This window comes from Helianthus annuus, chromosome 7, assembly GCF_002127325.2.
Source record: "Helianthus annuus cultivar XRQ/B chromosome 7, HanXRQr2.0-SUNRISE, whole genome shotgun sequence".
In the NCBI taxonomy this organism is placed as follows: domain Eukaryota; kingdom Viridiplantae; phylum Streptophyta; class Magnoliopsida; order Asterales; family Asteraceae; genus Helianthus; species Helianthus annuus.
In genome coordinates, this window is record NC_035439.2 from 46,757,469 (window position 1) to 46,901,647 (window position 144,179).

Genomic DNA, 144,179 nt, shown 5'->3' on the forward strand with positions numbered 1-144,179 from the left:
AGCCCTATCAACTAATGACCCGCTCGCCATTGGCCCGACGATTAAGTCGATATAAAAAGGAGGGACTTCATGATAGAGTTTTGTCTAGTAAGTTATGTGTTGTCGTCCTTCCCAACCGAGGACGGAGGTACGTAATCTACCCAAGGAGAATACGTAGGTTAAATGTTGTCGTCCTTCCCAACTGAGGACGGAGGTACATATTCAGTTAGAGGTGAATATGTAGGTTTCGTTTAAGCTTCTTAACCCATTCCCAAACCACCGGGAATCCCATGCCTTATAGAAAGTGTGAACTCACCTTGGTTGGCTCGATTGTTAATTTACTTTACCAGTTCCCAGTTGGTCAACCAAATCCTACCGTGGTTACCAAAGATTGTCAGTTTCGCATACACATAATTCACGTATTTTCCATATATAACGCACATGCAGGGAACACATAAATCACATATAATTAGACATGTCGAAATCAAGAGATCATGTAACACACAGTTCATAACAGCAAGTAACAAGTATTCGAGTCCTGTGTAAAGTTTACATCTCATGCAGCCACTTCGGCAGTTCAAACCATTAAACACTCAAATGGGCGATTTTATATCCGATCACTTGAACCATTCGGCCCAATTATGTGATATATACACACCCCTAATGTCCTGCCCAAAGGAAGTTCGCAACCCACACCCCTAATGTGCGGCCCAAACTACTATCCGTAATAATAATGTGCGGCCCAATATGAAATTCATTCCCACCCCAAATATTTAATCCATACAAGACTTGTGTGTTCTTGACGTCAGTGTGTGGTCATATCAATCAACAACATAACAAACTTCTACTTGAATTATCCCACTGTTACGGTATCGCCTTCCCAAAATCAAATCGTTTTTCGTGCATTAATCAAGGAGCTATAATTGAATGGTTTATTCACCTAATAATTCATGTATAAACACCCTAAACTATCAATGATAACCTTAATAGAATACCCATATAGTTTGATTAGATCAAGGCTACCCACATGGCCACCACTTTTGTTCAAGGTTATCTACTTGCCAGACCACCTACCATCAAATATTGGACCCCTAAAAGCTACTGTCATCTCATAATCGGTTGTTTGACATTTATGAATTCAGTGGACAACTTAATTTGCTTTCCATATTTTGGATCAATCATAGTTGGCAGTTTACTAAAATGTTAATCAAATATTCAATTCAAACGATAAAACAATCATTCCACTTAAAAAAAAAAAAAAAAAAAAACCCTAGCTCTCTCTCCTTTTTGGCGATTTTTTGCTCATCATGATTCCTTGGTTTTTCTTTGTGATCTGATGTATAACAGTCTGTGATTAGAATCTTGTGTATTCAAAATTCTATAACGAACTCGTTAGCATTAGGGATCAATCCAAAACTAGGTTTCTTTCTGTTTCTTTCAAATCGTCGGCCTTGTTCTTCAATTTGAAACCCTGATTTATTAAGCTAGTTGCTATTGATTGCGGTTAACTGAGATTAACTTAGCTAGATTGATAACACTGGTTTAATCGATTAAGGGAAATAGATTGAAAATAGGGTTTTAAAAGGATTAGGGTTTCCTGTTTTCTTGCTCGTAGTTTTTCTGGAGTGCTTGTTGATTTGCGTGCATGGTTGTTTAGTTTTCTGTTTAATGGAAAGAGTTGATGATTCTGATTTGACTGATCGTTCTAAGTTGAATGATAGAGATGTCCATGATCGTGGGAAACCTCCCAACTTGAACAAGGGGTTTACGAATAGGGTATTGAAGATTGATGGTAATACTCGGCTGCCGCGAAGGGGAATTGTTCAGAATATACAATCGGAACTGAAGAAAATCAATGTGATTGATGAACTAATAAAGATTACGGAGCCGATGCTGGATGCTAATCTGGGGCAGGGAACGTCGGCTACGGATGAAACTGGGAACAAGGGTGCGGATTTGATTAAACCTAAATCTTACGCGGAGTCGGTGAAAAATCATAATGTTCAACAGGTGAATTTCAGGTCTCTTGCTTGTTCGGTGCAGCATGAGGATTGTGATATTGTTCTTCCTGTGGAATCTGTTCGGGTCGTGCAGGATAAGTTAGCGAATACTTTATATGGATACTTTTTGGGCGACCGTATTGCGTATCCTGTGGTTGATTATTAGGTCAAGGTTAACTGGAAAAAGTTTGGTCTGCAGAAGTCAATGATGAACGCAAATGGCTTCTTCTTTTTTAAGTTCGAAGACCATAAAGGGATGTTGGATGCTTTAGCTGCTGGTCCGTGGATTATTAGGTCGCAACCGTTCTTCTTTCAGGAATGGACACCAACTACAAAGTTAGAGAAAAAGGAGGTTAAGAAAGTTCAAGTTTGGGTTAAAGTTCATGAAGTTCCGATTGCTGCTTATACGGAAGACGGGCTTAGTATGATTGCGACTGCCATAGGTGAGCCGAAAATGCTTGACTCGTATACTACGTCTATGTGTGTAGATAATTGGGGTAGGAGTAGCTTTGCACGTGCTCTTATTGAGGTGACAGCGGACAAAGAGCTTAAAGAAAAAATAACTATGGCTATCCCCAACCTGAGTGGTGATGGATTTATGAAGGAAACGATGTACGTTGAATACGAATGGAATCCTTTAAGATGCTCATCATGTTGTGTCTTCGGTCACTCTAATGACTCTTGTCCTAAGAATCCCAAACCTGCTATTCAGAAAGGTGGTAAGTTACCAGGTAATCAAGGTAGATCTCAATCGAAGGCTACTCCTAGAGTTGATGATGATGGCTATATGGGAGTGCATAACAAGAAAGTGGCCAGGAAAACGGGTATAAATATCCCTAAATCGAAACCAAAATTTGAGTATAGACCGATTTCTAACATTCGAAAAGCTGATTTGAAACTTAAGTCAGCTGGCCCGAATTTTCAATCCTCAAACCCATTTGATGTGTTAAATTCGGTGGAAGCGGATGAAGGGCAAAGTAGTAAACAGTATAATGGGGATGGATTTGATGACTCTGATGATGAGGAGGTGATAGAAGTATATAACGAGATGAATGATTTTTTGGTGGGGGATTCCTCCAAACCAAGAGACACTAAAGGGGCAAGCACTCCTTCTCCAATGGTTACTGATGGTTAGTCTGGCTACTTGGAATATTAGGGGGTTGAACCGCCCTCTAAAGCAAAATGAGGTTCGTCAGGTGGTGAAGGAGAATGGTGTTAGCTTTTGTGCGATCCTTGAGTCTCATGTTGAGATTAGTAAACTTGATAAAGTGTGCAATTCAGTTTTCCGTAATTGGGAGTGGACGTCTAACGGTGGCCATTGTGACAAAGGAACTCGTATCATCATTGGTTGGAACCCGGATGTGTTTGATATAATGGTTTTAGCTCAAACGTCTCAAGTGATACATGTTCAAATGATGATTAAAAGTGATAAAAAGGTTATCTTCTGTTCGATTGTTTATGCATCAAATTTCTATATTACTAGGAGAGAGTTGTGGAGCCACTTGGCTAGACATAAAATTCTAGTTGATAATAAACCTTGGGTTTTAATGGGGGATTTTAACTCCGCTTTGAATTTGGAAGATAAATCTATGGGATCCTCTGGTATATCTACTAGTATGCGGGAGTTTCAAGAATGTGTTAATCATCTTCAAGTGGCGGATATTAAGAGCATAGGGTTCCACTTCACGTGGACTCAAAAGCCGAAGAAAGGGGTCAGTTTATTAAAGAAGATCGATAGGGCTATGAGTAACATTCAGTTTGTTAGTGATTACCCGGAAGCGGTTGCGATGTTTCAACCATATCGAGTCTCTGACCACTGCCCGTGCATTCTTAGAATTAACAAGATGGAAAAGAAAAAAGCTAGTTCTTTCAAGTTTGCAAATTTCTTGGTTCATAAACCGGGTTTTTTGGATGTTGTTAAGAGTAATTGGGACCTGACCATTTCGGGAGTGCACCAGTTTCGGCTGGTTAAAAAGCTTCGAGCCCTAAAGTCTCCTCTTAGATCTCTTCTATTTAAACAGGGAAATCTTCATAAAAAGGTAGAAGAGTTACGTGGGAAATTGGATGCTATTCAAAGGGATGTAGAGAGAGATCCCTTCAATGAAAATGCTAGACGTGAAGAAGTCATTGCTACTCGAGTTTTCCAAGAAGCGTGCCTTGATGAGGAACGATTTCTAAAGCAAAAATCTAAAGTGGCTTGGTTACGAGCGGGGGATGCTAACTCTAAATTTTTTCATTTGTCGCTGAAAACTAGAAACCATCGAACTCGTATTGAAGGTATTACTGATATAAATGGGATTTTTTGTGAAGGCCAAGCCGTTCCTGAGGCTTTTGTCAACTATTATGAGACGTTTTTAGGGTGTGAAGGTGATATCTCTTCGTTTTTGTCGCCGGAGATTTTTCAGAATCGTCTAAGTCAGAACGTGGCTGATGACATGATTCGGGCTATCACAGTGGAGGAGATCAAATCGGCTTTGTTTGCTATTGGTAATGATAAAGCTCCGGGTCCTGATGGGTACACAGCGGCTTTTTTTAAGAGCTCATGGGAGATTGTTGGTACGGATGTTACAAATGCCGTTATGGATTTCTTTATTTCAGGTCGGTTGCTCCAGGAGATAAATCATACACTTATTGTACTTTTACCTAAAATGACTACCCCTGCTACGGTAAAAGATTTTCGTCCCATTGCTTGTTGCAATGTTATTTACAAGTGTATTAGTAAAATTCTGTCTGATCGGTTGAAGGTGGCCCTTAATGAGATTGTCAGTATAAATCAATCAGCTTTTGTTCCTGGTAGGAAAATATCGGACAATATTCTTCTTACGCAGGAGTTAATGCATAATTATCATAAAGATTATGGGCCTCCTAGGTGTGCGTTCAAGGTTGACATCCAAAAAGCTTATGATACTGTGGATTGGAATTTTCTTGAAGATGTTTTACTGGGATTCGGGTTCAACCAGATGATGATAAAGTGAATTATGCTTTGCATTTCTACTCCGTCATATTCAATTTGTGTGAATGGTAGTGTTCATGGTTTCTTCAAGGGCAAACGTGGCCTCCGACAAGGAGATCCTATTTCTCCTTACCTTTTCACGTTGGTGATGGAAGTATTGACGTGTAAGTTACAACAAGCCTCTTCTATTGATTCGTCTTTCAGATTCCATAACAAGTGTCAACGTCAACGCATCATCAATCTTTGCTTTGCGGATGATTTGTTTCTATTTGCTAGAGGGGATGTGAGATCGGCTACATGTATTATGAATGCTCTCTCTCAATTCTCTCGTATGTCTGGCTTGATTCCGAATTTTCAAAAGAGTACCAGTTTCTTTTGTAATGTTCCGCAGCATGTCAAGGGGGCTATTCTAGGAATTATGCCCTTTGTCGAAGGTGAGTTACCAGTCAGGTATTTGGGGGTCCCGTTGATTTCGACTAGGCTCCTATACAAAGATTGTAGCATTTTAATTGAGAGATTGGAGAAGCGTATCTTAAATTGGAAGAATCGGCTCTTGTCTTTTGCGGGTAGAGTTCAGCTTATTCTTTCTGTTTTATCCTCTATGCACATTTTTTGGGCCTCTGTGTTAATTCTGCCGGCTAGGGTTATCAAGGATTTAGAAACAAAAATGAGGATTTTTTTGTGGTCGCAAGATGGTTCCTTTCAAAAAGGGAAAACTAAGGTTTCGTGGAATTCTATATGTAAGCCGAAATATGAAGGAGGCCTTGGGTTGCGAAGAATTCAAGATGTTAATAAAGCTCTTATGGTTTCGCATATATGGAGCATTATTACCAAGCGAGATTCTCTTTGGGTTCAATGGATCTATTCCAACAGGTTAAGGAATACTAATTTTTGGGAGTGTAGAATTCCTTCGGTGTGCTGCTGGAGTTAGAGAAAAATCCTCCAGTTACGACCGATTATTAGGAATCATGTTTGGTCTAAGCTTGGTGATGGTGGGATGACATCCGCGTGGTATGACCGTTGGTGTGAGTGCGGGCCTTTAGCCAGTTTCATATCTCCTCGTATCATTCTTGCAGCTGGGTTCTCCCTTCATGATTCGGTCAAGGATGTTTGGGCGGATGGATCTTGGAAGTGGCCTACGGCTTGGCGAGATTTGTTTCCGGTTTTGATTCAACTTGATAACCTGCAACTTAACCCGAATAGTAGAGATAGATTTCTTTGGAAAGATGGTGATAAATCGTATGATCATTCGTCTGCGTGTGTGTGGCAATCTATCCGTGCTAGGGAGACGGAAGTAGACTTGGTGAATGTGGTATGGTTTTCTCAATGTATTCCTCGGCATGCTTTCCTTATGTGGCTCATCATGCGTAGGAAACTTTTGACCCAGGACAAAATTCTTCAATGGGATCTGACGAGAAGAAAGAACATGAACATGATGTGCTGCTTATTGTGTTTCGAAAATAATGACTCTCACGAGCATCTGTTTTTCGAATGTAAGTTCTCCGCTCAGATTTGGTGCTCGGTTAGGGATAAGGTGAATATGGGTACGGTTGACCCGAAGTGGATAGATGTGACGAATTGGCTCTTAGCTAGAGGTGCGTCTAAATCGGTTTTCAACTATTCAAGTCGGCTCATTGTGGCAGCTTCAGCGTATTTCATTTGGCAAGAGCGAAACACTAGACTGTTTAAAAATCAAACGAGACCTCCAGATATTATTATCTCTTTGATTCTTCAGACAGTTCGATACAAACTTATGGGAGCTAAGTACAAGAGAATGGATAAAGTCAGACGCTTTCTAGAGCTGTGGGATATTCACGATGACTCGATGCTTGTCGACGCTGGCTAGTTGTTTATGATTGGTGGCTAGGTTGTTTTTTCTAGATTATTGTCTAGTGGGTGTTGAATTGTGAACTAATTGTCTCGTTTTCTTGTTTTACTTTCATGGGGGGTTGTCCCATGTTAGAACTAGTATGGGCTTTCCATACTACTTGTTTTTCTGTTTTGTGAATATGGTAACCCTTTACCCAAAAAACAATCATTCCACTTTGATTCATGCTCATGTAAATCGAACCAAGTAGCAACATAAATACCAGTTATGCGATGATCACAACAACTATATATTCAAGATAATTATCAGTTTTATCTACATGCCAAATAGTTCAAGAGTTAACATAATATCGCATGTCATACTTTATTTACTCAAAATTTCGAACCCTATTGTTATATCCTCACGTAATCATTGAATTAATTTGCGAATATTAATCACTATCTAACATATAATTCACTATTAATCAATCATCAATATGCTTCTTGATTAAATCAAATCTAACAGGAAGTTAAATAAGGTATTTATTCAACTTCTAATATTATATATCAACCAACAGGTAATAATACTTCATCACACAACTTATTATAGCAACATGTCACCAAGTACAATAAGGTGTTAAATAAAATAATAGCATTCATGTACTAACCAACATAAGATGAGGCTGAGGAGAATTTCGAGAAAGAGTGGGGCCTGCCGTCGACTTCCAAGAACGAGGGGGGGGGGTTAGGGTTTGAAATTTGTTATGCAACACAATCTATAAAGTTACGTATACATAAAGAAAGGAGGGGGTGGGCGAAGTTGGTTTGATGATGGTGGCGGCCCACTAATACTAGCGAACGGCCGAGATGGTTTTAAAAATGATTGTAGCCCAATTCTAAATGCTTGACACAATAAAACCCAATACACATTTGATCCCACCTAATAACATTTACGTTTAACAAGTTTGTTAAAGTTACAAGCGTTTAACAGATTCATTAAAGCAAAGAACGTGTAAAAAGAAATAATGGGGAATCAGAATCGCAAGACTGAAAGACACCACTCTCGAAATTTCGGGTTGTCACATCATCCCCAACTTGAAAGAAATTTCGTCCCGAAATTTAGCACGTAGTTACTGAGGAAGCTAGCTAGATTGCATGGTTTCCTTGTTTTCCTGGGGTGTCACATCATCTGTGACAACTCGAGTTTCCGAGATTCCACTTTCGCATTTATTGCACGTTCACTGCTTGTTTAGTATTTACTTGCACAATTGGTTTGCTTTGTAACTGTATACGTTTTGGATTTGATAAAGTTTATGAATGATTAGACAAATACTCGAATGTGGTGATGAAACTGTAAATTGTATATCTTGTGCATGTAATATGTAATAGATAATACTTAAGGGTGTTTAGTGCTAATAGTGAAACTTTAACAACTCATAACCCTAATCTCCTTCCCTAATCATTCACTAATCATCTCACAAACCATCATACGTATCTTCAAGACTTCTCTACAACCCTCTCTTGCAATCATCTTGTTTCTCATTGGCACAAGTCTCCTACATCAATCCTGATCTTTCAATCCATTTTGAATCAATCCAAGGTAATTGTTCAAAGATTTCTTGTTGTTAAGCTTTGATTATGTGATTCATGAAAAACCCTAGTTCTACATGTAATGTTTCTGTGTTTATTGATTCTGATTATTGAGAAATGAATATGATTAGTTGTATGCTCGATAGATTGTTCATGTAATGATTGTTTGTTGTTAATCATCGATTGATTGATTATGGATTCTGCAATGCATATGAATGAATTAGGGTTCTTGATCGTATGAAAACAAAAACGTAACTGTTGCATCATAGTTGAATGTTCTCATAATGATGTTTGTAAAAGGGTCCGAACTTTACATGTGTTTAATTAGTCCGAATTTTTAAGGGACACAAGGGTCCGAGTTTATTAAGACGCCCTAGTCCGACTTTTAATACAAGGCATAAGTCCGAATTTTAATATGATATATATGTCCGACCTTTTTATTAACATAAGGGGGTCCGAGTTTGCCAAAGGGGATGGTTGTCCGACTTTTATAAAATCATTAGGGGAGGTCCGAACTTTAAAGGGTTTAGGGGGGGGATGATGTTGTCCGAATTTCAAACATGTGACCTTGTCCGACTTTGTGATAATGATGCCTTGTCCGATTTTTGTTTAACACAAGCATAAGCTTGGTCCGAGTTTTATCTAAAGCAAGGGGGTCCGAGTTTTATATAAGGCAAGGGGTCCGAGTTTTATATAATGCATAGGGGATCCGACCTTTTGAATGATATAAGGGATAGGGTCCGACTTTATTAACATATGCATGATGTCCGAGTTCTTTATGCTTACCACATGTCCGACTTTTGTATGGTAACTGGTCCGAGTTTTAAGCATGATTCTTTGTCCGACTTTCTTTGATGTGCTTTGTCTAAATGTGTTAACCTTGTTAGTATGTTAACCCTGTTGATGTGTTAACCCTGTTACGTGTGTTAACGCTACTATGCATGCTAGTTCTGTTAATTCTGATTAACGTTGTAACACGGTTAAACTTACCAAGACTGTTGATGAGTAACTGAGTTAAAACAAACTGAGAAAGCCTTGAATGTAAAGCTTGAGTTGCATGAATGTGATTAGCTACTTATGTGATACATGATGTTAACTGTCAAACGCTTTGCGCCATAGATTACATGCGTATCATTACGAACATGAACTGATTTAATACACGTGCACACTATAGGATTTGACTGCTTTCTTGCGAGCACATAATTTAGCATATCGAGCAAACCAAGGTGAGTTCACACAGCCAAGGCATGGGGTTCCTAGGGAGGGAATGGGTTTGGATTATTTACTTGTACTTACCTAGCTTATGGAACTTAGCTATATGGTCCTCGGGTGAGGAAGGGTTATTGATAAGATACGACTAGACTGGTGATACTTGTTGAACTGATCTTCGCACACACGCTGGGGTTGGCCGCGATAATATGACTAATCTTCGCACACATGCCTAGGAAGGTCGCGAACTATACACTAAACTTCGCACACATGCCGGGTGGCCGCGATACAAATATACCTAGTCTAGAATACTTGGGAACTTTCCCTAATCTTCGCATACATGCCTAGAGGGTCGCGATACGAACTAATACGACACATGACTTAATGAACGAACACAAGGCTTATTATACTATTACAATTACTGAACTATTAACTGTGAACTCGCTCAACTAGTTGTTGACTCTCTGCTGCATGCCTTGCAGGACCTTAGGTACTTATGGGGCTTGCACAGGAAGGAGCAGGTTGTTGTGGAGCATGGATCGTGGATGTTATGTTAAACTTTATAACACTTAAACTTATCACATACATTGGGTTTTCATATTATGCTTCCGCTACTTAAACTATGTTTGGTTTGAACATCAATTGTATTGAATTGGGTTTTTACGAACTACTTTGATTATTATATACTATGTTCAATATGATTGATGGCTTGATCCTGGTCATGTCACGCCTCCAAGCGGTGATACTCCGCGTGTGGATTTTGGGGGTGTGACAGATTGGTATCAGAGCCATTGGTTATAGAGAACTTGGTTTTAATATGGGGAAAACGTTTTTATTAAAACCAGACTATAACCAGAACCGTGCTCTCAACGATCCACAACGACGCTTCGCTCCACGTGCAAGAATCAACATCCTAGGTAATAAGGTTTATGTTTATTGCCTACATGCTAGAATTACATAGAAGTCTCTCATGCCAATAGAGATAGTAGACGAACCCACTACACAATCATCCATAGTTAAAGCCGGTATTTTTATTGCCTACTAGAATTGTCAAAGATTTGGAGAAACGTATGCGAGATTTCCTATGGTCAGGTAACTATCATAAGACCGTAAAACCAAAGGTGGCTTGGAAGACTGTTTGTCTTCCGAAGACCGAGGGAGGATTGGGTATTCGTAGCATATCGGATGTGAACAAGGCATTGTTATCTTCTCATATTTGGAGCATTCTATCCAACCGGAAATCATTATGGGTCCAATGGGTTCATTCTTACAAGCTTAAGGGTCGTAGCTTCTGGGAGATTCCGTATAGGGGCCGTATGACATGGGGATGGAGAAAGCTTCTTGCTAATCGGAGCCTCATCCGTCCTTACATCTGGAAGTCTATAGGGAATGGTGTGGAAACTAATGCTTGGAGCGATACATGGAGCAGTGTGGGTCCCCTTCGTGCTTTTATTACTCCTAGACGTATTGCTAATGCAGGTTTCAGCTTGCAATCGTCCCTAGCGGAGCTGGTGTCTCAAGATGGGCAATGGTGCTGGCCGACCGCTTGGTTTGATCTATTCCCAGTTTTAATTAACATGCTGGTCCCTAATTTAAGCGATAATTCACGAGATCGGTTGGTTTGGAAAGACTTGGAAGGGAACAATCGTCCATTTTCCTCTTGGGAGGTTTGGAATAATATTCGGCATCATGCTAGTAAAGTTCAATGGGGGGATTTGGTTTGGTTCAAACAATGCATTCCTAGACATGCTTTCCATGTTTGGTTGGTTATTCAAAACAAATTGAAGACTCAAGATCGTCTCTCTGTGTGGGAAGCGGGAAGTGAAACAACTTTAAATCTTATGTGCTGCCCTTTATGCTGTAATAACAGAGATTCCCGAGACCATCTATTTTTCGAATGCTCTTTTTCTTTGCAGATTTGGAACCATCTAAGGTGTCTTACTAATATGGAAGACGTTAACGGGAGCTGGACCGAAGTCATGGCGTGGATGACTCATAATTCATCTTTACATAAGCCTGACAATGTTGTTAGTCGATTGGTAGTTGCAGCTGCTTCCTACTTTATATGGCAAGAACGAAATAGCAGACTATTTTCAAGTATCCATCGGACGGCTATGGTAGTGTCTCAAGAGATTATTTATACTGTACGGTTGCGGCTCATGTCCCTCAAGTTTAAACGTAGCTTTGAAAATGGTAGCTTGGTGGATAAATGGAAGATCCCTGGAAACAATATAGAGATCGATCCCGGCTAGTTAATTGTGTTTTGCATTTGTCTTTTAGTCGTTTTGGTTGGTCGTGCTTGTTTGTTAGCTAGTTTGTGGCCGTTTGTGTCTAGTTGTGTTTGTTGGGATGTTTGTTCCTAGTGTTGGGTTGTCAACGCTAGTTTGGGTGTGGTATTTCAGCCACACTTTTGTTCTTATTGGTATTTAATGAAATTCACCGGGGTAACCCTTTACCCAAAAAAAAAAAAAAAAAAAAAAAAGAATTACATAGAACTTTGCTCACAGTATGCTTAGATTACATTGCTTACTATGCGTCATTACATGAGAACACCTATGTGCTTACACTCTTCTGTCATCGCACTACTCGCGAATCATTCTCACTTATTCTACTTTTACTATGAAGATCATGTCTGGACGTGTGAACATGACTCAAGCCCAGTTGGCGGCTCTTATCAACGAACAAGTAGCTGCGGCACTTGCAGCTGCACAAGCAGGTAGTATACCCTTTGGATGTGATTCACACAAGGATCTTTAGATCCTACATTAACTCTTGTGTTTAACTTTGTCCTATTCGTACACAATAGGTCAACACGCCCCGCAACCTGTCTGCACATTCAAGAACTTCATGGACTGTAGTCCAAGCACCTTCAGTGGCACCGAGGGGGCAGTGGGACTCCTCCATTGGTTTGAGAAGCTAGAGTCAGTATTTGAAATGTGTGAATGCCCTGAGGCTCGCAGGGTGAAGTACGCCACTGGCACTCTGGAAGGAATAGCGCTAACTTGGTGGAACGCGCAAGTACAGATCCTAGGGTTGGCAGCTGCTAACGCCACACCTTGGGAAGATTTCAAGGAACTGATCAAACGAGAATACTGCACGCGTGATGACATCCACAAGTTGGAGGTGGAACTGTATCATCTGAAAATGATGGGGTCGGAGATAGAAGCTTACACTAAACAAACAAACGAGCTGGCCATCTTGTGTCTAAATATGGTGGACCCTCCAGTTAAGCGCATTGAGTTGTACCTCAAGGGACTTGCGCCAGAGATTTAGAGCCATGTGACATCGGCTAACCTTAACAACATCCAAGACATTCAGCGTCTTGCTCATCGCCTCACCGATCAAGCAGCGGAACAGAACAAGCTGCCAAAACGGATCAGTGCTACCACTACTGCTGTCACTACCTCTGCTACTCCCAGTGACAACAAGAGAAAATGGGATGGGGATTCCAACAAGGGATCAGTTTCTGTTCAGTCTCAAGCACAGCAGCGCAAGACAAATGACTACCAGAATCTGAGTCAGCAATCATCAGGCAGTCATGTGACTACTCGTACTTCGAACCTACTTTGTGTATCGTTACGTGTTTATGTGAACTTTGTGATTATATGAATGTTATGTTGATACGTGCCTTGTGTAATGTATGTATGTTTATAAACGGCCCAATCGCACAACACCTACTCGATTACACAAACCCATTCGGCCCATATACATCCGACTCGAGACCAAGAGGGCAAACCGGTAAAGGGTTCGGCCCACTCCCCTTGATTCGCAAACACATACCCTTGAGGGGTTTAGATTTCATTTACTTGCAAAACACTTTTCACACAAGTTCACAAACCCTAACTCTCCTTTTCTCTCTCAAACCCGACGGCGAACAACCACTAGGATCGGAGATCTTGCTCTTTCTTTCGGCACACCTTCTCTTGGCTTGATTCTATCTTACGGTTAGTGTTTGATTAATTGTTGTTGATGTTTTGATGTGTGTTATAATAGTCATGCATGAAGATATAGGGTTCTTGTTTAACATGATTGATTATGCTGATTGATTGATACATGTTTACTTGTCATGAAACCGGCTCACATGTGCACTTTATTATGAATCGGATTGTTCAAGATGGTTGTTAATCGAATGCTAGTTAAACCGGTTGTGATATTATGATAGAGGGTTATGATTTAGGTTGCATGATAGTTCTATTAATCACATGAATCCGATCATATGTTCTGCATGTTGGTGAATAGATGTTCTAGATATGATGTAAACGTATATGAACATGTTTGATTTCTGAATAAGTTGTTGATTTGATCTGTTTTCGAAACTGCGCAATGTGTTAGCTGAAATCACGGAATTGATTGAGATTGAATTAAGGAAATCAGGAAAGTTGTTACAATCTGCTTGTCTCGACCAGGGTTGCGAGTCGAGAACCCTCAGTCTCGACTCGAGACCACAAACAGCACAACACGAGAACGAGGTTGCGGGTCCAGTTGCGACTCGAGACCGAACAGTCTCGACTGGACCATGACAAACCGAGACCAGCTCTTACGACTCGAGAACACCTCTGTTGCGACTCGAAACCTCCTTCGTTGCGACTCGAGATCTCGACACCAGCATGACTCGAGACCGATAGTCTCGACTCGAGACCGACAATACCTGTTATTGGACCTGCACTGTTATAGCCCAACTGTTTGGGCCGAATACTTGGAAATTGTTATCTGATTTCTGTTGGACTGCTGATACGTATGTGAATTGCCATGATTGCTTTTGTGTACAATACGTGTAGAACATACGTGCTTGAATACGAACCTGACTTGTATAATAACCATGATAGGACGTGGTTGACCACTTACTAGCTTACCTGTACTTTCTGTGTATCTGCCGAGCAACCCAAGGTGAGTTCACACAAGCCAAGGCATGGGGTTCCCAGGGTGGGAATGGGAATTTGACGATTTACTGTACATACTTAGATGATAGATCCTACTGCTAGACTAGTAACACTTATTGAACGATCTTCGCACACCTGCCAAGGGTTGGCCGCGATATTATGACTGACTTCGCACACCTGCCTTAGGAAGGCCGCGAACTGTAATCTGCTAATCTTCGCACACCTGCCTGGTAGGCCGCGATACAAACAAACCTAGTCTAGAATACTCGGGAGGAACATCCCCTAATATCTTCGCACACCTGCCTGGGAGGTCGCGATACGAACTAAACGATACACGACTTAACAAACGAACAAAATGCTACTCACACTATACTATTACTGAACTGTTAACTGTGAACTCGCTCAACTAGTTGTTGATTATCTGCTGCATGCCTTGCAGGACCTTAGGTACTTTATGGAGTTTGCACAGGGAGGAGCAGGTCGTTGTGGGATACGGATTGTGAACGATATTTGAACTTATAACTTATTTTGGGTTTTCATTATTATGCTTCCGCTACTTAAACAATGTTTGGTTATGAACATCAGTCATGTCACGATGAAATACATTTTCTACTTTTACACTTAAATGCTATGTTTGATATGATTGATGGCTTGATCCTGGTCATGTCACGCCTCCAAGCGGTGGTACTCCGCGTGTGGGATTTTGGGGGTGTGACAGATTGGTATCAGAGCCATTGGTTATAGAGAACTCGGTTTTAATATGGGAAAACATTTTTATTAAAACCAGACTATAACCAGTACAATGCTCTCAACGATCCACAACGACGCTTCGCTCCACGTGCAAGACTCGACATCCTAGGTAATATGGTTTATGTTCATTACCTGCATGCTAGAACTATATAGAACTTTGCTCGTAGTACACTAGATACACATGACTTTACTACATGAGAATACCTACGTGCTTACGCTTTTCTGTCATCGCCCTACTCGCGAACCATTCTCACTTACGCTACTTTTACAATGAAGATCATGTCTGGACGGATTAACATGACTCAAGCCCAGTTAGAGGCTCTCGTTCAAGCTCAAGTTGCTGCGGCACTTGCAGCTGCTCAAGCAGGTAGTATACCCTGCAATACAGACTCACACTAGGATCCTTAGATCCTGCATTAACTCTCGTATTTAATCTCGTCCTATTCATACACAATAGGTCAACACGCGCAGCAACCTATCTGCACTTTCAAGAACTTCATGGACTGTCGTCCAAGTACTTTCAGCGGCACAGAGGGGGCAGTGGGACTCCTCCACTGGTTTGAGAAGCTAGAGTCAGTGTTTGAAATGTGCGAATGCCCTGAGGCTCGCAGGGTCAAGTATGCCACGGGCACGTTGGAAGGGATTGCGCTCACCTGGTGGAACGCGCAAGTACAGATCTTAGGGTTGGCAGCTGCTAACGCCACACCCTGGAACGACTTCAAGGAACTCATCAAACGAGAATACTGCACGCGGGATGACATCCACAAGTTGGAAGATGAGTTTTACCACTTGAAAATGACGGGGTCAGAAATTAAAGCATACACGAAACGGTCGAACGAACTGGCCATCTTATGCCCAACCATGGTGGACCCTCCAATCAAGCGTATCGAATTGTACCTCAAGGGTCTAGCCTCAGAAATTCAGAGCCATGTTACATCGGCTAACCTCGACAACATCCAAGACATTCAGCGTCTTGCTCATCGCCTTACGGATCAGGCGGTGGATCAGAACAAGCTGCCAAAACGCATCAGTGCAACCACTACTGCTGTCACTACTTCTGCTACTCCCAGTGACAACAAGAGGAAATGGGAGGGGGATTCCAGCAAGGGATCAGCTTCTGTTCAGTCCCAAACATAGCAGCGTAGAACCAACGACTACCAGAGTCCGAATCAGCAATCATCAGGTAGTCAGGGCAGGGTGGATATCGGGGAACTCACCCATGGTGCAGTAGGTGCAACAAACACCACAGTGGAAGATGTCGCAGGGAACGTTGTCAAAGATGCCTCAAGATGGGTCATAAGGCTAAGGATTGTAGAAGCTCACGGCCAGCTAATCAGAACCAGCAACTTCCACCACCAGTTCCTCAAAACCCACAGCAGCAGCAACCACAGCGTGGAAACCGGGGATGTTTCCAGTGTGGGGCAGAAGGTCATTACAAACGCGATTGTCCTCAGTTGAACCAGAATCAGAACCGCAACAACAACAATAACCAGGGCAACGGGCACAACAACGGTGGGAACAACAACAACAATGGCAACGAGGCAAGGGGTCGAGCTTTCGTGTTAGGATGAGGAGATGCAATGAACGATCCCAATGTGGTTATGGGTAAGTTTCTCCTCGACGATATTTATGTTACTGTTTTATTTGATTCAGGTGCTGATACAAGTTATATGTCCATGAAAATGAGTAAATTTTTAAAACGTACCCCAACACCCCTAAACACCAAACACGTCGTAGAACTAGCTAATGGTAAGAGTTTAGAAGCTACGCAGATAGTCAGGGGTTGTAGTATCGTCTTAGCCGGTCAAGTTTTCTCGATCGACCTTATTCCCATAGCTTTGGGAAGTTTTGATATCGTTATTGGGATGGATTGGTTATCCCAACATCAGGCAGAGATCTTATGCAGTGAGAAGATCATTCGCATTCCCCGTACTGGTCAAGAACCTCTCGAAGTTCAAGGTGACAAGAGTGGTGCAGTGGTCGGCATCATCTCTTTCTTGAAGGCTCAGAAGTGTCTGCGGAAGGGTCACACCGCAATCTTGGCACTCGTTTCAGATGCATCAGTGAAGGAAAAGAAACTGGAGGATATTCCAGTTGTACGCGACTACCCTCAGGTGTTTCCTGAAGATTTACCTGGATTACCGCCTCACCGTCAGGTCGAATTTCAAATCGAGCTCGCTCCAGGAGCAGCCCCTATAGCTCGAGCACCATATCGTTTAGCTCCAACCGAATTGGAAGAATTGTCAAAGCAGCTACAAGAGCTCTTGGAAAAGGGCTTCATTCGTCCAAGCTCTTCGCCTTGGGGAGCTCCAGTACTATTTGTGAAAAAGAAGGACGGTACCTTCAGGATGTGTATAGACTACAGGGAACTCAACAACGTGACGGTGAAGAACCGTTATCCTCTTCCGCGCATCGACGACTTATTCGACCAGTTGCAAGGGTCGTGTTATTACTCCAAGATAGACTTGAGGTCTGGTTATCATCAACTAAGAGTCCGGGATGAGGACATCTCCAAGACCGCATTCAGAACTCGCTACGGTCACTACGAGTTTCTTGTCATGCCGTTTGGGTTAACGAACGCACCTGCCGTATTTATGGACCTTATGAACAGGGTGTGCAAACCCTATCTTGACAAGTTCGTCATTGTCTTCATTGACGACATTCTGATCTACTCCAAGAGTCAGGAGGAACACGAGCAGCACCTACGTCTTATTTTGGAACTCCTACGGAAGGAACAGCTGTACGCTAAGTTTTCGAAATGTGACTTCTGGCTTCGTGAAGTCCACTTTCTAGGCCACGTAGTGAACAAGGATGGGATCCATGTCGATCCATCCAAGGTAGACTCGATCAGAAACTGGCCTGCACCACGTACGCCAACGGAAATACGCCAATTTTTGGGTTTGGCGGGTTACTACAGACGGTTTATTAAAGACTTTTCAAAGATTGCTCAACCGCTTACGCTACTGACACAGAAAGCTGTCACCTACCGTTGGGGCAACACTTAGGAAACTGCTTTTCAGCACCTAAAGGATAGACTTTGCAGTGCACCTATCCTCTCTTTGCCTGAGGGCACAGACGACTTCGTGGTTTATTGTGATGCATCCATTCAGGGTCTTGGATGTGTGTTAATGCAGCGCGACAAGGTCATTGCTTACGCTTCACGCCAACTTAAGATTCACGAACAGAATTATACGACACACGATTTAGAGCTGGGAGCTGTTGTTTTCGCGCTCAAGATATGGCGACACTACCTGTACGGTACCAAGTGCACAATTTACACCGATCACAGGAGTCTCGAGCATATCTTCAAGCAGAAGGAATTGAACATGCGTCAATGACGATGGGTCGAACTACTTAATGATTACGAATGCGCCATCAAGTACCATCCAGGCAAAGCCAATGTTGTGGCTGATGCCCTCAGTCGGAAAGACACTCTACCACGGCGCATGCGAGCGCTACAGCTTACGATTCAGTCTAGCCTTCCTGCACTGATACGAGATGCTCAGGCAGAAGCATTGAAACCCGAAAATGTCAGGGCTGAAGCCCTACGCGGCTCACGACAGCGATTAGAACAGAAGGCAGACGGTGCCTACTATGTAACGGGGCGTATTTGGGTCCCACTTTATGGCGGTCTACGCGAGCTGGTAATGGATGAAGCTCACAAGTCTCGCTATTCGGTACATCCAGGATCGGACAAAATGTACCACGACATCAGGACTACTTATTGGTGGCCCAGTATGAAAGCTCACATCGCTACTTACGTTGGCAAGTGCTTGACCTGTGCGAGAGTCAAGGTGGAATATCAGAAACCAGCGGGCCTACTTCAGCAACCCACGATACCGCAATGGAAATGGGAAGAAATTTCCATGGATTTCGTTACAGGCCTACCTAGATCCCAGCGTGGGAATGATACCATATGGGTGATCGTGGATCGACTCACCAAGTCTGCACACTTCCTAGCTATAAAGGAAACGGATAAGTTCTCCACTCTCGCAGACATCTATCTCAAAGAAGTTGTTTCGAGGCACGGGGTGCCCACTTCCATCATTTCGGATCGGGATGCACGATTTACGTCAGAACTATGGCAAGCGATGCACAAATCTTTTGGCTCACGGTTAGACATGAGCACAGCATATCATCCTCAGACAGATGGGCAGCCTGAGCGAACGATTCAAACACTTGAAGACATGCTTCGAGCATGCGTTATTGATTTCGGCAACGGCTGGGAAAAGCACCTTCCTTTGGTGGAGTTCTCATATAATAACAGTTATCACACCAGCATACAAGCCGCTCCATTCGAGGCATTGTACGGACGTAAATGCCGGTCACCTCTCTGTTGGGCAGAGGTGGGGGATAGTCAGATTACGGGTCCAGAGATTGTAGTGGACGCCACAGAAAAGATAGCACAGATACGACAACGCATGGCGGCAGCACGCGACCGTCAGAAAGCCTACGCGGACAAGCGTAGAAAGCCATTGGAATTTCAGGTCGGGGACCGGGTTTTACTTAAAGTCTCACCCTGGAAGGGTGTGGTTCGTTTTGGCAAACGGGGCAAACTAAATCCACGATACGTCGGACCATTCAAAATCTCTGAGAAAATAGGCAAAGTAGCCTACAAGCTAGACCTACCAGCTGAACTCGGTGCAGTTCACAATGTCTTTCACGTGTCAAACCTGAAGAAGTGCCTGTCAGATGAGACCCTCATAGTTCCTTTTAAAGAACTCACTATCGATGAGCGGTTGCAGTTCGTCGAGGAACTAGTTGAAATCACGGACCGGGATGTGAAGGTCCTCAAAAACAAGAGAATCCCTCTTGTTCGAGTTCGTTGGAACTCCAGACGTGGCCCAGAGTACACCTGGGAACGCGAAGACAGGATGACAGAAAAGTACCCCCAGTTACTCGGAACCAATGCAACCACTACTGAGGCTGAAGCTACTACTGCGGAATTTCGGGACGAAATTCCAGATCAACGGGGGGAGGATGTGACACCCCAGGAAAACCAGTGAACGATATAACCTACCTAGCTTCCTCAGTGAGTGCGTACCAAATTTCGAGACGAAATTTCTTTTTAGTTGGGGATAATGTGACAACTCGTACTTCGAACCTACTTTGTGTATCGTTACGTGTTTATGTGAACTTTGTGATTATATGAATGTTATGTTGATACGTGCCTTGTGTAATGTATGTATGTTTATAAACGGCCCAATCGCACAACACCTACTCGATTACACAAACCCATTCGGCCCATATACATCCGACTCGAGACCAAGAGGGCAAACCGGTAAAGGGTTCGGCCCACTCCCCTTGATTCGCAAACACATACCCTTGAGGGGTTTAGATTTCATTTACTTGCAAAACACTTTTCACACAAGTTCACAAACCCTAACTCTCCTTTTCTCTCTCAAACCCGACGGCGAACAACCACTAGGATCGGAGATCTTGCCCTTTCTTTCGGCACACCTTCTCTTGGCTTGATTCTATCTTACGGTTAGTGTTTGATTAATTGTTGTTGATGTTTTGATGTGTGTTATAATAGTCATGCATGAAGATATAGGGTTCTTGTTTAACATGATTGATTATGCTGATTGATTGATACATGTTTACTTGTCATGAAACCGGCTCACATGTGCACTTTATTATGAATCGGATTGTTCAAGATGGTTGTTAATCGAATGCTAGTTAAACCGGTTGTGATATTATGATAGAGGGTTATGATTTAGGTTGCATGATAGTTCTATTAATCACATGAATCCGATCATATGTTCTGCATGTTGGTGAATAGATGTTCTTGATATGATGTGAACGTATATGAACATGTTTGATTTCTGAATAAGTTGTTGATTTGATCTGTTTTCGAAACTGCCCAATGTGTTAGCTGAAATCACGGAATTGATTGAGATTGAATTAAGGAAATCAGGAAAGTTGTTACAATCTGCTTGTCTCGACCAGGGTTGCGAGTCGAGAACCCTCAGTCTCGACTCGAGACCACAAACAGCACAACACGAGAACGAGGTTGCGGGTCCAGTTGCGACTCGAGACCGAACAGTCTCGACTGGACCATGACAAACCGAGACCAGCTCTTACGACTCGAGAAGACCTCTGTTGCGACTCGAAACCTCCTTCGTTGCGACTCGAGATCTCGACACCAGCATGACTCGAGACCGATAGTCTCGACTCGAGACCGACAATACCTGTTATTGGACCTGCACTGTTACAGCCCAACTGTTTGGGCCGAATACTTGGAAATTGTTATCTGATTTCTATTGGACTGCTGATACGTATGTGAATTGCCATGATTGCTTTTGTGTACAATACGTGTAGAACATACGTGCTTGAATACGAACCTGACTTGTATAATAACCATGATAGGACGTGGTTGACCACTTACTAGCTTACCTGTACTTTCTATGTATCTGCCGAGCAACCCAAGGTGAGTTCACACAAGCCAAGGCATGGGGTTCCCAGGGTGGGAATGGGAATTTGATGATTTACTGTACATACTTAGATGATAGATCCTACTGTTAGACTAGTAACACTTATTGAACGATCTTCGCACACCTGCCAAGGGTTGGCCGCGATATTATGACTGACTTCGCACACCTGCCTTAGGAAGGCCGCGAACTGTAATCTGCTAATCTTCGCACACCTGCCTGGTAGGCCGCGATACAAACAAACCTAGTCTAGAATACTCGGGAGGAACATCCCCTAATATCTTCGCACACCTGCCTGGGAGGTCGCGATGCGAACTAAACGATACACGACTTAACAAACGAACAAAATGCTACTCACACTATACTATTACTGAACTGTTAACTGTGAACTCGCTCAACTAGTTGTTGATTATCTGCTGCATGCCTTGCAGGACCTTAGGTACTTTATGGAGTTTGCACAGGGAGGAGCAGGTCGTTGTGGGATAAGGATTGTGAACGATATTTGAACTTATAACTTATTTTGGGTTTTCATTATTATGCTTCCGCTACTTAAACAATGTTTGGTTATGAACATCAGTCATGTCACGATGAAATACATTTTCTACTTTTACACTTAAATGCTATGTTTGATATGATTGATGGCTTGATCCTGGTCATGTCACGCCTCCAAGCGGTGGTACTCCGCGTGTGGGATTTTGGGGGTGTGACAAGTCAGGGGCAGGGTGGATATCGAGGATTTCACCCACTATGTAATAGGTGCAACAGACACCACAGTGGACGGTGTCACAAGGAACGTTGTCAGAGATGTCTCAAGTTAGGGCATGAAGCTAAAGACTACAGGAGTTCGTGACCTGCGAATCAGAATCAGCAACTCCCACCACTAGCTCCACAGAACCAGCAACAGCAGCCACAACGAGGAAACCGGGGGTGTTTCCAGTGTGGTGCTGAAGGTCATTTCAAACGTGATTGCCCCCAATTGAACCAGAATCAGTATCGCAACAACAACAATCACCAAGGCAATGGGAACAACAACAATGGGGGAAACAAAAACAACAACAACGGCAACGAAGCTCGGGGTCGTGCTTTCATGCTGGGTCGGGGAGACGCAAGGAATGTGTCACACCCCCAAAATCCACCTGCGGAGTATCACCGCTTGGGAGCGTGACTGACCAGGATCAAGCCAACAATCATATAGAACATGTAATCAATAAGTAAAAGTAATTGCCATTAAACCAAACCAAATCTATATGAAAGGTGTCTCAAAACACAAGTAAGTTATCACTGTTTAGCGGAAGCGTATAATTAAAACCCATCATAATAAAGTATCAATTGTCATTAGTGTTTAACAAAACCATCACGATCCAAGCCCACAACGACCAGCTCCTCCCTGTGCAAGCTCCATGTACCTAACGACCTGCAAGGCATGTAACAGAGGATCAACAACTAGTTGAGCGAGTTCACAGAAAGTATATGCGTAATAGTAAGTTCGTTTGTAACAGGTGGCTCTACTGGGCCGATAATACGTTCTACTGGTGGGGGCTTCCCATGTTGTATAACCACTAGACTATTCGTAACCATAAGTGTTCTACATATCCTGAGAACAGTAACACGTACAAGTTTACGTAGGTTTTACGTAAGTAATCCTTCACAACCGAGGATAGGGGTACGCGGGGGTTTACGTAGGTTTTACGTAAGTGCCTGACACAACCGAGGCAGTAGTGAGTCGCAGGTTTTACGTGAGTGTCCTTCGCAACCTGAGGACAGTGAGCAATACAAGTATACGTAGGTTTTACGTATGTGTCCTGCACAACCGAGGACAGTGAGCAATACAAGTATACGTAGGTTTTACGTATGTGTCCTGCACAACCGAGGACGATGGTATGGTAGTCTAGTAACAGTGTAAGTACAGTTCTACTCAATCTCAATCCTTCAATCCCAATTCCCGTGCCCTGGGAATCCCATGCCTTAGTAAGAGTGTGAACTCACCTTGGTTTGCTCGGTATGCTTAACTATGTACTTGCAATTAATCAATCGAGCCCTATAGTATGCATGTATATTAAATCAGTTGTATGTCGTTTATATCATGAAGTGTTTAAGCAATCATCGTCATGTTTCACATAACAGTTAATTCACGTTCATCAAACAATACCTCATACGACAGAGTAATTCAGAACCATTAGGGTTACTGCACACACACTGAGCTTATATACACAGTTAACACAACTCAGTATCATACCACATACCTGACATATATAATAGAACTCACCGTTAAGCATTTAACAGTTCACAGGGTAAATCACTTAATCAGATAGCGAAACTAGACCAAACACTTGTTCTTAAAACTCAGATCACCATCACATACAAAAGCTCGGACCATATGATTATGATGTAGCAAAACTCGGTCAATAACCCACCCCCTTATGAAACTCAGACATGGGGTGTGAGTGTTAGAGGTCGGACAACATAGGGGAGGGAAATTGCCTGTCAGGTATTTGGGTGTGCCTCTTATTTCTTCTAGACTTGGGTATAAGGATTGTCGAGTTTTGATTGAAAGGCTAGAGAAGCGAATCACAAACTGGAGAAACAAATTGCTCTCGTTTGCTGGTAGACTTCAACTTATTATTTATGTCCTCTCTTCCATGCATATCTATTGGGCGTCCGTATTTATCTTGCCGGCTAGGGTAATTCAGGAGCTAGAAGCCAGAATGCGGAATTTCCTTTGGTCTCAAGAAAGCTCGTTTAATAAAGGGAAATCTAAGGTTTCTTGGAAAACGGTTTGTACTCCAAAATATGAAGGGGGCTTGGGCATTAGACGAATTGGAGATATGAATAAGGCTCTTATGGCTTCTCACATCTGGAGTATCGTGTCTAAGCGAGCTTCGCTATGGGTTGAGTGGGTTCATAGCTACCACCTAAAAGGAAGGAGTTTTTGGGTTTGCAAAACTCCTGCAAATTGCTGCTGGTCTTGGAGGAAATTGATTCAGCTTCGCCCTCTAATCAGAAAGCATATTTGGTCGGTTGTTGGAAATGGGACTAGCACGTCGGCCTGGTACGATTTTTGGTGTGATCCGGGTCCGTTAAGTGATTTTCTTACGCCAAGAACCATTATGGATGCGGATTTTTGGTGAGATGATTCAGTGGCTAATGTCTATTCGTCTGATTCTTGGCGATGGCCTACGGCTTGGAGAGATTTGTTTCCCGTGCTCATTCAGCTTGACCAGATGCAATTAATTCCAACAAAGCAAGATAGGCTTTTATGGAAGGATGGTACGAACCTAGCTGAATTCTCCTCATCCAACGTTTGGCATTCGGTTAGGTATAAGGAGCCGGAAGTTAACTGGTGTAATATTGTTTGGTTCTCGCAATGTGTTCCGCGGCATGCCTTTATGTTGTGGTTGGTCATGAAAGGTAAGCTTTTAACTCAAGACAAAATTCTGAAGTGGGATATTTCAAGACGAAAAAATATGAATATGATGTGCTGCCTTTTGTGCTATGAGAATTTTGATTCTCATCCTCACTTATTCTTCGAATGTAAGTTTTCGTCTCAAGTTTGGCATAAAGTGAGGCACAAGGTGGGTATGTCTTCGGTTAACCCGAAGTGGAGGGATATTGTAGATTGGCTTCTTGCTCGTGCTAGATCAAAGTCGGTTGAGGTCTATGTTGCTAAGCTTGTAGTGGCGGCTGGTTCTTACTTCATATGGCAAGAGAGGAACAATCGTCTATTCAAAAATCAGCTGAGACCTCCGGAAATGGTTAGTGAAGTTATTTTGAAGACGGTTAGATACAAACTTTTGGGAGCAAAGCTAAAGAATACTATGAAGGTGCGAAAGCTTCTAGAAGCTTGGGATATTCGTGGGGACACTGAAGACGATGGTGGCGGCTAATAAATGTTTTATTTTGGGTGTTTGATATCTAGATTTTAGTCTAGTAGTCTTTATTTGGTTGCTTTGTCGTGTTTTATTTGGGTGATGTTTTGTTTACTTTCATGGGGCATGTCTCATGATTGAACTAATGTAGACTTTCTACATTACTTGTTTTGATTGGTTGTGAATATATAGAATCACCGGGGTAACCCTTTACTAATTACCCTCTACCTCCCTAAGTATCATATTTTACACATGTACACCATCTCATAACAATTTCATAGTTTCACCACCAAGTTCATATATTTACCAAGTCTTTCACGATTAACAAACAACCATGCACAATCACACAATACGATTCATTGCATCAAAACGTATATAATTCCATAGCAATTAATTGTGCAAATAATCAACTAAACAATACAAGAACGTGCAATAAATGCGAAATAGAAATCTTGGAAATTCGAGTTGTCACATTATCCCCAACTTAAAAGAAATTTCGTCCCGAAATTAGCATGCGGTTACTGAGGAAGCTAGGTAAATTGTATCGTTCACTGGTTTTCTTGGGGTGTCACATCATCCCCCCGTTGATTTGGAATTTCGTCCCGAAATTCCGCAGTAGGAGCTTCAGCCTCAGTAGTAGTTGCATTGGTTTCGAATAACTGGGGGTACTTTTCTGTCATCTGGTCTTCGCGTTCCCAGGTGTACTCTGGGCCACGTTTGGAGTTCCAACGAACTCGAACAAGAGGGATTCTCTTGTGTTTGAGGACCTTGACATCCCGGTCCGTGATTTCAACTGGTTCCTCGACGAACTGCAACCGCTCGTCGATAGTGAGTTCCTTAAAAGGAACTATGAGGGTCTCATCTGACAGGCACTTCTTCAGATTCGACACGTGAAACACATTGTGAACTGCACCGAGTTCAGCTGGTAGGTTTCGCTTGTAGGCCACTTTGCCTATTTTCTCAATGATCTCGAACGGTCCGACATACCGCGGATTTAATTTGCCCCGTTTGCCAAAACGAACCACACCCTTCCAGGGTGAGACTTTTAGTAAAACCCGGTCCCCGACCTGAAATTCCAACGGTTTCCTACGCTTATCCGCGTATGCTTTCTGACGGTCGCGTGCTGTCGCCATGCGTTGTCGTATCTGTGCAATCTTTTCCGTGGCGTCCACTACAATCTCTGGACCCGTGATCTGACTATCCCCCACCTCTGCCCAACAGAGAGGTGACCAGCATTTACGTCCGTACAATGCCTTGAATGGAGCGGCTTGTATGCTGGTGTGATAGCTGTTATTGTATGAGAACTCCACCAAAGGGAGGTGCTTTTCCCAGTCGTTGCCGAAATCAATAACACATGCCCGAAGCATGTCTTCAAGAGTTTGGATCGTTCGCTCAGACTACCCATCCGTCTGAGGATGATATGCTGTGCTCATGTCTAGCCGTGAGCCGAAAGATTTATGCATTGCTTGCCATAGCTCTGACGTGAATCGTGCATCCCGATCCGAAATGATGGAGGTGGGCACCCCGTGCCTCGAAACAACTTCTTTAAGATAAACGTCTACGAGAGTGGAGAACTTATCCGTTTCCTTAATAGCCAGGAAGTGTACAGACTTGGTGAGTCGATCCACGATCACCCATATAGTATCATTCCCACGCTGGGATCTAGGTAGGCCTGTAACGAAATCCATGGAAATTTCTTCCCATTTCCATTGCGGTATCTTGGGTTGCTGAAGTAGGCCCGCTGGTTTCTGATACTCCACTTTGACTTTTGCACAAGTCAAACACTTGCCGACGTAAGTAGCGATGTGGGCTTTCATGCTAGGCCACCAATATGTTGTTTTGAGATCGTGGTACATTTTATCCGACCCTGGATGTATTGAGTAGCGAGACTTGTGTGCTTCATCCATCACAAGCTCTCGTAAACCGCCATAGAGTGGGACCCAAATACGCCCCGTGTAACACCCCACCCCGGAATGGAGTGACGTGTCACTATTACAGTAGTCAAAACAAAAGACAACATTCCATAAATTAAACATTTTATAACACCAAAAGAGTGTTCAGTAGCCCTAGAGATATATTGTTTATTACATATTATAAAATGCCCAATCTTGATAAACTAGCATGTGCTACAAAAATGGCTAACTTTTTCTTTTCCCAAAATCCTAGAGCTAATTCTTCTCTCTTTCACACCCCGCCCTGATTATCCTGTGAACCTGTTAAAGAAAAGAATTTACGGAATGAGCCAAATGCCCAGTACGGATAAAAAAAATAAAATAAAAAAAATAATAATTTTGTAACGATTACAACTAATATAACAAGTCAGAAATATCATAACCTGAAATGATACGATGCAAATAAAGCAAGCCAATAATAATCGTATCAACTGGATGTACCCATTGAGCCGAATAACATAACAGACATGCACGTAGAGCTGCAGACCCTACGTACCGGACGTGAGATGGTGTGTGGGCATACACAACAACCATTCACTAGAAAACCTACACATATCTTCTAGGACCAGTCCATACGCCTCCTAATGGCCTCATGTACCTCATTAGTACTAAGGAGACGCCGTGATTTAGGCTCACCGTCACGGTAGGTGCCACGTCATCGATGCCGCAATGACGTGCTTGTGGTCACCCCCACAAGTAGGAACATGCTCGGGTAACAGAATACAACTCAAATGGTACTGCAACATCACATCTCAAACACGCTCTCTAAGCGTCAAAGCAATTACATAACCAAATCGTAACACAGGAACATGCGATAATGAGTACAAACAAAATAAATTCCTATCGCATGCAATAAATATATATATTTCAATATTTCGAATACAAAATAATCGCACGAATTGAACGGATGATCAAACAATGATGAGAATTGCCAAAAACGTTAGGAGTTCCGAAGGATAGAAAATAAGAAACAAGGTTTGTAACAATCGAATATGATAACTATAAGGGGTAAAGATCCGTTCAAAAAAAAGGGTTACACAAACAATCAATCGAACAATATAATAGTAAAAGTTGGGTAAGAATCCGTACCTCAAAAGATGATCCACAATAACGTCAGACTTGTTCTTTAAGGGGGTCGTGACAACCTACAAGTAACTTACGCTTGATAAGATTTTATTATTGTTATTATTGAGTTGTTGCAATTAAAAGTAGACAAATCTGGTTAGGAACTGTACTTTGAATATTTGATGTTATAGTCTTTATACAGTTAACTATAATTTTAAAATGTCATATTCTATCTTAAAACTTAACTCAATGGAACTGGGCTTTTTGTTCATCTAAAGATTTATAGTTTAACTTGCTGACTTATTAAACATATATGCCTCCAACTCATTCTGCTATAGTTCTTATAATTTTAACAAGATTATTTCTTAATTAAAGCATACATCATTCAATACTTTTACTCATTTTAATTTCATAACTTCTTAGATCTACTCTTTTGAAATAACTACAATTCTTATGTATTGTTATTGTTAAGACTAAATAGCAAACCAAAAAAAAAAGTAAAAAAAATAAAAATAAATAAATAAATAAATAAATAAATAATCCAGAATACTTGTATAAAGATTTTATCAAATTGGAACTAGTAATTGTATTAGTATATAACCATATAAGTACTAAATTTGAGTTAGAGTATATGGGTTGACAAGATCTAAAAAGAGTTGTTGAAGACAAACTTAGAATGTGGAAGCACTCTTGTGTTCGACCACTAGATCACAACAATAACTGAAATGCCATTTTTATTCTATATCCATCACAAGTCATCTTGTTCGGAATAACTGAAACTCTTGCCGGAGCCCGGAAATCATTCTGACCAAAGTTTACTCATGTATATATCTACCGAGATAAAAATTAAAGCTTGATTAGGTTACCTTAGTCGCTGAAGTCGGAGTGATGGAAACAGATCTCGAGTGGCGCCATGCCTCTTCGCCGGAATCTTTGCTTTCGCCGGAAAATCACAAGAACCAGAGTATAGAGTGAGGAGAGTGAGAGACGGTTGAGATGGGGTTGCAAGAGGACCGGGTTTTTATTTATAGACGAAGTGAGGCGGTGGAGGACATACTTATTGGCGGCGGTAGCGACTTGCAGGCGGCGAGTTACAGTGGTGGTTGTCGGGCGGCGGTTGCAGCGGCGGTTGTCAGGTGGTGGATGGATGTTGCAGGTGGCGTATTGTCGGGTGAACGAGTCAGCTAGGTGGCGGTGTGCGGCGTATTGTCGGGGACTTGCAGTGGCGGTGTATAGCGATGATGTGCAGGGAAGGGTGAAAGGGTCAATGTCTCTTCTTTCTTTTTGGGTCAATTGTGTACATCAGCCAATTATTTCTCTTTTATCTTGATTTTAATATTTATTTATTTCTTTTATTATTATTATTATTATTATTATTATTATTATTATTATTATTATTATTATTATTATTATTATTATTATTATTATTATTTTAATCTAGTTTTAAATCCGTTGGTTCCCCAACTTTTTCCACATAATAGTTTGTTTAATTTTTAATTTTTTTTACTTGTTATATTTATTTTATTTTAAACTCTTTTTTTTCCTTTATGATGCTACGTACATCACACCTATGTATGTTTTTTTTTACTTTATCTTATTATTATAGAAGCAATATTTTTTTTTTTACAAATATTATTGTTTTTATTATTTTTTTATTAAATTTTGGATATTTCAACTATTACCCCCTTAAAAGAATTTCGTCCTCGAAAATGTTTTGTAGGTTACAAGATCAATAACCATGTAAGCAATGAAAATGGAAATTTTCACATAAACGAGAGGATGAGGTTCACAATTACACGTACCTGGATCCTATTCCTCAAATAGACTAGGGTACAAAGAACGAATCGATTCCTCAGTTTCCCACGTTGCTTCACGCTCGGAGTGATTTTTCCATAGGACTTTAATGAAAGGAATTGTTTTCCTCCTCATAACCCTTTCTTGTCGATCCAATATAGCTTCTGGTTGTTCCTCATATGATAGATCCTCTTAAATCGTGTGTAAAGGGTAACTAATGACATGCAACGGGTGGTAGTTATATCCCCTTAGTAGGGACACGTGGAAGATGTTATGGACGTGAGAAAGTTGAGGCGGCAGTGCTAGCCGAGATGAAACTTCCCCAATTCTCTCAAGAATCTCAAACGGACCGATGAAATGGGGACTGAGCTTTCCCTTAATCCCAAATCTACGGACACCACGACATGGTGAAACTTTTAAGAATACGTGGTCCCCAACTTTATATTCAAGTGCTCGCCTGTGTCGATCTGCATAACTCTTTTGCCTGCTCTGTGCTTCTTTTAACTTTTCTCTAGCAATAGCAACCTTCTCGTTGGTGATGCGAACCAATTCTGGTCCTTCGATTACCTTTTCTCCAACTTCATTCCAACATATTGGCGCTCTACACTTCCGACCATACAATAGCTCGAACGGAGCCATGTCAATGCTTGCTTGCCAACTGTTGTTATATGCAAACTCAACCAGGCATAAATACTCATCCCAGTTTCCCCTCCACTCAAGAGCGCAAGCTCTAAGCATGTCTTCTAAAGTCTGAATCGTGCATTCTGACTGCCCGTCCGTTTGTGGATGGAAAGCGGTGCTGAATTTCAATCTTGTACCCCAAGCAGCTTGAAAGCCTTTCCAAAATCGTGAGGTAAACCTCGGATCTCTATCGGACACGATCGAGGATGGAGTACCATGTAGCCGAATAATCTCTTGCAAAAAGATCTCAGATAACTTACTAACTGAAAATCCTTGTTGAATCGGCAGAAAGTGAGCCGACTTGGACAACCTATCGACAACGACCCATATAGTATCGTTCTTCTTAAAAGTCTTAGGCAAACCTGTTACAAAGTCCATTGAGATTTCATCCCATTTCCACACCGGAATATCTAATGGTCGCAAAAGTCCGCTAGCTCGCTGGTGTTCGATCTTCACCTGCTGGCACGTGAGACATCTACTCACATATTTAGCAACGTCCTCCTTCATTCCATTCCACCAAAAGTTTTGATGCAAATCTCGATACATCTTTGTAGATCCCGGGTGGATAGAAAATGGCGAGCTGTGCGCTTCAGCTAATAACGACTCACGTAGGGCGGAATCATCGGGTACACACAGTCTTTTGCCACACCAAATCACTCCTTGCTCATCCACCCGAAACTCAGACTGCTTCCCAACCTCAATATTTTGTGATATTGCCCATAATTCACCGTCAGACTTTTGTGCATCCTTAATCCTTGAGATAAGGTCGGGCTCGATTTGCATTCTAGCAAGATAACCATCCGATTTACCAACCTGAAAGCCAATGCCCACCCTATCAAGATCGGATATAATTCGAGGTTGAAATTGAAGACATGATACAATGCCAAAGTTCTTTCGGCTCAAAGCATCAGCCACCACATTAGCTTTGCCTGGGTGGTACTGAATGTTAGCATCGTAATCTTTTAATAACTCTAACCACCTCCTTTGCCTCATATTTAGCTCCTTCTGGGTAAATATATACTTGAGGCTCTTGTGGTCTGTAAAAATGTCATAAGTCTCGCCGTACAAATAATGACGCCATATCTTCAACGCAAAGACAATTGCGGCTAATTCCAAGTCGTGTGTCAGATAATTAACTTCGTTAGGTTTCAATTGGCGTGACGCATAAGCGATAACTTTCCCATGTTGCATTAACACGCAACCTAGGCCTTTTTTTGAGGCATCACTATAAATCTGGTAACCGCCTGAACCAGAAGGAAGAGTTAGTATCGGAGCCGATACAAGTCATTTCTTCAACTCCTCAAAACTCTTCTCTCTTTCCTGATTCCACGAATACTTCACTCCTTTCCTCAAAAGTTGCGTGAGGGGTAAGGCAATGGTGGAAAATCCTTCCACGAACCTCCGGTAGTAGCCAGCTAGACCCAAGAAACTTCGAACTTCCGTAGCAGAAGTTGGCCTAGGCCACTTCGTAATTGCCTCAATCTTTGATGGATCCATCTTGATCCCGTCCGCTGATACAACATGACCGAGGAATGCTACTTGATTGAGCCAGAAATCACATTTTGAAAACTTTGCATACAACTTCTTATGTCGTAAAGTTTCAAGCACTTTACGTAGGTGTTCCTCATGTTCATCCCTGCTCTTCGAATACACCAAGATGTCATCGATAAAAACAATGAAGAATTTGTCTAAGAAATCATGAAATACCCGATTCATTAAATCCATGAATACTGCAGGGGCATTGGTTAGCCCAAAAGGCATAACCAAGAACTCGTAATGGCCATAGCGTGTACGGAAGGCAGTTTTCGGGACATCCTCTCCCTTATCTTAAGTTGATGGTAACCGGATCTCAAATCTATTTTCGAGAAGAACTTAGCACCCTGAAGTTGATCAAAAAGGTCGTCAATGCGGGGTAGCGGATACCGGTTACGAATCGTAATCTTGTTAAGTTCTCGGTAGTCAATACACAACCGCATACTACCGTCCTTCTTTTTTACAAATAAGACCGGTGCACCCCAAGGTGAGACGCTTGGTCTTATGAATCCCAATTCTAACAACTCCTGCAATTGCTCCTTCAGCTCTTTCAGCTCCAACGGAGCCATACGATACGGCGCCTTAGAAATAGGCTCCGCACCAGGGGCCAAGGGGCCAAGTCGATGGTGAATTCAATTTCAAGATCTGGTGGTAGTCCTGGTAATTCATCCGGAAACACATCAGGATACTCACGAACAACCGGATAACTGTCGATGCTGACTTCGCCAACTAAGGTATCCTTAATCGATGCTAGGAATCCGACACAACCGTGAGATATCAACTTTTGAGCTTTGAGCGCTGAAATAATCTTAAGAGATTTACGAGGTTGGATCCCCTGATAGACAAAATCAGGATGAAGAGGGTCGCCTAATATGACTCGTCTAGAATAACAATCAATTGCTACATGATGAAGAGTCAACCAATCCATCCCGAGAATTGTTGGATATAATGTTCAATTGTCAGATTAAAATTCGAAGTTGTCGTCAAGGTACGACCCAAAGAGTTACACTTTGGGCAACGAACATATAACGGTGTTTTAATCGTTAATCACCGGATCACGAAATAATAAGCGTAATGAAAGAAACAGGTAATTATTTAGAATAATTACGGAGAGCCGGATTAATTAAACAAACTATAATTAATTTGTTAATTATAATAAAGTTTAATTGTATATATATAATACATAATATAATATAATTAGTTATGAGATAACTAATAAAGAGAGATTGTGTTTGAATTAGATTATAATGCTAATAGATAAGCATACTACCTAATACGGAATTCCCAATAGATACGATTGAGGAGTTGTATATTAATCTACACATGACTCTCTATTATATTAGAGATATAAATCATTCATAAAAAAAAAGACGGTTGTTTTTTTTTGGCCACTCCAAAAAAAGTCAAAAGAAACAGAAGGAACAAAATTGTTACAACATTTGTTTGTTGTTGCTATCGCAAGAAAAAGCAAAGAGCAGGAACAATTTTTTAAGTTTTAGTTGATCCTAGTTTTGATTACGCAAAAGGTAAGTAAAGTTTTAACTTTATTTTCTTTAGTTTAAAGGTTTCGTTTGAAATCGTTTCAAACGAACAAATATGATTTCGTGGTCAACGATCATCTAGCGAGATCGTTCGTTGAACCAAGGTGTCTTTCTTGGATGTCACGATTCTTTAATTTTATTATAACCTATTTTGATTGTAAGAAGATCACTGGTGGAATCGGTTTAGAACCGAACCTCGTGTACATGTTTTCCGTTGCGTTCAGTTTGTTTGACAAATTGATTAAAATTATTTTCCAAAAGTTACACGAAAATTCCAACAGTGGTATCAGAGCCACCTTACAAATCAAAGTAGGTTATTTTATACATGCGTTTGTAGATCTATAAAATAGTTATAGGATTGCATGCTTAAAATCGAGTAGATTTGGATAAGATCCTGTCACGTATACTAGTTATAGGCAAGTTTTATTAAGGCCAAACATGAACACTTGTCAAAGTACTCTTGACAAAATATTTGGCCTTAACCTATTTCGTTTAGCTTAATGATCGTAGTATGCAAATCCGGGTCTAGAATCGTTTTTCATAACACGTGTACTAAATTAGTTTTTGGAGCTACACGCGTTAAATTAATTTAAAGAAAAACGAATATATTAAAATAATTATTTTTAATATATACCAAACTAAAATATTAAAAAAATGTAACTAAACACTTTATTTTAAAAAAAAAAGTTAAAATTTTGTTAAGTCTTTTCGTTACAATATCTAAAGGAAATTTAATTTTTCTTTATATTAAAGTTTTTTTTTGGATTGGATCTTAGATTAAGTGGGAGCACAAAAGGGTTTGTGCTACACTTAATGGGTTCGGTTCACGTTCTTGGGCTCGAACGAACCGAACATATTATGAACCCGGAATTGCATATTTATTTATTTATTTTGCGTTTTGCCATGAGATGTTTATTACGCCATAAAATTAATAACTAATACACCATCATTAAAACGACAATTTTAATAAAAGGTTTATTAAGTATTGGATAGGTAATTAAAATAAACAGTTTATTTTAAAATACAAAAATCAAAATTGGTTTTACAAAAATTAAAAGTTAATTTGAAAACCGTAATTAATAAAAGTTATTAATTAAAATAAATTTGCGACACGACCAACTTAGATTAAATAGGGTATTTAAAATTAATCGGTCGAGTGATTGAAAGGTGTTTCAAGTCGTCACAAATTAAAACGTAAAATTGACTTTTACAAAGGAATTGTATAGCCTATGTTCATGCCATAGGCCGTACAAGTATTTTAAAACGACCCGAACTGGTAATTTTAAAATATAACCCAAATTAAAATTGATATTCTATCCCACCCTAAATTAAGAACACCCGAACTGATCTATCCGAACCCCTGGTGCTAGTGTTTACCCTGCATCCAGGCCTACGGTTTTGGTTAGGGGTAGTTCCGCGATTTCCATGCTTACATGGGCCGGGCTACAGTTCTGATTTGAGGACAAATATCACTTTTGCGACACGAGAGCGAATGTTAGTGTTTACCCTGCATTCGTCTTCTACGGTTGTGAAAGTGGGCGTAGTTGGGGTTAACGTACCAATGCTTGACAACACTCGTCATGCGACCCCAAACCGAGAATTGTGTAGTTGACACAATTGGTGATCGTCACCTACCCTTCAATCTATGCCAGTGAAGAGTGCTAAGTCCATTCACTGAGTTATGGGGAGATGGGATCTCATCCTAATTCCTAAAATTTTGTATATCTTGGGTCAAAATTGAATTAGGTTAATGCATGAAAATTACTAATAAAATTTTCTTCTAAATTCTACAGATGTCTACAAACAATTCTGATAACACCAAATTCTCACTTAAGTCCATCCTTGAAAATGCTAAACTTGATAATTCTAACTTCATGGATTGGTACCGCAACCTGAAAATTGTTCTCAGGGCGGAGAAAAAGGCTTATGTCCTTGAAGGACCAATTCCTGAAGCACCTGCTGCAAATACGGGTCCAGCCCGCAGGACATGGGAAAAACATGTTGATGATTCCCAAGATGTGACATGTCTTATGCTTGCTATGATGATTCCAGAACTTCAGAAGAATCTGGAAAACTTAGGAGCATATGAGATGAGTGAGCAGCTGAAAAACATGTTTCAGCAGCAAGCTCGTCATGAGCGTTTTGAGGTGATGAGATCTCTCATTACATGTCGCATGCAGGAAGGTACTTCGGTCAGTGCTCACGTACTGAAAATGAAGTCTTTCGTTGATCAACTGGAGCGTCTGAACGCAGCCCTTAGTAATGAGTTAGCTACGGATGTGATCCTTAACTCGCTACCCAATTCATATCATCAGTTCGTAATGAACTATAACATGAATGGGTGGGAAAGAACGATCCCAGAGTTGCATCAGATGTTAAAAACTGCTGAGACAAACATCCCAACTAAGGGCAATCCAGTGCTGGCGATCAGGGAAGGAAGAATTACCAAGAAGAAGCAATCCAAGGGAAAAGGCAAGGCGAGTAAGCAAGACAATGGCAAAGGCAAAAAGGTTGCCACTCCGAAGGCAAAGCCTCATAAAGATGCCAAGTGTTTTCACTGTGATGAGATCGGGCATTGGAAGAGGAATTGTCCCAAGTACCTGGCTGAGTTGAAGCTTAAGAAGCTGCAGATTGGAGAATCCTCAGGTATACATGTTATTGATCTATTTTCCTTTTCGAGCAAATCTTGGGTGTTTGACACTGGATGTGGTTTTCACATTTGTAATGATTTGCAGGGACTAAAAAGGATTAGGAAGTTGAAGCAGGGTGACTTAGAGCTGCACGTTGGGAACGGGCAGAATGTTGCTGTGAAGGCAGTTGGAGAATTTATTCTTGAATTACCTTCTGGATTGTTTATTACTTTAGACAATGTTTTTTATGTTCCTAGTTTGACTAAGAATATTATTTCTGTTTCTGCTTTAAGAGAACAAGGTTTTAATTATGCTTTTGATATTGTTAATGGTAGCATTTCTGCATTTTTAAATGGTGTGTTCTATTTTGAGGCTAAGCCTCACAATGGTGTCTATGAAATAGATACTTCTAACAGTAGATCAAATAATATAGTATGCTCTCTTTCCTCTAAACGTGTTAAAACTAGCTTTAATCAAACATATCGTTGGCATTGTCGTCTTGGCCATATTAACATCAATCACATGAGGAAGCTCCAGACCGCATGGATTCTAGAATCCACGGGTCAAGAGACTTATGATTTATGCGAATGTTGTCTAAGTGGCAAGATGACTAAGGCCCCTTTTACCGGAACTAGTGAAAGGGCCAAAGACCTGTTAGGACTCATACATACTGATGTATGTGGTCCATTCAGGACTATGTCAAGGAACGGGGAAAGATACTTCGTTACATTTATTGATGATTATAGTAGATATGGATATGTTTATCTTATGAAGTTTAAACATGAAACCTTTGAAAAGTTCAAAGAATTCCAAAATGAAGTACAGAATCAACTAGGGATAACGATTAAGGCACTTCGATCCGATCGAGGTGGTGAATATATTAATCAAGAGTTTGATGAACATCTCAAGAAGTGTGGGATTATATCCCAACTAACTCCACCCGGAACACCACAACTCAATGGTGTGTCTGAGAGGAGAAATCGAACCTTATTAGATATGGTTCTATCAATGATGTGTCGTACAAACTTACCACACTCCTTTTGGAGTTATGCTCTTGAAACTGCTACACGTCTTGTGAATATTGCTCCTACTAAAAAGGTAGAAAAGACACCATATGAGATGTGGCATGGTAAACCACCTAAAGTCTCTTACCTTCGCATATGGGGATGTAACGCTTATGTTACCAGTGAGTCTTCGGACAAACTTGATCCTCGCGGTGAAAAGGTTGTTTTCATTGGATATGCATATCCGGTTGGTTATTATTTCTATAATCCTGCTGAAAATAGAGTTTTCACTAAGCGTCGAGGAACATTCCTAGAGGATGAGCTTATGGCGCGAGGAATTAGAGATAATCTTGTGGATCTTGAGGAAATTCGAGAACCACAAATTAATCAACCAATAGTCGAATCTGCCTCTCAACAAAATATTGTTGAACCTGAACCTGAGAGGATTCAGGAATCTGATGTAACACTAGGCGTCCGCAGAAGTACGAGGGATCGTCATGAACCTAATCGGTATTCACCTGATAGGTACGTCTTGATAATAGATCAAGAAGAGCCCTCAACCTACAAAGCTGCGATTTCAGGTAACGAATCTGAAAAATGGCTCGAAGCCATGGGCGTCGAGATGCAATCCATGTATGACAACCAAGTCTGGGATTTGGTTGAACTTCCTCCCGAATGTCGGACTGTAGGAAGTAAATGGGTTTTCAAGTTGAAAACAGACATGGATGGAAATGTGCAAACCTATAAGGCTCGGTTGGTTGCTAAAGGATTTACTCAGACTCAAGGAGTTGATTATGAGGAAACCTTCTCGCCAGTAGCCATGCTTAAGTCTATTAGGATTCTACTTGCCATAGCCGCATATTATGACTACGAGATATGGCAAATGGATGTTAAAACCGCGTTCCTAAATGGACACCTTACCGAAGATGTCTATATGGAGCAACCTGAAGGTTTTGTAGATCCTAAGAATCCTAAGAAAGTTTGCAAGTTAAATAAATCCATTTATGGATTGAAACAAGCATCTCGAACCTAGAATCTTCGTTTTGATCAGAAAATCAAACAATTTGGTTTTATCAAAAACGAAGATCAGCCGTGTGTTTACAAGAAGGCAAGTGGGAGTTCTATTACTTTTCTAATCCTGTATGTAGATGACATACTTCTCATTGGAAACAATATCCCGATGCTGCAGGACGTTAAATCCTGGCTTGGTAAATGTTTCTCAATGAAGGATCTTGGAGAAGCTGCTTATATTCTAGGAATAAAGATTTATAGAGATAGATCTAAGTGGCTACTTGGACTTAGTCAAAGTACGTATATCGATAAGGTCATTCGGCGTTTTTCGATGCAAGATTCCAAGAAAGGTCTCTTGCCAATGGCAAGTGGAACCGTACTGAATAGTCATCAGTGTCCCAAATTGGACAAAGATAAAGAGGATATGAAAAAGGTTCCATATGCCTCTGCTATCGGTTCCATCATGTATGCCATGTTATGTACTAGACCGGACGTATCGTTTGCTCTGAGCTTGACTAGCAGATATCAACAGAATCCTGGTAAAAGTCACTGGATTGCTGTGAAAAATATCCTAAAGTACTTAAAAAGAACTAAGGATATGTTTATGATATTTGGCGGTTTGGAAGAAGAGCTGAAAGTAAAATGTTACACTGACGCAAGCTTCCAAACAGATCGTGACGATTCACGATCTCAGACAGGCTATGTTTTTACTTTAAATGGTGGTGCTATAACTTGGAAGAGTTCTAAGCAAAGCGTGGTGGCCCAGTCGACCACTGAATCAGAATATATAGCGGCTTCAGAAGCTGCTAAGGAGGCTGTTTGGATGAAAAAGTTCATTGCTGATCTCGAAGTTATACCAAGCATACAGAAGCCTATCGAGATATTTTGCGACAATACAGGTGCAATTGCTCAGGCAAAGGAACCAAGGTCGCATCACAGCACGAAGCATATTCTCAGAAAATTCCATTACATACGGGAAGTTTTGGAAAGAGGAGACATCGTAGTAGAGAAAATTGATACTGATCAGAATCTAGCGGACCCGTTTACTAAGCCTATACCTCAAGTGAGACACGAGAAGCATGCTGATTGTATAGGTCTTAGATATGCTAGACAGTGGGTCTGATTTTGTAATTTAGTAATTTGGTGCATTTTGAACTGTAAACAGTATTTTATGTTTATTTGAATTTAATGGTTGAATGTCTTTTAAACTATTATATTTGTGTTCAAATATTAGTACGTTAAGTATCTATGAATATTGTATTCTAAAATGTCCATAGTCTATCAGATTCGTGAGAACCAATTTGGTAAAAGACTATTGTGAATTAGATGGTTGATCCATATCATGGATACTCAAAGTGTTGAGAACCATATTCACTGATATGATTAGTTGAATCATAATGGGCGTAACTCGTTTCAAAATGATCTTCATGGATCTTAGTCATAAGACATTTTGAATAGGTACGATCATTGTATCCTTAGACCTGCGGTACATACTAGAACTAACTTAAATGAATGGTTGCTCTTTGATTCTATCTAACGCTGTACGTAACTGGCAGTAATAAGGATAGTTTTGGGAATGATCTGAAGTTTAGTGGGAGTTGTTTGTAGCCAAAGGGATCTGTGCTTCTATACTTAGGAGAGGAACACTCTGGCGCCTTTCGTTGGTTTGAACTGGTGTTAACGCGTGGCCACGCTCGAACTAGTAGTAGTTTGATAAACCACTTCAAATCAGGAACAAAATTAGAAATGGTTGAATAATATATGAGAATGAATTGGATCCATGTCTCATGTTCAACAAGTGTTCAATACAGAGGGATAAATGAGTCGATAACCAGGGCTATAGTATTTGCATAACCAAAGGATTGATTAGTGCAAAGAATTAGTTGACATAAATTTGTCATACCTTACCGGGGGCAATATGATGCAGCTAGGCACCCACTATTGTCTACTTTGAAACTTAATCGGCCAATCGACCAAGTGGGAGATTGTTGGATATAATGTTCAATTGTCTGATTAAAATTCGAAGTTGCCGTCAAGGTACGACCCAAAGAGTTACACTTTGGGCAACGAACATATAACGGTGTTTTAATCGTTAATCACCGGATCACGAAATAATAAGCGTAATGAAAGAAACAGGTAATTATTTAGAATAATTACGGAGAGCCGGATTAATTAAACAAACTATAATTAATTTGTTAATTATAATAAAGTTTAATTGTATATATATATAATACATAATATAATATAATTAGTTATGAGATAACTAATAAAGAGAGATTGTGTTTGAATTAGATTATAATGCTAATAGATAAGCATACTACCTAATACGGAATTCCCAATAGATACGATTGAGGAGTTGTATATTAATCTACACATGACTCTCTATTATATTAGAGATATAAATCATTCATAAAAAAAAGACGGTTGTTTTTTTTTTGGCCACTCCAAAAAAAGTCAAAAGAAACAGAAGGAACAAAATTGTTACAACATTTGTTTGTTGTTGCTGTCGCAAGAAAAAGCAAAGAGCAGGAACAATTTTTGAAGTTTTAGTTGATCCTAGTTTTGATTACGCAAAAGGTAAGTAAAGTTTTAACTTTATTTTCTTTAGTTTAAAGGTTTCGTTTGAAATCGTTTCAAACGAACAAATATGATTCCGTGGTCAACGATCATCTAGCGAGATCGTTCGTTGAACCAAGGTGTCTTTCTTGGATGTCACGATTCTTTAATTTTATTATAACCTATTTTGATTGTAAGAAGATCACTGGTGGAATCGGTTTAGAACCGAACCTCGTGTACATGTTTTCCGTTGCGTTCAGTTTGTTTGACAAATTGATTAAAATTATTTTCCAAAAGTTACACGAAAATTCCAACAAGAATAACATCGAAGTCACTCATTTGTATAGGAAAAAGGTCCGCTTCACGTACAAAGGACTCAATACGAATAGGACAATCTCTATATACATGTGTGATTATAATCGAGTTTTCCATAGGGGTAGAGATAGATAGAGTATGGTCTAATGTCGTAGGTTCGATCATAAGGTATTTTGTGAACAAGTGAGAAACAAGAGAATGGGTTGCCCCTGTATCAAATAACACATAGATATTTCGTTCACCAAGTTGAAGGATTCCAGATACCATACCTGGGGCATTAGCAGCGTCAGTAGCAGAAAGTGCAAAAACTCTTCCTCCAGTATTAGGTGGTGCGACACTTCCTCCAATGCTTTTCTTATTATCTGGATTCGGGCAATTCTTAATCATATGCTCGGTCTGGCCACATTTAAAACATGCCCCCATAGCTTTGCGACAAATGCCCCGATGAATCTTCCCACAAGTGTTGCATACAGGAACTTGATTCTGGTTTGGGTTTCCATGTGGATTCAGGGATTGTGCTTTAGTGGGTCCTGTATATGGTTGAATCTGCTTCTGGGTAGGTCTCTGGTTTTGGGGTCTAGGCTGCCATGGTCGTATCTGATTTCCAGAATTTCGATTTGCTTGAACTCTACGATCTTGAAGGTGTGTAGCATTAGATGATTGGCTTGTAGCTTGCTTGGGTAACCCATCCCTGTCCCTTTTCTTGCTCTCCCCGGCTCGAGCTAGGAACTCTTTCCTTTCGAACTCAAAAGTCTTTATTGCATTTGCCACCTCTGTAAGATCCTTGAATTTCATAAACATAATTGACTTGCGGATTCGATCACAAACTGCCCATTTACATTTTTCTGCCTAAACCTCTGGTGTTCCCGCGGCATCCCCCACAATGCTCGCCAACCTTGCAAATCGTGTAATAAACTCTGACGCTGGTTCATCGTTTCCCTTTTGAATTACTGCATACTCCCTCATGTAGGCTTCTCTATCAGCTGTAGAGAAATACTTCTCGTAAAACAGGGTGCGGAATTCAGTCCAAGAAAGGGCAGCAGCATAAGCATCGCCTCCTTTGACTTGCTTATGTCCTTCCCACCAAGTTTGTGCGTCGTCCTCTAACTTGTAAGTGGCTAATCTGACTTTGTATTGATCTGCGACTCCCAATACTTCGAAGATTTTCTCAATATGAGCTATCCAATTCCTTGCCTCAATTGGAGTAGCCGCGTAACTAAAAGACCTTGGCCTTTCCTTTTGGAACCTCTTTAGCCATACGTGGATGCCTTCAACTGTGTTATCTGTGGCATTCTCATCAACTACACCCCGAGAATTTGGTCCGGTGTTGGCGCGTCCTTCGGGATGAGTTTGTTGAATAACCGCTTCCACAGTTTGCGCAACAAGGGTAGGGAGTAATCCTGCCAGAGCTAGGTTGATCGCAGAAAGCATGTTCGGATCAACCGGGGTATCATTTGAAGCAGTATCGATGTTTGTACGGTTCGCGGTGCGGGTAGTCCTACGTGTTTGACGACGAGGAGGCATCTAAAAGAAAGGATACGAAGGTTCAATATAGGGGACAAGGACCAAAGAAAGATATAAGTCTAAATCCTAATCTACCGAAATCTTAACCTACCCAAGTCCTAATCTACCCATTCCTCACATGTCTTAATTACTATATTTAAGTTTTCTACAGGAAAGAGCCTTTGCTCTGATACCATAACTGTAACACCCCACCCCAGAATGGAGTGACGTGTCACTATTACAGTAGTCAAAACAAAAGACAACATTCCATAAATTAAACATTTTATAACACCAAAAGAGTGTTCAGTAGCCCTAGAGATATATTGTTTATTACATATTATAAAATGCCCAATCTTGATAAACTAGCATGTGCTACAAAAATGGCTAACCTTTTCTTTTCCCAAAATCCTAGAGCTAATTCTTCTCTCTTTCACACCCCGCCCTGATTATCCTGTGAACCTGTTAAAGAAAAGAATTTACGGAATGAGCCAAATGCCCAGTACGGATAAAAAAAAAATCAAATAAAAAAAAGAATAATTTTGTAACGATTACAACTAATATAACAAGTCAGAAATATCATAACCTGAAATGATACGATGCAAATAAAGCAAGCCAATAATAATCGTATCAACTGGATGTACCCATTGAGCCGAATAACATAACAGACATGCACGTAGAGCTGCAGACCCTACGTACCGGACGTGAGATGGTGTGTGGGCATACACAACAACCATTCACTAGAAAACCTACACATATCTTCTAGGACCAGTCCATACGCCTCCTAATGGCCTCATGTACCTCATTAGTACTAAGGAGACGCCGTGATTTAGGCTCACCGTCACGGTAGGTGCCACGTCATCGATGCCGCAATGACGTGCTTGTGGTCACCCCCACAAGTAGGAACATGCTCGGGTAAGAGAATACAACTCAAATGGTACTGCAACATCACATCTCAAACACGCTCTCTAAGCGTCAAAGCAATTACATAACCAAATCGTAACACAGGAACATGCGATAATGAGTACAAACAAAATAAATTCCTATCGCATGCAATAAATATATATATTTCAATATTTCGAATACAAAATAATCGCACGAATTGAACGGATGATCAAACAATGATGAGAATTGCCAAAAACGTTAGGAGTTCCGAAGGATAGAAAATAAGAAACAAGGTTTGTAACAATCGAATATGATAACTATAAGGGGTAAAGATCCGTTCAAAAAAAAGGGTTACACAAACAATCGAACAATATAACAGTAAAAGTTGGGTAAGAATCCGTACCTCAAAAGATGATCCACAATAACGTCAGACTTGTTCTTTAAGGGGGTCGTGACAACCTACAAGTAACTTACGCTTGATAAGATTTTATTATTGTTATTATTGAGTTGTTGCAATTAAAAGTAGACAAATCTGGTTAGGAACTGTACTTTGAATATTTGATGTTATAGTCTTTATACAGTTAACTATAATTTTAAAATGTCATATTCTATCTTAAAACTTAACTCAATGGAACTGGGCTTTTTGTTCATCTAAAGATTTATAGTTTAACTTGCTGACTTATTAAACATATATGCCTCCAACTCATTCTGCTATAGTTCTTATAATTTTAACAAGATTATTTCTTAATTAAAGCATACATCATTCAATACTTTTACTCATTTTAATTTCATAACTTCTTAGATCTACTCTTTTGAAATAACTACAATTCTTATGTATTGTTATTGTTAAGACTAAATAGCAAACCAAAAAATAAAAAAAAAATAAAAAATAAAAAAAATAAATAAATAAATAAATAAATAATCCAGAATACTTGTATAAAGATTTTATCAAATTGGAACTAGTAATTTTGTTACTATATAACCATATAAGTACTAAATTTGAGTTAGAGTATATGGGTTGACAAGATCTAAAAGAGTTGTTGAAGACAAACTTAGAATGTGGAAGCACTCATGTGTTCGACCACTAGATCACAACAATAACTGAAATGCCATTTTTATTCTATATCCATCACAAGTCATCTTGTTCGGAATAACTGAAACTCTTGCCGGAGCCCGAAAATCATTCTGACCAAAGTTTACTCATGTATATATCTACCGAGATAAAAATTAAAGCTTGATTAGGTTACCTTAGTCGCTGAAGTCGGAGTGATGGAAACAGATCTCGAGTGGCGCCGTGCCTCTTCGCCGGAATCTTTGCTTTCGCCGGAAAATCACAAGAACCAGAGTATAGAGTGAGGAGAGTGAGAGACGGTTGAGATGGGGTTGCAAGAGGACCGGGTTTTTATTTATAGACGAAGTGAGGCGGTGGAGGACAGACTTATTGGCGGCGGTAGCGACTTGCAGGTGGCGAGTTACAGTGGTGGTTGTCGGGCGGCGGTTCCAGCGGCGGTTGTCAGGTGGTGGATGGATGTTGCAGGTGGCGTATTGTCGGGTGAACGAGTCAGCTAGGTGGCGGTGTGCGGCGTATTGTCGGGGACTTGCAGTGGCGGTGTATAGCGATGATGTGCAGGGAAGGGTGAAAGGGTCAAGGTCTCTTCTTTCTTTTTAGGTCAATTGTGTACATCAGCCAATTATTTCTCTTTTATCTTTCTTTTAATATTTATTTATTTCTTTTATTATCATTATTATTATTATTATTATTATTATTTTAATCTAGTTTTAAATCCGTTGGTTCCCCAACTTTTTCCACATAATAGTTTGTTTAATTTTTAATTTTTTTTTACTTGTTATATTTATTTTATTTTAAACTCTTTTTTTTTTCCTTTATGATGCTACGTACATCACACCTATGTATGTTTTTTTTTTTACTTTATGTTATTATTATAGAAGCAATATTTTTTTTTACAAATATTATTATTTTTATTATTTTTTTATTAACTTTTGGATATTTCACCCCGTTACATAGTAGGCACCGTCTTCCTTTTGTTCCATTCGTTGCCTTGAGCCGCGTAAGGCTTCAGCTTTGACGTTGTTGGGTTTCAATGCTTCGATCTGAGCAGTTCGTATCTGTGCAGGAAGATTGGACTGAATAGTGAGCTGCAAAGCTCGTACACGCTTAGGTAGAGTGTCTTTCCGACTGAGAGCGTCAGCCACAACATTGGCTTTGCCTGGATGGTACTTGATGGCGCATTCGTAATCATTAAGTAGTTCGACCCATCGTCGTTGACGCATGTTCAATTCCTTCTGCTTGAAGATATGCTCGAGACTCCTGTGATCGGTGTAAATAGTGCACTTGGTACCGTACAGGTAGTGTCGCCATATCTTGAGCGCGAAAACAACAGCTCCCAGCTCTAAATCGTGCGTCGTGTAGTTCCGTTCATGAACTTTGAGTTGGCGAGAAGCGTAAGCAATAACCTTATCCCGTTGCATCAACACGCAACCAAGACCCTGTATCGATGCGTCACAATAAACCACGAAGTCATCTGTGCCCTCTGGCAATGAGAGAATAGGTGCGCTGCAAAGCCTATCCTTTAGGTACTGGAAAGCGGTTTCCTGGGAATCTCCCCAACGGTAGGTGACACCTTTCTGTGTCAGTAGCGTAAGCGGCTGTGCAATCTTGGAGAAGTCTTTAATGAATCGTCTGTAATACCCCGCCAAACCCAAGAATTGGCGTATTTCCGTTGGTGTACGCGGTGCAGGCCAGTTCCTGATCAAATCTACCTTGGATGGATCGACATGAATCCCATCCTTGTTAACCACATGGCCCAAAAAGTGAACTTCGCGAAGCCAGAAGTCGCATTTCGAAAACTTTGCGTACAGTTGTTCCTTTCGAAGAAGTTCCAAGATAAGGCGTAAGTGCTGCTTGTGCTCCTCCTGACTCTTGGAGTAGATCAGGATGTCGTCGATGAAGACAATGACGAACTTGTCAAGATAAGGTTTGCACACCCTGTTCATAAGATCCATGAAAACTGCAGGCGCGTTCGTAAGCCCAAATGGCATGACTAGAAACTCGTAATGGCCGTAGCGAGTTCTGAATGCTGTCTTGGAGACGTCCTCATCCCGGACTCTCAGCTGATGATACCCTGACCTTAAATCAATCTTGGAATAGTAACTCGACCCTTGCAACTGGTCGAATAAGTCGTCGATACGTGGAAGAGGATAGTGGTTCTTCACTGTGACCTTGTTCAATTCGCGGTAATCAATGCACATTCTGAAAGTGCCATCCTTCTTTTTCACAAATAGTACTGGAGCTCCCCAAGGCGAAGAGCTTGGACGAATAAAGCCTTTATCCAAGAGCTCTTGTAGTTGCTTAGACAGTTCTTCCAGTTCAGTTGGAGCTAAACGATACGGTGCGCGAGCTATAGGTGCTGCCCTGGAGCTAGCTCGACTTGAAACTCGACTTGACGATGAGGCGGTAGACCTGGTAAATCTTCAGGAAACACTTGAGGAAATTCGCGTACAACTGGAATATCCTCTATTCTTTTCTCCTTTATTGATGCATCAGTAACAAGTGCCAAAATGGCCGTATGCCCCTTTCTTAAACATTTCTGAGCCTTCAAGAAAGAGATGATGCCAACCACAACACCACTCTTGTCGCCTTGAACTTCGAGAGGTTCCTTACCCGCACGAGGAATGCGAATGATCTTCTCTTTACATAGAATCTCTGCTTGCTGCTTGGATAACCAATCCATGCCGATGACGATGTCGAAACTACCCAGAACTATAGGAATAAGATCAATCGAGAAGGCCTGACCCGCTAGAACGATGTTACAACCCTTGACTACATGTGTGGCTTCTACACTTTTACCATTTGCTAGTTCTACGACATGTTTGGTGTTTAGAGGTGTTGGTGTACGTTTTAACAATTCACTCATTTTCAAAGACATATAACTCGTATCCGCACCCGAATCAAACAAAACAGTAACATAAATATCGTCGAGAAGGAACTTACCCATAACGCCGTTGGGATCATTTCTGGCATCACCCTGCCCCAACACAAATGCACGACCCCTTGCTTCATTGCCATTGTTGTTCCCACCATTGTTGTTGTTGTTGCCATTTCCCTGATTGTTGTTGTTGTTGTTGTTGTTGTTGTTGTTCTGGTTCCTGTTTAGCTGCGGACAGTGCCTTTTGAAGTGCCCTTCTGCGCCGCAATGAAAACACCCCTTGTTGCCCTGTTGCTGAATCTGCTGTGCTTGTGGCTGCTGCTGATTCTGGTTCGCAGGCCGAGGGCTTCTACAATCTTTGGCCTCATGACCCATCTTGAGGCATCTTTGACAGCGACCCTTGTTACACTGGCCACTGTGGTGTCTGTTGCAATTGTTACACTTTGGGAGGTTCCCTCGATATCCACCCTGCTTGTGGCTGCTTGAGGAGTGCTGACTGGGACTCTGATAACTGTCAGTCTTTCGCTGCTGAACCTGTGACTGAACTGAAGTTGATCCCTTGCTAGAATCCCCATCCCATTTTCTCTTGTTGTCACTGGGGGTAGCAAGTGTAGCAGGAGTAGTAGCGGTAGCAGTAGCGCTGATACGTTTAGGCAGTCTGTTCTGATCCACTGCCTGATCTGTAATACGATGAGCGAGGCGCTGAATAGCCTGAATGTTGTCAAGATTAGCCGATGTCACATGGCTCTGAATTTCTGGTGCCAAACCCTTGAGATACAACTCAATACGCTTAACTGGAGGGTCCACCATAGTTGGGCATAGCACGGCCAGCTCATTCGACCGTTTAGTATAAGCTTCGATTTCTGACCCAACCATTTTCAAATGATACAGCTCGTCTTCCAACTTATGAATGTCTTCCTGAGTGCAGTATTCACGTTTAATCAGTTCCTTGAAGTCATTCCAAGGGGTGGCGTTAGCAGCTGCCAACCCTAAGATCTGCACTTGCGCGTTCCACCAAGTTAGAGCAATCCCCTCTAAAGTACCAGTGGCATACTTGACCCTGAGAGCCTCAGGGCATTCACACATCTCGAACACAGACTCGAGCTTTTCAAACTAGTGGAGGAGTCCAACCGCTCCTTCAGTGCCACTAAATGTGCTAGGACGACAATCCATAAAGTTCTTGAAAGTGCAGACGGGCTGCTGAGTGTGTTGACCTATGGTGTACGAATAGGACAAGGTTAAACACAAGAGTTAATGTAGGATCTAAAGATCCTAGTGTGAGTCTAAACTGCAGGGTATACTACCTGCTTGAGCAGCTGCAAGTGCCGCAGCAACTTGTTCCTTAACGAAAGCCGTCAACTGGGCTTGTGTCATGTTAATTCGTCCGGCCATTGATCTTCACATCAAAGGCAACATAAGTGAGAAAGGTTCGCGAATAGTGCGATGACAGAAGAGTGTAAGCACATAAGTGTTCTCAAGCAATAACAAGTAATGAGCAGTGTAATCTAAGCATACTACGAGCAAAGTTCTATGCAATTCTAGCATGTAGGCAATAAACATAAACCTTATTACCTAGGATGTTGAGTCTTGCACGTGGAGCGAAGCGTCGTTGTGGATCGTTGAGAGCACTGTTCTGGTTATAGTCTGGTTTTAATAAAAACATTTTCCCCATATTAAAACCAAGTTCTCTATAACCAATGGCTCTGATACCAATCTGTCACACCCCCAAAATCCACCTGCGGAGTATCACCGCTTGGGAGCGTGACTGACCAGGATCAAGCCACCAATCATATAGAACATGTAATCAATAAGTAAAAGTAATTGCCATTAAACCAAACCAAATCTATATGAAAGGTGTCTCAAAACACAAGTAAGTTATCACTGTTTAGCGGAAGCGTATAATTAAAACCCATCATAATAAAGTATCAATTGTCATTAGTGTTTAACAAAACCATCACGATCCAAGCCCACAACGACCAGCTCCTCCCTGTGCAAGCTCCATGTACCTAACGACCTGCAAGGCATGTAACAGAGGATCAACAACTAGTTGAGCGAGTTCACAGAAAGTATATGTGTAATAGTAAGTTCGTTTGTAACAGGTGGCTCTACTGGGCCGATAATACGTTCTACTGGTGGGGGCTTCCCATGTTGTATAACCACTAGACTATTCATAACCATAAGTGTTCTACATATCCTGAGAACAGTAACACGTACAAGTTTACGTAGGTTTTACGTAAGTAATCCTTCACAACCGAGGATAGGGGTACGCGGGGGTTTACATAGGTTTTACGTAAGTGCCTGACACAACCGAGGCAGTAGTGAGTATAAGTTCACGTAGGTTTTACGTGAGTGTCCTTCGCAACCTGAGGACAGTGAGCAATACAAGTATACGTAGGTTTTACTTATGTGACCTGCACAACCGAGGACAGTGAGCTGTATCTATTTATTTAGAACTACTCCGATGGCTTCTCTCTGGCGATTCTGGCGACTCAACCTGTAAAACCCTAGTTCTTGATTTTCAACCTTAATCGTGATTGATCTGGGTTAGGGATTGAGGTTTTGTCGTGCCTTCTGAGTAGGGTTGCTAGACTTTACCTTGGTTTCTAGTCTTTTGATTTCTTGATTAGGGTTTTCGTTTGTTTCTGTTTAGGGTTTCTTGAGTATTGTCGCCGTGGGGTTTCTTTCTTTGATTCTTTGTTGCACGTGTTGTTTGCTTTGCATGGTTTGCTGCTTCTTCTGCTATGAATTCAAGAAACATGTCTTCTCAGGATGAACGTAACATGTATGCAAGTTTTTCAAAGGATGATAGGGGAAAGCCACCGTTATCTGTTGGGGGTTTTACGTCGGTCAGCACTAGCGGCGATAAGGGTTTGGATGATTTAGGGTTTCGGTCGTTCTCTGATAGGATGTACGGTGATGTTTTCATTACTTCGAAGCCTGTGGAGGTTCAAGATTTACGTAACAAAGCGTCCATGTTTGCTAAACCTCTGAACATAGATGGGAACCCGCTACTGCCGAGGAGGGGTAGTCAACAACCGATTAATGTCATTGACGAATTGGAAAAGATCACCGTTCCAGTTCAGGTGGGGAATACAGATAGTGTTAATGATCAGGAGATGAACACAAGGAATGTCTCTTATGCTGCTAAGGTAAAGATGAATGCTGTGCAGAAAAGAGAAGTTAAGTTCAGAAAGATGGATTCTGTGGAGAGTGTTAAAGATGCGGATGTGGTCATTCCGAGAGAAGTCGTCCGTCAGGTTCAGGAGAAATTTCACAACGTTCTGTATGGGTATTTTTTAGGTAATCGTCTCCCGTTTCCTGTCGTGGAGTATTATGCGAAGAATGTATGGTCGAAGTTTGGTTACTCAAAACTTATGATGAACTCGGATGGTTTCTTTTTCTTCAAGTTCGACACGAAGGAGGGTATGGCCAAAGTGCTGGAAGGGGGTCCATGGTTAATCAGAAAGGTTCCTTTGTTTTTAAATGTCTGGTCGCCATCTGTTAGTTTGAAGAAGGAGGGTATCAAAACTGTTCCGGTATGGGTTAAAATGTTCAATGTTCCGATTTCGGTCTACACAGATGATGGTTTGAGTTTATTAGCGTCCAAGATAGGAAACCCGAAACGCCTTGATGGCTACACGGCTGATATGTGTGCGGATAGCTGGGGTAGGAGCAGTTTTGCTCGGGCTCTAATTGAGATAGATGCGGATAACGAACTGAAAGATCATATTGTCGTAGCCATCCCGAAGCTGGATGAAGATGGGTACGTTACTGAGCGGGTGAAAGTTGAATATGAATGGCAGCCACAACGTTGTTCGGGTTGTTGTATCTTTGGACATAATGATCAGACTTGTGTTAAGAACGTCCAAAATAAAGAGAAACAAGTGGTTATTGATGAGGATGGCTTCACTGTGGACAAGAGAAAGGTGGCTCGTGGGGGAATGATGCACAAAAAGCAAAAGCCAAAACAGAAATTTGTTTATCGTCCTAAAGTGAACAAGTATGGGCCGAGTACGTCAGGCACGAAACCGGATACGGAGAATGTTGCTAAGAATGGTAAGGTACATACTCATAACCCTTTTGATGCTTTACATATGGATGATGGGGACCCGGATGTCTGTGACACGAGAAAAGTTGGTGATGGGAAATCGGGTAGAGTAGATAATAATGGGAAAGATCCTCGAATGGATGATGAGGTGGTGGAAAAGGTCCCTACTGAAATGGCTGAATTTATGCGATGTGAGCGACAAAAACAATCTGAGGGGGCAAGCACTCCCGGTCACAATGGTGTTAATGGATAGTATGGCTGCATGGAACATAAGGGGTTTGAACCGACCCCTGAAACAAAGTGAGGTTCGGCTTTTAGTGTCTGAAAATAAACTTTCTGTTTGTGCTCTCCTGGAATCTCATGTGGATATTTCTAAGCTTGCTAAGGTGTGTAAAAATGTTTTCCGGTCTTGGAATTGGACATCGAATGGAGGATTATGTGATCGAGGTACGAGAATTATTTTGGGTTGGAATGCTGATGTGGTTGATATTATGATCTTGGCCCAATCGGACCAAGTCATCCATGCTCAAGTCGTCTCTAAAGCTGATAATCATTCTGTGTTTGTTTCGTTTGTTTATGCTAAGAATAAGTATCAGGAGAGAAGAACGTTGTGGGATGATCTATGTAAGCATAAGGGTTTTTGTTATAACAAGCCATGGGTCGTTATGGGTGATTTTAACTCCGCGTTACATATAGAGGATTCATTGAATGGTCCCTCCACTCCATCAATTGGTATGAGAGAATTTAACGACTGTGTTCAATATGCGGAGTTAATGGATATTAAGGGTCATGGATTACACTACACATGGAACCAGAAACCATCGAATGGTGGTGGGAATGGTGTTGGGCTGCTTAAAAAAATCGACCGTGTGATGGGTAATATGAAGTTCTTGGAATTGTTTAAGGATGCATATGTCTTATATCACCCGTTTCGGATTTCTGACCATACCCCATGCATACTTAAGATAGCTCCGTCAGCCAAGGTTCGGCCGAAACCATTTAAGTTTGCTAACTTTATTACCTCCAAGCCGGAATTCAGGTTATGCGTTGAAAAGGAATGGGCTAAGCGGGTGGATGGTTACAATATGTTTGCGGTAACCCAGAAGCTTCGGAATCTGAAGCCGTATTTGCGTAAGATTTTATTCAATCAGGGGAATTTGCACGATAAAGTGGCTGATTTGAGGAAGCAGCTTGATGATATTCAGATGCGGATTAATAACAATCCGTTAGATGCCAATCTTCGTAACATGGAAGCTCAATGTCTTAAAGAGTTTCAGACTGCAGCATATGATGAAGAATGCTTTCTTAAGCAAAAAGCTAAAGTGGAGTGGCTTTGTGCGGGTGACTCGAACACTAAGTTTTTCCATAATAGTGTTAAATGCAGGAACGCTAGAAATAAAATTCACACTATTAAGGATGTTAATGGGACTCGGTATGATGGGGAAGGTATTATGGACGCGTTGGTTGCTCATTACGCTAAATTCTTGGGTACCGAGGATCGGGTTGCAGCTATTGACTTGGATGGCATTTGTGTTAATACGCTAAGTAGTGAAGGTGCAGCCAATATGGTTCGGCAAGTTACTCGAGAGGAGGTAAAAAATGCTATGTTTAGTATTGGAGTGAACAAAGCCCCTGGGCCGGACGGGTATACATCGGCATTCTTTAAGTCTTCTTGGGATTTTGTGGGTGAAGAAGTGTCCTCTGTTGTGTTAGATTTTTTTAACAATGGCAAGCTGTTGAAACAAGTTAATCATACAATTTTGGCTCTTGTCCCTAAGGTGGATACGCCGGATTCGGTGCTGGATTATCGTCCGATATCTTGTTGTAATGTTCTTTATAAGTGCATAAGCAAGATTATCACTGACAGAATTAAGGGGAGCCTGGAGAAGTTGGTTAGTATTAATCAGTCCGCCTTTGTTCCGGGTAGAAAAATTTCGGACAATATTTTATTAACTCAGGAACTCATGCATAACTATCACCTGAATAAGGGGCCGGCTAGATGTGCGTTCAAGATTGATATTCAAAAGGCCTATGATACGGTTAGTTGGAGTTTTTTAGAAAAGGTGCTTAAGGCGTTTGGTTTCCATCATAAAATGGTTGCATGGGTTATGGCGTGTGTTACTACGATGTCGTTTTCACTAAGCATTAATGGGAACTTGCATGGTTATTTTAGAGGGAAGAGGGGGTTACGGCAGGGTGATCCTATGTCCCCCTACCTATTCACGTTGGTTATGGAAATCTTATCGTTACTACTTCAGCATGAAGCCGCGTTTGGTAATGGATTCAAGTACGATGCTCAATGTGCTAAACAGAAAATTATCAACGTGTCCTTTGCCGATGACCTGTTTATTTTCGTTCATGGGGATGTGTTGTCCGTGGGGAAGGTTAAACAAGCTCTCGAGGTATTCACGAATGTTTCGGGTCTTGTGCCGAGCCCAGCTAAAAGTACGGTGTATTTTTGCAATGTTCCGTTGAATGTTCGACAGCAAATTCTTAATTTGATGCCGTTTCGGGAGGGTTCTCTTCCGGTTAAGTACTTGGGCGTGCCGTTAATTTCAACAAGGCTGATTTATAAAGATTGCAAACCTCTAGTTGATTGGATGGAGAAGAAGATTGATAGTTGGCTGAATAAATCGTTGTCCTTTGCGGGTAGATTGCAACTTATTAACTCGGTGTTATCCTCCATGCATATTTATTGGGCGTCGGTCTTTATTATTCCGGCTAGAGTTATTCAGAACCTTGAGAAGTACATGAGGAAATTCCTTTGGAATGCGGGGACGCAGGGTAGGGCGAAAGCAAAGGTGGCTTGGGTGGATGTGTGCTTGCCTAAAACGGAGGGTGGTCTTGGTATTCGGAGCATTGCGGACGTCAACAAGGCTCTAATGACCAGCCATATTTGGAGCATTGTCACTCGAAGGAAGTCCCTGTGGGTGGATTGGATCTATGTCTATAAGTTGAAAGACCGTAGTTTTTGGGATATTCAACCACGTGGGAGTATCAGTTGGGGATGGCGGAAAATATTGGCCATTCGAGACATAGTTCGTCCGTTTATTTGGAAGGAGGTTAGGAGTGGGCTCCAAACGAATGTGTGGACCGATAATTGGTGTCACATTAGTCCTCTAAGCTCTTTTATAACTCCTAGACGCATTGCTCAGGCAGGGTTTTCCATGTCAGATTCTGTAGCGAAGCTGATTGATGGTAATGGGCAATGGAAATGGCCGATAGCGTGGTATGATCTTTATCCGGTTTTAATCGATTTGGAGGTTCCCCAATTAAGCCATGATATGCCTGATCGTACAGTTTGGAAGGATTTGGAGGGTAAGTGTTGTTGGTTTCGGTCATTGGAGGTTTGGAATGTGCTAAGAGTTCGTGCGAGTCTTGTGCCGTGGGTTAATGGAGTTTGGTTTGCTCAATGCATCCCAAGACACTCGTTCCACCTATGGTTGGTTATTAAAAATAAGCTTAAAACTCAAGACAGGTTGGCTGTATGGGAAGTAGGAAGTGCAACGAATATGAACCTCATGTGTTGCCCCTTGTGCAGAAATGATCGTGATTCTAGAGACCACTTGTTTTTTCAGTGTTCGTTCTCGGCTACGGTTTGGCAGCAGATTAAACCGATGGGGTTCTTGGATCAGGTTAATGATACTTGGCAATCCATTATGGATTGGATGGTGCTTCATGCCTCGTCGAAGAAGGCGGAGTATATTGTTAGCAAGTTGGTCATTGCGGCGACCACTTATTTTATATGGCTTGAGAGGAACAATTGTTTGTTTTCAAATGATCGGGCTAAAGTTGAATCTGTGGTTGGGAGGATCAAGGGGACAGTCAGGCTTCGACTTATGGGGTTTGACTTCAACGGTGATGCCAAAGTTGACAGGATGTTAAGGAATTGGGAGATCGCTGCAAGTGAACAGGAGGAAGACCCGGGTTAGCGGCTTGCTTTCGGGTGTGTTTTTTCTCGAGTGATGGGCTCGTGGCTTTGATTATTAGCTGGTCTTTGTTGTTGGTTTTTTGACTTTGTGCTTGTCTTGGGTTGTGTTTTTTTTCTTTGTTGTTTCCTAGGCTTCGGGTTGTGGAGCCTAGTTGGTATGTCATTCTGGCATACCCTTGTACTTATTTGAGTTATTTATAAAATTCACCTGGGGTAACCCTTTACCCAAAAAAAAAACCGAGGACAGTGAGCAATACAAGTATACGTAGGTTTTACGTATGTGTCCTGCACAACCGAGGACGATGGTATGGTAGTCTAGTAACAGTGTAAGTACAGTTCTACTCAATCTCAATCCTTCAATCCCAATTCCCGTGCCCTGGGAATCCCATGCCTTAGTAAGAGTGTGAACTCACCTTGGTTTGCTCGGTATGCTTAACTATGTACTTGCAATTAATCAATCGAGCCCTATAGTATGCATGTATATTAAATCAGTTGTATGTCGTTTATATCATGAAGTGTTTAAGCAATCATCGTCATGTTTCACATAACAGTTAATTCACGTTCATCAAACAATACCTCATACGACAGAGTAATTCAGAACCATTAGGGTTACCGCACACACACTGAGCTTATATACACAGTTAACACAACTCAGTATCATACCACATACCTGACATATATAATAGAACTCACCGTTAAGCATTTAACAGTTCACAGGGTAAATCACTTAATCAGATAGCGAAACTAGACCAAACACTTGTTCTTAAAACTCAGATCACCATCACATACAAAAGCTCGGACCATATGATTATGATGTAGCAAAACTTGGTCAATAACCCACCCCCTTATGAAACTCGGACATGGGGTGTGAGTGTTAGAGGTCGGACAACATAGGGGAGGGGGTAAAAGTCGGACCAAAGAGTTCCTTGTGTAAAAAGTCGGACAACATGGGCCAATGGTCACAAAGTCGGACCAAGTGGAAGCCCCACCAATCTCGGACCATGTGGGGGGAGGGGGGGTTTCCCCTTCATAAAATTCGGACATGGTGGTCCCTTGTCCAAAAACTCGGACCACCTAAACTCTTAAACAAAGTCGGACAAGGTTCTCTCATGAAACTCGGACCATATTAGTGAGTGAAACTCGGATATCATACTCAAAAGGTCGGATATCATGTTATATATATACGAAACTCAGACACAATTACATGTTAAAAAGTCGGACTAATTCCAATGATAAAACTCAGACTATTAAAATCGAAGGTCGGACAAACACTTCAATCATACGTTCTTTGATATCACAACAGTTACACTTTATACATTTCAACAGTTACGTTCTATAGTTCATATGATCTGGAAAACCCGAATTCATACATTCACAGTGCAAAATCAAATCAACCAACAATAGGTTTTGACATATCATACATCTAAAACATCAAGCAATCGATTAAACCACTATTCAATATCATGATCATCATAATCAGAATCAAATCAAAAACCACAGAATATGATATGAAGAGCTAGGGTTTTCATGAAGACATCATCAAGAATTAAGGATTGATAACAATCAAGAAATCAATTAGGGTTTACAAGTATTACAATAATCAATAAACAATTACCTTGAATGATTTTAGAGAAAGAGAGGAATCAAGAGTGATGAATATCTTGGTGATGATGATTGCCAAAGAAAGTGAAAGTACATGCTTGGATTTTTGTGAAAATGATTAGTGAACAAGGGATTAGGGTTAAGAATCTCTAGGATTTCACTAATTACCCTCTACCTCCCTAAGTATCATATTTTACACATGTACACCATCTCATAACAATTTCATAGTTTCACCACCAAGTTCATATATTTACCAAGTCTTTCACAATTAACAAACAACCATGCACAATCACACAATACGATTCATTGCATCAAAACGTATATAATTCCATAGCAATTAATTGTGCAAATAATCAACTAAACAATACAAGAACGTGCAATAAATGCGAAATAGAAATCTTGGAAATTCGAGTTGTCACAGAATGATCCCAATGTAGTTATGGGTAAGTTTCTTCTCGACGATATTTATGTTACTGTTTTGTTTGATTCGGGTGCGGATACTAGTTATGTGTCATTAAAAGTTAGTCAAATGTTAAAACGTACACCAACACCCCTAAACACCAAACATGTCGTAGAGCTAGCAAATGGTAAAAGTGTAGAAGCCTCTCATGTAGTCAAGAGTTGTAACATCGTCTTAGCTGGTCAGACCTTCTTGATTGATCTCATCCCCATAGCTTTGAGTAGTTTCGATATCGTCATAGGTATGGATTGGTTATCCCAACATCACGCAGAGATTTTATGCAAGGAAAAGATAGTTCGCATTCCTCGTTCCGGCAAGGAACCTCTCGAAGTTCAAGGCGACAAGAGCGGTGCTGTGGTTGGCATCATCTCCTTCATGAAGGCCCAGAAATGTTTACGAAAGGGGCACACTGCTATTTTGGCACTTGTCACTGATGCATCAGCGAAGGAAAAGAAGTTGGAGGATATTCCAGTTGTACGCGACTTCCCTCAGGTGTTTCCTGAAGATTTGCCTGTGCTACCGCCTCATCGCCAAGTCGAATTTCAAATCGAGCTCGCTCCAGGAGCAGCACCCATAGCTCAAGCACCGTATCGATTAGCTCCAACCGAACTGGAAGAACTGTCAAAGCAGCTACAAGAGCTCTTGGAAAAGGGCTTTATTCGTCCAAGCTCTTCGCCTTGGGGAGCTCCAGTGTTATTCGTGAAAAAGAAGGACGGTACCTTCAGGATGTGCATAGACTACCGGGAACTTAACAAGGTGATGGTGAAGAACCGTTATCCTCTTCCGCGTATAGACGACTTATTCGACCAGTTGCAAGCGTCGAGTTACTACTCCAAGATAGACTTAAGGTCAGGTTACCATCAGCTGAGAGTCCGGGATGAGGACGTCTCCAAAACCGCATTCAGAACTCGCTACGGTCACTACGAGTTTCTTGTCATGCCATTTGGGTTAACGAACGCGCCTGCAGTTTTCATGGATTTAATGAACAGAGTGTGCAAGCCTTATCTAGACAAGTTCGTCATCGTATTCATCGACGACATTTTGATTTACTCCAAGAGTCAGGAGGAACACGAGCAGCACCTACGGCTTATCTTAGAACTTCTTCGAAAGGAACAACTATACGCCAAGTTTTCAAAATGCGACTTCTGGCTTCGTGAAGTCCACTTTCTAGGCCATGTGGTAAACAAGGATGGGATCCATGTTGATCCATCCAAGGTAGATTCGATCAGGAGCTGGCCTGCACCGCGTACACCAACGGAAATACGCCAATTCTTGGGTTTGGCGGGTTACTACAGACGATTCATCAAAGATTTCTCCAAGATCGCAGAGCCGCTTACATTGCTGACACAGAAGGGTGTCACTTATCGTTGGGGTAATTCCCAGGAAACCGCTTTTTTTGGGTAAAGGGTTACCCCGGTGAATCTATTAAAATGCAACCGCAATTAAGTACAAGTAGTGAGGATGTGTTCCACACTAATTCATATACAGGACATGCCCCATATATGTAATCAAAACAAAAACCAAAGACCTATAATACCTCATAACCTAGTCTACTACATCATGACAAGACATCTAGTAGACAAAACAAAGTAAAACACAAACATAATCCTCAACCACCATCATCAAATATAAAGGATGATTTTGTGGTATATTGTGACGCATCGATACAGGGGCTTGGTTGTGTATTGATGCAGCGGGATAAAGTTATTGCTTATGCTTCGCGCCAACTCAAGGTTCATGAACGAAACTACACGACGCACGATTTAGAGCTGGGAGCTGTTGTTTTTGCGCTTAAGATATGGCGACACTACCTGTACGATACCAAGGGCACTATTTACACCGATCATAGGAGTCTCGAGCATATCTTCAAGCAGAAGGAATTGAATATGCGTCAACGTCGATGGGTCGAGCTACTGAACGATTACGAATGTGCCATCAAGTACCATCCAGGCAAAGCCAATGTTGTGGCTGACGCCCTCAGTCGGAAAGACACTACACCTAAGCGCGTACGAGCATTGCAGCTCACCATTAAGTCTAGTCTTCCAGCACAGATAAGAGATGCTTAGATAGAAGCATTGAAACCGGAAAACGTTAGGGCTGAAGCCCTACGCGGCTCAAGGCAACGATTAGAACAGAAGGAAGACGGCGCCTACTATGTAACGGGGCGTATTTGGGTCCCACTTTATGGAGACTTACGCGAGCCTGTAATGGACGAAGCTCACAAATCGCGCTACTCGGTACATCCAGGGTAGGATAAAATGTACCACGACATCAGAACTACATATTGGTGGCCTAGCATGAAGGCCCACATCGCTACCTATGTCAGCAAGTGCTTGACTTGTGCAAGAGTCAAGGCAGAGTATCAGAAACCAGCAGGCTTACTTCAGCAACCAAAGATACCACAGTGGAAATGGGAGGAAATTTCCATGGATTTTGTTACAAGCCTACCTAGATCTCAGTGTGGGAACAATACTATTTGGGTGATCGTGGATCGACTCACCAAGTCTGCTCATTTCCTGGCAATCAAAGAAACAGACAAGTTTTCCACACTAGCAGACTTATACTTGAAAGAAGTAGTCTCAAGGCACGGGGTGCCCACCTCTATCATTTCGGATCGCTATGCACGATTCACGTCAGAACTATGGCAAGCAATGCACAAGGCTTTTGGCTCGCGGCTAGACATGAGCACGGCATATCACCCTCAGACGGATGGGCAGTCTGAGCGCACGATTCAAACTCTAGAAGACATGCTTCGGGCATGTGTTATTGATTTCGGCAACAGCTGGGAAAAGCATCTCCCTTTGGTGGAGTTCTCATACAACAACAGTTATCACACCAGCATACAAGCCGCTCCATTCGAGGCATTGTACGGGCGTAAATGCCGGTCACCTCTCTGTTGGGCAGAGGTGGGGGATAGTCAGATCACGGGTCCAGAACTTATAGTGGACACCACGGAAAAGATTGCCACAAATACGACAACGTATGGCGGCAGCTCGCGACCGTCAGAAAAGCTATGCGGATAAGCGTAGGGAGCCATTGGAATTTCAGGTCGGGGACCAGGTTTTACTTAAAGTCTCACCCTGAAAGGGTGTGGTTCGCTTTGGCAAGCGAGGTAAACTCAATCCGCGGTATATCGGACCCTTCAAAATCGCAGAAAGAATAGGCACGGTGGCCTACAGACTAAACTTACCAGCTGAACTCGGGGCAGTTCACAATGTTTTTCACGTGTCGAATCTGAGGAAGTGCCTGTCAGATGAGACCCTCATAGTTCCCTTGAAGGAACTCACTATCGACGAGCGGTTACAGTTCATCGAGGAACCTGTTGAAATCATGGACCAGGATGTTAAGGTCCTCAAGAACACGAGAGTCCCTCTTGTTCGAGTTCGTTGGAACTCCCGTCGCGGCCCAGAGTTCACCTGGGAGCGTGAAGATCAAATGAAACTCAAGTATCCCCAGTTATTCGAAACCAACGCAACCACTACTGAGGCTGAAGCTACTACTGCAGAATTTCGGGACGAAATTCCAAATCAACGGGGGGATGATGTGACACCCCAGGAAAACCAGTAAACGATACAACTTACCTAGCCTCCTCAGTAACCACATGCTAAATTTCGGGACGAAATTTCTTTCAAGTTGGGGATAATGTGACAAGTCGAGTTTCCGAGATTCCACTTTCGCATTTATTGCACGTTCACTGCTTGTTTAGTGTTTACTTGCACAATTGGTTTGCTTTGTAACTGTATACGTTTTGGATTTGATAAAGTTTATGAATGATTAGACAAATACTTGAATGTGGTGATGAAACTGTAAATTGTATATCTTTTTTTTTTTTGGGTAAAGGGTTACCCCGGTAAATTTTATAAATAACCAATAAAAACAAAGCATGTGCCTGACATAGCACACACAACTAGACTTGGCATACCAAGACTAGGACAGCAAGAAAAACAAGACCAGCAACAAACGTTCAACCAATAAGACACAAAGCCCAAACACTACCAAAACAAACAATTACTACAAACGCTAAACACTAAGCATCTTCCTTAGCCTGGGTCTTCATCCGATGCCCTACATAGGATCTGCCACTTTGTAAGAGTCCGTCGATAATCCACATCACCCTTATGTTCGAAGCCCATTATCCGAAGTCGGACAATGCTTTTGATTTTCTCGGTCACCTGTTTAGCCGTACACTCCGTAGACGTGAAAAGCCGATTATTCCGCTCTTGCCATATGTAGTAAGATGACGCCGCTAGCACTAGTTTACACATGATGTGCTTCAAACTCTTGGATTCCGAGTTGTGTTCCATCCAGTCCGCAATAGAGATCCACGAGTCATTAACATTATCCATATCTACCAGCATCTTTATGTTTGACCAGACTTGTGAAGCAAAACTACACACGAAAAATAAGTGATCTCTAGAATCCGTACCATGCTTACAAAGGGGACAACACATGAGTCTTCGGTTTGTTTCGCTGCCCGCTTCCCAAACCGCCAACCGATCTTGTGTCTTGAGCTTGTTTTTTATCACCAGCCATAAATGGAATGAGTGTCTCGGAATACATTGATTAAACCAAATCATGCTAGCCCACTTAACTGGAATGTCACGTGTCCGTAAGGTGTGACACACTTCCAATGAGCTAAAATGCTGATCATGACCCTCCAAGTCCTTCCAAACCATTCGATCCGCTAACTGGGAGTTCTGTTGATTAACAGTTAACCCAATCAGAACCGGGTAAATATCATACCATGCTTGGGGCCATTTCCATTGCCCATTCTCATCAAGTAACTCTGCCACCGTAGATTGAAGATTAAAACCCGCGTTCGCAATATGTCTTGGTGTTATAAAAGACCTAAGAGGACTCAAATGACACCAATTATCACTCCACGCATTCGTTTGCATACCACTCCGAATAATGCTCCAAAAGAACGGCCGAACCGCATTCCGAATAGATAAAATCTTCCTCCAACCCCACGTCATACTACCTTTACACTGGACTTCCCAAAAATTCTGATTCTTCAGTTTATGAGTATAGATCCACTGCACCCATAGAGAGTTTCTTTTCGAGAGAATACTCCAAATATGCTTAGTAATGAGGGCCCTATTGACATCCGCAATTCGTCTAATACCCAATCCACCTTCCGCTTTTGGCAGGCATATATCGTTCCACGCCACCTTCGCTTTAACGCTCCCATTATTACCCGCATTCCAAAGAAAACGACGCATACACTTTTCTAACTCATTGGTTACACGGGCCGGAATCATGAAAACCTGCCCGCAAAAGAAAGAGTCTTTGTCATCCAGTTATCGATTTTCTTCTCCATACGATCCACCAACAACTTACAATCCTTGGCCGCTAACCTCGTGGTAATCAGCGGCACACCAAGATACCGAACAGGCAAAATGCCTTCCTGAAACGGCATAATGTTGAGAATGTGCTGCCTTACCTAATGACTAACATTACAGAAAAAAACCGTACTCTTCGCAGGGCTCGGAACCAGTCCTGAAACATTAGTAAACAACTCTAACGCCTCCTTTATTTTGCTTACTGAAGAGACACTCCCATGAACAAAAATAAACAAATCATCAGCGAAAGAGACGTTAATAATTTTCTGCTTCACACAATTTGCATGATACTTAAAAGATGTGCTTGAGCGAGCATTATGTTGAAGAAGTAAGGTGAGCACCTCCATAACAAGAGTGAACAAATAAGGAGACATCGGATCTCCTTGATGAAGCCCCCTTCTCCCCTTAAAAAAACCATGAAGATTACCGTTTATACTCAATGAATAGGTAGATGAAGTTTGGAATATGATTCGAGGTAAAGTGGGGATGGCGGCCGTGGGTTCGAGATGGGTGGATATCATCGAATGGTTATGTGCCCGGCTTCGGTCAAAGAGAGTTGAGGTTTACGTGGCGAAGATTCTAGTTGCGGCTGCTGCGTATACTATTTGGCAAGAGCGGAATGCTAGATTATTTAGAAACCAACTGCGTCCACCCGAAATGGTAAAAGATACTATTCTAAAAACTGTGAGATACAAGTTGATGGGAGCTAAGCTAAAGAACAATGCTAGGGTGTGGAAGCTGCTTGGGGATTGGGATATTGCAACCGAAACTAAAGATGATGGAGGCTAGTTAGTTAGTTTTTTGTAGCTTAATGCTTTTTGTCTAGATGAGTGTCTAGGTGTTTTTGACATGGTTTTGTCGGTTCTTTGTTTTGTTTCCTGGTTTACTCTCATGGGGCATGTCCCATGATTGAATTGGTGTAGACTCTCTACTCCACTTGTTCTTTTTTGGTTGTGAATATATAGAATCACCGGGGTAACCCTTTACCCAAAAAAAAAATAGGTAGCCGTGGTAACACAAGCCATAATCCAGTTCACCATCTTTCTATGCAATCCAAACTGACAAAGAATCTTTTCCAGAAATGACCAACTAACAGTGTCATACGCCTTTTGAATGTCAATTTTGAAAGCACACCTTGGCGGGCCTTTATTCAAATGATAATTATGCATCAGTTCTTGCGTTAAGAGGATATTGTCCGAAATCCTCCTACCAGGTACGAACGCAGATTGATTAATGCTAACCAGAGTCTCCAAACACCCCTTTAATCTCTCCGTTATAATTTTACTTATACACTTGTAGAGAACATTGCAACAAGAGATTGGATGGTAGTCCAAGACCGAATCCGGGGTCTCAACTTTGGGAATCAGAGCCAAAATTGTATGATTTAACTGTTTCAGAATTTTACCGTTATCAAAAAACTCCAGAATCGCTTTTGTAACTTCAGTCCCCACAATATCCCATGCATGCTTGAAAAAGGCAGACGTGTATCCATCCGGACCAGGAGCTTTGTTCTCACCAATGCTGAACATAGCATTTTTAATTTCTTCAGGAGTAATTTGTCTGACCATATTACTCGCCACTTCCGGACTAAGAGTATTAATACATATGTCCGTCAAGTCCATGCTAGAGACTTGATCCTCCGTGCCTAAAAAACTCGCGTAGTGATTAACTAACGCGTCCGTAGCCTCATCCCCTTCATATCGGGTTCCAGCCAAATCCCGAATACAATGAATCTTGTTTCTAGCGTTTCTGCATTTCAGGCTATTATGAAAAAAAAGCCGTATTCGAATCCCCAGCACAAAGCCACTCAACCTTTGATTTTTGTTTCAAGAAACACTCCTCATCATACGCCGCAATCTGGAACTCCTTTAGGCAATCAGACTCGTTATTACGAAGCACCACATCAAGAGGGTTCTTGTCTAGCAATCTTTGGATCTCATCAAGCTTTTTACGCAGCTCACTCACCTTTAAATGCAAATTTCCTTGCTGGATCAGGATTTTCCTAAGACCTGGCTTCAAGTTCTTTAGCTTAGTGATAACCGAGAACATAGCGATCCCATCAACCGTCTTCACCCACTCACGCTCAACACAAATTCTGAAATCCGGTTTAGAAGTAAGGAAATTCGCGAACTTGAACGGCTTCGGCTTAGACACTTTAGGCTCCTTGGTTAGCTTTAAAATACAAGGGGTGTGATCAGAGACACGATACGCGCGATACATAACATAAGCTTCTGGAAACATATCAAGACCCTTAACGTTACACATAACCCTATCAATCTTACAAAGTAAGCCAATCCCCTCCTTCGGCTTCTGGTTCCAAGTGTATTGCATACCATGACCCTTAACATCAAGCAGGTCCGAATTTTTTACAAAATCAAAAAACTCTCGCATACCTATAGTTTGAGTTGACGTGCCAAACAAGGAATCCTCCATATGAAGAGCCGAGTTAAAATCGCCCATGACAAACCAAGGCTTATCCCGACACAAAATTGCGTGGCCACATAAGTTCTCCCAAAGAGCCCTTCGGTCTTGATATTTATTCTTTGCATAAACAAAAGAACCGAAAACACTAGTGTTATCAGTTTTTGACCATAATTGAGCATGAATGACTTGATCAGACTGTGACAGAGTCATGACGTCCACAATATCACTATTCCACCCTAGAATAACTCTAGCACCCCGATCACAAAGGCCCCCATTAGACGTCCAACTCCAGTTTCTAAACACCTTCTTACAAACCCTATCCAGATTAGCAACCTCCACATGCGACTCTAAAATAGCACAAACAGACACCTTATTTTCCGAAAGCATAAGACGAACCTCATTTTGTTTCAGGGGTTGGTTCAAACCCCTTATGTTCCATGTTAGAATACTATCCATTAATACCACTCTGACCGGGAGTGCTTGCCCCCTCAGCAACCTTTTCATGTTTATCATTCCGTATAAATCTGGCTGTTTCCGTTGGTATAGAATCGACCACCTCCTCATTGTCATTAGCGTGCTTCCCTGAGTTCTTTTCCACTTTTTCCCTGTTATCAATCTCAGTATCCAATTCCCGCCCATCAAGTTTCGATAAAGTTTCAAACGAGTTCCTCACTTGGACGTTATCCGATGTCTTCTTGATCCCGTGGCCATCTTTTGTTCCAGAAGTACTTGGGTCAGCCTTGCTAACCTTTGGCCTATACATAAACTTTTGTTTTTGCTTCATTGGTACCCCTCCCATACGAGCTGTCTTCCTCTTATCCATCCTGAAACCCTCCTCATCAACGACCACATGCTTAGCTTTTTTATTTTCATTCTTCCCACACACTTGATCATTGTGTCCAAAGACACAACATAACGAACATCTTTGAGGTTTCCATTCATATTCCACATCTACTATTTCAGTAATGTATCCATCATCATCCAGCTTCGGAATGGCAACTACAATCTGGTCTTTAAGCTCTTTATCTGCGGTTATTTCAATCAACGCCCGAGCAAAGCTGCTTCTCCCCCAGTTTTCCGTGCACATATCGGCTGTATAACCATCCAGCCGTTTTGGCACCCCTAACTTGGATGCTAATAAGCTAAGGCCATCATCGGTGTAAATTGCAATAGGAACATTATGGAGTTTCACCCACACCGGTACTGACTTAATACCCTCTTTCTTTAAGCTAACTGATGGAGACCACACATTTAAGAACAAGGGCACTTTCCGGATCAACCATGGTCCTCCTTCCAGAATTTTCGCCATACCCTCTTTAGAATCAAATTTAAAGAAAAAGAAGCCCTCTGAATTCATCATAAGTTTAGCAAACCCGTATTTTGCCCAGACATTCTTAGCATAATATTCCACAAGAGGATAAGGAAGACGATTACCCAGAAAATAACCATATAAAACGTTCTCAAACTTTTCCTGAACTTTACGAATTACCTCTCGAGGAATGACCACATCAGCATCCGGCTTAGTCTCAGTCGAATCCAAACTTCTAAAGTTAACTTCCCGTTTCTTCGAGGACGTGTTCTTGACCTTATCGGCATAAGACATCGTATTAGCACCCTTCACATGCTCCTCACCCCTTGTGTGATCAGCCGTATTTATGTCCTCATGAACTGGAACAATAACTTTTTCCAGTTCATCAATGATATTAATCATCTTAGGCTCCTGTTGAACAACCCCACGTCTCGGTAATAACGGATTGCCATCAATTTTTAGAGGCTTGGAGAACAACGACGATTTGTCACGCATGTCCTGGACATTCGATAAGCTAGGGCCCTTCGAACTGATAAAGATATCCCCATGCAGCCTTTCAGTAAATGATTGAAACCCTAAGTCCTCCAAACCCTGCTCGCTAATAGGATTTTGAGAACTACCCACAGTTCCAGACACGTTGAAAGAATTAGACGTCATAACAAAACATGCAGCGTAAATGTACGATCAGAAAAACCAACAGCCAAAGCAAAACGACTACGAACCCTAGACAGAAAAGAAACGAAAAACCCTAATCCGGACTTCAAAAGATTAGAAACCAGGGTAGAGTCAAGAAAACCTTACTCAGAAGGATCGACAAACCCCAATACCTAACCCAGATCGATCAAGATGAGGATTAGCAAGCAAGAAATCTAGGGTTTCTTCAGAATCGCCGAAATCGCCTAGGCAGCCAGAGAAAAGCCATTTTTCTGTAAATTGTATATCTTGTGCATGTAATATGTAATAGATAATACTTAAGGGTGTTTTTTTGGGTAAAGGGTTACCCCGATGAATTTTATAAATGAAACAAAACAATACAAGGGTGTGTTAGTGTAACACACCAACTAGACTTGACATACCAAGCCTAGGAAAACAAAAAACACAGCCACACAAAAGCACAACCAGTCTAAACGACCCTCAACTCAAACAACCAATACAACCCAATTAAAAAACACAAACAGACTTTGGCCTCTAGCCCGGATCCGCTCCATTATCTTCAATCTTCCAATTCTTGAAAATCCTTTGCTTTAGCCGAAGCGACCCGAAATCTGAATCCCATGAGCCTCAAACGCACCGAGCATTTAATCACCTCAGCCACTTGACCGACCGTTCTCTTGTTATTCTTGAACAGCCTGTTGTTCCTCTCTTGCCATATATAATAAGAAGAAGCGGCGATCAATAACTTACAAACAATATGATCCGCATTCTTGGATTTAGCATGCTGCGCCACCCAAGAAACAACCGAAGACCATGTATCATCAACATTACCCAGACTAACCAATTTCTTGACTTCGTTCCAGGTTTGAGCCGCAAAAGCACATTTGAAGAATAAATGATCCCGACTATCCCGATCAAAATTACACAGCGGACAACACATCAGGTTCCAATTGGTATGGCTACCCGCTTCCCACACAGTCAGTCTATCCTGTGTTTTAAGTTTGTTTCTAAAAGCCAGCCATAGGTGAAAAGAATGCCGCGGTATACATTGAGAATACCAAACCATATCAGCCCATACCACCTGCTCTTCCCGATTCCGAATAGTATTCCAAACAAGAGCCGAATGAAACTCACCTGTTTTTCCCTCCAAATCTTTCCAAACCAACCTATCCACACCATTTGGAACAATAGGAGGAACCGCTATTGTGATTAGCACCGGAAAGAGATCAAGCCATGCTTGAGGCCATCGCCAATTACCACTCTGATCAACCATATCCGCAACCGTTGACCGTAATGAAAAACCAGCATTAGCTATGGTTCTAGGAGTAATAAACGAGCTAAGAGGACTAAGCGGACACCACATGTCACTCCATACCTTAGTTTGAGCACCGCTTTTAATAGACGACCATATGTGAGGACGAATGATGTTACGGATGGATAAAATCTTACGCCACCCCCAACTCATATTCCCTCTGCACGGAACTTCCCAGAAATTTCGACCTCTAAGCTTGTACTCGTGAATCCACCTTACCCAAATAGAATCCTGGTTGGTAAGAATACTCCAAATATGATTAGCCATAAGCGATTTGTTAACGTCAGAAATACTTCTAATACCCAAACCTCCTTCTTTTTTCGGCAAGCAAACATGTTTCCACGCTACTTTAGCACGAATCATACCATCTGAACCTGCATTCCAAAGAAACCTCCGAATCTTCTTTTCAAGCTCACTAATAACACGAGCAGGAATAATGAAAACTGAAGCCCAATAGATGTGCATGGATGACAGAACCGAATTAATAAGCTGTAAACCCCCAGCAAACGACAAAGCCTTAGTAGCCCAATTAACAATCTTTTTCTCCATTCGCTCAATAAGGACCCTGCAATCATTATAGAGAAGTCTCGAGGATATAAGTGGAACCCCCAAATACCGTACCGGAAGGTCACCCTCTTGAAAAGGCATAATATCGAGAATCTCCTGCTTTATCGAATGAGGAACATTGCAAAAAAATACCGTACTCTTAGCTGGACTTGGAACGAGACCAGAGATCTTGGTAAACATCTCCATCGCCTCCTTAATCTTCTTGACCGAGACCACATCACCATGAACAAAAATAAACAGATCATCCACAAATGACACATTAATAATTTTCTCCTTGGCACAATGAGCATGATACTTAAATGGACCGGTGGCAGCACGCCGAAGTAGCAACGATAAAACCTCCATAACCAAAGTAAATAAGTAGGGGGACATAGGATCCCCTTGCCTAAGCCCATGCTTACCCTTGAAAAAACCGTGCAAATTGCCATTGATACACAGCGAATACGAAACTGTGGATACACAAGTCATGATCCACTTCACCATGCGTTGATGAAACCCAACCTAGACCAGAATATCCTCCAAGAACTTCCAACAGACTGTATCATAAGCTTTCTGAATATCAATTTTGAATGCACACCTAGCCGGCCCCCTGTTAAGATGGTAGTTGTGCATCAGCTCCTGAGTAAGAAGAATATTATCCGAAATCCTCCGCCCCGGCACAAAAGCTGATTGGTTAATGCTGACTAGATATCCCAAACTGCCTTTCAACCGATCAGTAATGACCTTGCTAATACATTTATACAAAACATTGCAGCAAGAAATCGGCTTATAATCCATAACCGAGTCCGGAGTGTCTTTTTTCGGCAGAAGAGCAAGGATAGTGTGATTAATCTGGTTCAGAAGTTTACCATTATCGAAAAACTGAAGAACCGCAACTGTGACTTCATTCCCTACTATATTTTTTTTGGGTAAAGGGTTACCCCAGGTGAATTTTATAAATAACTCAAATAAGTACAAGGGTATGCCAGAATGACATACCAACTAGGCTCCACAACCCGAAGCCTAGGAAACAACAAAGAAAAAAAACACAACCCAAGACAAGCACAAAGTCAAAAAACCAACAACAAAGACCAGCTAATAATCAAAGCCACGAGCCCATCACTCGAGAAAAAACACACCCGAAAGCAAGCCGCTAACCCGGGTCTTCCTCCTGTTCACTTGCAGCGATCTCCCAATTCCTTAACATCCTGTCAACTTTGGCATCACCGTTGAAGTCAAACCCCATAAGTCGAAGCCTGACTGTCCCCTTGATCCTCCCAACCACAGATTCAACTTTAGCCCGATCATTTGAAAACAAACAATTGTTCCTCTCAAGCCATATAAAATAAGTGGTCGCCGCAATGACCAACTTGCTAACAATATACTCCGCCTTCTTCGACGAGGCATGAAGCACCATCCAATCCATAATGGATTGCCAAGTATCATTAACCTGATCCAAGAACCCCATCGGTTTAATCTGCTGCCAAACCGTAGCCGAGAACGAACACTTAAAAAACAAGTGGTCTCTAGAATCACGATCATTTCTGCACAAGGGGCAACACATGAGGTTCATATTCGTTGCACTTCCTACTTCCCATACAGCCAACCTGTCTTGAGTTTTAAGCTTATTTTTAATAACCAACCATAGGTGGAACGAGTGTCTTGGGATGCATTGAGCAAACCAAACTCCATTAACCCACGGCACAAGACTCGCACGAACTCTTAGCACATTCCAAACCTCCAATGACCGAAACCAACAACACTTACCCTCCAAATCCTTCCAAACTGTACGATCAGGCATATCATGGCTTAATTGGGAAACCTCCAAATCGATTAAAACCGGATAAAGATCATACCACGCTATCGGCCATTTCCATTGCCCATTACCATCAATCAGCTTCGCTACAGAATCTGACATGGAAAACCCTGCCTGAGCAATGCGTCTAGGAGTTATAAAAGAGCTTAGAGGACTAATGTGACACCAATTATCGGTCCACACATTCGTTTGGAGCCCACTCCTAACCTCCTTCCAAATAAACGGACGAACTATGTCTCGAATGGCCAATATTTTCCGCCATCCCCAACTGATACTCCCACGTGGTTGAATATCCCAAAAACTACGGTCTTTCAACTTATAGTCATAGATCCAATCCACCCACAGGGACTTCCTTCGAGTGACAATGCTCCAAATATGGCTGGTCATTAGAGCCTTGTTGACGTCCGCAATGCTCCGAATACCAAGACCACCCTCCGTTTTAGGCAAGCACACATCCACCCAAGCCACCTTTGCTTTCGCCCTACCCTGCGTCCCCGCATTCCAAAGGAATTTCCTCATGTACTTCTCAAGGTTCTGAATAACTCTAGCTGGAATAATAAAGACCGACGCCCAATAAATATGCATGGAGGATAACACCGAGTTAATAAGTTGCAATCTACCCGCAAAGGACAACGATTTATTCAGCCAACTATCAATCTTCTTCTCCATCCGATCAACTAGAGGTTTGCAATCTTTATAAATCAGCCTTGTTGAAATTAACGGCACGCCCAAGTACTTAACCGGAAGAGAACCCTCCCGAAACCGCATCAAATTAAGAATTTGCTGTCGAACATTCAACGGAACATTGCAAAAATACACCGTACTTTTAGCTGGGCTCGGCACAAGACCCGAAACATTCGTGAATACCTCGAGAGCTTGTTTAACCTTCCCCACGGACAACACATCCCCATGAACGAAAATAAACAGGTCATCGGCAAAGGACACGTTGATAATTTTCTGTTTAGCACATTGAGCATGGTACTTGAATCCATTACCAAACGCGGCTTCATGCTGAAGTAGTAACGATAAGATTTCCATAACCAACGTGAATAGGTAGGGGGACATAGGATCACCCTGCCGTAACCCCCTCTTCCCTCTAAAATAACCATGCAAGTTCCCATTAATGCTTAGTGAAAACGACGTCGTAGTAACACACGCCATAACCCATGCAACCATTTTATGATGGAAACCAAACGCCTTAAGCACCTTTTCTAAAAAACTCCAACTAACCGTATCATAGGCCTTTTGAATATCAATCTTGAACGCACATCTAGCCGGCCCCTTATTCAGGTGATAGTTATGCATGAGTTCCTGAGTTAATAAAATATTGTCCGAAATTTTTCTACCCGGAACAAAGGCGGACTGATTAATACTAACCAACTTCTCCAGGCTCCCCTTAATTCTGTCAGTGATAATCTTGCTTATGCACTTATAAAGAACATTACAACAAGATATCGGACGATAATCCAGCACCGAATCCGGCGTATCCACCTTAGGGACAAGAGCCAAAATTGTATGATTAACTTGTTTCAACAGCTTGCCATTGTTAAAAAAATCTAACACAGCAGAGGACACTTCTTCACCCACAAAATCCCAAGAAGACTTAAAGAATGCCGATGTATACCCGTCCGGCCCAGGGGCTTTGTTCACTCCAATACTAAACATAGCATTTTTTACCTCCTCTCGAGTAACTTGCCGAACCATATTGGCTGCACCTTCACTACTTAGCGTATTAACACAAATGCCATCCAAGTCAATAGCTGCAACCCGATCCTCGGTACCCAAGAATTTAGTGTAATGAGCAACCAACGCGTCCATAATACCTTCCCCATCATACCGAGTCCCATTAACATCCTTAATAGTGTGAATTTTATTTCTAGCGTTCCTGCATTTAACACTATTATGGAAAAACTTAGTGTTCGAGTCACCCGCACAAAGCCACTCCACTTTAGCTTTTTGCTTAAGAAAGCATTCTTCATCATATGCTGCAGTCTGAAACTCTTTAAGACATTGAGCTTCCATGTTACGAAGATTGGCATCTAACGGATTGTTATTAATCCACATCTGAATATCATCAAGCTGCTTCCTCAAATCAGCCACTTTATCGTGCAAATTCCCCTGATTGAATAAAATCTTACGCAAATACGGCTTCAGATTCCGAAGCTTCTGGGTTACCGCAAACATATTGTAACCATCCACCCGCTTAGCCCATTCCTTTTCAACGCATAACCTGAATTCCGGCTTGGAGGTAATAAAGTTAGCAAACTTAAATGGTTTCGGCCGAACCTTGGCTGACGGAGCTATCTTAAGTATGAATGGGGTATGGTCAGAAATCCGAAACGGGTGATATAAGACATATGCATCCTTAAACAATTCCAAGAACTTCATATTACCCATCACACGGTCGATTTTTTTAAGCAGCCCAACACCATTCCCACCACCATTCGATGGTTTCTGGTTCCATGTGTAGTGTAATCCATGACCCTTAATATCCATTAACTCCGCATATTGAACACAGTCGTTAAATTCTCTCATACCAATTGATGGAGTGGAGGGACCATTCAATGAATCCTCTATATGTAACGCGGAGTTAAAATCACCCATAACGACCCATGGCTTGTTATAACAAAAACCCTTATGCTTACATAGATCATCCCACAACGTTCTTCTCTCCTGATACTTATTCTTAGCATAAACAAACGAAACAAACACAGAATGATTATCAGCTTTAGAGACGACTTGAGCATGGATGACTTGGTCCGATTGGGCCAAGATCATAATATCAACCACATCAGCATTCCAACCCAAAATAATTCTCGTACCTCGATCACATAATCCTCCATTCGATGTCCAATTCCAAGACCGGAAAACATTTTTACACACCTTAGCAAGCTTAGAAATATCCACATGAGATTCCAGGAGAGCACAAACAGAAAGTTTATTTTCAGACACTAAAAGCCGAACCTCACTTTGTTTCAGGGGTCGGTTCAAACCCCTTATGTTCCATGCAGCCATACTATCCATTAACACCATTGTGACCGGGAGTGCTTGCCCCCTCAGATTGTTTTTGTCGCTCACATCGCATAAATTCAGCCATTTCAGTAGGGACCTTTTCCACCACCTCATCATCCATTCGAGGATCTTTCCCATTATTATCTACTCTACCCGATTTCCCATCACCAACTTTTCTCGTGTCACAGACATCCGCGTCCCCATCATCCATATGTAAAGCATCAAAAGGGTTATGAGTATGTACCTTACCATTCTTAGCAACATTCTCCGTATCCGGTTTCGTGCCTGACGTACTCGGCCCATACTTGTTCACTTTAGGACGATAAACAAATTTCTGTTTTGGCTTTTGCTTTTTGTGCATCATTCCCCCACGAGCCACCTTTCTCTTGTCCACAGTGAAGCCATCCTCATCAATAACCACTTGTTTCTCTTTATTTTGGACGTTCTTAACACAAGTCTGATCATTATGTCCAAAGATACAACAACCCGAACAACGTTGTGGCTGCCATTCATATTCAACTTTCACCCGCTCAGTAACGTACCCATCTTCATCCAGCTTCGGGATGGCTACGACAATATGATCTTTCAGTTCGTTATCCGCATCTATCTCAATTAGAGCCCGAGCAAAACTGCTCCTACCCCAGCTATCCGCACACATATCAGCCGTGTAGCCATCAAGGCGTTTCGGGTTTCCTATCTTGGACGCTAATAAACTCAAACCATCATCTGTGTAGACCGAAATCGGAACATTGAACATTTTAACCCATACCGGAACAGTTTTGATACCCTCCTTCTTCAAACTAACAGATGGCGACCAGACATTTAAAAACAAAGGAACCTTTCTGATTAACCATGGACCCCCTTCCAGCACTTTGGCCATACCCTCCTTCGTGTCGAACTTGAAGAAAAAGAAACCATCCGAGTTCATCATAAGTTTTGAGTAACCAAACTTCGACCATACATTCTTCGCATAATACTCCACGACAGGAAACGGGAGACGATTACCTAAAAAATACCCATACAGAACGTTGTCAAATTTCTCCTGAACCTGACGGACGACTTCTCTCGGAATGACCACATCCGCATCTTTAACACTCTCCACAGAATCCATCTTTCTGAACTTAACTTCTCTTTTCTGCACAGCATTCATCTTTACCTTAGCAGCATAAGAGACATTCCTTGTGTTCATCTCCTGATCATTAACACTATCTGTATTCCCCACCTGAACTGGAACGGTGATCTTTTCCAATTCGTCAATGACATTAATCGGTTGTTGACTACCCCTCCTCGGCAGTAGCGGGTTCCCATCTATGTTCAGAGGTTTAGCAAACATGGACGCTTTGTTACGTAAATCTTGAACCTCCACAGGCTTCGAAGTAATGAAAACATCACCGTACATCCTATCAGAGAACGACCGAAACCCTAAATCATCCAAACCCTTATCGCCGCTAGTGCTGACCGACGTAAAACCCCCAACAGATAACGGTGGCTTTCCCCTATCATCCTTTGAAAAACTTGCATACATGTTACGTTCATCCTGAGGAGACATGTTTCTTGAATTCATAGCAGAAGAAGCAGCAAACCATGCAAAGCAAACAACACGTGCAACAAAGAATCAAAGAAAGAAACCCCACGGCGACAATACTCAAGAAACCCTAAACAGAAACAAACGAAAACCCTAATCAAGAAATCAAAAGACTAGAAACCAAGGTAAAGTCTAGCAACCCTACTCAGAAGGCACGACAAAACCTCAATCCCTAACCCAGATCAATCACGATTAAGGTTGAAAATCAAGAACTAGGGTTTTACAGGTTGAGTCGCCAGAATCGCCAGAGAGAAGCCATCGGAGTAGTTCGCTCATTCCCTACTATATCCCAAGCTTTCTGGAAGAAAACCGAAGTATACCCATCAGGCCCTGGAGCTTTATCATCTCCAATACTAAACATGGCGCTCTTAACCTCCTCACGAGTAATCGGGCGAACCATATGCTCGGCAACATCATTACATAGAACATTAGAGAATAAGTTATCCAAGTTTGCCGATTCCACCTGAGACTCGAAACCCAAAAAATTCGAATAATGTAACACCATGGCATCAGCTACCGCTTCACCTTCATGTCTCGTCCCCATAGAATCCACAACACTATAAATTTTGACTCTAGCATTCTTGGACTTGACAGTGTTATGAAAAAATTTCGTGTTCGAATCTCCAGCACACAACCATTCAACCTTCGACTTCTGCTTTAAAAAGCATTCTTCATCATAAGCGGCTTCTTGAAATTCTTTCAAGCATTGGGCTTCCAAAAGGCGCAACTGACCATCCAACGGATTTCGATCCACTTGGACCTGCAACTCATCGAGTTTTTTCCGCAAATCACTAACTTTCACATGCAAGTTTCCTTGGTTGAAAAGAATCTTCCTCAGCTTGGGTTTTTAAGTTTCTCATTTTCTTAACAACCGAAAACATAGTGACCCCCTCAATTCTTTTCATCCATTCAAGCTTAACTGTTTCCTTAAAATCCGGTTTAGAGGCTATAAAATTCGGAAATTTGAACGGTTTTGGCCGAAATCCATTGGTGCCCAGACCTTTCAGGATACAAGGTGTGTGATCCGAAACTCTAAACGGGTGAAACATCGCGTAAGCAGAAGGAAACTGGTCCAAAAAAAAACCACGTTTCCCATTATTCGATCAATCTTTTTCAAGAGACCCACTCCACTCTTTGGTTTTTGATTCCATGTAAACTGCAAACCGTGAGCATTAATATCCATCAATTCAGCTTGTTGGACACATTCATTGAACTCCCGCATGCCAATAGATTGAGTCGAAGTACCATATAACGCATCTTCAATGTTTAACGCAGCATTAATGTGACAACTCGTATTTAACCGTTTCTTTTATTACGTGTTAACTGTATGAACTATTGGTGATTTTGTGATAATGTTACATGTTACGTGAATGTTTTGTTTTACGTGTTTACATGAACCGAACCGCACAACCTGCACTCGATCGCACAATGCACACAAGCCCGGTTGGGTCGCACAACTTAATTAGCTTGAACCGTTTGGATAAGCCCATTTGGGCCGTATGATTGTAACCGGAACCTTTAGGGCAGCCCAAGATGGGTTCGGCCCATCCCCCTAATCGCATAACATATGAGGTGTTGTAAACATCTCACATTTTTTACGAAACATACACAAAGTTCACAAACCCTACACACTCTCCTTCTCTCTCTCTTGAAGCCGGCGACAACCCTCTTGCAACTCGAGACCTTACGGGTTTTTAATCTTCGAATCCGGTTAGTGTATGTTTACTGATTTCATGTTAATATGTGTGATTATGTGATGATGTTGTTATTAATCGGATTACATGATCTAGAATTTCTGTTAGCATGATTGACTATGATGTTTCTTAGTGTTCATGTTAATCGGCTCACATACATATTGATAGGATTGCATGATTTAGAACCGAATGGATAATATAATCGGTTGTTACATGTATGAGTATGATCCGATTGTGATTGTCCTTGATGTTAATGATATGAACAAGTATGAATATGCATGATTTTTGGAAAAAACCCTTGTTTGATCGAATATTAACTAAGTTTGAAACTGTTGATTTGTTGATTGATTTGAATTGTGAAACTGCTAAATCTGTTTGCTAATATTACGGAACTGATTGAGCTGCAAATTATGGAAATCAGGAAGTCTGTTACACTTTGTCTCGACACGGGTTGCGAGTCGAGAACCCTTAGTCTCGACTCGAGACCACATTACCAACACAAGCAGCACAAACCGAGACCACGGTTGCGGGTCCGGTTGCGACTCGAGACCGTGTAGTCTCGACTTGACCATGACCACTCGAGACCTCCTTGTTGCGACTCGAGACCTCGAAACCAGTACAACTCGAGACCGCTTAGTCTCGACTCGAGATCGTTAGTCTCAACTCGAGACCATGAACACTTGCACATTATTATTGGACTTTCACTGTTACGAGCCCAATTGACTTGGGCCGGATACTTGGACTTGTTTACCTGACTGCTATTGGACTGCTATGAATACTTGTGTATGCCATGATTATATTTGCCATAATACGTGTAGAACCTATGTACTATATTCGAACACGAACCTGACTTGTATGATAACCATGCTAGGACGTGGTTGATCACCCTATAGCTTACTCGAACTTTCTGTGTATCTGCCGAGCAAACCAAGGTGAGTTCACACAGCCAAGGCATGGGGTTCCCGGGTGGGAATGGGATTGGACGACTATTTGTATATACTCAGATGGTAGAACCTAACGATAAGATACGGCTAGACTAGTAACACTTATTGAACTGATATTCGCTCACCTGCCAAGGGTTGGCCGCGATATTATGACTGACTTCGCATACCCGCCTTAGGAAGGCCGCGAACTAAATTTACTAATCTTCGCACACCTGCCTGGGGGCCGCGATACGAATAAACCTAGTCTAGAATACTTGGGAAAAACATCCCCTAATAGCTTTGCATACCTGCCTGGGAGGCCGCGATGGAAACTGATACGATACATGACATAACGAACGAACATAATGCTACTCACACTATACTATTACTGAACTGTTAACTGTGAACTCGCTCAACTAGTTGTTGACTCTCTGCTGCATGCCTTGCAGGACCTTAGGTACTTATGGAGCTTGCACAGGGAGGAGCAGGTCGTTGTGGGCAATGGATCGTGAATGCTTGCTGAACACTTATGACATTTCATACATTATTAATTATGTTGGGTTTTACTTACATGCTTCCGCTACTTAAACAAAGTTTGGTTTGAACATCAATCGTATTGAATTGGGTTTATGAATTACCTTAACTACTATACACAATGTTTGATATGATTGATGGCTCGATCCTGGTCAGTCACGCTCCCAAGCGGTGATATTCCGCAGGTGGATTTTGGGGGTGTGACAGATTGGTATCAGAGCCATTGGTTATAGAGAACTTGGTTTTAATATGGGGAAAACGTTTTTTATTTAAAACCAGACTATAACCAGAACAGTGCTCTCAACGATCCACAACGACGCTTCGCTCCACGGGCAAGACTCGACATCCTAGGTAATATGGTTTATGTTTGTTGCCTACATGCTAGAACTATATAGAACTTTGCTCGTAGTATGCCTAGATACACATGACCCTATTACATGAGAATGCCTATGTGCTTACACTCTTCTGTCATCGCACTTTACACGAACCTCTCTCTTACCGATGTTATCTTTGCTATGAAGATCATGTCTGGACGAATTAACATGACTCAAGCCCAGTTGACGGCTCTCATTAACGAACAAGTTGCTGCGGCATTTGCAGCCGCACAAGCAGGAGGTATATCCTGTAGTAATAACTCACACTAGGATCTTTAGATCCTACACTCCTAAACCAACTCTTGTGTTTAACTTTGCCCTATTCGTACACAATAGGTCAACATGCACCGCAACCAATTTGCACTTTCAAGAACTTCATGGACTGTCGTCCAAGCACATTCAGTGGCACGGAAGGAGCAGTGGGACTACTCCATTGGTTTGAGAAGCTCGAGTCAGTGTTCGAGATGTGTGAATGCCCTGAGGCTCGTAGGGTCAAGTACGCCACTGGTACGTTGGAAGGAATCGCGCTAACCTGGTGGAACGCGCAAGTTCAGATTCTAGGGTTGGCAGCTGCTAACGCCACCCCTTGGAACGATTTTAAGGAACTCATCAAACGTGAATACTGCACGCGGGATGACATCCACAAGTTGGAAGATGAGTTTTACCACCTGAAAATGACGGGGTCAGAAATTGAAGCCTACACGAAACGGTCGAACGAACTGGCCATCTTGTGTCCAACCATGGTGGACCCTCCAATCAAGCGTATCGAATTGTACCTCAAGGGTCTAGCCTCAGAGATTCAGAGCCATGTTACATCGGCAAACCTCGACAACATCCAAGACATTCAGCGTCTTGCTCATCGCCTTACGGATCAGGCGGTGGAACAGAACAAGCTGCCCAAACGCATCAGTGCTACCACTACTGCTGTCACTACTTCTGCTACTCCCAGTGACAACAAGAGAAAATGGGAGGGGGATTCCAGCAAGGGATCAGTTCCTGTTCAGTCGCAAGCACAGCAGCGCAAGACAAATGACTACCAGAGTCCGAATCAGCAATCATCAGGCAGTCAGGGGCAGGGTGGATATCGGGGAATTCACCCATGGTGTAGTAGGGGCAACAAACACCACAGTGGAAGATGTCGCAGGGAACGTTGTCAAAGATGCCTCAAGATGGGTCATGAAGCTAAAGACTGCAGGAGTGCGCGACCAGCAAATCAGAACCAGCAACTCCCACCGCCAGCTCCACAGAACCAGCAGCAGCAGCCACAGCGTGGAAACCGGGGATGTTTCCAGTGTGGGGCTGAAGGCCACTTCAAACGTGATTGCCCTCAATTGAACCAGAACCAAAATCGCAACAACAACAATAACCAGGGCAATGGGAACAACAACAATGGAGGAACGAGGTCGTGCTTTCGTGCTAGGTCAGGGTGACGCAATGAATGATCCCAATGTGGTTATGGGTAAGTTTCTTCTCGACGATATTTATGTTACTGTCTTATTTGATTCGGGTGCTGATACAAGTTATATGTCCTTGAAAGTCAGTAAATTACTAAAACGTGCACCAACACTCTTAACCACCAAACATGTAGTAGAATTAGCTAATGGTAAGAGTCTAGAAGCCACGCATGTAGTCAGGGGTTGCAATATTGTCTTAGCCGGTCAAGCGTTCTCCATCGACCTTATTCCCATAGTCTTGGGAAGCTTCGATATCGTTATAGGGATGGATTGGTTATCCCAACATCAGGCAGAGATCTTGTGCAGCAAGAAGATCATCCGTATTCCCCGTTCTGGTCAGGAACCTCTCAAAGTTCAAGGCGATAAGAGTGGTGCTGTGGTTGGCATCATCTCTTTCCTAAAGGCTCAGAAATGTTTGCGGAAGGGTCACACAGCTATTTCGGCACTCGTTACTGATACATCAGCGAAGGAAAAGAAGTTGGAGGATATTCCAGTAGTATGCGATTTTCCTCAGGTGTTTTCTGAAGATTTACCAGGTCTACCGCCTCATCGACAGGTCGAATTTCAAATCGAGCTCGCTCCAGGAGCAGCACCTATAGCTCGAGAACCGTATCATTTAGCTCCAACTGAACTGGAAGAACTGTCAAAGCAGTTACAAGAGCTCTTGGAAAAGGGTTTTATTCGTCCAAGCTCTTCGCCTTGGGGAGCTCCAGTGTTATTCGTGAAAAAGAAGGACGGTACTTTCAGGATGTGCATCGACTACCGTGAACTCAACAAGGTGACGGTGAAGAACCGTTATCCTCTTCCGCGCATAGACGACTTATTCGACCAGTTGCAAGGGTCGTGCTACTACTCCAAGATAGATTTGAGGTCAGGTTACCATCAGCTGAGAGTCCGAGAGGAGGACGTCTCCAAGACAACATTCAGAACTCGTTACGGTCACTACGAGTTTCTAGTCATGCCATTTGGGCTTACGAACGCGCCTGCAGTTTTCATGGATCTTATGAACAGGGTGTGCAAACCCTATCTAGACAAGTTCGTCATTGTTTTCATCGACGACATTCTGATCTACTCCAAGAGTCAGGAGGAACACGAGCAGCATTTACGGCTTATCTTGGAACTTCTTCGAAAGGAACAGCTGTACGCCAAGTTCTCGAAATGTGACTCCTTGCTTCGTGAAGTCCACTTTCTAGGCCACGTAGTAAATAAGGATGGGATCCATGTTGATCCATCCAAGGTAGACTCGATCAGGAACTGGCCTACACCGCGTACACCAACTGAAATCCGCCAATTCTTGGGTTTGGCGGGATACTACAGACGGTTTATCAAGGACTTTTCAAAGATCGCACAGCCGCTTACGCTACTGACACAGAAGGGTGTCACCTACCGTTGGGGTAATACTCAGGAAACTGCTTTTCAGCACTTAAAGGATAGACTTTGCAGTGCACCTATTCTCTCATTGCCAGAGGGCACAGACGACTTCGTGGTTTACTGTGATGCATCCATCCAGGGTCTTGGATGTGTGTTAATGCAGCGCGACAAGGTCATTGCTTACGCTTCGCGCCAACACAAGGTTCATGAACGGAACTACACGACGCACGATTTAGAGCTGGGAGCTGTTGTTTTCGCGCTTAAGATATGGCGACACTATCTGTACGGTACCAAGTGCACAATTTACACCGATCACAGGAGTCTCGAGCATATCCTTAAGCAGAAGGATTTGAACATGCGTCAACGACGATGGGTCGAGTTACTGAACGATTACGAATGCGCCATCAAGTACCATCCAGGCAAGGCCAATGTTGTGGCTGACGCTCTCAGTCGAAAAGATACTGCACCTAGGCGTGTACGAGCCTTACAGCTCACCATTCAGTCTAGTCTTCCTGCACAGATACGAGATGCTCAGGTAGAAGCATTGAAACCAGAAAACGTCAAGGCTGAAGCCCTACGCGGCTCGAGGCAACAATTAGAACAGAAGGGAGACGACGCCTACTACGTAACGGGACGTATCTGGGTCCCACTATACGGCGGTTTACGAGAACTTGTGATGGATGAAGCATACAAGTCTCGCTACTCGATACATCCAGGTTCAGATAAAATGTACCACGACTTCAGAACTACTTATTGGTGGCCTAGCATGAAGGCCCAAATTGCCACTTATGTCGGCAAATGCTTAACCTGTGCAAGAGTCAAGGCAGAATATCAGAAACCAGCAGGCTTACTTCAGCAACCAAAGATACCACAGTGGAAATGGGAGGAAATTTCCATGGATTTTGTTACAGGCCTGCCTAGATCTCAGCGTGGGAACGATACTATTTGGGTGATCGTGGATCGACTCACCAAGTCTGCTCACTTCTTGGCAATCAAAGAAACGAACAAGTTTTCCACACTTGCAGACATATACTTGAAAGAAGTAGTCTCAAGGCACGGGGTGCCCAACTCTATCATTTCGGATCGCGATGCACGATTCACTTCAGAACTATGGCAAGCAATGCACAAAGCTTTTGGCTCACAGCTAGACATGAGCACAGCATATCACCCTCAGACGGATGGACAGTCTGAACGCACGATACAAACTCTAGAAGACATGCTTCGGGCATGTGTTATCGACTTCGGCAACGGCTGGGAAAAGCATCTCCCTTTGGTGGAGTTCTCGTATAATAACAGCTATCACACCAGCATCCAGGCCGCTCCATTCGAGGCATTGAACGGGCGTAAATGCCGGTCACCTCTCTGTTGGGCAGAGGTGGGGGATAGTCAGATCACGGGTCCAGAACTTATAGTGGACACCACGGAAAAGATTGCACAGATAAGACAACGCATGGCGGCAGCACGCGACCGTCAGAAAAGCTACGCGGATAAGCGTAGGAAGCCATTGGAATTTCAGGTCGGGGACCGGGTTTTACTTAAAGTCTCACCCTGGAAGGGTGTGGTACGTTTTGGCAAACGGGGCAAACTAAATCCGCGGTACGTCGGACCGTTCGAAATCATAGAAAGAATAGGCAAAGTAGCCTACAAGCTAAACTTACCAGCAGAACTCGGGGCAGTTCACAACGTATTCCATGTGTCGAATCTGAAGAAATGCTTGTCAGATGAGACCCTCATAATTCCTTTAAAAGAGCTCACTATCGACGAATAGTTGTACTTCGTCGAGGAACCAGTTGAAATCACAGATCGGGATGTTAAGGTCCTCAAACACAAGAGAATCCCTCTTGTCCGAGTTCGTTGGAACTCCAAACGTGGCCCAGAATACACCTGGGAACGCGAAGACCAGATGATAGAAAAGTATCCCCAGTTATTCGGAACCAATGCAACCACTACTGAGGCTGAAGCTACTACTGCGGAATTTCGGGACGAAATTCCAGATCAACGGGGGGGGGGGGGGGGATGTGACACCCCAGGAAAACCAGTGAACTATACAACTTACCTAGCTTCCTCAGTGAGTGCGTACCAAATTTCGGGACGAAATTTCTTTTTAGTTGGGATAATGTGACAACTCGTATTTAACCGTTTCTTTTATTACGTGTTAACTGTATGAACTATCGGTGATTTTGTGATAATGTTACATGTTACGTGAATGTTTTGTTTTACGTGTTTACATGAACCGAACCGCACAACCTGCACTCGATCGCACAATGCACACAAGCCCGGTTGGGTCGCACAACTTAATTAGCTTGAACCGTTTGGATAAGCCCATTTGGGCCGTATGATTGTAACCGGAACCTTTAGGGCAGCCCAAGATGGGTTCGGCCCATCCCCCTAATTGCATAACATATGAGGTGTTGTAAACATCTCACATTTTTTACCAAACATACACAAAGTTCACAAACCCTACACACTCTCCTTCTCTCTCTCTTGAAGCCGGCGACAACCCTCTTGCAACTCGAGACCTTACGGGTTTTTAATCTTCGAATCCGGTTAGTGTATGTTTACTGATTTCATGTTAATATGTGTGATTATGTGATGATGTTGTTATTAATCGGATTACATGATCTAGAATTTCTGTTAGCATGATTGACTATGATGTTTCTTAGTGTTCATGTTAATCGGCTCACATACATATTGATAGGATTGCATGATTTAGAACCGAATGGATAATATAATCGGTTGTTACATGTATGAGTATGATCCGATTGTGATTGTCCTTGATGTTAATGATATGAACAAGTATGAATATGCATGATTTCTGGATAAAACCCTTGTTTGATCGAATATTAACTAAGTTTGAAACTGTTGATTTGTTTTTTTCTTTTTTTTTTTTGGGTAAAGGGTTACCCCGGTGATTCTATATATTCACAAACCAAAAAAACAAGTAGTGTAGAACGCCTACACTAGTTCAATCATGAGACATGCCCCATGAAAGTAGAACAAGGAAACAGCAAGAAACAAACCAACGTAAAGCTACAACGAAAAACACCACTAGACTAAAATCTAGAACGAAAACAAGACAAAATTACTCAGCCGCCATCATCTTCATCATGCTTCCCACGAATCTCTTACTCTTCAAGAAGTCTCCTCACATTTGAGGTATCCCTTAGTTTAGCTCCCATCAGCTTGTATCGGACCGTATTTAAAATAATCTCACTAAGTTTCTCCGGAGGCCTCAACTGATTCATAAAAGTTCTAGCATTTCTTTCTTGCCAAATAAAGTACACCGCAGCCGCAACCAGAATTTTGGCTATATAATTCCTAGCCGATTTAGACCGAGCCCGAGCCAACAGCCACTCCACGATCTCTTGCCATTTGGAACTAACATCACCCATGTTTACCTTGTTACGAATATTATACCAAACCTGAGCCGAATACTTGCATTCAAAAAACAAATGCGGATGTGAATCATAGTTCTGGTAGCACAACATGCAACACATCATATTCATGTTCTTCCTCCGCGAAATATCCCACTTAAGAATTTTATCTTGAGTCAAAAGTTTACCTTTAAGGACCAACCACATCAAAAAGCCATGTCGGGGAATAGACTACGCAAACCAAACAATCCTACACCAATTCACTTCCGGAGCCGTGTGCCGAAACGAGTGCCACACGCAAGAAGAGGAAAACTCCATAATCTCGCTGCCATCTCTCCACAACAATCTATCTTGTTTCATTGGGGTTAACTGAACCTGGTCTAACTGAATGAGAACCGGAAAAATATCTCTCCAAGCCAAAGGCCACGCCCAAGAACCATTCGAGTAGATGTTAGCCACAGAATCATCTAGACTAAAATCTGCATCGGTAATAGACCTCGGCGAAATAAAATCCCCAAGCGGCCCTATATCACTCCAGTAATCATACCAAGCCGAAGTGTTATCGCCATTACCTAACTCCGACCATAAATGATTTCTAATTAGAGGCCGCAATTGCACAAGCTTTCTCCAAGACCAACAACAATTAGCTGGGGTTTTGCACATCCAGAAGCTCTTGCCTCTCAACCTGTAACTATGCACCCAATCTACCCATAAAGACTCCCTTTTAGAGACAATGCTCCAAACATGATAAGACATAAGAGCCTTGTTCATATCCCCTATACGTCTAATACCCAATCCACCTTCATACTTTGGCGTACAAACGGTCTTCCAAGAAACTTTTGATTTACCTTTAGAATACGAACTCTCTTGAGACCAAAGGAAATTCCGCATACAAGCTTCAAGCTCCAGAACAATTCGAGTCGGCAACATAAAAACAGATGATCAATAAATATGCATAGCTGAGAGAACAGAAGTAATAAGCTGAAGCCTACCCGCAAACGAAAGCAACTTATTCCTCCAATGATTTATACGCTTTTGAAGCCTATCCACAAGCACTCGACAGTCACTATAACCGAGCCTAGTAGAGATCAAGGGCACTCCCAAATATTTAACCGGCAAGTTACCTTCAACAAAAGGCATAAGATCCAAAATCGTATTCTTTACATGGCCATTGACATTACAAAAGAATATCGTACTCTTTTGGTTGCTCGGTTGTAAACCCGACATCTTTGTAAACTTAGAAAGAGAAAACATTATACACCTGGCCGAATTAACTTCTCCTCTCGCAAAAAGGAACAGATCATCCGCAAAACAAAGATTAATAATCTGCTGTTTTTCACATTTATTTTGAAACTTGAAAGATGAATCAATACGAACCGCATGGTGAAGAATAGCCGTCAAAACCTCCATAACTAGGGTAAAAAGATAAGGGGATATTGGATCCCCTTGCCGTAAGCCTCGTTTACCTGGAAAAAAACCATGCACAGATCCGTTCACACACATAGAAAAAGATGCAGTCGAAACACACACCATAATCCATGCAATCATCCTCTCATTAAACCCAAAGCCTAGCAAAGCACTTTTGAGAAATCTCCAGTCAATAGTGTCATAGGCTTTCTGAATATCCACTTTAGAAGCACACCTAGGAGGACCCACATTTCGATGATAATTATGCATTAGGTCTTGCGTCAACAGAATGTTATCCGAAATTCGCTTCCCTGGAACAAAAGCCGATTGATTTATACTAACAATATCATCCAGCGCCCCTTTAATCCTATCCGCAACGATTTTACTGATACATTTGTATAGCACATTACAGCAAGCAATCGGACGGTAGTCACTGACTGTCGAAGGGGTAGGAGTTTTCGGAATCAGCACGATATTAGTATGATTCAATTCACGAAGAAGTTTACCAGTCTCAAAAAAATCAATGATAGCACAAGTAACATCATTACCCACAATTGGCCATGCACTTTTAAAAAACGCCGCAGTGTAACCATCAGGTCCCGGGGCTTTATCAATACCAATACCGAACATCGCCCTTTTAACTTCTTCTGGCGAGACTTGGCGGATCATATGTTGAGCTACCTGAGGAGAGAGCCTTTTAGAAAATAAATCCGGAGCCGGATTAAGGGATGTATCACCTTGCGATCCAAAACATCTCTCGTAATGCTTAACAAACGGGTGAAACACCGTATCACCCTCATAAAGGTTCCCATCCGAATCTTTAATTGCTTCAATGCGACTACAATGATTTTTCATTTTCAAAGAAGAGTGAAAAAACGCAGAATTCATATCTCCCGCACTTAACCAATCTACTTTAGATTTTTGTTTCAGAAATCGCTCTTCGTCAAGTAACGCTTCTTGGAGATCACGGCTAATAACATTCTCGGCTGCTCGCAACTCAGCATTTACATTATCCCGATCAATCTTTTGCTGAAGTAAATCTAGATCCGATCGAAGCTTCTCAACTTTTTTGTGAATGTTACCTTGTTTAAATAGGAGAGAACGCAGCGGATGCTTAAGCAAACGAAGCTTTTTAACCACTTTAAACTGGTGAACACCATTGACATTTGTAGTCCAGTTGCTATTAACAATCTCCTGGAACTCCGGTTTAAAAACCAGAAAATTCGCAAACTTGAACGACCTCGGTTTTAATCTAGCAGCATTCGGGAACGAAAGAATACAAGGACAATGGTCCGAGAGTCTATACGGTTTAAAGATAGCCATGGAATTCGGAAATTCAGCAATAAAGTTCGTATTTCCCATCACCCGATCCAGCTTCTTTAACAACCCTACCCCATTTTTTGGCTTTTGACTCCAAGTAAAATGAATCCCCATACGGTTGATGTCAACGACTTCAATATTATCTACACATTCCTGAAAATCACGCATACCAGTTGAAATCGATGACGATCCCATAGATTTATCCTCTCTGTTGAGAGCCGTATTAAAATCTCCCATAATGTGTCACACCCCGACCACGTAAAACATCAAATCGTGGCGGAAACGTCGGGGAGTGTTGTAACAGAATTATTGTTTCACAACCATGGCATTTAAAGTTATATTTTATTTATCAATAAAAGAGGTACATTGTCTTGAAATAACTGAAACATAGAGTACATAACATGTTTTAATTAGACTAGCTTCATTTTAAAGTCACTAAGGCCCAAGTCCACCCTAGCGTATCACGATCAAGCTATGCATTAGCTCCTGAAACACATGTGAAAATAAAGTACGTTAGCATAAAAATGCCAGTGAGTAACATAGGTTTTGTGAAAATAGGATTCATGACTTAGGTTTTAGAAAAGGGTTATTTAACGAAGTCAGTCATGATCCTTGTAACATGTTTTGTTTTATAAATCATTTGAAAAGCGATGAATACGTAGATGATATGTGAAAAAGTAATGTAAGGTTAAATGAATAACTAAGTAAAATGAGTTTGTATATATATATCGAACAGTGTTGTAAAACAATGTCTTGTGAAAAATATGTTATTTGTAAGAAAATGAATAAGTCCAAGTTGAATGATTTAAATAAACCACCCAATGAAAGTTGTCCATGTCTAAACCATTTGCCCAAAGTTATTGTGAAAACCATGTCAAAATGTATATATCAATATCAACATTGTCTATGTCAAATATCAATCATGTAATGTGTAATCAAAATGTCAATGTATGGTTAGTGAAATATGTATCAACTAAACCATAGGAAAAATGCACAAAACAGTGTATTGAAGTAAAACATGGTTTAAATCAATGCTATGTTTTGTGGAAAATGCATGCTATAATGAATACAGACATTTATGCGGTATTGTGAAAATGCATACATTCAAGCCTTGCAACTGTGGTGATAAACCTTTAAACAAATTAAAGGTCTATCTGTCTAAATGTTTTAATCGAATTCGGTCATTCCTTCCAATCCAAACATACCCAGGATTTCAGGAATGGGAGTTGTCAATTCCTATGGTACCATTACCTACTAACGAGCGGCGTGATCAATGTTAATGAATGTATATTGTCCCACTTAAACAAACCAAATGTCATACCCAAAATGTAAGCATGAAAATGTCATGTAAAACAAATGCACTAAGTATGATGAACATACATAGCGTGAAAATGTCATGTAAAATAAATGCACTAAGTATGATGAAGATATACATAGCGTGAAAATGTCATGTAAAACAAATGTACTAAGTATAATGAACATACATAGCGTGAAAATGTCATGTAAAACAAATGTATTAATGAACATAGCAAGTATATGATATGAAAGCATGAAAAGAATGAAAGTAACAAGTAGGCACATGTGTTTCACCCCAAAATGTTTGGAAAACAGTAAAAGAGGGGACTATGTACTCACTTGAGATTGCTTAGAAGTCGTAGGATAACCACCAAGCAATGCTAGAAGATCACGGAATCAAACGGCACCTATAAAGGCATCTACATTAATAACCGGACCTATCGGAGGATCGGGTAGTACGAGGGTTCGCAAACCAAATAAGTGTGGGAACTTATGTAATATGGTTTGACAAAGCCTACATACTAAAACGAAACTTATCCTAAGTGCTTTTGACCCGTTACGACCCGCTTAGGTAGCTTATGCTACTTTAACGCGTCGTTTGCGTAAAACGCGCTTGAAACGCCTAACTAGCCCTATGACAAGCAAGATATGCCTTAACACACTTAATATTGTTGCTAAATCAGTTTAGGTGTCAAAATTTATGTTACATAAGTTTAAAATGAATTTTAGTGTAAAAAGGGCATTTTGGTAATTTACCTAAAGCATAAGAACCACTTGTCATTCAACTACTCAAATGGCGTGACCATAAGGTATAACCTTGAAAGGTTATTCCCTATACACTATGGTCACCTAATGTGTTTGGTCGGATCCTAATGATCGACCAAATGGGTCGGGTTCGTAAGTATAAGCGATTGATTAGATCGCTTACCCTTACGACCCTAAACAAGCACAAAACTAAAAGCGACGAGCTAAACATGCTAGAACATGTTTAGAAAACAGGTTTTGGTATTAAAACAAACGGTTTTAATACCCTAAAGTAGTTTGGTTACAAAATGCGCAAGAAAACGCATTTTGACCGAAACTACGACTCGTCCCTAAGCCTAGATAACGTGGTACTCAGTTGGTATAGTCGCTAGGGACTATAACCAACGTGATTACGCTCACGTTATGAAGTTCAAACGAACTTCGCATTGACCATAAACTGGTCAATGCAGAAAGTCAAACAAAGTTTGACTTTCGGACTCGAAAAGCAATAAAAGAACGAAAGAATACTTACAACGGGTCCCCGCAAGATTGAATTCCGAGTACTCTCAGGTATGAAGTGTCAAAGCACCCCAACTTAGAGAGCAACCTCAGAATTCAAGTGTGAGGGAAATGGGCAAGACATGGAGGGGTATATATAGGATTTGGTGAACCGTTAAGATCGTTCCTCGCAAAGCGTGCTTCGATCTTGGCCATCCATGTGTACCCATAGTTTTTAAAAACCATTTGAGCCCATTATTTCAGTCCCCTGATTTGAAAATACCATTTGCAATGGTTTTAGAGGTGCAAGACAGCTGCATATAGCTGTTTTCAACAATTTTTCGTATCTGGGGACCTCACGCGGCCCGCCTAAAGTTTGGGGGAATCCTTACGCGCCCCGCCTGAGCAAACTTTGACAGATTTGTCAGTTTTGGTCCCTGCAGCTTAGAAACATGCGTTTTGGCCCATTTTTGACACGTTTAAGCCCCGTTAACCTCATTTCAAGGCTCTAAGATGAAGTTAAAGTATAGGGGACTCAAAACATGCTCAAAAATATCTCGGATGTCGGTTCGTTTGGTCGTACGATCGCGATGTTTGCTTAATTACGACGGAATGCGCATAAGCGCGAAAAACGATCCAAATTGCGCGACGAATGGATTTTTCTCATGCCAAACACTAAAACATAATATTTTAATGCTTACATAAATTTTTGGATGTCCGGAAGTATTCAGAACGTAAGATATGCGCGAAAGTGCAAACTTATGCACTTTTTGACGCTTTTAGTCCCTTAATGGGCATAAAGTTTATTTTAGCACACTAAACACCTCAAAGCCTATTTCTAAGCTATGTAAAGGATATTTAAGGTGTGTTTAACTTATGACCATGTTCCGGAATGTCCGTTACAGTTCAGATTGGCATACTTTCGCAGTTTGTCAATTTTAGTCCCTGTAAGCGAATAAACTAGATTTTGCCATACCAAAGCCTTCAAAACTTATTTCTAAGTTATGTAAAGGTTATTTAAGGTATGTTAAGCATAAATTGATGTTCTGGAGTATTTGTCGCATTCAACTGATTACGCTTACGCACCAGTTTGCATATAATTCTCCAGAAAGCGATATAGAGTTTGAAATCGAATAAAAGCCAAAACATGAAAAACATTAAACATAAAGAAGCAAGCATAGGGATCAAATAACTTTATTTCATTGATAACCGAACTGTTTACAATGATTACAAGCGCAAATGTCACAGTCTCCCCTACTTGTGGGAATTTCGTCCCGAAATTCGTTTAGAGGAAACTCGTGGGAATAGATGTGGATACTTCGCCTTCATTTGATCTTCACGTTCCCAAGTAAACTCAGGTCCACGTTTAGATTCCCAGCGAACTTTAACCAACGGAATGCGCTTGCGTTTAAGCCATTTGACTTCACGATCCATAATTTCCACAGGTTTCTCAACAAAATGTAGTGTTTTATCAACACGAATTTCGTCAAGTGGTATGTGGAGGTTCTCATCAGCTAAGCACCTTTTGAGGTTGGATACGTGGAAAGTTGGATGAACATTTCCAAGTTCAGGAGGCAATTGAAGTCTGTAGGCTACCTTACCGATTCTTTCGATGATCTGGAATGGTCCAACGTATCTAGGTGCAAGTTTTCCTTTCTTTCCAAATCTGATCACACCTTTCCAAGGTGAGACCTTAAGTAATACTTGATCACCGACTTGAAAATCCAAGGGCTTGCGTTTTAGGTCCGCGTAACTCTTTTGACGGCTTCGAGCTGCCTGTAAGTTATCACGAACTTTCTTAACCTTGTCAGTTGTCTCCAGAATGAGGTCAGGTCCAGTAATCTGAGCCTCACCTATCTCATTCCAGCAGACTGGTGAACGACATTTTCGACCATAGAGAGCCTCGAAAGGAGCCATGTTGATGCTGGAGTGATAACTGTTGTTGTAGGAGAATTCAATCAATGGAAGATGTGAATCCCAACTACCACCGAAGTCGATCACACAAGCTCTAAGCATATCCTCCAAAGTCTGGATTGTTCTTTCAGTTTGGCCATCAGTTTGTGGATGATAGGCTGTGCTCAGATTGAGTTGGGTCCCCATAGCAGATTGCATGGTTCTCCAAAATCGAGAAGAGAAACGAGCATCCCTGTCTGAAATAATGTTCAAAGGAACCCCATGTCGAGATACAATTTCATCCACGTAGATTTTAGCCAAATCATCAGCAGAAAAATCCTCACGGATTGGCAAGAAATGCGCTGATTTAGTAAGACGGTCCACAATTACCCAGATGGCATCGTGACCTTTCTTAGTGCGCGGAAGTTTAGTAATGAGATCCATAGCGATGTTTTCCCATTTCCAAACTGGAATCTCTGGTTGCTCCAAAAGACCATAAGGATGCTGGTGTTCGGCCTTAACCTTAAGACAAGTAAGGCATTTTGAAACGTATAAGGCAATGTCTTTCTTCATACCAGGCCACCAATACTGAGTACGAAGATCCTTATACATTTTGTCTGAGCCAGGATGGATAGAATAACGAGATTTATGGGCCTCATCCATAAGCAAAGTACGAAGATCATCTTGGCTTGGGACCCACAAACGGTCCATGAAATAATACGACCCATCTTCCTTTAGAACAAGATCAGGCTTAATGTGATAGGGTAATTCCTTACCCATCAAGTCTTGTGAAACACAAACATGCTGAGCCTGAGAAATGCGGGCTTGAATATCGGATCGAGCTTGGATAGCAGTTTGATCACGAATACAATGAAGCATAGTACGTTCCTTACGACTTAATGCGTCAGCCACGACATTCGCTTTACCAGGATGGTAGCGAATTTCGCAATCATAGTCGTTTAGGAGTTCGACCCAACGTCTTTGCCTCATGTTGAGTTCCTTCTGATTGAAGATGTGCTGGAGACTTTTATGGTCAGTGAAAACCACGCATTTTGTACCGTACAAATAATGTCTCCAGATTTTGAGAGCGAAAACAACTGCACCTAACTCAAGATCATGAGTGGTGTAGTTTCTCTCATGTACCTTCAATTGTCTAGATGCGTAGGCTATGACTTTGTTCCTTTGCATCAGAACACAGCCAAGACCCAATTTCGATGCATCACAGTAGACAACAAAATCATCGTTGCCTTCAGGCAAAGTTAGAATAGGTGCATCACAAAGCTTCTGCTTCAAGGTCTGAAATGCTTCTTCTTGCTTAGAACCCCATTCAAAGGGTTTGTTCTTTTGAGTTAGAGCAGTTAGGGGAACTGCAATCTTCGAGAAGTTTTTAATGAAGCGGCGGTAGTAACCCGCAAGACCAAGAAAAGAACGAACCTCAGTAGGAGTAGCTGGCGTATCCCAATCCTTAATCGCACTGATCTTGGAGGGATCTACATGAATACCTTGTTCGTTGACAATATGTCCCAAAAATTGAACTTCTTTTAGCCAAAATTCGCACTTGGAGAACTTGGCAAAAAGTTGCTCTTTCTTTAGGAGTTCCAGAGTAAGACGAAGATGTTGCTCGTGATCAGCTCGCGTCTTAGAATAAATCAAGATATCCTCAATGAAAACGATGATGAACTTATCTAAATAAGGCTTGCAGACCCTATTCATCAAGTCCATGAAAACAGCAGGAGCATTGGTCAAACCGAATGGCATGACTGTGAACTCATAATGCCCATATCGAGTGCGGAATGCTGTTTTGGGAATATCCTCTTCATGCACACGAAGTTGATGATACCCAGAACGAAGATCAATCTTCGAAAAGCAAGTAGCACCCTGTAATTGGTCAAAGAGATCATCAATGCGAGGTAGGGGATATCGATTCTTGATGGTAAGCTTATTCAGCTCACGATAATCGATACACATTCTGAAGGATCCATCCTTCTTTTTGACAAAAAGAACGGGAGCACCCCAAGGAGAAAAGCTAGGACGGATAAAACCTTTGTCAGAAAGTTCCTGAAGCTGCTTAGATAGCTCTTGCATCTCAGATGGTGCAAGGCGATACGGAGCTCTAGCAATAGGATTTGCACCAGGTACAAGATCGATATGGAACTCGACTTGGCGTGCTGGGGGTAGACCAGGTAATTCTTCAGGAAACAGCTCCGGATAATCCCGAACAACAGGGATATCTTGAATAGACTTACCTTGGTCTTTATCTGCCGTAACATGTGCCAAGAAGGCCACATAGTTCTTTCGCAGATACTTCCGAGCTTGAGAACAAGACATAAGCTTGAGGCTACTAACAGGTTTGTCACCACGAACCTGAAGGATCTCACCTGACGGGAGCGGCACACGAACGATCTTCTCAAAACAAACCACCTCTGCGCGATGCTTGGCTAACCAATCCATACCCACAATAATGTCGAAACTCCCAAGACGCATAGGCGTGAGGTCGATAGGAAAAAGATGGTTGCTAAGGTTTAATTGACAGTTGCGAAGAATGGAATTAAGAACAATGGGTTCACCATTCGCAACTTCAACAGTTAAAGGCTTACCTAGTTTTGTTCTAGACACGCGAAGCAATGGTTCGAAAGATAAAGACACAAAACTTTTATCGGCCCCTGAATCAAAAAGAATAGACGCAGGTTGATTATTAACTAAGAACGTACCGTTCACCACCTCGTTGTCTGCCTGCGCCTCAACAGCATTCATATTGAAAGCTCGTCCACGAGCCTGGGCCTGAACTGGATTTGCATTAACCAGCCTTGGACACTGGTTTCGATAATGAGTCAGGTCTCCGCAATTAAAGCATGAGCCGGGAGGGTAGTGAGGTCGTGCAGCTTGCTGTTGAACAGGTGGTTGAGCTACCTGATTTCGAGCAAAACGACAAACTTCTGCAAGGTGACCCGACTTTCCACAGTTGGTACAGAAACGACACGGGAGTTGTTGCTGATGATGACTATTGCACCTATTGCACAAAGGTGCATTCCCTTCATACCGTTTCTTCGTGGGAGGCTGCGCTGGCTGATTGGGAGCTGCCTGGTTCTGTTGGGCAGTGATGGCAAAATTTTGGGAAGCCTTTCGCTTCCTAGAGCCCCTTGATGAGCCAGAATCCTTCCCCTTCTTACCTTTCTTGTTATCCCCTTTGTCAGAATCCTGCTTCTTACCCTTGTCACCCTTCCTATGCAATTTCCCCTTTCTGACCTGCGATTCTGTCAATGTCGCAGCTAACTCAATGGCCTGACGGACAGTGGTAGGTTTACTCCCAGTAACAATGTCTTGCACAGAATCAGGTAGACCATCGATGTATCTCTCGATAGCCTTGTCAAGTGGGGTGACCATTGTTGGGCATAGCAAACTCAACTCTTCATATCTATCAGTATACGCCCGGTGCTCACCACTAACCTGTTTCAGATCGTCAAACTCCCTTTCCAACTTTCGCAATTCATGACGAGGACAGAACTCACTCATCATGAGAGTCCTTAACTCAGCCCACGTTTGTGCCAAAGCGACTTCAGCACCACGATCTCTCATAACCCCGTTCCACCATGTCAACGCCCTCTTTTGAAAGACACTTGAAGCAAACTCGACCTTGCGATTATCAGGACACTGAACATGACGAAAAGTATTCTCCATGCTCTCAAACCATTGAAGAAGCCCAGTTGCTCCTTCGGTACCACTGAACTTGAGTGGTTTAGCCGAATTGAAACTCTTAAAGTTACAAGGAGCGTTCTGATTGGCGTTTGCTTGGTTAAATTGAGCAATAAGATTCGGGAACGCCGCAGCCATATGCTGTGCGATAATTTCCGCCAGTTCGGCATTGGGTAGCTGATTTTCGCGTCGAGGAGGCATGCTAAAGAAAAGAGGAAAACACGAGAGGAAACGAGTGAGATGATTAGATGAAAAGAACGAGATGAAACAAAATCAACAAAGCAAGGATGGTGGTCATTTGTCCGTATCACAAAGCAAACAAATGACGCACAGTGACTAATCAAAGTAAATGGATCCATAAACAATGCTTAACGAAGACATGCTCGCCTATAAGTGAACACTCACCCCAAGAGTTCCCAGGTAAGAGTGACTGGTCCGATTATGTGGATTTGTACGAACACTCTAGCCTTAGACAGAAAACTCAGGGTACAGGCATTCACCCTTCCAGTTTGCACGTGTTCACATCATTTAGACCCAAACTTTGACGAGATTTTGAAAACTCGAAAGGCACAAGGCCAAAAGAATCATTAAAGCAAATGATAAATTTCCAAAATCAATTTGAAAAGTCAGAAGGGTTCAAAACAATAAAATAGATCATTTGAAAAAAATAGAGGATTGTTTTTCAGAAATCGTTTTAGAAATCTGGGTTCTTGTTTTGATGATCACCTAAGGATAGGTGAAGTGCATGTTTTAAAATCTAAACACAAGACAACTTGTGTTGGGGTCCTAGAAAGGTTATAGTCTAGGTCAAAGCATTACTAATAACCTAATTCCCTATAACCATTGGCTCTGATACCAACTCTTCTGTCACACCCCGACCACGTAAAACATCAAATCGTGGCGGAAACGTCGGGGAGTGTTGTAACAGAATTATTGTTTCACAACCATGGCATTTAAAGTTATATTTTATTTATCAATAAAAGAGGTACATTGTCTTGAAATAACTGAAACATAGAGTACATAACATGTTTTAATTAGACTAGCTTCATTTTAAAGTCACTAAGGCCCAAGTCCACCCTAGCGTATCACGATCAAGCTATGCATTAGCTCCTGAAACACATGTGAAAATAAAGTACGTTAGCATAAAAATGCCAGTGAGTAACATAGGTTTTGTGAAAATAGGATTCATGACTTAGGTTTTAGAAAAGGGTTATTTAACGAAGTCAGTCATGATCCTTGTAACATGTTTTGTTTTATAAATCATTTGAAAAGCGATGAATACGTAGATGATATGTGAAAAAGTAATGTAAGGTTAAATGAATAACTAAGTAAAATGAGTTTGTATATATATATCGAACAGTGTTGTAAAACAATGTCTTGTGAAAAATATGTTATTTGTAAGAAAATGAATAAGTCCAAGTTGAATGATTTAAATAAACCACCCAATGAAAGTTGTCCATGTCTAAACCATTTGCCCAAAGTTATTGTGAAAACCATGTCAAAATGTATATATCAATATCAACATTGTCTATGTCAAATATCAATCATGTAATGTGTAATCAAAATGTCAATGTATGGTTAGTGAAATATGTATCAACTAAACCATAGGAAAAATGCACAAAACAGTGTATTGAAGTAAAACATGGTTTAAATCAATGCTATGTTTTGTGGAAAATGCATGCTATAATGAATACAGACATTTATGCGGTATTGTGAAAATGCATACATTCAAGCCTTGCAACTGTGGTGATAAACCTTTAAACAAATTAAAGGTCTATCTGTCTAAATGTTTTAATCGAATTCGGTCATTCCTTCCAATCCAAACATACCCAGGATTTCAGGAATGGGAGTTGTCAATTCCTATGGTACCATTACCTACTAACGAGCGGCGTGATCAATGTTAATGAATGTATATTGTCCCACTTAAACAAACCAAATGTCATACCCAAAATGTAAGCATGAAAATGTCATGTAAAACAAATGCACTAAGTATGATGAACATACATAGCGTGAAAATGTCATGTAAAATAAATGCACTAAGTATGATGAAGATATACATAGCGTGAAAATGTCATGTAAAACAAATGTACTAAGTATAATGAACATACATAGCGTGAAAATGTCATGTAAAACAAATGTATTAATGAACATAGCAAGTATATGATATGAAAGCATGAAAAGAATGAAAGTAACAAGTAGGCACATGTGTTTCACCCCAAAATGTTTGGAAAACAGTAAAAGAGGGGACTATGTACTCACTTGAGATTGCTTAGAAGTCGTAGGATAACCACCAAGCAATGCTAGAAGATCACGGAATCAAACGGCACCTATAAAGGCATCTACATTAATAACCGGACCTATCGGAGGATCGGGTAGTACGAGGGTTCGCAAACCAAATAAGTGTGGGAACTTATGTAATATGGTTTGACAAAGCCTACATACTAAAACGAAACTTATCCTAAGTGCTTTTGACCCGTTACGACCCGCTTAGGTAGCTTATGCTACTTTAACGCGTCGTTTGCGTAAAACGCGCTTGAAACGCCTAACTAGCCCTATGACAAGCAAGATATGCCTTAACACACTTAATATTGTTGCTAAATCAGTTTAGGTGTCAAAATTTATGTTACATAAGTTTAAAATGAATTTTAGTGTAAAAAGGGCATTTTGGTAATTTACCTAAAGCATAAGAACCACTTGTCATTCAACTACTCAAATGGCGTGACCATAAGGTATAACCTTGAAAGGTTATTCCCTATACACTATGGTCACCTAATGTGTTTGGTCGGATCCTAATGATCGACCAAATGGGTCGGGTTCGTAAGTATAAGCGATTGATTAGATCGCTTACCCTTACGACCCTAAACAAGCACAAAACTAAAAGCGACGAGCTAAACATGCTAGAACATGTTTAGAAAACAGGTTTTGGTATTAAAACAAACGGTTTTAATACCCTAAAGTAGTTTGGTTACAAAATGCGCAAGAAAACGCATTTTGACCGAAACTACGACTCGTCCCTAAGCCTAGATAACGTGGTAATCAGTTGGTATAGTCGCTAGGGACTATAACCAACGTGATTACGCTCACGTTATGAAGTTCAAACGAACTTCGCATTGACCATAAACTGGTCAATGCAGAAAGTCAAACAAAGTTTGACTTTCGGACTCGAAAAGCAATAAAAGAACGAAAGAATACTTACAACGGGTCCCCGCAAGATTAAATTCCGAGTACTCTCAGGTATGAAGTGTCAAAGCACCCCAACTTAGAGAGCAACCTCAGAATTCAAGTGTGAGGGAAATGGGCAAGACATGGAGGGGTATATATAGGATTTGGTGAACCGTTAAGATCGTTCCTCGCAAAGCGTGCTTCGATCTTGGCCATCCATGTGTACCCATAGTTTTTAAAAACCATTTGAGCCCATTATTTCAGTCCCCTGATTTGAAAATACCATTTGCAATGGTTTTAGAGGTGCAAGACAGCTGCATATAGCTGTTTTCAACAATTTTTCGTATCTGGGGACCTCACGCGGCCCGCCTAAAGTTTGGGGGAATCCTTACGCGCCCCGCCTGAGCAAACTTTGACAGATTTGTCAGTTTTGGTCCCTGCAGCTTAGAAACATGCGTTTTGGCCCATTTTTGACACGTTTAAGCCCCGTTAACCTCATTTCAAGGCTCTAAGATGAAGTTAAAGTATAGGGGACTCAAAACATGCTCAAAAATATCTCGGATGTCGGTTCGTTTGGTCGTACGATCGCGATGTTTGCTTAATTACGACGGAATGCGCATAAGCGCGAAAAACGATCCAAATTGCGCGACGAATGGATTTTTCTCATGCCAAACACTAAAACATAATATTTTAATGCTTACATAAATTTTTGGATGTCCGGAAGTATTCAGAACGTAAGATATGCGCGAAAGTGCAAACTTATGCACTTTTTGACGCTTTTAGTCCCTTAATGGGCATAAAGTTTATTTTAGCACACTAAACACCTCAAAGCCTATTTCTAAGCTATGTAAAGGATATTTAAGGTGTGTTTAACTTATGACCATGTTCCGGAATGTCCGTTACAGTTCAGATTGGCATACTTTCGCAGTTTGTCAATTTTAGTCCCTGTAAGCGAATAAACTAGATTTTGCCATACCAAAGCCTTCAAAACTTATTTCTAAGTTATGTAAAGGTTATTTAAGGTATGTTAAGCATAAATTGATGTTCTGGAGTATTTGTCGCATTCAACTGATTACGCTTACGCACCAGTTTGCATATAATTCTCCAGAAAGCGATATAGAGTTTGAAATCGAATAAAAGCCAAAACATGAAAAACATTAAACATAAAGAAGCAAGCATAGGGATCAAATAACTTTATTTCATTGATAACCGAACTGTTTACAATGATTACAAGCGCAAATGTCACATAATGCACCACGGTTTACTCGCAACAAGCACTTTGTGTATAGAAAGGTTATTCCAAACATCTCTCCGGGCCATGTAATAATTTTCAGCATACACGATTGAACAAAACATCATTCTTTTATCCGATTTGAACACTAGTTGTAAATGCATAACCTGGTTAGATTGCGCCTAGACCATAACATCAAAAATGTCCGGGTTCCATCCAATAATAATTCTGGTGCCCTTAGAACAACAATTCCCATTCGAAGTCCATTCCCAAGATCGGAAAACTGCATTACATACTTTACTTAAATTACCAACGTCTACATGAGACTCAAGAATAGCACACAAACTTAGATTAAATTCCTTTACTGCCTGTCGAACCTCTTTCTGCTTAAGGGGTCGGTTCAACCCCCATATATTCCAAGACGCGATACTAACCATTGGTAACTTTCGGAGAAGGAGTGCTTGCCCTTTTATTATTAGTATTTCGAGTACCCTCCGTCATAAACCCATCCATTTCATTTTCCACCTCAATAACCTCATCCTCGTCTGAATCCTCATTATTCAAATCCGTTTTCTTCTTACTAGAACCCGACTCGTCCTCCACGTCATTAAGCACATCAAACGGGTTGTTCGATCTACTATCAATAAGAACCGATTCCTTACTTACATCACCTTTAGGTTTTGAACCGACAGGTCGATATTCCAACTTAGACTTTTGTTTATTAACAGGAATACCAACTTTCCTAGCCGCTTTCTTACCATACACTCCAGTGTATCCGTCTTGATCCACAATAGGAGCCTTCTTAGCAGGATAACTCTTTTGACCATTTCGATTATGATTCTCATACACCACCTTAGGTTGTTTCTTTTGATGTTTCGGGCACATATCAGTCGAATGACCAAAGACACAGCAGCTAACTGTTGATTTGTTGACTGATCTGAATTGTGAAACTGCTAAATCTGCTTGCTAATATTACGGAACTGATTGAGCTGCAAATTATGGAAATCAGGAAGTCTGTTACACTCTGTCTCGACACGGTTGCGAGTCGAGAACCCTTAGTCTCGACTCGAGACCACATTACCAACACAAGCAGCACAAACCGAGACCACGGTTGCGGGTCTGGTTGCGACTCGAGACCGTGTAGTCTCGACTTGACCATGACCACTCGAGACCTCCTTGTTGTGACTCGAGACCTCGAAACCAGTACAACTCGAGACCGCTTAGTCTCGACTCGAGATCGTTAGTCTCGACTCGAGACCGTGAACACTTGCACATTATTATTGGACTTTCACTGTTACGAGCCCAATTGACTTGGGCCGGATACTTGGACTTGTTTACGTGACTGCTATTGGACTGCTATGAATACTTGTGTATGCCATGATTATATTTGCCATAATACGTGTAGAACCTATGTGCTATATTCGAACACGAACCTGACTTGTATGATAACCATGCTAGGACGTGGTTGATCACCTTATAGCTTACTCGAACTTTCTGTGTATCTGCCGAGCAAACCAAGGTGAGTTCACACAGCCAAGGCATGGGGTTCCCGGGTGGGAATGGGATTGGACGACTATTTGTATATACTCAGATGGTAGAACCTAACAATAAGATACGGCTAGACTAGTAACACTTATTGAACTGATCTTCGCACACCTGCCAAGGGTTGGCCGCGATATTATGACTAACTTCGCATACCCGCCTTAGGAAGGCTGCGAACTAAATTTACTAATCTTCGCACACCTGCCTGGGGGGCCGCGATACGAATAAACCTAGTCTAGAATACTTGGGAAAAACATCCCCTAATAGCTTCGCATACCTGCCTGGGAGGCCGCGATGGAAACTGATACGATACATGACATAACGAACGAACATAATGCTACTCACACTATACTATTACTGAACTGTTAACTGTGAACTCGCTCAACTAGTTGTTGATTCTCTGCTGCATGCCTTGCAGGACCTTAGGTACTTATGGAGCTTGCACAGGGAGGAGCAGGTCGTTGTGGGCAATGGATCGTGAATGCTTGCTGAACACTTATGACATTTCATACATTATTAATTATGTTGGGTTTTACTTACATGCTTCCGCTACTTAAACAAAGTTTGGTTTGAACATCAATCGTATTGAATTGGGTTTATGAATTACCTTAACTACTATACACAATGTTTGATATGATTGATGGCTCGATCCTGGTCAGTCACGCTCCCAAGCGGTGATATTCCGCAGGTGGATTTTGGGGGTGTGACAATTAAAATCTCCCATAACAACCCACGGCTTATCATGACACAACACCTTGTGCTTACATAAATCATCCCAAAGCACTCTACGATCTTTATATTTATTTTCAGCATACAATAAAGAACAAAACAGAACTTTTTTGCTAACTTTAAAGATCACCTGAGTATGAATAACCTGATCGGTTTGGGCAATAACCATCACATCCAGATTATCCGCATTCCATCCCAGAATAATTCTCGTCCCACGACTACACATACTACCATTAGAGGTCCAGTTCCAATTGCGAAAGACAAACTTACATACTTTAGGAAGGTTACTAACATCTACATGCGATTCAAGAATAGCACACAACTCTAAATTATTTTCAGCCACAAGATTACGAACCTCACTTTGTTTCAGGGGGCGGTTCAAACCCCTAACATTCCAAGACATTAAGCTACCCATTTAAACCGTGATTACCGGGAGTGCTTGCCCCCTCAGACGCATCAACATGCTTGTCATTTGACATAAATCGAGCCATCTCCGTAGGAGTTCCTTCCATTACCTCGTCTAAGACATTTCCTTGTACCCCATCCTTTTTACCAGCTAGAATATCACTCTCATTAGTATCTCCTGAATCTAGCGCCTCAAAAGCATTCGAAGTCTTAACCTGATTACCCTTTAAAACCGAACCATCATCCTTTTTTGTACCCGACGAACTCGCTCCATACTTTTTCGGCTTTGGCCTGTATACGAACTTTGCTTTTTGTTTTTTATGCATGGCACCAAACTTTGCTACTTTCCTTCTATCCGTGATAAACCCTTCATCATCTACCGTGACTTGCTTCGCATTTGGAACTGGTTGTTTTGGACAGTGTTGGTCGTTGTGGCCAAATATGCAACATGTTGAACAGCGATGAGGTTTCCATTCATATTCCACCGTGATTTTTTCCATAATAAAACCCTCCTCATCCAGCTTTGGAATAGCGACAACTATATGGTCTTTGAGATCTTTCTCCGCATTAACTTCAATTAACGCTCTAGCAAAGCTACTCCTACCCCAACTGTTAGCACACATATCCGCCGTGTAACTATCCAACCTTTTAGGAACCCCAATTTTCGACGCTAGCAGACTTGGACCATCATCCGTATAAATAGCTATAGGCTATGTCTGTCGAATTCGAGTGGGTTCCTTTGCGGTGTAGTCATTGTTGTGTTTTTGGCCATTCGAACGATTCTTGCCCGCAACACCCGAAGGTTCAACCTGCTGCTCGTAATAACTCGAAGGCTGGTAAGAAGCCAGTGGTCGATGAAGATGGTTATACGGGTGTTTATGGTAAGAAATGTCACACCCCAACCGATGGCGGAATCATCGGGGCGCGGCACTGAGCGAAACAGATTGTTCAGAAGTTTCCACAACAACTATCATACAATTCAGTTATATAACACGTCCCATACCGTGTCCCAAATAATAACAAGTTATCATAGAAATCAACTAAACAATATGGGAACTGTTCCGACAACTCGGATTCTTAATTATTACAAACCAAAAGTAAATATTGTTTTACGACTTCTAGACGACTACTGGGGATCTTACTGACTACAGGTGCCAGTGCAAGATCTACAGATAGTTATGGCCCTGGAACAGGTACGTGGGCACTGTCCTAAGGTCACAGACTCCTAGAAGCTTATTATTGCCTCGCTTCCCTAGCACGCTAGTAGCTTAAACACCTGTCACATACGTTAAAATAAAAGTCAATACATATAATGTAAAGGTGAGTACACAAGTTTGATATAGCATATAGAGTTCGAATAGTTTACGCATAACCAAGCACGTACACAAGGGCAAACGATGCATGTAAATTATCAATATGGGACCATCGATACCAATGACTTCGAGTTGACTGTCCGAGATAGTTCGCAATACATGATTACCACCGTAATCCATGCAAGTAATTGTCCTTAGCAACCCCCGTGTGAACGGGTGCTGAGTCCAAACTATAGTACTACGTTGCTAAAGCAGGCAGATAGCACTCCATGTGTAAACATAATAAACAGCAGTCATTTAGACAAGTAATACATGCAAGTAGGTTAGCGTTCAAGTAGTTTGTGTTGTTTGTGAATTTGATAGATTACGTATGTAACACCCAAAAGTGCTGAAAGCAAAAAGGGATCGAGTATACTCACAGTGATTGGTTGTGGATTGAAGGGAGCACTGAGAATAGGTTAGCCTGAATAGTTCGATAACACAACGATGAGTAACGCGGAAAAAGTAAACAATGTACTTGGATCGAGTAGGCCATTCGATCGGACAGCAGTTCGATCGAGTGGACTGTTCGATTGGTTTGTAAGTCCGTTCGAACATCCATTCGATCGGCCGGCTGGCTCGATCGGCTGGTTCCTTCAAGTGGATTGTTTCTTCCTTTGATGAGAAGGATGTGTTTGTGTATGATGGTTGTACTACCTTTCAAGTTGGCCGATCGAACAGCTGTTCGATCGGTTAGCCCAACCGATCGGTTAGCACTTCATGATTTTCAAGTATGTCACTCGATCGGTTGGTATGTTCGATCGGGTGACATTCCAATGTTTTGAAAAGTCTAAGTGTTGAAGTGTAGTATCTCATGATTCGAGCAGTAATGATTACAATCGAGTGGCGTAGTCGATCGAACAGTACCTCGTCAATACTACACTTTGTGAGTTGGTGGGTCTAAGTGCTAGTCGATCGGTTAGCCTAGTCGATCGGCTGGCATAGTCGTTCGGTTGGGCTGTTCGATCGAACAGCCTAGCCGTTCGGCCAGCTTCTCGATTCGGTTAACTTTTCACTTAACACTTGTTTACTCCCGTTAATTGTTGGTGTTTTGGAGATATTTTGACTACGGGTTGAACCACAAAGCTGAAGTCCCTACTTAGCCTACCAACTCGAGCAGGGATCACCCAAACTCGGTCAGAGACGGTTTGGAACCTAAGTTTAACCCGAAATCGGTACATCTCTCGGTAGAACCCGAATCTTGAACCATGTGTTGTTTAGATTGATTTGTAAACCGGTTCAAGTCTCGTTTTCACCTTTTTGAGTGTAAAAGAGTTGAAAGATAGATGAAAACCCATCTTCCAAACCTTCCCACCGTGCAATGTTAAGATCTTTGGTAGATTTTAAGTTATTGATGTGGAAATCGGTTAGATCTAGCTTGTTCACGGTTGAATGAAGTCAAGAACATGAAGTTCTTGATGAACACCAAGAACACCATGATGACATCACTCAAGAACACCTAGATCTTGGTGATTTCATGGTTGAAATTCAAGTTTTGAAAGATAGAAAGATAGAGAATCGATTAATGAACAAAAACGTACAAGGATTAGAGTGAAATACTTACCGGTTTGAGAGAAATCTTGGATTTAGTGAGAAAAAGAGGCTGGTCGGTCAGAGCTTTTCCAAAAGTGGAAAGTTTGACAAGGACAGCCCTATTTATAGGCTTCCAAAAGAGGAAAGGGTGAGCTGATCGAACAGCATCCCTGACCGAGCAGCCGTCCGATCGAACAGCCTGTTCGATCGGCTAGCCTGTTCGATCAGGTTGCCCTGTTCGATCGGCTTGCCTGGTTTTGAGTGTTTCGCGACGATTTTTGATATTTCGACTTCGATGAACGATTATTTGAGGATGATAGAATTCCTAATCAAATTACTTTTAGTCTCAACTACTATATCTAACATACAAGCATCCATACAACCATTTCGGGTTCGATTTCCATTGAGTTTGATTCACCTTTGAGTCTTGATTGATTTGATTGATTCACCGCACACTTTAACATAAAAGTAAACATGCACAAGTAACACATAAGGCACACACACACGTATAAAAAGTACAAAAATCCCCACACTTGAGTTCGATGATTGATTTGATTAGCTTGATTATTGATTGATTAGCTTTATTGCGTTGTTACTTCCTATCATTCACAGTCGGTCGTTGATTCACAGTTCGATTATCGGTCGATTAGTTTGATTATACAACACTTACTCCAAATAATACGAAAATCAAAATGAAACTAAGATGAAATTAATCTTTATTAATCTTTAATTCCAATAACAGTCAACACTTGACTTTGACTTTGACTTTTGGAAAACACGGGGTGTTACAGTCTCCCCTCCTTTAGGGAATTTCGTCCCGAAATTAGGCCGAGAACCGTACATCGCCGTGTGATTTTACCAATTTGATGCTTCAGATCTATCTGAATAACTGCGGGTACTTGGCCTTCATGTCACTTTCGAGTTCCCAAGTGAACTCCGCGCCTCGTTTGCCTTCCCATCGTACCTTTACAATAGGGATGCGAGAGCGTCTGAGTTGCTTGGTCTGTCGGTCCATGATTTCGACAGGCTTTTCCACGAAGTGTAGCGTCTCATTGACCTGAAGATCGTCGAGTGGTATTATCGCGTCGTGGTCGGCTACGCATTTCCGAAGGTTTGAAATATGGAAAGTCGGGTGGACATTGCTCAGTTCCTCCGGTAATTCGAGTTTGTAGGCAACTTTACCGATCCTTTCCAGAATCTTAAAAGGTCCAACAAATCGAGGCGCAAGTTTCCCTCTTTTGCCGAATCGGACTACTCCCTTCCAAGGTGATACCTTCAGGAGCACGTAGTCGCCAACTGCAAATTCGCGGGGCCTGCGTCGTTTATCGGCGTACATCTTTTGTCTGTCCCGGGCCTTTACCAAGTTTTCCCTTATCTGGTGGATCTTGTCAGTCGTTTCTTGCAGAATCTCGGGCCCAGTCAATTGTGAATGACCGACCTCGTGCCATACAATAGGCGAGCGACATCTCCTACCATACAAGGCTTCGAAAGGTGCCATTTCGATGCTGGAGTGATAGCTATTATTGTACGAAAATTCGACCAAAGGTAGGTGTTTACTCCAACTACCACCAAAATCGATAACACACGCACGGAGCATGTCTTCAATAGTACGAATCGTTCTTTCCGTCTGCCCGTCGGTTTGCGGGTGGAATGCGGTACTCAAATTCAGCGTCGTACCTAGAGCTGCTTGAAAAGTTTCCCACAATCTCGATGTAAACCGAGCATCGCGGTCATAAATGATATCTCGAGGCGTACCATGATTCTTAATGATCTCGTCGGTGTAGATTTGGGCTAGCTTGGCCACCTTATAGTCTTCTCGTATCGGTAGAAAGTGGGCTGATTTGGTTAGACGGTCGACTATAACCCAAATACTGTCGTGACCTGATGGCGTGGTCGGAAGCTTAGTTATGAAATCCATAGCTATGCTTTCCCACTTCCATACGGGTATCGGCGGTTGTTCGAGTAAGCCTGAGGGTCTTTGGTGTTCAGCCTTGACTCTTGCACAAGTTAAACAGCTACCAACATATAGAGCAATATCCCTTTTCATTCCAGGCCACCAGTACTTGTAGCGAAGATCCTGGTACATTTTGTCCGCACCGGGATGAACGGAATATCGGGATTTGTGGGCTTCGTTCATGATGATCTTTCGCAAATCTGTCCTTCTCGGAACCCAGATTCGGTCCAGATAATAGAATATCCCGTTGGCTTTGCTCACGAGTTGAGTTCCATCGTGATAGATTCGTTCTTTCTTCAATGTACGCTCGTTAAAGCAAGCGTGTTGTGATTCGCGGATGAGAGCTTCGAGGTTATACTGAGCCTGGATGTTTCGAACACCTATCACGTAATTCTTTCTGCTGAGGGCGTCTGCAACTACATTCGCCTTGCCTGGGTGATAACGGATCTCACAGTCGTAATCGTTGAGAAGTTCTACCCATCGGCGTTGACGCATATTGAGTTCTCTCTGGTTAAAGATATGTTGTAAGCTCTTGTGATCGGTGAAGATCGTACACTTTGTACCATACAGGTAGTGTCGCCAAATCTTTAAGGCAAAGACAACTGCGCCCAGCTCGAGGTCATGGGTTGTATAGTTCTTCTCGTGGATTTTGAGCTGTCGAGATGCGTAAGCTATAACCTTGTCTCGTTGCATGAGAACACAGCCGAGTCCAAGGTTTGAAGCATCACAATAGACAACGAAGTCATCGCTTCCGTCCGGCAGTGTAAGAACTGGTGCATGGCACAGCATGTGTTTGAGGGTTTGGAAAGCAGTCTCCTGCGCGGTTCCCCACACAAAAGGCTTGTCTTTATGAGTAAGGGAGGTAAGCGGTACAGCAATCTTTGAGAATCCTTCGATGAATCGTCGGTAGTAACCAGCTAATCCGAGAAAAGAGCGAACTTCTGACGGATTCTTTGGCGTAACCCATCCCTTGACTGCCTCAATCTTTGCAGGATCTACGTGTATACCCCGACTATTCACAATGTGACCCAGAAATTGAACCTCCTCCAACCAGAACTCACACTTGGAGAATTTGGTGTAGAGTTGGTTTCCCTGAAGCAACTCGAGAACCAATCGCAAATGCTGCGCATGTTCGGCCCTCGATCTGGAATAGATCAGGACATCGTCGATAAATACAATGACGAAACGGTCTAAGAACGGTTTACACACGCGATTCATCAGATCCATGAAGACCGCGGGTGCGTTGGTCAAACCAAAAGGCATGACGACAAATTCGTAGTGGCCGTATCGGGTTCGAAAAGCGGTTTTGGGTATATCTTCCTCTTGAATCCGCAACTGATGGTAGCCTGAACGTAGATCAATCTTGGAGAAACACTGAGCACCTTGTAGTTGGTCAAACAGGTCATCGATTCTTGGTAAGGGGTATCGGTTCTTGATGGTTAGCTGATTCAATTCCCGGTAATCGATGCACATTCGGAACGACCCGTCCTTCTTTTTGACGAAAAGGACTGGTGCGCCCCATGGAGAAGTGCTCGGGCGAATGAAGCCTTTTTCAAGTAATTCTTGGAGTTGATTCGAGAGTTCTCGCATCTCAGATGGAGCGAGTCGATACGGAGCTTTGGCCACTGGGTTAGCTCCTGGAATAAGGTCGATTCGAAAGTCGATATCACGACTTGGAGGTAATCCAGGAAGATCATCAGGGAACACCTGAGGAAATTCTCGGACAACGGGAACATCCTTGACTTCAACTTTCTTTTTCTTGTCCGTCTCAGCTACAACAATGTTGGCCAAGAAGGCTCGATATTCCTTGCGGAGATATTTGCGAGCTTGAAGACAGGACATGAGCTTGAGATCTTTCGCAGTAGTTTCACCATAAACACATAGAATATCACCACTAGCTAGCACAAAACGAATCATCTTAACAGCACACACAACTTCAGCATGGTTTTCGCGAAGAAAGTCCATGCCTACTATGACATCGAAACTTCCGAGCTGCATTGGAATGAGATTAATCGGGAATATATGATTGTTGAGCTTGAGAGTACAATCACGGAGCACGGAATTGACAACAATGGTTCTTCCGGTAGCGACTTCTACTTCGAAGGGTGTCGAAAGATAAGAGCGCTTACGTCTAAGAAGCTTCTCAAATTCAAAGGACACAAAGCAGTTATCGGCTCCAGTATCAAACAAACATGATGCATATATACCATTCACAAGGAACGTACCATTGACCACGTTGTTATCTGCTTGAGCCTGGCGTGCGTTGATGTTGAAAGTTCTGGCATGAGCGGCTTGTTGTTGAGGCTGTTGTTGTTGTTGCTGGGGTTGTTGAGCTTCTTGTTTCACCACCCTGTTTGGGCACCGGTTTGCGAAGTGGTTAGGGTCACCACATGCAAAGCAGGTCCGAACATTGTTTGCCGGGGCCTGTGCAGCTTGAGGAGCTTGAGGAGCAGGGAGTAGAGCTTGGTTGACAGCGACTTGAGCTTGAGCTTGACGGGGACCATAGCGACAACTTGCAGTGAAATGCCCGTAGACGTTACAGTGAGCGCAGAATCGGCAAGCCACACCCACCGGGTGATGATAAGAACATGTCGCACAGAGTGGGTGGGGGCCGGTGTACGCACGCTTCGCTGGCGGCGCATTGATCACTGGCGCTGAACGCTGTGGCTGTTGCTGCTGGGCTGGTACAGACTGTAGTGGAGCAGCAGTGGTTGCGGCAGCGCAACTTTTGTTCTTCTTTCTTCTTCTCGAAGACTTGGAGGCTTGAGTGGTGGTGTTGTCGGTTGATGCGGTAGTCACTTGATGCAACGACTTGGATGGCTTATCCCAGACACCAGCCTTAACTCGCTTGTCGTTAATCTCAGCAGCGAGTAGGTAGGTTTCCTCGATCGTTGCGGGTTTGGCGGCGTGAACAAAATCTGCGACACAATCCGGAAGAGCACGGATGTATTTCTTGATGGTCATGTCGGAAGTCTTGACCTGGTCGGGACATATGATACTCAATTGCTTGAAACGGGCGGTAAGACCAGCGTTGTCGCCCTCATTCTGCTTGATACTCCAGAACTCATCCTCCAACTTTTGGCGTTCGTGGGGAGGACAGAACTCGTCCATCATGATCGCTTTCAATTCCTTCCACGTCAGCTCGTATGCAGCGTCGTTCCCGCGCTTGTTCCTTTCTGCGGTCCACCAGTCCAAAGCTCGCGACTGGAAGACACCGGTAGCATTGAGAGTACGGAGGTGATCTGGGCATCCGCTTTGACGAAGGGTGACTTCTACCGAGTCAAACCAATGAAACAGAGCCGTAGGGCCATCTTCACCGGTAAACTCTTTTGGCCCACATGCCTTGAATTGTTTGAAGCTAAAAGTAGCTTTGTTGGAGTCCTTGGGCGTGAGGGTTCGGGATTCCTCAGATGACTTGCTTGCGTTCTCGAATACTTCACTCACAGCCTTCGCTACCGTTTTAGAGAGGATAGCAGCAAAACGACGATCTCTCTTCTCCCGACGAGTAAGACGTTGGCGAGGCCTTGATGATGACGACATGGTCTGCAATAGACATCGCCATTGGGCTCAACACAACGAATTCGAATCTCGCACGTCTTAGTTTACTAAAGCTTAGAATCACGTCACATCTCACGTCACGTAACACATATAAACACATAAGCACATAATCACAGAGGCACATAAGCACAGAAGCAATTAAAGTACATAAGCAATTAAGCAAATAGAGCACTTAATTCCCTAAACATGTACGAAATTTTATCACAGAGGCTGTCAGAAAACAGAAACCTATAATCACAAGTCGAGTGTCGTTCGTTTTGCATATCGGATAGCATCACATTGTATCGTCTAACTTAGTCGTATAGCGTGGCATAGCACACTGGTTTCCTAACCGCCTCTACGTTTTGAATATAGCGGTCACATACAACACATCGAGTAGCATAGTATGGTGTAGCGTAGCATAGTACATATTGGTTTCGTTTAGATCACATCAACAGGGATTTGAATCGAGATAGAGTAGCAACAAAGGTCACGCTGATTGATAACAAACGGAGTAATCAACGAATCTTAAAACACGTAAACAGGTAAATCACATAAAATCAACGAAGCAACACTTGAAATCGGAAAATGGATTGTCTGCGGCTACTAGACTTTGACTAACCATGGCAATTTAACTATTCACAGTTGACTTGTCGTCACTTTCGACTCTAGGGGACATGTTTCTGCCTCGATTCTTGGGCATTATGCATGCGCATTCTAGGCCATACTCGTGAGTTCAGGTCGTTGGAGTCCGTCAATTGCCTTGGCGAGATAAAATAAAGCTGGAATAGCTGCCAAGGTTAGGGTTTCACCCCTAGCTCAGCAATTTCTTCCTTGTTTTAAGAAAATCTAGAGGAAAGTTTTCCTCAAATTACGGGTTTCAGCCCTAATTTGGTATAATTCTCCCCCGTTTATTGATAGAAATTGCACAAAATAATTGGCAAAAATTCGTAATTTAGGCAGGAATTTGCGGGTTTCACTCCTAATCCCGTCCAAATTACGAAATTTGGCTCGGAGTTCGGATGTAATGATAGAATAGAAGGAAACAACATAACATAAAATAAACACATAAACTTGGTCTCTTGGTTCCTAACTATAGTCTAGGTTTCTAAGACAGCGATCCGGACTAGATCGTGTCTAACCTAATTCCCTATAGTTATGGCTCTGATACCAATCTGTCACACCCCAACCGATGGCGGAATCATCGGGGCGCGGCACTGAGCGAAACAGATTGTTCAGAAGTTTCCACAACAACTATCATACAATTCAGTTATATAACACGTCCCATACCGTGTCCCAAATAATAACAAGTTATCATAGAAATCAACTAAACAATATGGGAACTGTTCCGACAACTCGGATTCTTAATTATTACAGACCAAAAGTAAATATTGTTTTACGACTTCTAGACGACTACTGGGGATCTTACTGACTACAGGTGCCAGTGCAAGATCTACAGATAGTTATGGCCCTGGAACAGGTACGTGGGCACTGTCCTAAGGTCACAGACTCCTAGAAGCTTATTATTGCCTCGCTTCCCTAGCACGCTAGTAGCTTAAACACCTGTCACATACGTTAAAATAAAAGTCAATACGTATAATGTAAAGGTGAGTACACAAGTTTGATATAGCATATAGAGTTCGAATAGTTTACGCATAACCAAGCACGTACACAAGGGCAAACGATGCATGTAAATTATCAACATGGGACCATCGATACCAATGACTTCGAGTTGACTGTCCGAGACAGTTCGCAATACATGATTACCACCGTAATCCATGCAAGTAATTGTCCTTAGCAACCCCCGTGTGAACGGGTGCTGAGTCCAAACTATAGTACTACGTTGCTAAAGCAGGCAGATAGCACTCCACGTGTAAACATAATAAACAGCAGTCATTTAGACAAGTAATACATGCAAGTAGGTTAGCGTTCAAGTAGTTTGTGTTGTTTGTGAATTTGATAGATTACGTATGTAACACCCAAAAGTGCTGAAAGCAAAAAGGGATCGAGTATACTCACAGTGATTGGTTGTGGATTGAAGGGAGCACTGAGAATAGGTTAGCCTGAATAGTTCGATAACACAACGATGAGTAACGCGGAAAAAGTAAACAATGTACTTGGATCGAGTAGGCCATTCGATCGGACAGCAGTTCGATCGAGTGGACTGTTCGATTGGTTTGTAAGTCCGTTCGAACATCCATTCGATCGGCCGGCTGGCTCGATCGGCTGGTTCCTTCAAGTGGATTGTTTCTTCCTTTGATGAGAAGGATGTGTTTGTGTATGATGGTTGTACTACCTTTCAAGTTGGCCGATCGAACAGCTGTTCGATCGGTTAGCCCAACCGATCGGTTAGCACTTCATGATTTTCAAGTATGTCACTCGATCGGTTGGTATGTTCGATCGGGTGACATTCCAATGTTTTGAAAAGTCTAAGTGTTGAAGTGTAGTATCTCATGATTCGAGCAGTAATGATTACAATCGAGTGGCGTAGTCGATCGAACAGTACCTCGTCAATACTACACTTTGTGAGTTGGTGGGTCTAAGTGCTAGTCGATCGGTTAGCCTAGTCGATCGGCTGGCATAGTCGTTCGGTTGGGCTGTTCGATCGAACAGCCTAGCCGTTCGGCCAGCTTCTCGATTCGGTTAACTTTTCACTTAACACTTGTTTACTCCCGTTAATTGTTGGTGTTTTGGAGATATTTTGACTACGGGTTGAACCACAAAGCTGAAGTCCCTACTTAGCCTACCAACTCGAGCAGGGATCACCCAAACTCGGTCAGAGACGGTTTGGAACCTAAGTTTAACCCGAAATCGGTACATCTCTCGGTAGAACCCGAATCTTGAACCATGTGTTGTTTAGATTGATTTGTAAACCGGTTCAAGTCTCGTTTTCACCTTTTTGAGTGTAAAAGAGTTGAAAGATAGATGAAAACCCATCTTCCAAACCTTCCCACCGTGCAATGTTAAGATCTTTGGTAGATTTTAAGTTATTGATGTGGAAATCGGTTAGATCTAGCTTGTTCACGGTTGAATGAAGTCAAGAACATGAAGTTCTTGATGAACACCAAGAACACCATGATGACATCACTCAAGAACACCTAGATCTTGGTGATTTCATGGTTGAAATTCAAGTTTTGAAAGATAGAAAGATAGAGAATCGATTAATGAACAAAAACGTACAAGGATTAGAGTGAAATACTTACCGGTTTGAGAGAAATCTTGGATTTAGTGAGAAAAAGAGGCTGGTCGGTCAGAGCTTTTCCAAAAGTGGAAAGTTTGACAAGGACAGCCCTATTTATAGGCTTCCAAAAGAGGAAAGGGTGAGCTGATCGAACAGCATCCCTGACCGAGCAGCCGTCCGATCGAACAGCCTGTTCGATCGGCTAGCCTGTTCGATCAGGTTGCCCTGTTCGATCGGCTTGCCTGGTTTTGAGTGTTTCGCGACGATTTTTGATATTTCGACTTCGATGAACGATGATTTGAGGATGATAGAATTCCTAATCAAATTACTTTTAGTCTCAACTACTATATCTAACATACAAGCATCCATACAACCATTTCGGGTTCGATTTCCATTGAGTTTGATTCACCTTTGAGTCTTGATTGATTTGATTGATTCACCGCACACTTTAACATAAAAGTAAACATGCACAAGTAACACATAAGGCACACACACACGTATAAAAAGTACAAAAATCCCCACACTTGAGTTCGATGATTGATTTGATTAGCTTGATTATTGATTGATTAGCTTTATTGCGTTGTTACTTCCTATCATTCACAGTCGGTCGTTGATTCACAGTTCGATTATCGGTCGATTAGTTTGATTATACAACACTTACTCCAAATAATACGAAAATCAAAATGAAACTAAGATGAAATTAATCTTTATTAATCTTTAATTCCAATAACAGTCAACACTTGACTTTGACTTTGACTTTTGGAAAACACGGGGTGTTACAAGAAAGTTGCTAGAAAATCTGCTTTTCCTATTAACAAGCCCAAACCTAAGTTCGAGTATAGGCCAGTGACTTCTAAGAAGTCTCAAGACGGAGCTAGTGGGTCGGCTACGTCTACGTCCAGGTTTCAATCCACAAACCCGTTTGATGCTCTTAATGATCCGCATGTTTCTGAGGTGGATGGGAACAAGTCTGGTGAGGGACGCGGTGGAGATGGGGAAGGAGAGGTGGAGGAGGTGTTCAATGAAGCTAATGGTTATGAGATGGATGCCTTTCTTAATCAGGGTACTGTGAAAAAAGATGCTAAAAAAGGGGCAAGCACTCCTTCCTCGATAGTTATTAATGGTTAATCTGGCTTCTTGGAATATTAGGGGTTTGAACCGCCCCATTAAGCAAGCGGAGGTTCGTCAGGCTATTAAAGATTTTAAGTTAAGTTTTTGTGCTATTCTTGAGTCTCATGTTGAGCTGAATAATCTTCCTCATAATTGTAAGTCGGTTTTTCGGTCTTGGCAATGGGCTTCTAATGGTGATAGTTGTGATAAAGGAACTCGGATTATTGTGGGTTGGAATCCTGTTATCTTTGATGTTATGGTCCTTTCTCTTTCGGATCAGGTTATGCATTTCCAACTGAATTTTTAACAGGAGAAGAAAATGGTGTTTTGCTCGATTATTTATGCCGCGAATTATTATGTTACGCGTAGGGAGTTATGGAAGCATCTCTCTTTTCATAAGGCGTTTGTTCGTGATGCTCCTTGGATCATGCTTGGAGATTTTAACTCGGCCCTTAACTTGGAAGATAAGTCTATAGGGTGTTCCTCGATCTCGGCTAGCATGCGGGAATTTCAAGCTTGTGTTGATGATGTTGAGATGATTGATTTAAATCGCTCGGGTATTCATTTTACTTGGAGCTAGAAGCCGAAAAAGGGGATTGGTTTGTTGAAAAAAATTGATAGGGTTATGGGGAATTCGCAGTTTATAGCTCAATTTCCTAATGCGGTGGCAATGTTTTACCCGGCTCGTTTGTCGGACCATTGTCCGTGTGTTCTGAAGGTTCCAGAAGAGGGGAAAGTTAAAAATAAATCTTTCAAGTTTGCCAATTTTCTTGTTCATAAGCCAGATTTTCTTGTCATTGTGAAGCGAACTTGGGATACGAATATTAGAGGGGTACCGCAATTTTCGGTGGTTAAGAAGCTTCGGTTGCTCAAATCTCCGCTTAGGGTTCTTCTTTTTCAGCAAGGAAACCTGCATAAGAAAGTTCATGATCTGAGAGCTAAGCTTGATGAGATTCAGCACAACGTTGATATTGATCCTTCTTCTTTGTCGTTGCGAGAGGAAGAAGCTGGTGCCCGTCGTCTTTATCTAGAAGCCCTTCTAGACGAAGAGAGATTTTTGAAACAAAAGTCCAAAGTTGACTGGTTGGCGGCCGGAGATTCAAATTCGGCTTTCTTTCATTCGGTTCTTAAAAATAAGATTCATTATAATCATATTGTTGTTATTCAGGATACTTGCGGGGTGTTGCATGAAGGTGTTTCGGTTCAGGAAGCTTTCGTTACGCACTATCAAAATTTTTTGGGCTGCTCGGGAGACACGTCTCTGTGTCCGTCCCCAGATTTATTTTCGAAAACCTTGGATAATGATGTTGCGGCTCATATGGCTAGACCGGTTACAGTTGAAGAGGTCAAGCAGGCTATGTTTTCCATAGGTTCTGACAAAGCTCCAGGGCCCGATGGTTTTACTGCTGGTTTTTTTAAAGGGGCATGGCATATTGTGGGTAATGATGTGACGGAGGCTGTTATCGATTTTTTTAGATCGGGGAAACTTCTTCGGGAATTAAACCATACTCTTATTGTGCTTCTTCCTAAGTCCCCTTCTCCGGTTATGGTGACGGACTATCGTCCAATAGCATTATGCAATGTGTTGTATAAATGCATTAGCAAGATAGTGGCCGATCGTATTAAAGCAGGTTTGAACGATATTGTTAGTATTAACCAGTCAGCTTTTGTTCCAGGAAGGAAAATATCTGATAACATATTGTTAACGCAAGAACTGATGCATAATTATCATCGTAATATCGGGCCTCCTAAATGTGCGTTTAAAGTTGATATTCAGAAGGCGTATGACACGGTTGATTGGAAGTTTCTCAACGATGTTTTGATTGGGTTCGGTTTTCACCAAAAGATGGTTCGTTGGATCATGCTTTGTGTCTCCACTACGACGTATTCGGTTTGTATTAATGGGGAAGTTCATGGTTATTTTAAGGGTAATCGCGGTCTTCGTCAAGGTGATCCGGTCTCTCCTTATTTATTCACGTTGGTGATGGAAGTGCTCACGGCGATCCTTCAACATTCGGTAAGGATTGACTCTTCATTTAAATTCCACAATAAGTGTGAGCGTCAGCATATTATCAATCTTTGTTTCGCGGACGATTTGTTTATATTCGCGAAAGGTGAAATTGCTTCAGCCAGATGTATTATGAAATCCCTTGATTCGTTTTCGAAAATGTCTGGTTTGTCTCCTAATGTGCAGAAGAGTACAGTGTTCTTCTCGAACGTGCCTTCTTATGTGAAAAATGCAATTTTGAATATTATGCCGTTTAAGGAGGGTGTTTTACCTGTGAAGTATCTTGGGGTGCCTCTTATCTCTTCTAGGTTGCTCCATAAGGATTGTTGTGTGCTAATGGAGAAACTGGAAAAGCGGATTTTGCATTGGAGGAATAAACTGCTCTCATTTGCAGGCAGGGTGCAACTGATTATTTTTGTGCTGTCTTCTATGCATATATACTGGTCTTCTGTTTTCATTTTACCGTCTCGGGTTATTCTTCAATTGGAGGCATTGATGCGGAATTTTTTATGGTCTCAAGACAGTGCGTTTCAAAAAGGGCGGGCTAAAGTGTCGTGGAATTCGGTTTGCGTTCCTAAGTATGAAGTAGGCTTAGGTATCCGTCGGATTGGGGATGTTAACATGGCTCTCATGTCATCTCATATTTGGAGTATTCTTACGAATCGTAAATCTTTGTGGGTTGATTGGGTTCACTCTTATAGGCTTAAAGGTAAGAGTTTTTGGGAGTGTAGAGTCCCTTCTTCGTGTTGCTGGTCTTGGAGAAAGCTACTTCACCTTCGGCCGATTATTAGGAAGTTTATATGGACCGAGATTGGCAATGGGTCGACTACTTCTGCTTGGTTTGATTCGTGGTGTAAGTTAGGGCCTTTGAATGCTTTTATTTCGCCTAGAATCATTGCTAACGCGGGGTTTGATATGGGTTCTAAAGTGTCGGATATTTATTCCTCTAATTCATGGAATTGGCCGAATGATTGGAGGGTCTCGTTTACGGTTCTTAATCAACTTGATCAGCTGACTTTGGTGCCGAATAAACCGGACAAGCTTAGGTGGCGGCATGGTGACAACTTGTTTGAATTTTCTTCTTCGCGTGCTTGGGAGTCGATTCGTTTTCAGGCTGGGGAGGTTGATTGGAGCCGTGTTGTCTGGTTCCCTCAATGCATTCCCCGTCATGCGTTTTTAATGTGGCTTATCATGAGGCAGAAGTTGTTAACTCAGGATAGAATCTTGTCATGGGATTTTTCGCGTAGGAAGAATATGAATATGATGTGCTGTTTGCTTTGTTATGCCAACCACGACTCGCATAGTCACCTTTTCTTTGAATGCAAATACTCTTCTCAGGTGTGGCATAAAGTTAGGCAGAAAGCTGGTATGGTCGCGGTTCAACCTATATGGAACGACATTACCAACTGGTTGATTGAGCATTCTAAACCGAATACGGCTGTTGGGTTCGTTGCTAGATTGGTTGTGGCGGCTTCTGCTTATTTTATTTGGCAGGAGCGTAATTCGAGGTTATTCAAGAACCAATTGCGGCCTCCGGAGCCTTTAAGTGAAATTGTTCTTCAACAGGTACGGTACAAGTTGATGGGAGCGAAGCTGAAGAATTGTGTCAATGTCCGAAGGCTTCTTGAGGAATGGGGTATTGAGGGCTCAGGTGTTGGGGCAATGGCAGCTGGTTAAGGATGTGTTTTTTGTTTGTTCTAGCTGTTTAGGCTAGTAGTCGTTTTTGTTTCGTTTTGTTTGGTGTGTTTGTTTGGTTTGGCTGTACTTTCATAGGGCATGTCCTATGTTTGAACTAGTGTAGGCTTTCTACACTACTTGTATTTATATGGTTGTGAATTTATAAAATCACCGGGGTAACCCTTTACCCAAAAAAAAAAAAAACATTGTGAAGCTTAACCCACACGGGCACTGATTTAATGCCCTCCTTTTTAAGACTAGTGGACGGGGACCATATGTTAAGAAACAATGGCATTTTCCGAATTAGCCATGGACCCTCTTCAAGCACTTTATTCATACCTTCTTTCGTGTTAAACTTGAAAAAGAAAAATCCCTCCGAATTCATCATGATTTTCTCAAAGCCAAACTTTGCCCATACATTTTTTACGTAATACTCGACAACCGGGAATGGTAATCTATCGCCCAAGAAATAACCAAATAACACATTCTCAAATCTATCTTGGACCTTCCTAACAACCTCCCTTGGAATAACCACATCAGCTTCCTCGTATGATTCCATAGATTCCATCTTCCTAAAATTGACTTCACTTTTGGACACTACATTAGATTTTAATTTTTCAGCATAAGAGATCGTTCCCTCACCTAAATCACGCTTATCCGACCCAAAGACATCAGCTTGCACCGGCTCATCACGTTTGTCCGAGTCAGCTTGAACAGGCACCGTGATTTTCTGGAGTTCATCAATAACATTGAAGATCTTCGGTTCTTGATTATTGCTCGTTACCACACCTCTCCTCGGAGCCATAGTTCTTCCATCAATCTTCAGAATTTTGCTACCCAAACCCGTAAGAACTGAAGGCGGCTTCCCAAACAAATCCCTATGCTCATTATTCAGCGACGGAAATATTTCATTAATATCTGGTGGTTTAGAATTCATCTCTGCGCCAATATGTCACATGCACACGTAAACCCTAATCAACCGACAAAGAGAAAAGCGGAACCCTAATCAGCCGACAAACAATCTCTTCAAAGAAACAAACCGAATTCCGAAAGACAACAAAACCCGTAATCCTTTAAACCCTAGAACAAAACCTTGACCCTTGATCGATTAAACTAGTGTCATCAATCTAGCTAAGTTACTCTCAGTTAACCGCAATCAATGGCAACTAGATTAATAAATTAGGGTTTCGGAATTTATTACTAAGGCGGCAATTTTCAAGAAAGAACAAAAAGAAACCCTAGTTCTTAATCGATCCCTAATGCTAACTGTAACACCCCCAAAATACCCCCCTGCGGAGACTCCGTGAGGCGTGTTACACATCAGAGTCTGATCCACCAATCACATTGAACCAATGATAAATATTTAAATAAAACATGTCATTAATTACCAATATTAAATGTCAACCATAAAATCAATTCCCAAGGAGTTATTTAGCGGAAGCATGTGATAAATCGTTTAGCAATTGTTTCATAATAATACTCAAAAACCAATGTATCAAATGTAAGTAATCCAATAGCCTCGATCCATGACCACTTCAGCACTCCCAGATAGCAAGTCCATGTCTTGTATTCTAACGACCTGCAAGCATGCAGACAAGTGTGTCAGACGACGCTGGTGAGTTCAAAGTTTAGTTATCGTGTTTTGTTACCGGGTATATGTTAAGTCAGTTCAAAGTTATGTTTTGATGTGGTTTATAACTTGTTGAGATACCCTAGGGAGTGTGCCCATATGTATCCGGGAAGTGTATCCCTCAATAACCTGGAGTGTGTCCAGCCCCCAATGCCCCTAACCAAGCATTGGTAATGATCGATCCCATGTACAATAACCAAGACCCAGTTTCATTGTTTACCCAAGATTCCCTTTTCCAAACGTTTACTAGTTGTCCCAAACCACCGGGACGCATGCTTGAGAAATGCAGTGAACTCACCTTGGTTTGCTCGGTAAGATTAACTACTCGCTCACACTTAATCAGTCAAGTCCTAAAGTAGGCACGTATACATAATCAGTTTATAGTCACGAAGTTGGCACGTAGGTATAATCATAGTGAACACCACATCAATAAACACCAAGTATCACATTGCATGTATTCAAGATCATACGAGTATTGGTTTATATTTAACGACAGTTAATTATTCCAGTCAACTTCTAACAGCGTTAATCGTTTCTATAAGGCTTTAATCATTTGAAATCAGATTACTTTCGGGATCTAGGGTTTGTTTTTCTTTGTTTTTCTTTCAGTTTACGTTTTTGATTGATCTTGGGGATAGCGATTAGGGTTTCTATTGACGGCGTCCTATTCCCGGCTCTTGTTCCATTAATTGCCGAATAGGATTTGGAAGAATCACTCTAATCGTTCATCTGATTTATCCGATTGTGATTGTGATTCAATTTTTGTTCGATTCTCATATTGACGGCTGCTAGGGTTTGTCACGGATTTTGATTTCATCCGTCATATATCGGCTGCTGGGTTGTCTGTATGGGTATGGATGATTCTAACGCTTCGGGTGGATACCAACAGGCTATTCATGGGAAGCCGTCATTGTCGTTTGATGAAATTGCTGCACGATTTATTGATGTAGATGGGAACACTTTCCGGCCAAAGTATGGTGTAACGAGTACAACACAAAGTGACCATAAGGCTACAAACATCATCGATGAGCTCACCAAGGTTACAGTTCCGGTTCGGTTAGAAAAACGGGATAGTGGAAAGGCTGATAATTTTTGGGATTACCCTAGCAAGTTTACGCCAAATTCAGACCTCTTTGGAGCATATTCCTCGGCTGATAAAAGAAAACAAACAGGTTCTGGTTCTGCGGTACAACTTTCATTTGCGAATATTGTGAAGGATACTAAAGAGAAAGCGAAGGTGAACTTTAGGGTGATGGAATCGAATGAGGCTGTTGATGGAGCTGATGTTGTCATTCCTCTATCTTCAGTTAAACAAGTCTCTGACAGGTATGCGAATACTTTGTATGGTTATTTTCTGGGTAAACGGCTGGCTTTTCCTGTTGTTGATTTCTATGCAAAGAACAATTGGGCAAAGTATGGATTGTCAAGAATTATGATGAATGCTCATGGGTTCTTTTTCTTTAAGTTCACAACAAAAGAAGGGATGGATCAAATGTTAAAGGATGGACCGTGGATGATTAGAAATGTTCCAATCATTTTGAAAGAGTGGTCGGCCTCTATCAAGTTGGAAAAAGAGGATTTAAAAGCGATTCCAGTTTGGGTCAAGATGCATGATGTGCCGTTAGCGGCATTTACTGAGGATGGGCTCAGTTTACTTGCATCTAAGATTGGGGTGCCTATAATGTTAGATTCGTATACGGCTACAATGTGTGCGGAATCTTGGGAAGAAGCAGCTATGCTAGAGCTCTTATTGAAGTTCAGGCAGGAGTTGAGTTAAAGAAGAGTGTTACGGTTGCAATCCCTTCTTTGGAGGGTCTTAGTCATTCAAAGGTGGAGGTTAAAATTGAGTATGATTGGGAGCCGTTAAGATGTTGATCTTGTTTTGTCTTCGGTCACGAGGATAGCTCGTGTCCTAAGAACCCGCAGGTAACTTTGAATGGGGATACTGAGAAGAAGGGAAATGATGACTTTCAGGTTGTAGGAGCCAAAAAGAAGAAACCTAATAATCAAGGGCTTCATATGAAAAACCAGAAGCCAAAGGTAGTTTACAGGCCAGTTGTCAACCCTAAACCGAAATCGTCCTCAAAGAGTCCGGTGCAGAATCAGGTTTCAACGTCTAACCCGTTTGACATTCTAAAGGATGATAATGGTAATCAGGGAGGTACCACTGTGGGTCGAGTGGAGAAGAAACTGTCAAGTGACAGGGAGGAATTGGATGAGGAGGTGGTTGAAGAAGTATACAATGAAACTAGTAAATTTATGACATCGGGTATTCATCCTTCCTCTTCGAAAGCAGGGGCAAGCACCTCTTCTTCCAAGTTCTCTAATGGATAGGCTGTCTGCTTTTCGTCTGAAGGGGCTGCTGTTTTGCGGCTACTTTATATTTGATGATGGTGGTTGAGGATTATGTTTGTGTTTTTGCTTTGTTTTGTCTACTAGATGTCTTGTCATGATGTATAGTAGACTAGGTTATGGGGTGTTATAGGTCTTTGGTTTTTATTTTGTTCTACATATATGGGGCATGTCCTGTATATGAATTAGTGTGGAACACATCCTCACTACTTGTACTTATTTGCGGTTGCATTTTAATAGATTCACCCGGGGTAACCCTTTACCCAAAAAAAAACAATTGAAAATTTAAAGGATATACAAGGATAACATCACAGGATAAGTCAAAAAGTTAAAGTTTTATTTATTCACAAAATATTTAATCCTTTAAGGTTGTCAAAATTGCCAACCCACATTTCTACCAGCAAAATGTGGCCCGTCCACATGGGTTGGCAAAGGGTGTCCATTGTTCATGCGGTCATAGCAGTGCAGGAAATAAAAGGCGGCAGGATAACAAGTGGCTTCATCCCCCAAACAGAGGATCCCTCCACCACCTATTATCCTACCTATTGTTCAAAGGATCATAGATCCTTAACCCTAAAAACTATTGTTCAAAGTACAGACCAACCATCATTGTTCGAGATTAAAACACCATAACCAAAAAAACCACTATCCAACCTAAAAATGGGCTCCGACCACGTCTAGAAATATCCATCATTGCCCATCCTTGCAGCTCACACCTTCGCCGCATCATCTTCAGCCGCTCCACTAGCTTCTCCACCATGATCCTTGCCACTGCCTCCAGCCTCGATTGCTAAAACCTCCTCAGCCTATTCTTCAACCTCCAGCTCAGCCAGCCTCGCCTTCCAGCTCTCAACATCCCAGTTGCTTCTGTCGAAGTCAGGATCCTGGGCTTCTTGGGCCATCTTCAGCTTAGTCTTGTACATAGCAATGGCAGCGGAGACCTTGGCACCCTCCACGAGCTCGTGCTTCTCATAGTCAGTGTTGATCAGGACTTTAGCCGTATGGGTCTTGGCGTCTTGGAGGTCTTTCTCGAGAGCAGCAATCTTGTGATCCTTGAGCACCGCAACTTGTTGAAGGTCTGCATACTTCTTGTCCAGCTCTTCAACACTCCCAACGTAGTCTTCGATCTCAGCAAATTTCTGCAAAAGAGATAGTGTAAAGTTCAAGATCATGTGATCCTCAAGTAAGTAGGATATATAGGCTGAGTCAGTGATCCTTACATCGTTGAAGTATTCAAGGAACTGGTGGCGGATCAGAGGCAAGCCTTGCAGATCCTCAGCCTCAGAGGTTTTTCTTTTCTTGCCACCCCTGCCTTTAGTGGGTGCCTTGGGGATTAGGCAGTGGGACTTGTAGTGGGCTTCTTCTTGGAGGATCGTACAGTGTCAAGATCGGTGACGCTGAATTTGGAGGCAGATTTTGAAGTTTTTCCGGCACCTACACATTTAAAACAGATAAGTATCCTTAATTTATTTTTATTTAATCATTTAATCACACATAAACACGGATACTTATTGGCATGGTGACTGAGCCTGAGGATACCTCTTGTGAATCCTGGGTGTTTGCTTTGAATGATCTTATCGCAGGGTCAAGTCTTCGGAAAGCAAGAAGCCTTTCTCTTGTTGCAGGTGTTTTGAACATATGTGAGACAGAAATAGCTGCACAAAAGAAATGGAAAAATGCTAGTGATCCTGGTTAGAAGCATGCTTATCTGGTGATCCTTCTAAGGATCCTCTATCCTACCATGAGTGCTCCACTTCCTAGGCAGATCCTTTCCATCAGGGATGGAATACCTTCTGACGAAGAAGAATCGCCATTTCCAGTTGGTGTCGTTTTTGGTGGCTTTAAAGATGGCATGTTCTTCACCCGGCTTGTGTTTGAGAAGATACCGGTGAGATCCATGGCTGACAAGGTCATACATTTCAGAAAGCTCTGACATTCCCAGATCGATACCATGTTGCTCAATGATCCTCTCAAGGGTGATCAAAACCCTCCAGACCATGGGCATCGCTTGGATGAAAGAAATACCGGTAAGAGAGAAAAAGGATTGGGTAAAAGCTGGAAAAGGATAGGTGTATCCTATGGTGAATGGGGTGACTGGAAAGGCTATCCAGGTTTCAGAGGCATAGTCGCTTAAAACGGTGGGATCAAACGGTTTGAAAACAGCATTTGCCGTGAAGCAATGGCGAATTCTGTCGATCTGCGGGTCGGAAAAGCAGCAGCGTTCTTTTGCGGAATCCTTTATGATTCCCTGGCTTTTCAGAGGGCTGTCCTTCTTATGATCCTTAGCCGGTGAGGATCGGAGCATCATTTTGACAATGGTGGAAAAAGAGAAACAGAGCAAGAAGATGAAGAGAGAAAGGAGAGAGAGAGAGAAGTACCTGCTCGAGTCTTCGAATGAGGATTTAAAGAAGAAACGCTTGAATTTAAATGCCCTCTAGCCCTTATCTCTAACTGCCATTTATAATGATGATTTTGCAGGATAGTCACCTCAGTGACGCCAGGATCTCAACGGCTAGTCCGCTTATAACGGCTAGTTTGATGGATGATTCGTTGCAGATAAGGACGAAAAAATATAACTCATTATTTACAATATTACTCCTTATATTTTGGGGGCAATTGTTAGGGGTGGATTCATCAATGATCAGTGATCCTCATTTACTGTTGGGTCTAGTGATCCTTGCTTCTACTTTAGCTAGTGATCCTCAGAAGTGTTGCAGGATTAGGATCATGGATCATAGTGAGGATCCTTATTCTAACGATTGTCTACTTTGAATATGATGTTGTTTTGCAGGAGTACGAGCTTGGACCTGGTCTTGGCGAAATTCTTGGAGCATATTCCTTATTTATTCCGCACGTGCTTGACCAATATGGACGTTATGGAGTTCGTGGGAGACTTGCATGAAATGCAGATAGTTAGTTCGCTTAGATATTTTCCATTTTTAAAAGGGGATAGCGAGCTAATTAAGAACACTTGGCTAATTTTGGCTAAACACACACACTACTAACTGCTCTCTCCAGCTCGTTACCATTCACTTGGCGATTATACACTTTCATACACATTGCACTATAGTGATCCTTGTAACTCGCTCGCTATCATCCGAAGTTGTAACACATTTCTTGTTTAATTTGAGTTGGTGATCGGTAGTTTCCATAACCCGAGGTTTTTTATGCCGGAGATCATTCATTGATCAAGGGCTTTTTCCTCGTATAAATCTCTGTGTCATTCGTTCATTGCATTTCAGAGTGATCCTTTATATTGTTCAATAATTCAAGCATCATTCCCCGTAACAGAGAGTTTGGTTGCATTATCATTGCTTGATTTCTGACCAAAACAATACCGATTTCCAGTTAACTTTAGCTTTACCTTTCATATCATTTCCTTGCGACCACAAGAACTTCCGCATCCTCTCCTCAAGCTATTGAATAATACGTTTAGGAAGAATAAATACCGACGCCCAGTAGATATGCATAGAAGATAAAACTGATTTTATAAGTTGTAACCGACCTGCAAATGATAAGCACTTGGTCTTCCAGTTCGTATTTCTCGCATCCATATTCTCCACGAGTTTTTTGCAATCTTTATAGTGCAGCCGAGAAGAAATTAACGGAACACCTAGATATCTAACCGGTAAAACCCCCTCGTCGAACGACATTATATTTAGAATCCGGGCTTTAACCGAGTCCGCAACATTACCAAAAAATACAGTACTTTTTGTCATGCTCGGAACCAAACCCGACATATTTCTAAACATGTTAAGGGAATCCAAGATGACCTTAGCTGAATTGTTATCCCCTCTAGCAAAAAGAAATAAGTCGTCCGCGAAACATAGATTAATAATTCGCTGCTTTTGACATCTATTGTGAAACCTGAAATCCGATGAGATCGCAACCTGGCGTTGTAAAATCAAGGTAAGCACCTCCATAACCAACGTAAACAGATATGGAGACATTGGATCACCCTGCCGCAGCCCCCTTTTACCTTTAAAGTATCCATGAAGATTGCCATTGATTGCCAAAGAGAACGATGTAGAAGAGACACAAGCCATAATCCATTTAACCATCAAAGGATGAAACCCGAAACCATTCAGCGAACTCTCTAAGAATCCCCAGTCAACCGTATCATAAGCCTTCTGAATATCTACTTTAAACGCACATCTAGGAGGCCCTGTGTTTCGATGATAGTTAAGCATTAATTCCTGAGTTAAAAGAATGTTATCCGATATTCTTCTGCCAGGAACAAATGCCGACTGGTTTATGCTAAGCACATCACCTAGACCTTCTTTAATCCGGTTAGATAAAATCTTACTAATACACTTATAAAGAGTATTACAGCAAGAAATCGGTCTATAATCCGTAACAAAATCTGGGGTGGTCACCTTAGGTATAAGCGAAATCACAGTGTGGTTCAGTTGTTGGAGTAGATGACCATTCGTAAAGAAATCCTTTATTGCACGACAAACATCCAAACCGACAATATGCCATGATTTCTAAAAAAAAGTGGACGTATACCCATCCGGCCCTGGCGCCTTGTTGCCCGAAATGGACAACATAGCAGTTTTAATCTCCTCGTCTGTCACCTGTCTGATCATGTTAGCCGCTTTTTCATTAGATAACACATTACAAAATAACTTCGGAGATGGTTGGAGACTATTTTCCTTCCATGCCAAAGAAATTCATATAGTGATTAACCATAACTTGAGGAACCGAAGCACCCTCATGCAACATACCAGACGAATCCCGAATTGAACAGATCCTGCTTCGGTGATTCTTTGCTTTGACCACATTGTGGAAATATTTTGTATTAGTATCGCCCAACGCTAACCAATCAACCTTCGACTTTTGTTGTAAAAATGCCGCTTTATCATGTATCGCCTCCTTATACTTTTGCAATAACCGGGTTTGTTGGTTCATTAACCCTTGGTCCAGCGGGTATTTATCTAGTTCCAACTGACATTTATCCAGCAACAACCTAGCCGATTTAACATTTTCATGCAGATTTCCTTGTTGGTACATAAGCTTACGAAGCGGAGCTTTCAATAACCTTAGTTTCTTTACCACTTGAAACATAGCATAACCACTAACTTCTGTATCCCAAATCCTCTTTACATCCTCCAGAAAACCACATTTATCAGCAATAAAATTTGCAAACTTAAACGGTTTCGGTTTATCCCGAGCAACGTTCGGCAATACAAGAACACATGGGGTATGGTCCGAAATACGGTACGGATAAAAACAAGCATAAGCAGCAGGAAATTCATCAATAAAATTCGTATTCCCCAAGACCCTGTCACACCCCCAAAATCCACCCGCGGAGTATCACCGCTTGGAGGCGTGACTGACCAGGATCAAGCCACCAATCATATAGAACAACGTAAATAGTAAAGTAAATGTAATTTAACCAAACCAATCCATATGAAAGGTGTTCAAAACATAAGTATAAATTCAACGTTTAGCGGAAGCATATGAGTAAAAGCCCAACATAAATAAAGTATGTAATGTCATAATGTTTAATCAAAGCATTCACGATCCTTGTCCACAACGACCGCGCCTCCCAGTGCAAGCTCCATGTATACCTAACGACCTGGAAGGCATGTAACAGAGAGTCAACAACTAGTTGAGCGAGTTCACAGTAAGTAAGTTCGTAATAGTAAGTATGTTTCGTAACGTGTGGCTCTACTAGGCCGATAGTATGTTCTATTAGTGGGGGCTTCCCATGTTTGCATATACACTAGACTATTTGTAACCATGAGTGTACTTCTTAACCCGAGAACAGGAGTATGTACAAGGTTTACGTAGGTTTTACATAAGTGTCCTTCACAAACCGAGGACAGTGGTACGCGGGGGTTTACGTAGGTTTTACGTAAGTGCCTGTCACAAACCGAGGCAGTAGTGAGTATAAGTTTATGTAGGTTTTACGTAAGTGTCCTACGCAACCTGAGGACAGTGATGAGTACAAGTATACGTAGGTTTTATGTATGTATCCTTCGCATCTGAGGACGATGGTAGATAGTCTAGTAATAGTGTAAGTACAATCCCATCCTTTCAATCCCATTCCCTACCCACCGGGAATCCCATGCCTTGGTAAGAGTGTGAACTCACCTTGGTTTGCTCGGTATGTTATTGCTTCTAGTGTTAATTAATGGTTAGGTCCGTTACACACGACCTAAGGTACATTGCATATAAACTCGATGTAAGTGTTTACGTTCAATTAGGGTTTACAATTCCTTGATGTCCAAACAATTGTGTTCCGTGTGATAATCGTGTACAGAATGACATAACATAGATTGTTCATACATACAGTATCATACAGTATCATATCATACAGTACATGCAAGGTGTTCTTCGTACAGGGTTTGGAATTTAGCATCATAAGTAAACTCAGACCTTTCAAGCATTAACAGAACTCGGATCATGTATCATTACTAAAATTCGGATCATGTACTCAATCTAAAACTCAGACAATTCATCAACAGAAGTCGGATCATTCATCAAGGCACAAAACTTGGACAAGGCATCATAGCATAAAACTCAGACAAGCATCAAGCATAAAAACTCGGACAAGGCATTGCCTTTAAAACTCGGATCATATGCCCTTCACAAAGTCGGACCATGTTTCATTCATAAAAGTCGGACTAGGTATACTACTTGAAAAATTCGGACTATATGTATAACAAGCAGAAGTCGGATCATATAACAAGCCAAAAGTCGGACCAAGCATTCATGTTACACAAATTCGGACCAAGTTAAGCCTCAAAAAGTCGGACCTTTGTGCATTAATAGAAAAGTCGGACTCTAGGGTTTCTTGTAAGATTCGTACTACACTTTACACAATAAAAATTCGGACCATATGCTATCAAAAGTCGGACCCTTCACACTTCACAAAATTCGGACCTTTTGTGTGTGCATTACAAATTTCGGACAACCATCCAACTAAAGTTCGGACCAAGCATACACTTATAAAATTCGGACCACCATATGCATCCCTCATAAAAATTCGGACCCCATGCCCTTTTAAAAATTTGGACCATGTATGCTTGTAAAACTCAAACTATGTTTCATTCACAAAACTCAGACACTTAACTCCGAGTTACAACATACGTGATTTCCAAAACCAGTTTACAGAATCAATAGAACAGTTACACTTACGATCAAGAAACCCTAATTTCATACATTTGCATTGCAGTAATCTAATCATCAATCAAACATCTCTATCATAACAGGCATCTTAGTGTCAGGCAAGTGATTATACAACTAATCATATCCATTTCACAATAATCAGAATCAATCAATAAACACAGAACTATTTTATGTAGAACTAGGGTTTTGCATGAATCACATAATCAAGGATTAACAACAAACAATCATTAAACGTTTACCTTAGATTGATTCTAGATGGATTGGAAGATCAAGATTGATGCAAGAGAACTTGTGTAGCCAAGAATGATGTGAGAATGATTGTAGAGAGAATGATTTGAAGTGACGTATGATTGAAATTGGTGAGAATGATTTAGGGTTAAGGGGTTTTGTTATTTTTCATTACTATCACTAAACACCCCTAAGTATCATCCTTTACATAAAGTGTCACACCCTGGCTTTTGCGGAAGCGTGGTTTATTTGGTGTGACTTCTTAATATCATAGCAACAATCACAACAATGCTATATGATAAAAACGTAAGATGTTCATCCATTAAAATAATTTAGAAAATGCATAACATATTGTCTTTAAAAATATCAACCCTTGAATACGTTACAAACCATGATTTGTTTAAAAGGAGTCCATAAGACTCGACGAAAGACTATTAACAAAACGAGGATTTGAGATATGCAACCCGTCCAGGAAGGAGTTACACCCCCCAAACCTATGACCCTGGATGACATCCCTATTTAGTACGCAGCTAACATGCATCACTTGCCAGATCCAATTAATTCCCTGAAATACATGTAGTTTGAAAAGTCAACAAAAAGTTGAGCGAGTTCATGTGTATGTGAGTCTGTATAAATCGTTAAAGTGTGTCTGTATAAATTGTTAAAATGTGTCTGTATAAATGTAGGTCTTTGGTATGTAGCAATAAGGAAAAACAGATCAATTAATGTGTAGCTAATACATTAATAAGTGACATGGCCTAGGAAGCACTCAAACCTGTATGCGTATTTCGTACCGGCCCCTCCGGCGGAACGACATAGTCACCACATGCAGCCACTCGCAGGCCCATGGATGGGGCTCGCAACACCCAATAGATCTATCACTCATGCCCCTCGGTCCTTATACAAGGATTAATGGTCTTACGATAATAGCCTACCCATTCACGTGATCTAGCAGTAAATTCCCTAGCTAATCATACCATGTATAAAAAGGTCTGTAAATGTCTATAAATGTCTGTAAATCTTTGTAAAAGTCTGTAAGTGTCTGTAAGTGTCTGTAAATGTCTGTAATAATTGTAACATGTATTTCACCCCCGAAGTATAAAACTGAAAACAGTTAAGAGAAAAGGGGGACATGAACTCACAGTATTGCGTCTTCGGTACTCGTAACCCAAATCTCCTCAGCAAACACGACTACCTACAATGGTCTAACGTCTATTAGACGAACGGGTCGTGCCTTGTCTTAGTATTGATTAGTGCCTTTGAGTTACGTTTTAAAGTGTCTTTAATATTTTAGTAATAATACTCCTCATGCTTGTGTATTCGTATTTCCTTCCCAAGGATGGGATATTTTACATGTGTCTGTTCATATTGGGATTATATTTTTAAGTCCCATTTTAGAGAATACATATTTAACCATATTCCTGTATAAAACCAACCCCCGATATTCCGTATTTCGTTATAAAAATTATGGCGAGTTTTATGCTTGAAAAACATAGTCTAGAATATACTAGTAACGCTTGTCCCGAAAATATTTACTAAGTGTTAGGATTTTTTTTGGAAAATTTCTGTGACACCCCAGGAAAACCAGTAAGCGATATAACTTACCTAGCTTCCTCAGTGAGTGCGTACCAAATTTGGGGCGAAATTTCTTTTAAGTTGGGGATAATGTGACAACTCGAACTTCCAAGATTTCTATTCCGCATTTATTGCACGTTCATTGTTCGTATAGTTAATTATTTGCACAATTGATTGCTATGGAATGGTATACGTTTTGATGAAATAAATCGTATTGTGTGATTGTGCATGGTTGTTTGATTAATTGTGATAGACTTGTCAATTATGCGAACCTGGTGGTGAAACTGTGAAATGCTTGTAAGATGGTATGCTTATCTAAAATATAATTATTCAGGGTGTATTGAGCAATTAGTGAAAAGTTAATTATACTTAACCCTAATCCTTCACTAAACCACACACACACAAAAATCCAAGCACGTAGTTCACAATTCTCTGGCAATCATCACCAAATCATTGGCAAGACATCACAAGTTTGATTCCTCTCTTTCTCTAGGATCAACACAAGGTAATTGTTAATGATTGTTTGTTGATTATTTGATTGATGTCAATTCTTGATTCTTGTAAATTCTTGCAAACCCTAGTTCTTGATATGGTGGTCCTGTATTTACTAAATTCAATCTTGATTATTGTGTTATAATGATGACTAGTCGGGAAATCGTTTGTTTGTGTGAAGATGTTGATTGTTGGATTGATTTCTGCCATGTATTGCACGAATTAGGGTTTTGGAATCGTATGAATACTGAAACGTAACCGATGGAATGATAGAACGTAATTGTTTCAATTGTGATTGCTTGTTTGTCTGAGTTTGTGAATGTGTTTAGTCCGACTTATGTGTAGATTATGTTTACCCGAGTTTTATCATAGAGTATGCAAGTCCGACCTTTATAGAATGATATAAGTCCGACCTTTGTGAAGCTTTGAGGTCCGAGCTTCAACCCCCACACCCTGTCCGAGGTTTAAACCCTCTTTTATGATGATGTCCGAGTTTGGTAAGGGGTTAACATGTCCGAGTTCCTTTACATATGGCTGGTCCGAGTTTCATTCATCAAACATGGTCCAAGTTTCATTCATCAAACATGGTCCGAGTTTCATTCATCAAACATGGTCCGAGTTTCATTCATCAAACATGGTCCGAGTTTTTATTCATCAAGTATGGTCCGAGTTTCATGCATCATTACCTTGTCCGACTTTTATTTGATCTAGGGGAGTCCGAGTTTTGAAAGGGGGCAGCCCACTCCCCTTTGTCCGACCTTGTTAATCCCCCCCCCATGTCCGACTTTCAATCCCTAAACCCCCCTTTGGTCCGAGTTTTACATTATTTTGATCAGAGGTTTGTAAACTTATAAGTGGCCCGACTTTTAAGTGTTTAATATAGTGCCTTCCTTGCCCGACTTCTTTGTATGTTAATGGAGTCCCAAGTTTATGTAAAGATATAAGGGAATCCGACTTTTATACGATATAGGGGTCCGAGTGTTTATATATAATGTGTCTTGTCCGAGGTTGCTTGTGATAAGGTGGCCCGATCTATGTATGCTTTGTATATGATGTCCAATGTTTAATGTACGCACGCATGATCCGAACAATTGTTGTGTCTTGTAGTCTGCTTTGTACATGATGCATGACCAAGTGCTGTTAGTTCCGTTAAGTGTGTAACCCTGACTTAAGTGGGTTGTGTTGTTAAAGTTATTGATTCTGTACGTATGAATAAATAAATAAGGATTGTGGATTATGGCAAACACCAGTAATTAAGCTTTCTGAATGCTTCTGTATATAAGTGCATGCAACTGATCGTTTCTACGTATGACTGTATGATTCGATATGTGATTGTATGAAGTCGAATGCAACTGTATGATTCTGCATGCGTGATAATTCTATGTGAAATCATCATGTACACGATAAACACACAAAGCACAGTTACTCGAATATCAAGGATTTGAAAACCCTAATTTGATGCAAACACTTACATCGAATCATGTGCAATATATCCTAGGTCGTGTGTAACGGACTTAGACGATTAACAAAACCCTAGAAGCAATAACATACCGAGCAAACCAAGGTGAGTTCACACAGCCAAGGCATGGGGTTCCCACGGTGGGAATGGGATTTGATTATTTACTGGTACTTATCTATACTGGATCGTAGTGATGTGATTTGATGAACTATTGTACATACTCCGCTGTTAGAACTACGACTAGACTAGTAACACTTATTGGACTGATCTTCGCACACCTGCCAAGGGTTGGCCGCGATATTATGACTGACTTCGCACACCTGCCTTTGGAAGGCCGCGAACTGAAATTTACTAATCTTCGCACACCTGCCTGGGAGGCCGCGATACAGATAAACCTAGTCTAGAACACTTGGGAGGAACATCCCCTAATATCTTCGCATACCTGCCTGGGAGGCCGCGATGGAAATTAATACGATACATGACATAACGAACATACTACTACTCACACTATACTATTACTGAACTGTTAACTGTGAACTCGCTCAACTAGTTGTTGACTCTCTGCTGCATGCCTTGCAGGACATTAGGTACATATGGAGCTTGCACAGGGAGGAGCAGGTCGTTGTGGAGCTTGGATCGTGGATGTTATGTTACACTTACAACACTTGAACTATTTACATACATTGGATTCTCATTGTTACGCTTCCGCTACTTAAACTATGTTTTGTTGGAACATCAATCGTATTGAATGATTGGTTTACATTTATTATACTTGACATTAATTACATGTTCGATATGATTGGTGGCTTGATCCTGGTCAGTCACGCTCCCAAGCGGTGATACTCCGCAGGTGGATTTTGGGGGTGTGACAGATTGGTATCAGAGCCATTGGTTATAGAGAACTCGGTTTTAATATGGGAAAACGTTTTTATTAAAATCAGACTATAACCAGAACAGTGCTCTCAACGATCCACAACGACGCTTCGCTCCACGTGCAAGACTCGACATCCTAGGTAATAAGGTTTATGTTTATTACCTGCTTGCTAGAACTGCATAGAACTTTGCTCGTAGTATGCTTACCTTACTCTTGCTCACTACTTGTTACTGCTTGAGAACACCTATATGCCTACACTTTTCTGTCATCGCACTACTCGCGAACCATTCATACTTACGCTACCTTTACTGTTCGATCATGTCTGGACGTGTTAACATGACTCAAGCCCAGTTGACGGCTCTCATTAACGAACAAGTTGCTGCGGCACTTGCAGCCGCACAAGCAGGAGGTATAACATGCTATTCCAGACCTATCCTAGGATGTTAGATCCTACTCTCGTGACCCAACTCTCGCGCATAACCTTGACCTATCTTTCTCGCGCAACGGGTCAGAATGCACAGCAACCTGTCTGCACATTCAAGAACTTCATGGACTGTCGTCCAAGCACATTCAGTGGCACAGAAGGAGCAGTGGGACTACTCCATTGGTTTGGGAAGCTCGAGTCAGTATTCGAGATGTGTGAATGCCCTGAGGCTCGCAGGGTCAAGTACGCCACTGGTACTTTGGAAGGAATCGCGCTAACCTGGTGGAACGCGCAAGTACAGATACTAGGGTTGGCAGCTGCGAACGCCACCCCCTGGAACGAATTCAAAGAACGCATTAAAAGGGAATACTGCACGCGTGATGACATCCACAAGTTGGAAGTGGAGCTTTACCATTTGAAAATGACGGGGTCAGAAATTGAAGCTTATACGAAACGGTCGAACGAACTGGCCATCTTGTGTCCAACCATGGTGGACCCTCCAATCAAGCGCATCGAGTTGTAACTCAAGGGTCTAGCCTCAGAGATTCAGAGCCATGTGACATCGGCTAATCTCGACAACATCCAAGACATCCAGCGTCTTGCTTATCGCCTCACGGATCGGGCAGTGGATCAGAACAGGCTGCCTAGTTATATCAGCGTTGTTACTACCGCTACCACTTCTACTACTTCTGCTATTCCCAGTGACAACAGGAGAAGGTTGGATGGAACCTTCGGCAAGGGTTCAACTTCAGTTCAGTCTCAAGCACAGCAGCAGCGCAAGAATAGTGATCACCAGAGCCGAGTCAGCCAACTTCTGGTGGTCAGGGGCAGGGTGGATATCGGGGAATTCACCCAATGTGTAACTAATGCAACAGACACCGCGGTGGTTAGTGCAACGAGGGACGTTGCCAGAGGTGTCTCAAGATGGGCCATGAAGCTAAGGACTCAGGAGCCCACGGCCTGCAAATCGGAATCGCCAGCAGCAACAGCAAGCAGAAATCCTATGCAAAGAAAAGGTTGTTCGCATTCCTCGTTCTGGTCAAGAACCTCTCGAAGTTCAAAGCGACAAAAGTGGTGCTGTGGTTGGCATCACCTTTTTCTTGAAGGATCAGAAATGTTTGCGGAAGGGCCACACCGCAATTTTGGCTCTCGTTACTGACGCATCAGTGAAAGAAAAGAAGTTGGAAGACCATCCAGTTGTACGCGACTTTCCTCAGGTGTTTCCTAAAGATTTACCTGGTCTACCGCCTCATCGTCAGGGCGAATTTCAAATCGAGCTCGCTCCAGGAGCAGCACCCATAGCTCGAGCACCGTATCGCTTAGCTCCAACAGAATCGGAAGAGCCATCGACGCAGCTACAAGAAATCCTGGATAAGGGATTTATCCGACCTATCTCTTCGCCTTGGGGAGCTACAAGAACTATTGGATACCAATTATCGGTGAAAAAGAAGGATGGCACCTTCAGGATGTGAAATTGATTACCGTGAACTGAACAAGGTCAAAGTGAAGAACCGTTATCCTCTTCCACGCATTGACGACTTATTCGACGAGTTGCAAGGGTCGAGTTACTACTCCAAGATTGATCTGAGGTCAGGGTACCATCAGCTGAGAGTCCGGGATGAGGACGTCTCCAAAAACCGCATTCAGAACTCGCTTCGGCCACTACGAGTTTCTTGTCATGCCATTCGGGCTTACGAACGCGCCCGCAGTCTTCATGGATCTTATGAACAGGGTGTGCAAACCCTATCTTGACAAGTTCGTCATTGTCTTCATCGACGACATTCTGATCTACTCCAAGAGTCAGGAGGAACTCGAGCAGCATTTACGTCATATCTTGGAACTTCTTCGAAAGGAACAACTGTACGCCAAGTTTTCAAAATGCGACTTCTGGCTTCGTGAAGTCCACTTCTTAGGCCATGTGGTGAACAGGGATGGGATTCATGTCGATCCATCCAAGGTAGATTCGATCAGGAACTGGCCTGCACCGCGTACACCGACAGAAATACGCCAATTCTTGGGTTTGGTGGGGTATTACAGGCGATTCATTAAAGACTTTTCGAAGATCGCGCAGCCACTTCCTATGCTGACACAGAAAGGTGTCACCTACCGTTGGGGAGATTCCCAAGAGACCGCTTTTCAGTACCTAAAGGATCGGCTTTGCAGTGCACCTATTCTCTCCTTGCCGGAGGGCACAGATGACTTCGTGGTTTATTGTGACGCATCGATACCGGGTCTTGGTTGCGTATTGATGCAACAGGATAAGGTTATTGCTTACGCTTCGCGGCAACTCAAGATTCATGAACGGAACTACACGACGCACGATTTAGAGCTGGGAGCTGTTGTTTTCGCGCTTAAGATATGGCGACACTACCTGTACGGTACCAGGTGCACGATATACACCGATCACAGGAGTCTCGAGCATATTTTTAAGCAAAAGGATTTGAACATGCGTCAACGGAGATGGGTTGAACTACTGAACGACTACGAATGCGCCATCAAATATCATCCAGGCAAGGCCAATGTTGTGGCCGACGCCCTCAGTCGAAAGGACACCCTACCTAAGCGCGTGCGAGCACTACAGCTTACTATTCAGTCCAGTCTTCCTGCACAGATACGAGCTGCTCAGATAGAAGCATTGAAACCCAAAAACGTCATGGCTGAAGCCTTACGCGGTTCAAGGCAACGAATGGAACAAAAGGAAGACGGCGCCTACTATGTAACGGGGCGTATTTGGGTCCCACTTTATGGCGGCTTACGAGAGCTTGTGATGGACGAAGCACACAAGTCTCGCTACTCGGTACATCCAGGGTCGGACAAAATGTACCACGACATCAGAACTACTTATTGGTGGCCTAGCATGAAGGCCCACATCGCCACCTATGTTGGCAAGTGCTTAATCTGTGCAGGAGTCAAGGTTGAATAACAGAAACCCGCAGGCCTACTTCAGCAACCCAGGATACCACAGTGGAAATGGGAAGAGATTTCCATGGATTTTGTTACAGGCCTACCCAGATCCCAACGTGGGAATGATACTATATGGGTGATCGTGGATCGACTCACCAAGTCTGCACACTTCCTGGCTATTAAGGAAACGGATAAGTTCTCCACTCTCGCAGACGTCTACCTTAAAGAAGTTGTTTCGAGGCACGGGGTGCCCACCTCTATCATTTCGGATCGGGATGCACGATTCACGTCAGAGCTATGGCAAGCGATGCACAAATCTTTTGGCTCACGTTTAGACATGAGCACAGCATATCATCCTCAGACGGATGGGCAGTCTGAGCGAACGATCCGAACTCTTGAAGACATGCTTCGGGCATGTGTTATCGATTTCGACAACGGCTGGGAAAAGCATCTCCCTTTGGTGGAGTTCTCATACAATAACAGTTATCATACCAGCATACAAGCCGCTCCATTCGAGGCATTGTACGGACGTAAATGCCGGTCACCTCTCTGTTGGGCAGAGGTGGGGGATAGTCAGATTACGGGTCCAGAGATTGTAGTGGGCGCCACAGAAAAGATTGCACAGATACGACAACGCATGGCAGCAGCACGCGACCGTCAGAAAGCCTACGCGGATAAGCGTAAGAGGCCATTGGAATTTCAGGTCGGGGACCGGGTTTTACTTAAAGTCTCACCCTGGAAGGGTGTGGTTAGTTTTGGTAAAAGAGGCAAACTCAATCCACGGTATGTTGGACCGTTCGAAATCACTGAAAGAATAGGCCTAGTAGCCTACAGACTAAACCTACCAGCTGAACTCGGTGCAGTTCACAACGTATTCCACGTGTCGAATCTGAAGAAGTGCCGGTCAGATGAGACCCTCATAATTCCTTTTAAGGAACTCACTATCGACGAGCGGTTGCAGTTCGTCGAGGAACCAGTTGAAATCACGGACCGGGATGTTAAGGTCCTCAAGCACAAGAGAATCCTTCTTGTCCGAGTTCGTTGGAACTCCAAACGTGGCCCAGAGTACACCTGGGAACGCGAAGATCAGATGACAGAAAAGTACCCCCAGTTATTCGAAACCAATGCAACCACTACTGAGGCTGAAGCTACTACTACTGAATTTCGGGACGAAATTCCAAATCAACGGGGGGATGATGTGACACCCCAGGAAAACCAGTAAGCGATATAACTTACCTAGCTTCCTCAGTGAGTGCGTACCAAATTTCGGGACGAAATTTCTATTAAGTTGGGGATAATGTGACAACTCGAACTTCCAAGATTTCTATTCCGCATTTATTGCACGTTCATTGTTCGTGTAGTTAATTATTTGCACAATTGATTGCTATGGAATGGTATACGTTTTGATGAAATAAATCGTATTGTGTGATTGTGCATGGTTGTTTGATTAATTGTGATAGACTTGTCAATTATGTGAACCTGGTGGTGAAACTGTGAAATGCTTGTAAGATGGTATGCTTGTGTAAAATATAATTATTCAGGGTGTATTGAGCAATTAGTGAAAAGTTAATTATACTTAACCCTAATCCTTCACTAAACCACACACACACAAAAATCCAAGCACGTAGTTCACAATTCTCTGGCAATCATCACCAAATCATTGGCAAGACATCACAAGTTTGATTCCTCTCTTTCTCTAAGATCAACACAAGGTAATTGTTAATGATTGTTTGTTGATTATTTGATTGATATCAATTCTTGATTCTTGTAAATTCTTGCAAACCCTAGTTCTTGATATGATGGTCCTGTATTTACTAAATTCAATCTTGATTATTGTGTTATAATGATGACTAGTCAGGAAATCGTTTGTTTGTGTGAAGATGTTGATTGTTGGATTGATTTCTGCCATGTATTGCACGAATTAGGGTTTTGGAATCGTATGAATACTGAAACATAACTGATGGAATGATAGAACGTAATTGTTTCAATTGTGATTGCTTGTTTGTCTGAGTTTGTGAATGTGTTTAGTCCGACTTATGTGTAGATTATGTTTACCCGAGTTTTATCATAGAGTATGCAAGTCCGACCTTCATAGAATGATATAAGTCCGACCATTGTGAAGCTTTGAGGTCCGAGCTTCAACCCCCACACCCTGTCCGAGGTTTAAACCCTCTTTTATGATGATGTCCGAGTTTGGTAAGGGGTTAACATGTCCGAGTTCCTTTACATATGGCTGGTCCGAGTTTCATTCATCAAACATGGTCCGAGTTTCATTCATCAAACATGGTCCGAGTTTCATTCATCAAACATGGTCCGAGTTTCATTCATCAAACATGGTCCGAGTTTCATTCATCAAACATGGTCCGAGTTTTTATTCATCAAGTATGGTCCGAGTTTCATGCATCATTACCTTGTCCGACTTTTATTTGATCTAGGGGAGTCCGAGTTTTGAAAGGGGGCAGCCCACTCCCCTTTGTCCGACCTTGTTAATCCCCCCCCATGTCCGACTTTCAATCCCTAAACCCCCCTTTGGTCCGAGTTTTACATTATTTTGATCAGAGGTTTGTAAACTTATAAGTGGCCCGACTTTTAAGTGTTTAATATAGTGCCTTCCTTGCCCGACTTCTTTGTATGTTAATGGAGTCCCAAGTTTATGTAAAGTTATAAGGGAATCCGACTTTTATACGATATAGGGGTCCGAGTGTTTATATATAATGTGTCTTGTCCGAGGTTGCTTGTGATAAGGTGGCCCGATCTATGTATGCTTTGTATATGATGTCCAATGTTTAATGTACGCACGCATGATCCGAACAATTGTTGTGTCTTGTAGTCTGCTTTGTACATGATGCATGACCAAGTGCTGTTAGTTCCGTTAAGTGTGTAACCCTGACTTAAGTGGGTTGTGTTGTTAAAGTTATTGATTCTGTACGTATGAATAATTAAATAAGGATTGTGGATTATGGCAAACACCAGTAATTAAGCTTTCTGAATGCTTCTGTATATAAGTGCATGCAACTGATCGTTTCTACGTATGACTGTATGATTCGATATGTGATTGTATGAAGTCGAATGCAACTGTATGATTCTGCATGCGTGATAATTCTATGTGAAATCATCATGTACAAGATAAACATACAAAGCACAGTTACTCGAATATCAAGGATTTGAAAACCCTAATTTGATGCAAACACTTACATCGAATCATGTGCAATATATCCTAGGTCGTGTGTAACGGACTTAGACGATTAACAAAACCCTAGAAGCAATAACATACCGAGCAAACCAAGGTGAGTTCACACAGCCAAGGCATGGGGTTCCCAGGGTGGGAATGGGATTTGATTATTTACTGGTACTTATCTATACTGGATCGTAGTGATGTGATTTGATGAACTATTGTACATACTCCGCTGTTAGAACTACGACTAGACTAGTAACACTTATTGGACTGATCTTCGCACACCTGCCAAGGGTTGGCCGCGATATTATGACTGACTTCGCACACCTGCCTTTGGAAGGCCACGAACTGAAATTTACTAATCTTCGCACACCTGCCTGGGAGGCCGCGATACAGATAAACCTAGTCTAGAACACTTGGGAGGAACATCCCCTAATATCTTCGCATACCTGCCTGGGAGGCCGCGATGGAAATTAATACGATACATGACATAACGAACATACTACTACTCACACTATACTATTACTGAACTGTTAACTGTGAACTCGCTCAACTAGTTGTTGACTCTCTGCTGCATGCCTTGCAGGACATTAGGTACATATGGAGCTTGCACAGGGAGGAGCAGGTCGTTGTGGAGCTTGGATCGTGGATGTTATGTTACACTTACAACACTTGAACTATTTACATACATTGGATTCTCATTGTTACGCTTCCGCTACTTAAACTATGTTTTGTTGGAACATCAATCGTATTGAATGATTGGTTTACATTTATTATACTTGACATTAATTACATGTTCGATATGATTGGTGGCTTGATCCTGGTCAGTCACGCTCCCAAGCGGTGATACTCCGCAGGTGGATTTTGGGGGTGTGACAATTTTGCCATAGTATCCTTTGTAAATAGGGGTGTCCATGCTTCATAGCATATCATTTTCTTTTACGTATATCCCGTAGTTCATTTTCAATAATCAAACCGACATATAGACATACAAAGCATTACTTACTTTATTTCAGCTTAATCACCCAAAACTGGACTATTTTCGAGGATTTTTATAAAATAGTTATCCTTTTCCAAAATTTCTCAAATTTTTACAGAAGGTTCTATATGTTCCAAAATTTATTATGTAAAAATATCAGAGTCCAGTTCGTTACCCATATTTTATAAAAAATCATTTTCTCGACTGCAATGAGATTTGTTACTTTCTGATTGCAGTTTACGGAATAATTCGCTAAAAATTAACCGTAAGTCCGATTGACGAAATTCCAGTTGGAGGATCATCCTGATAACGGTGACCATCTCCTGTAAAAATTCCATGAGTTGATTCTACTCAGGTTTCAGGTTATGACTCCGAAAACAACACACTTTTTCTGCAGTAAAAATGCAGCTTGAGCTGCTGTCCAAAAACAGTCTTTTAAAAATATAAACGGTCTCGAAAAATTACGATTCCAGTGTCATTTGTTTAGTTATTCCAAAATGCACATATTAGGCTTCAGAAAATCAGTTTTTCGATTTAAAATGGTCCCGTTACAGCCTGTTGAAGTTGGCTGGAAATTCAACTCAGCAAGCTGTTTACATTGTAGAAGTGACTAAAAACGCGTAAACGATTGTTCTAACAACGGGTTTATCGAGAAATCAATGATCAAACAACATGCATACTTATACCAACATAATCCAACCAGATTTTATCATTATATAAGTTTGTGTTTAGGTTCCTTGTTCACTTTCTCTTTGTGTTCTTATTTTTAAGCTTCAAACAACAATGTTTCGAACAATCAACGTAGAAATGATTCATGAGCTAGATCGAAGACTTACTACTAGCACAAGGGCTAGGGATGAACTTGTGAACAAGAAATGATGGTGAAAGAGGTGTGAGAATGCAAGTGGTGATTCTTCTTCAAGGCTCTAATGCTCCAAACTCCACAAGGCTTCTTTCTAACACTTGTTTTAGACTTAAAGATGGATCAAAGGAGTGGAGGTTGAAGTGATGGTGATGAATTCAGATGTGGGCAGC

At 41.9% G+C, this 144,179-nt stretch overlaps 5 protein-coding genes across 5 annotated transcripts; 2 read left to right on the forward strand and 3 right to left on the reverse strand.

Moving 5' to 3' along the window:
• The first annotated feature begins 5,929 nt into the window (after positions 1-5,929).
• Positions 5,930-6,778, forward strand: LOC110893509. Its single transcript, XM_022140615.1, has one exon. The coding sequence runs from the start codon at positions 5,930-5,932 to the stop codon at positions 6,776-6,778; it is 849 nt and encodes a 282-aa protein (XP_021996307.1).
• An 18,284-nt stretch (positions 6,779-25,062) lies between these two features.
• LOC110893510 lies at positions 25,063-25,482 on the forward strand. Its single transcript, XM_022140616.1, has one exon. The coding sequence runs from the start codon at positions 25,063-25,065 to the stop codon at positions 25,480-25,482; it is 420 nt and encodes a 139-aa protein (XP_021996308.1).
• Positions 25,483-64,244: 38,762 nt separating this feature from the next.
• Positions 64,245-67,651, reverse strand: LOC110893511. Its single transcript, XM_022140617.1, has 3 exons — positions 66,148-67,651; positions 65,111-66,032; positions 64,245-65,010 (listed from the first exon to the last, which is right to left on the reverse strand). Exons 1-3 carry the CDS (start codon positions 67,649-67,651, stop codon positions 64,245-64,247), a joined length of 3,192 nt encoding a protein of 1,063 aa, XP_021996309.1.
• Positions 67,652-76,139: 8,488 nt separating this feature from the next.
• On the reverse strand, positions 76,140-85,661 carry LOC110893512. The gene is made up of 3 exons (XM_022140618.1): positions 85,399-85,661; positions 85,290-85,299; positions 76,140-76,679 (listed from the first exon to the last, which is right to left on the reverse strand). The coding sequence occupies exons 1-3, from the start codon at positions 85,659-85,661 to the stop codon at positions 76,140-76,142; spliced, it is 813 nt and encodes a 270-aa protein (XP_021996310.1).
• A 213-nt stretch (positions 85,662-85,874) lies between these two features.
• On the reverse strand, positions 85,875-86,414 carry LOC110893513. The gene has a single exon (XM_022140619.1). It carries the CDS (start codon positions 86,412-86,414, stop codon positions 85,875-85,877), a length of 540 nt encoding a protein of 179 aa, XP_021996311.1.
• Positions 86,415-144,179: the final 57,765 nt, after the last annotated feature.

Coding starts and splice junctions, on each gene's coding strand:
- LOC110893510 (XM_022140616.1), top strand. CDS start 25,063: ATGAATATGATGTGCTGCCTTTTGTGCTATGAGAATTTTGATTCTCAT.
- LOC110893512 (XM_022140618.1), bottom strand. CDS start 85,661: ATGGGTGATGTTAGTTCCAAATGGCAAGAGATCGTGGAGTGGCTGTTG.
- LOC110893511 (XM_022140617.1), bottom strand. CDS start 67,651: ATGACGTCTAATTCTTTCAACGTGTCTGGAACTGTGGGTAGTTCTCAA. Junction 66,033..66,147: donor AAGCACTCCCGGTCAGAGTG/GTATTAATGGAT, acceptor GTGCTATTTTAG/AGTCGCATGTGGAGGTTGCT. Junction 65,011..65,110: donor AAGGAGTTCCAGATTGCGGC/GTATGATGAGGA, acceptor CCTGAAATGCAG/AAACGCTAGAAACAAGATTC.
- LOC110893513 (XM_022140619.1), bottom strand. CDS start 86,414: ATGAACAAGGCTCTTATGTCTTATCATGTTTGGAGCATTGTCTCTAAA.
- LOC110893509 (XM_022140615.1), top strand. CDS start 5,930: ATGACATCCGCGTGGTATGACCGTTGGTGTGAGTGCGGGCCTTTAGCC.